Here is a 104,723-nt window from a genome sequence, read left to right as displayed (position 1 = left end):
AACCAGGACGAATGCACGAACAAAACGGAAACAATCAGAGCACGGAGCGCGCAGGAAATGAAACAACACAATGGATAAACGCGGGCAATTGAGTCACACCGTACTGCGTTCTAAGCAGGTCTTCGAACGTAACAGGTATATGCAGTGTTTATTAGATAAGGTGCGCTGATCAGAATTGCATGGAGTTGATGCAGATGGTAACATAAAACGGTGTACCTCGAGATTTAGGATGTATATTGTCAAACGTGTGTTCAGGAATTTTGATCATAGAAGCGTGTTTAAGTTTTTACTAAACGAAAACATGTGTTTAATGTTTTATATTGTCAACACTATGAAGATGAAATGTCATTATGTGTCGTTAAACAAAACCGCGTGAGTTCTATTTTTTATCTGGCAGTACTATATTGCAAAAACATTATGTAGACCAAATTGATTTTGTTTAAATTAAAAAAAGATAAAAATAGCATTTTTTTCCATTTTTTTAACAACGTAGGAACGAAATTGTATCTGGTAGTTCTTGGTAACCAAGCGGTTTTATTTTATAGTCATATGTAACGTTGTAAGTTTTAAGTACGAACTAAATTGTAGGATTAGGTCTGTATATTTAGCACAAGATAATTTAATGCAGAACATTAAAGTTACGGGTACATCGCACAAAAACTGAAAGATTTGTATTCAATTGTTCTTTTTAGAGTTTTACTACAGTTTACCATTAGTAAAAAAAATTGGGTATACCTGTTGACCGGCAAACGAAAGGTCCGCGATGCAGTTAAGTGGTATTTGGTCGCTTCTTTTGTTGTGGATTTATTTGTTTCAAGGTAAGTATCTTGATTGACAAATGTAACATATCTGTGGGTACGCCAAATCACAATAAGTGTAATAACAAAACATAAATTACTTCAAATCATTATCGCTGGTGTATGAACACTTTAGACCTATTCTTAGGAATAAATATATGTTTATAGTTGATGCCAAGAAATGGACAACCACTCGAAAACATAACGCTGTAGCGTAGGACCAGATTTAAAGACCAGATCATGACGCTAAAAATTTCCTACAGGACCAGATTTAAATGTTGCATTGTAGAACAGCGCTTAAAAATATTTTTAGAAAACGACTAAGCTTGCTTCAAAGAAGAAAATTATTTAGATCAAACGGCAGTACTAGACAAGCGACTTCCGTAATAAGAAATTTAAATGTTTTAATTAATGTTGGGAAAAAATAATAACCTAAAGAACATTAAACAAAACTGTTTATAAATAATTAAACTAAACTTCAAAAAATAAACGTCGATAAATGCGTCACAAAATCTGAAACACTGTCCAAATAATTTGACCGTAAACTTTCAGTTTTTGTGAAAGAAATTCGTTTATGCTTCGTTCTAGTACAGTGGTTATCAAACTTTTTCATTATTTTTTCAAAACGGCCCCTTTGCCATTATATCGAGGGCTCGCGGTCCTTAAGTCTGAATGTGTATTTCAGAAAAACGAAAGTTGATTGCAGGATTTTAGCTAGTTATGCAAAATTGCGCATAACAATGATTCAAAGACAGCATGTGACATCACAGACAAAACAAAAAAAACATTGCGATTGTGCGCGAACAGTTTCATTTTTCTTAGTCACGCAATAAAGTCTATTATTTGCCAATGGAGACATTCGATTCTCAATTCTACTTTGATTTCAACTATTCAGTGGCACAAACTGACGCTAAAAATATTATAGAATTTCTTCAACCTTTTCGCGGTCCCCCCAAAATTGTCTCACGGACCCGGACCGCGGACCCCAGTTTGAGAACCGCTGAGTAACATTACTTTTTTAAAATTTAATATAAATCGATAAAAAGGCAAACGCAATTTGAAGTGTTTAAACGGAAGTGATAAAAACAAAAACAACCAAAACACGGTTATCAGGGTTTAGAAACTTTTGTTGAAAAAAAACTATTATCACATCAGTTTTCTGGTGTTTATGTTTTTTTTTTAGTTTTTCTGATTTTTCGAAAATTGTTAGTTACCAATTTTTTCTGATTCTCTTTTTTTGCAATGCTTTTGCAGGTGGTCACAGCAATATAATTGGAGACACGTGCGGAAATCAGTTGACGATAGCAGGTTTAAATGATTGTAGAGTGGACAGAGCTGCCTTTATTGCTGTCATCCTGGCTTTAAATCCCCCCCCTACAAGTAATGTTAAACTTGTTTCGATTTTGATCTAAAAAAAATTGAGTCTGTTCTTAAGAAGCCTATTTGTGACCGGCTACGGCGCTGTCTTATTTCTGGTGACAACCTTTGATGAATTAACTTAGCCAAATGGTCTGGCACGCCTGACCCATATACGACAGATATAAAAAACCTTGAGCGAGATTCTTTTTTGGGAGTGTCCTGGGTTCGAACCCCTTGTTGTAGTTTTAATGTTTGTTTATGACGCAACGGCGCAAAATATTCAGCAAGTTTTTCAAGTTGTATGTCCAGAACGTAATACGGGAATAAAAAATAACGGTATTTCGTATCGTTCCGATCTTTTGAAATTTCTTTATTTCGGTATCTCGTTCCCGGTATTTACGTCAAAAAATTTATTTAATTCTACGTTCCGGTATGAAACAATGCTTAAAACTATGTTGTTGCTTTTTTCAGTCAGCGACGTTTGCGCAGCTAGGACATCTTTTTGTTTTCATGATGATGTGAACGACGAATATGCTTGCACTTTTAACGCCGTGTCTTACAACGTCGACTGTGCTTGTCCAATGGAGGGAATTCGTTGGACAGAAGGAAGGGCCGACACTACGTTCCGCCCTGGAAAAACGTGCAACGGTATGTTGCATGCTGATTTAATAAATTATTGCACAGTTCAAATTGTGTGTACATCAGTTACCTAAAACATGCTTTTTTTAATCGAGAAAATGCTTCACTTCAGGGTCATTTAAACCAGTGATTTTCAACTGGTGTTCCGTGGAAAGTAGTCAGGTGTTCCGCAAGAAATTTATTAGTTTGACTAGTGCTCCATAGAACGCCTTTCGAAAGTCACTGGTTTACCACAATGGGCGTAATTAACAGGTTTATCACTGACTTTTATTGTGTAATAATAAGACTTGTTGTAACACTATATACGGATCTGTTCATAAGTTTAATGGTGAAAATAACGGCCCAATGATGGCATGAGCATTTGCCGAAACGTTTGAACAATAAAGCATGTCGCTTTTTACGTCTATTTGGGCCGTTATTTTCACCATAAGACTTGTTGTGTAGTATTATGAATGCAATTGCGTGGGCCTGTTGCTGCTTAAATAAGATACAGTCGTTGAGTGTGAGCTTGTTAATTTATTGCTTCATTGCAAATTTTTTAATGCATAGATTGGTCGTGGGTCAAAAAAGGCCAATAACAATGCGATATAAAGATTACACTGGAAAACCAATTCAGAGAGTTAATTATAAAGTGTTTGCAGTAGCCCACATCACTAATCTATTTTTATGTAAATCAACGAATAGCCTAAATAGAGTACAACGCCTGCCTAGCAGCACCATCACTATCTCATACAAATAGAATAACATATTTTTATTGTCACAACATAAAAAAGTCCCAGGCGGTCAAATTTAATATCGTCGCTATGTTTTCCTTTACCAAGAAATTAAATTTAACTCTAACACTTCGTGTGAAAACATTTGGTGCTTAGTCGTGTATAAAGAAAGGAAGCCTTTCTCTAATTAATATTGTTGATTACATAACCTATTAGGAGCTTGTGTTGTTTGGATCTTTGTAGATCTCGATGAATGTGCGGACGGCAATGATGATTGCGACCCTACCCGTGCTGACTGTAGCAATATCCGGGGAAGCTTCGAATGTACTTGCAAGTACGGCTATGTAGGAGATGGCAAAATTTGTACCCCAGACCCGGCTATCGATCCCTGCCTCAATGGTTTTGCTCCAATTTGCGACATCAATGCTGCTTGTGCACCCCGTGCTCGTAAGTACCTAAATGCTAGAGTATTTATTTGTTGTCATTCTGTGTGGTTGAGACCAATAACTAACTTAGGTGCTTATTACACGTTGATACCGTGCTCCCAAATTGTGCCACATTTCACTGTTTTGTACCGAAACGAAACGTTATACCGGAACGAAATAAATATTTATGACTCAAATCCTGGAACAAAATACCGAAATAAAAACAAAAAACAAATCAAAAATACCGGAACAAAACGATAAACTACTATTTGTTATTTTGGTGTTTCGTTTCGGACATTTCAGCCAAAAAATATTTATTTCGTTCCTGCATAACGTTCAGTTCCGGTATAGAACACTGATTGAAAATGTGGCACAAATATTCATTTTTGAAGTGACGATTCAAGTTATAAGCATGGATAAAAAATGCAATTACGTAACTGACCCTTTTATTAAAACCAACCTCTCACATAAAAGTTGCAATATTTCTTTGAAGAACTATGTTTTTTTGTTTAGGTTCACCGCAAAAAACGAACACTCTATGTGTTTGTCGCAATCTAAGTGTCAATGGTACATACCAATTAAATGTTGTAAATATTACACGAAACATTGATAGGGCGTAGAATTTGTCAAACCTAACAGTCCGTAAATTATTGCATTTCAGTGTTTCCTAATGCGTTTGCACCATGACAATATTATCTAAGCTCTGTTGGTCCGTGGAATGGTTGACAATTATATTTAAACCGAGTATTTGAACTTAGGCGAATTTGGATGTTTCTCAAGTGCTGGTTTGGGTTCACCTCATTTGACGATAGCTAATAATGGAATGACAGCTTTCAAATGTTACGAACGGTGCACGAATCTGGGGTTTATCTACGCAGCAGCTACGGTATGTGTAACATTAAATCAGGTGTTGATATTTACTAGAAACTTGGTGTTTTGTTACAATGCTTTCCGTGGAAAAGCCTTACGGCTAGTGATCTACTTTGCTTCCTAAACCAACACATGCTATCAATTTTGGTTTATTGGAAGTTAAGTTTGCGGTAAAGACTCCTGCAAAGAAATCGTCAGATAAAGATCGAAATGATTGTTGTTTTCTTTTCTTTTTTTCAATTAAAAAGTCGAAAGTTTTTTTTTCTGTAATGGCCTCTCTGAAATAGAATTTTGGCTTAAATTGTGATGCAGCTTGGTCAAAGTTTTAGGAATTTGTCTGAAAGAACAACATATCGAAATGCATCCATATTATTTTGTCTCATTTTATACCTTTGAAAAAGTAAGACCAAAATAATTCGTTGCCAAACGCCCTAGTGCAGAATGTAAATTAAAACTTTTAATTTGACCTTACACCGATTTAAATGATTAAGAAAAACGTAACCTAATGTTAGAAACATGTCTGGAAATATTTTGATTACCTTTAAACTTTTGAAGAGGTTCCATATTTTGTGCACCTTTGTCATTGTAGCAGTGTTAAAAGTGTTCTTATTTTGAAGCCTGGAGATTGCTATTGCACTGACACTGAACCATCAAATATGGGCACATGTACGTTCCCATGCGGACCATCATCTAGCGAACTTTGTGGCACCGACGGTGACACTGCAGTTGCCTCCTTCTATTATACCGGCAAGTGTAAAATTGCTACAACGTCTCATTTTGGTTTATGTTTTCTCACACAAAGTGATTCTTTAACAAGATTAGCTGCGTTATAATGAGAGTTAGTAAGTCGAAAATATTCGAGGTCATGAAATGCGTAGGATTATGGAGGGATTGCGTAATTGTTTAAAATTCACTCCAGTGCGAAACTTGTTTACTGTTTTATGGTAGTTTTAAAAAATTGACCTCTTGAATTGCCACAAAACAACAATTTCATAATTTTGTCGGTATCATAGGTTCGTTTTTAATTACCACTTTGTAGCGTTAGACACCATTTTTGAAGCCCTATTTTCTAGGTTTTACTCTGACCATTAATGCTTGATTTAATAAAAGAAGTATGTATATTCAGCTAGTGCAACTGAGAGTGACATTGCACTGTATTGCAAAAGCAGTAAACAAGCCTATGTATTTATTCTAATTACGCTCCAATATTGACTGATCTCACTTAACCTGGCAGGAGCCGACCACTCGTGTACATGTAACTCGGGCTACGAAGGCACCGGCGAAATCTGCACCGACGCCAATGAATGTATAACGGAAACAGCGCCTGCACACTCTACCTGTAATAACCTTCCTGGAAGTTTTGAGTTTTTATGCAACGATAATTTTATAAAGGATGCAAGTGGTGCATGTGTGGCAGAGAACGGTAAGAATATCCGAATTCTGGTATGATTGTTTGACTAATTTCACATAAGAGGTTTGTAAACCTCGCATGACTGTAAGCTCGTCTGGTTTATAGTTGCAACTTTGATCTGGATCGGTGTTGCTTCATACAGTCATGACCTATGTAAACAAAAAACAACCACCATGCAACGTAAAAAATCAGTAAAACAAGTTAACTTGAAAAATGAGTGAAATGTCTTAAAACTTGGGCATTCGGGGCCATAGTTTAAAATCCCTATTTCCAGAATAAAAAATGAACAATTTTTGGCAACGCCACCGAACAGTATGGTACTGTGTTAAGATATCTTCATTTATGACATGTTTTAAACTTATTCTGCATCTTTTAATCGTCTAAACCAGGGGTCTCAAACTCAAAGTGCTTTGAGGGCCAAAAACAAACTATGATTAAGTAAGTCGAGGGCCGCACTATCGAAACATTTGTTACAGTGTAGCATGACAACAAACATATTGTGTGATTAAAAAGGGGAAATGTTCATTAATCCCATTATCTTTATTGAACAAACAATATTGTGATAAATAACAAACAAATATACAGTGTAGCAAAGTGAAAGAGCCAACTCTGCCCTGTTGCTTTGTGTGGAAACAATGGCATACAGTGACACAACAATAACAGTGACGCAACAATCGCAATTGCTGATTCTAAAGAAGGACTATTTCGATTATGCCATTTAAACGTTGCAAATACTGCTATCAGAGAATGAATATATCATGTAAACTCACTAGTTTTACTAGGTATTCCGCCCGAGTAAAACACATAACTTCTAAAAGTTCCTTCGCGGGCCGCACAAAAAAACCTTGGAGGGCCGCATGCGGCCCGCGGACCGCGTGTTTGAGACCCCTGGTCTAAACCAATCCCTTAAATACGTGTATGACACTGTTATATTTATACTACTTTTAAAACAAACAAACAAACTTTGAAAAAAGTAAAATATTTGCAACTTGTTTATGAGTGACTAATTGTAAATTGTATTCCTTGTACACACTTTGTACATCTGTTTATCTGCAGTACTTGACTGCAACTCCATAGAGGCTATAGATACAATCCAATTCAGGAGGCAAGAGACTTGGGCCCCTGACTGTTCTCGTGTGATTTTCGAAGATTGTGGCGGCGGTAAGTAGCCTATAATAGCAACTGAAACAGCTAAACATGTTGCTTTGCAAACTTTTCTTTTTGGTCAACCGGCAAATACCCGTTTCTAGTACACCCCCCTAAGCAAAAAACAAAATAAAATGAAAACCTTTCCATACTTGTAGCTTATACAAATCAGCTGTAATCTGCTGCAAAAGCAAGCTACTGTACTGTAAAATTACTGTTTTTTACTGTCTTAAAATAAACAAGTACATTATTTTGGGTTAGAAAACCGCTTATACCATATTGCAGTCTAATTATATTTATAAATAAAGGTAATCCCGAGGAGGTTTTGACTGGCTCATCAGATGGAACAAGTGCCTGCACGGGTGGAAGTCTTGTGTCGCAATTTGACCACGAAGCCACATTTGATCTCAATAACTTTCAAACGAACACCAGTTTCCAGTATCTAAACCCGATCGCTACATGTGGTGAATCAAAATTTTCCTTGCTGTAAGTGTTTTTGTGTCGTTACAATTGATTCTGTAAACATTAACAGAAGTAACTAACTTTTCGATTTTAACTCTTAATTGTGTCCAAAAATCGTTCTGTTGTTTGCCTCTTATTACTCTATCTTGCTTTCTAGTTTTAGCCTGAGTGATAAATCGGGTGGTGTAATTTCACTTTTTGATAAACACAAGATGCATTTTACCATTTTGCGTGCACACCGTAAAACCTAGGGGTCTTTATCTGCCAAAACTTATTCAACCGGTAAACATAATTTTTTGGGGCCCAATTTTTTTTCGAAGTTCGGTATCAGGCTTTGTTTCGGTCTTGTACACTGGTTTGGGTTGGAGTCGATCCCCAAACCCTTGCCTTTGTTTCTTTTTCTTTTTTTTACCTTCACCTTGTTATTTCTTCCACTTATTCTTTTTTTCTGTCAAGCTTCTCTTCGATTTGTCATATTTTATACTAGTTTGTTTCTTCTTACGTCTGTTGACTGGCGCAAAAATGTTCGCTTGATAGCTTTGTAACTAAAATCGACTTTTCAGCTTGGATCGCGCTGTGTTGAATGCTGCCGGATTTTCCTTGGACGAAATGGGATTTGGCGACTTCCCCGCGGGAGGTGATACTTCTCTCTATCCCAACGAATGCAGAGGTCGCCGGTACGCCGACGAGGCTGGACTTCGTTATCTGTTCGAACACGATTTTTCCGACACATGTGGCGTTACACGCATGGTGGTAAGGAATGTTGGTTTTGTCGGCATCAGAATAATTTAAACGACACTTTATAAACGACCGAACGTTGGGTAACAAAACGTGAAACAAGATAGAACGTAGTTTAAACGTGGTGAACGCAGCGAAACAATGACTGTGGTTTTAAAACACATTTTTAATCCAGTGGACCTTTATCGACGAATCCAAGATCATTTGAAATTTGGACTTTTATTAACTTCACTGGTTATATTCCCAGAGCTAATGTGGCTATTTACAAACCACACGTACAATTTAAAGTTAATTCCTCCCCTGCACCAGTGGCGTTGGTGAACATTACAATACAACTTCTGTGAGCAACTTTGATTGGAAAGTGGTTTTTAGAGGCGAATTTCACCACAAAGCAATTTTATTAATAAGTTGCATAACTTTGGCTTGGTTACATACAAATATTAATAGGTATAAGCTAAACTACTACGCCTGTATTACCAGAGGCTAATAGAGAACTTGCATGATGAATGTTTTAATTGTTACATGATAAAAATGCCAAACCTTTTAATAATTCACATGAAATAAAGTTAAAGCAACTTTAAAACTTTCGTTTTGAAAGCGCATTTCAATTTCTGTCCATATATTTTGCAGAATAGTGACACTGAAGAAGTAATATACTTCACCTTAACCGGAATCACAGGAGGTACTCCCAACGTGGTCTCTCGGCAAGCCAGACTTAGATTCTACATGACCTGCACCTACACCAAAACGAAAGTGGTCAATTCTCGCTTTTTCTCTATTTACAATCCACGCAGAAAACGGTAAAACTAGTTTTATTTTATTTTTTAAAGGCCTAATAACAAATTGTAATTTTGTGTGACTCTAGACGAGCCGTCTCAAACAAAACAACAACAAAATTGCGTGAATGAAATCCAAATTAAGTATCTTTTTCAAGTCATTGAAATATTGTAATTAAAACAATAACAAAAGTTTTAAAATATTTTAAATCATAACTCAGAAGTGTAAATTTACCCACTTACAAAAATGCTGAATCTTTTTTCTAAAAACGATTATTTTTCTGCAGACAGTGCACACTGTTTCGACCTATAAGGTCTCATAGGTCGAAACAGTGTGCACTGTCTGCAGCTTATCATTTATTGGCTCATATGCTTTTACATCGATTATTTTTCTGTAGCTTAATTTACATCACAAATTGAAACATTTTATCAGTATTTTGAAACACAATGAAGCGCCCTGCTGCTGTTTCAAATTATATGTTAATGAAGTCCGTCATTTGTTTCGCAGAGAAGCGGTCATGCCGAACCTCCAAGTGAAAAGCAGTGAAACGTTTTTGTTCGATTTCCAACCAAGCTCACCAGTAAAAGCCGGAGAAATGGCCTTTCTCGAAGTGGACATCACAAGCGGGAATGCCCTTCAATGGATGAGATGTTGGCAAAGCGATAGCTCTGATTCAAAGCAAGGAAAAAAACGCAGCATTTTTGATAGAGGGTACGTAATCTAATAGTTCCACGTTATAAAATGCTGTGATATTATATGATGGTACAACATATGATACCTATTAAATTAAAGGGTGGCCAAGAAAAAACTTGGTTCAACATATATTACCAAAGTGTTACAAAACGTTATCTTGTTCTTCTGCCAAAACCCTTTAAGTCAGAATTATAAGTCGATCAAGAAAACCCAAAAGTCCTACTTCTTGTTTAGGCCATTGCCCTGTGTTGTCTGTTGCGTGTGTCTTCAATTTTTTATCATAGGCCTGTCAATCAAATACTCGGGCCTTAACGGGCTTCTCAAAAACGATTCGGGTTTGGGCCGTAATCGAACTCCAATTTCAGGCCCTCTTACAACTCGGTTTCAAATAGTAAATTGTTTTTGGCAGGTGCAACGCTGCTGACGACTTAAAGCTAGATAATTCCGTGACCATCTACAGGAACAAAGCGAATAGCATACGGTTCGGTTTCTACCCGTCAGCATTCTCTGGCGGGGAATCAGAAAACATCTATGTGCATTGCATTGTGAACAAATGTGACACAAGCAAATCCGACAGCTGCCATGTAAGTGATTTTTTCGTACTATTATGCTGTTCTGTGACAAATATTACACAATATTCAAAGAGCAATATAATGTTAGTAAATTTACCAAGTTTGTTGTTCATTTAGGTAATCATACAGTTTTACCTAATTTTACTTGAATGTTTTCGTTTTTCAGTTCGGGAATCTATACGCTTAAAAAAGTTATATTTTTCACTTAATTTATTCCAACCTCGTCTTTTTGGCGGGATTTAAACCCAGGATGCTTCCGTGGACAAACCGCTCAGGTTTTTTAATGCCTGTAAGGTCGGGCCTGGTCCATTCGGACAAGTTTATGCCTATTTGTTTTACTTTAAATCATTGTGCTTAAATTATTTTTAGTTAGCGGCGTCGTTACGACATAAAAGTATTTTCCAATTACGTACTGTTTCATTTCATTAAGACCGTGAGCGCGCTAAGGAAAAATCGTCTACGACCGTAAAAAAATAAGTATAGCGTTAAGTGTTTCCGATTGGCTGAACACTAAAGCATCTTGACCTAGCGTCCACAAATGTTGATGACAAAACCTAAATTACCTTGTATATCACAAACTTGCGTTTGTATCAACCGAAAAATGAAACCAAAAATGCGACATTTGAATGTCTCACAGACTTGCAACAGTGATGAATTTTTGCCAACATCAACTATAGTGAGCAGCAGTGCGATCGTGTTTAGTGATGTATGCGGTGGTGAAGCAAATGGGGGTTGCGAGCAGGAATGCAGCGTCGACGAAAACGGAGAAGCGCTATGTGGATGCGTTTCGGGTTTTGGAGTGGATCCTCAAAATCCAACTCTTTGCAAGGGTAAGTTTTGTCCGCAATCAATCACTTTACAATATTTCAAGCTTGCTCGTGCGAACTGGTTGCAACAACACATTTTAAGGTGTATCAAAATACAACTTCAGTTCGACACAACTCCTGACCTCTTTAAAAAAAACATCTCCTGACCTCTTTTAGGTTTTTTGGTAATACAGTAAGAAAGGGAATCAGGTAAACACTTAACTGAAATTAAATGCCTAATTTGGAATCCGCAAGGCAAGTTTGAAAGGCTGCACTAGTTTCTTTGACCTTTTACTTGCTTGCAAAAAGTACAAATACTCCTAAACATCCCCGCAAAGACTCCTGTCGTGGGTTCGAATCTCACCGCAGGCTAGATTTTTCTAGCCTACGCCTTGCCACATGATGGTGAATGCTTGGTGACCGGCTGATATAGCGCCTACAGAGGTCCTGGCGTACTGTGAAACATCCCCATGTTGACATTTGACAATTTCTTATTATTCATAGGTGTACCTGGAGGTATAGCAGCAAGGTCTGGAAACAGTAACTTCGAGTGGTACTACGTAGTGATACCGGTGGTAGCGATTCTGCTTATTGCTGCAGCAATTCTGGTTGCTAGAAAGACTAAAGAACCTTCCAAATCATACAAGATGCCCGATCTTGCCGATCTAGCAGACGATGCTTAGTCTTTTTACGGTGTCTAACAAATGTGCATGAAGTCGTTATAAAAATGGTTAATACAAAATATTTTAATCTATTTAAAAATGAACACGATGTGATTACTGCACTTTTACCCTTTTTGTGTGATTTGCTTCGCCTTCACAGATCTGTGTCTTGTCTTGCCGTGTATATAATAATGTATGTTATTACTTGTTTTAGTTTTCTAATAAACGGAGTACCACAGTCAAAAGTGTTATAGGCATAAATTAAACTTTACATAGCACTGGACGGCAATAATTTTATATTTTCAGTTTACTCTTTGGTAGGAACAGATCCATTTTGGTAGTATTAAGGGCCCCGCGTATCAATAACCCTCTTTAATTTAGTGTCAACCAAATGGGCTTATAGTGAAAGTATAAAGTTACAAAACATACAAAGTTTAATAACGATACGTTTTGGTTACCTAATGAAAACTGAAAATACCTAACAAGCGTTTTGTCTACCAGGTCCAATAAAAATATTACCACTATTTAAACATAAATTTTTAATTCAAAATGCATGCAATACGTTAGAGGTCAGTTTTTATAAAAACAACGGTTTATGTCGTTCGTTTTAAAAAAAAATCTGCTTAGAGGTATTATATTAAACAAGCTCAAACTTAAGCACGCATATAGGTATAGTTAACAAAGGCACCTTAAACGCCTACGAGTTACCATAAAAAAGAAATAATTAAAATTAGTCAAAGTTTTTATTTTAGCCATCTAAATTATGAAAATATCAGGTTAATATAGTGGATAAATAAAAACGGTATTTCTTTCTATGATCAAGATGTCGCGTTTTTTTCCCTTTAAACGGCCTGCATTGATTGATCGTTATACAATTGGCTTACATGTTCAAGTTTCTAACTAGAGCTATACAGTGTTTGTATCTTTTAGGAAAATGTTTGTATTTTTTGTGTAAAAACGACATGGGTCAAATGCTCCTATAAGCTTAAGGCTATTACAAATGGTGTGCGGCCCTGAAAGTTCCCATTCCCTTTTCAATTCCTTGTAGGTCAGTAGTCGGCAACCGCCGGTCCGCGAGGAGTTCGTCACCGGGCCATATACTTTTTCAGGTCAAATGCTTTGAAACATTTTGCCCATGTATCCCGGGGATGATAAACTAATTTAGGCGTTTTCATTGCTAAATGTTTGAAGTTTTTTTAAAGAACTGTCCGCGATAAAATTTCACTTTTAAAAACGGTCCGCAGTGCAAAAACGGTTGCCGACCGCTGTTATAACAGACCGTAATCATTCCCCCCCCCCCACGTAATTGTTTATTAAAAATGTAATAAAAGTACGGCAAAGCTAGTCTACAGCTATCGTTTGTAAAGCGGTGTTTGCGATTTGCCTGTAATCAACCTAACAGACAATGCATAGGAAATGCGTCAACGCAATAGTAATACAAGACCCATATCGGCACCACTGGTTTGTTTTTCGTTGGTACTGACTACTGCATAGGAATGAATTGAAATACTGAAAACGCTAAGACTTAAGAAGCGTACACTGTTATCGTGTGAATTTTATTTCAGTTGGTTGAAGTCAACTACTTTTGATAAGTCACATAGTTTTAGGCCTTTGACAAAAAGAAACAAGTATTTGTTTTAATACTTGACTTATTATTACACCAATTTGTTTCCTAGATTAGACTTTCAAGAGACAAACATAGATATAGTATCTAATAGTCCTGCGGGTGTTTTTTGCTTTCGATGATCTGTTAGATGTAAACTACCGCATTATAAAACAACTAACATTGGCGACAAGATGAAGGTACCATCATTGGCTGTTTTATTACTGTGGATTGCTACAAATGAAGGTATGTCTTGTGTTATCTACCAACGTACAAAGCTACAAAACTTAATCCGTTTCAAAACCATTCACAAAACGTGTTATGTTTAAAAATCTTTTATTAGTTTTAAACACTAATACACCCAATCCAAAATCTAACCAAGGCGTGGCCCTAAATAAATAATCCACCGAAGCGGCTCACGTTAATGCTTGGTGCTCTGGCTAGCTTTCCAAATGCCAAGTCGTACAGGCCCCAGAAGTACGCGCTTTTTAACCACCTAACGCATTTAAGACATAAGAATTTTCGTTCTTGGAAAAACTTTCAAACCATATTGTTTTACTGTACCACGGCATCAATAAGCACATTTAAGTCCTCGGGTTAGTTTGTGCAACTGCTCGGTCGAGCACCGAGCATAAAAAACAGCGATGCTCGGTACCGAGTACTCGGGTTCTGGCTCGACTAGGCCTATCTCTATATAGAGCGGTATACCGCCTAAAAAAATTGCTTAAATTTGCATTAAACCGTTGACGAAGTAGGGAATAGGTTACACACACTTAAAGATTTTCTGTGTGTTTCTACAGTGGTAAACATTGCACGGGCGTTTCAAATTACTGATACCTGCGGCCATCACCTTTTAATTTCCGCGAGAACAAGTTGCAGGATCGGAAGAACAGCAATAGCCGAATCTCTCGCAAATTTCGGGTTACCAGACGCAAGTAAGTTATATTTTGGACCTGTGGTTTAATTTCGTTTGCAACGTGTTTCACATTATTAAGTGAATTATCAAGTTGCGTTGTGACGTGCTTGCGTTTATTTCCTTTCTTCCTTTGTTTATCGTCCACTGTACATTTGCCAGAAGAGCTCTATAGACTTGATATTATGCCTGGCAGCAATAGCGTATATATTATCAACTAAACTTAAAATTAGCTACAACCAACTACTTGTAAGTTATCATTATTATCCCCGGTGGGTGGGCAACGCCTAAATGCGTTATGCTCAGCATGAGTTCCTGTCGAACTGCCTGATTTGTTGCAAATCCATTTGACCATTATTATTTGATTTTTCGACATTTTTTGATTTAAAGTATTAAGTTGGGAGATCGCTTGGCACTAAACCTATTTGGCCTCAGACATTGTATAATATTTTCTAATTCAGTTTGCAAAACATACTTCCGTATAGTGCTGTATAAAATATGTTTAACACGGGCCACTTAAAAGTCTAAAAAAACATAAATATCAAAAATGATTAGTAAAATATTCCAGTTAAGAAGAACATAAATTCATGACTGGAATCAGTCCCGAATCGTCAATGCAGACCAGCGATCACGGCACACTCATATATAAATAACAGTACGCCAGACCCATTGAAGGCGCTATACCGATTTTTCTAGCCTACGCCTTGCCACATGGTGGTGAATGCTTGGTGACCGGCTGATTCGGTATATGGCGCCTTCAATGGGCCTGGCGTACTGTTATTTATATATGAGTGTGCCGTGATCGCTGGTCTGCATTGACGATTCAGGACTGATCCCAGTTATGAATTTGTGATTAAAATATGCCATTGTGCATTTTTCCGTCCAGGACCCAGGTTTAAAATAATGTGACAGTAAACCCAAATATCAAAACTTCTTGGCATACGTTTTGGCAATTGGAAAGACAAGAAAAATGTCTTTGATGTACCTTTCTTTTTTGTTTAGTGGTCGACGTGTGTGCGATGAGAATTTCTCGTTGTTTTTACGACGAGCTGAACGATGATTATGACTGCACGTTTAATAGTACAACAAAATTCATCGACTGTGGCTGTCCTATGGAGGGGGTGCGATGGGAGGAAGGAAGGGTAGATGACACTTACGTGCCAGGAAAAACTTGTAACGGTAGTTAGTTAGTTTGGTTAGTTACTAACAGGCTTAAATTGTTCATTGATATACCACGTGGCAAATTTCTACTATAAAGTGTACCCATGAGTTACATTTAACCAAAAACATTCAACATCCCAACAAAATTCACCAACTGAAATTTTCCCCACACAACCCCTGGCCCTTAGCAAATTAACCCCTGAGGTCTATATATATCCGGTGTGGAAGCTTTGGTTTAGGCAAAACAACACATAATTCGTTTAGGGTTAAACATATGTCAACTAAGTATAATTCATGTTCGAATCCCAACAAAGTAAACCAGAATTGACATTAGAACCAAAAACTTTCCGTAAATAATTCGATTGCAGAATCTATCCTATTTTCAGTGTAGTCTACTTCAGTATTATATAGTTTCCCAATACATTGTTAAAACTAGACACATGTAAAAAAAACATGCAAATAACTGCGCTCGAACTGAAGACACTAGCTAGATGACCTGAATTTATGACAATTAACGCACAGATTACAATCTGCCGCGAAAGAATGTCACAAAATATTCGTTTCTTATCGTACTTCTTAGTGCTTGGTAACAGAAAACAGTCTATTCCACCACAAAAAAGTTTCGATGAAAATCGCTTCAACTAGAAAATTTTGTGTTTCCTTAGTTGACTGTGTAGAAAATAAAAATACTAAATAATAAAAAATTATGCGTAAGAAGTTTTAAGTCAATGGTTAAAACCATTTTCGACAAATTGTTCCACAATTCAGATAATTTTCATTACTCCGTAATATATACTACACAGTAGATGCTAAATCATAGAAATATCATTTGAAATTGGGTCTTTCATCAACTTCACAAGTCATATTCTAAGAGCTTATAACTGTCCATGTACAAACCATATGTAAAAACTAAGTTACAGTAAATTCCTCCCCTCAAGTTTTAAAATCGTCCTTTGAGAGGAATTCCTTCCCGGTTGGAAATCATTGTTTTAAGTTGAGAGGTCACTACTTGTATTCAGATATCAATGAATGTGAGAAGGGAACTGACGAATGCGATCCGTTTCGAGCAACTTGTTATAACTTGGAAGGTGGATACGAATGCACTTGCAAGGAAGGCTACATTGGAGATGGAAAAAGTTGCATTCCAGACCCTGCCTTCGATATCTGTGAAAACAGTGACTGTCACGTTGATGCAGATTGTACATCAAGAGAGCGTGAGTACACAAGTATAGGCTTTTCTTCCTCATAACCCATAGCCAGGGTTGCCATCGACATGAACCTCAAAATAAGGACAAGCGAATAACGAAACTTTCATACGAAACGAAACAAACGTTTTTGAGCCATGACATGTATCATGTGCTATATATTTTTCCCGAAACAATCTGTTTCAGCAACCCATTAGAAAAAAACTCCTTCGTGCATCTCACGACAGCCCAGGTCTAGGTTTACTTTTACTTGTAGCAAGGATTTGACTGCCATTTCGCTACGTTTAGGACTCAGGTCAAAAACAAGGACGTTGGACAAATTCTAAAAATTAAGACGGTATGGCTACCCTGCCGAAATAAGGCGCTATAGGTTTTGCGGAAGACAAACCTGTTTCATTTTATGGCCTTGTTTATCTAACAGAATAATTTTAAAACACATTTTAGTTTGTCACAGCGAAAGAATGAAATATAATTACACATGCAACTTGTGATATGTTTAATGAAAGGTGGAAATCGTTGCAAGAATGGAAATGGACCTGGGAATGATTTCCAGAATAAATTTCTTAGGATTTATACCCAAGTTCAAGCCTGCAAAGTTTTTCTACATTTATTAAATTTAATTTTAAAGAAGGCCTGAACATTAACATAGAGGAGTTACTGCATACATGTATACTTGATTTATTTTGTGACCAAAACCATAACGTTGTCATTTATTATGTAGGTGTGGTTGGTTGCTACGGTTACAGTGGTCTTCCTACGCCTTCGCTCGTTGTTGCCGACGGGATTAAAGCTTTCGATTGCTTGGAAACTTGTACTACGTTGGGCACCACTTACGCAGTTATCACAGTAAGTACTGACTTGTACAATGTTGCGGTGACTGACTGCAAATGTCAGGTTAATTGTTTCAATTGTAAAAAATATCCTACAAGGAACTTGCAATAAGATTGTCCAACTTAATATGCTATTCTAGTTTGTCAAAATATTTGTGTCTGCATGAGTCAATCCAGCATTGGGAAGAAAAACATGTTAAATTGTGTTAAAGTGCCAGTATGATAAATGCCGATAGATGGTGCAAAGAACTGAAATATTAATTGGGCAGCTAAAGAAGTGTAGAGTTGTGAAGTAAGTTGTTTTTAAATTGCACACATTTGAAACTAAGATTTGAAGTTATTTTTTTTCAATTTTTAAAGACAAAAGCATACCCAAAGCCAAATAGCCCCCACCGTCAGCATATTTTTAGTTTTAGCGTTTTAAACAGGTGTTTATGCTCTTTGCGACACCTACCGAGTTTTTTCTAAATGTGCAGCAATGTGACAATGATTTTTCGTCGTATTAGGCACTTGCCACGCAACGTTACTTTTTTATAATGGTACGTTGACTAATTATAAGTCTATGTCGGTTGGTATCTATAACACACGTGTATGCTAAATATTATAGCTTGACATTATATGATGCATGTTTTGTTTCAGGAAACGTTATAGGTCAGACCTAGACTGACACTAATTAATCGCATTACAGTTCACCGATCTTACATGCAAATGAGGTAACAATAAACACGTCGCATTAAAGGATATATTAGTGGCTTATTTGCATCCTGTACACCAGGGCTTATCAATGTTTGTTTTCCACTGCCAAGGCACGTTAAAAAAGTAAAAACCTTTATCTTACACAAACTTAATTTGACGTGGTATTTGAATAAAGTACAAGATGCAAATCAAAATTCACATAATGCCCAGTGGTGGGAGCTATAACGCCCTAGTGTGTACAAAAAGATGTAAGAACAGAGCAAGAACACAATTAAATAGTTTGGTCCAGGGGTTCTAAAATCTTGTTGGACCTGAAGTTTGAATACTTTTTTCAAATTGGTTTTTTGATTTACCACAAAATGCAAAGTTTAAACAAATATGTACAACAGTATGGTTAAAAACGAATTTAACTTCCCAAAAATCAGCATGTGATATAATAAACTAGTACTAACTTAAGTAACTCTGTGACCTATCCAAAACGATTTGGTGGTCCATGGCAGGGCCATGTAGCACAGTTTGGGAACCGTGGTTCAGTTAGATGCGCTTGACCAACAAACAAGCACAAAAAACGTTCTGCGATAGGCAACCTAAATTTATGCCGTTTAAGTTCATTATGCCGTACGTTTAAAAAAAGTTAAACGTCTAACTATGTTTGACTAACTTGCGTTACACATGTGTTTAACCACTTCGTTGTTTTAAAAAAGCTCGCCACAAGCTGTCACTGTACAGACGATGATCCAGTCGGAGCGGAAATGGTTGGTGCGTGCACTAATCAATGCGGACCCACAGCTGATATAACTTGCGGTGACGAAGGCACGGTTGCTTCTTATTATAACACTGGTAAGATCGTGGTGTGTTATCAGCTTAAGCTAATTTGGGGTGCACTATGTTTGCCGCCGTGTTTTGGCACCTTGCCACCTTTGGTATATACTTGAGGCGAGTAAAACTATTCGGCCCGCAGCCCTGTTGATAAAAATTCTGCTCATAAAAGTTTTGCTTTACGGTATAAAAACTTTATTTACAACGCTTTATATGTGCGCTGATTGTTAGCGATTTCCTCACAAATAACTCAATACTTGTAAATACAAGTAACTTTCTTCCAACAATAGTTGGACAAATACATTACTTTAAAAAACCATAAACATACAAAATATATATTCTTCAAAGGTCCTCGGTTTCATAAAGTAATGTAGTTGACAGTCTTATAGTAGGCTACTCCTAGTTTTGATATTAAAATAGACAACTTTTTGCATTGTTGGCAAAACGTAGCCAAACAACGAAAACATTTATTGAAGCTAAGCTTAATTTGAGAATTAACAGCATTGTAAACAGTAAATGGAACGGACTTGGAATTACAAAATTAGTACGGCATGTTGCGACTTGCCTGACCTTGATCTTGGCTCCTTGCACCTAAAATGTTGCTGACTCCTGGTATACTATTTTGCCCTTTACCAAATAGCCACTTTGCAACGTCTAAAAAGTAGTCAAGCTAAAACATGGGTTTTTAACCAAAAATGCACGCTGCCGCTAAAGCAGGGTGCACAACCTGTCGCTATGACGGCCGCATCGCAGATCCTGATTTCACCAAAGGCCGCCATAGGTCTGCTTATTTTTAGTTTCAAAATTACTGATAAAAGAGATGGGATTGTGTTTTTGGCATTTTTGCACACAACATGTGCATATAGTTACCAGCTGGTAATCTTTCCAACCCCACAAAATAGAGTTTTGGGGCACTTTTGAAAATCAAATTTATATCAAGAGTTTAATTACGTCACGGCCGCCAGTACATGCATTTTAATAGACATGTTCGCGGCCGCAAAAACTCGTCTTCGATGCCGCAGGTTGTGCACTCCTGCCATAATGCGCCAACCTCACCCTCTAATGAATCCCTGCCACATAACGCTTTTAGTAACGGCGTATACGCTGCAGCGCGTTTATCATTTCCCGCCAATTGTGCCCCTACCTTAATCGCGCTATATCCCAACGTTGCGCAGCTGTTTCCGGCTTGGTAAATTTTTTGGGGCAATTGCACTGCTACGATTTGTATAACCGGCGAAATAAACTAAACTCAAGAATGTTGAGTCATTGAGGTTGAGAAATAACCTAATTGACGGATAATACTAAAAGAGATTCGAAAACTAGCTATGTACTACAAAGAGGTGTCGGCAATAAACTGCAACAGCACCCAAAACTTAACACTTCCGTTTTATCAGGTGCTGACTACTCGTGTACGTGCAAAAGCGGTTTTACGGGAAACGGTACATTTTGTGAGGATTTGGCAGAGTGTGAAATATTGGCGGTTCCCCCGAACACTATATGTGTCGACTTAACTGGAGGCTACGAGTTTGTGTGCCAAACCGGATTTATAAAAATAGCAAATGGTTCCTGTGTGGTGGCGAATGGTAAGATTTTAATGATTGTAATAGCCAGAGTGCTGTGTTTATTCGGAAAAATACAGAATATTCTATGAGCCCAAACTAAATAAATTTATACCTGTTGAATATTCAGAAATCCAAATTGGCCAGAAGCGGGTCCCAAACCTGCCCTGAAACTCGAAGAAACAACGGTCCAAACACAATTTTTTGAAATCAACTTTTTAAAAATATAAGATTTGTTTTATTTAGTTAGGCTCGAAGGTGAATTGTAAAACTGCGATACAAAATTGCAGAAGTGAAGGCTAAATAAAGCTCTGAGTCAATCCTGTTCCATTTTATACTTAGAAACCGTACTGGTGTCAAACTGAAGAGACTCAAAAACCCCAGTGCAACTTGCAATTTTGTATCTCATTAACTACGCGTTTTGCATGATCTAAGTTTTGTGCTTGTACGTGCAATGTCGATCGAATTAAAAGACCAACCAACGATGCACTAGACTATTTTAGGATGGCGAACTGCCAACTATTTAAAAAACAAAAACAATACAGTAAAGAAACTTTATAACCGTAAGTGCAATTGATATTTAGTGCTGTCATGCGATGAAATTGAAACAATCGACGCAGTGGAATACAGAAGGCAAGAAAGCTGGGCCCCAGACTGCTCGAGAGTTCAGTTCAGAAACTGTGATGGTTCAGGTAAACTTTGCAACGTCAAAATAGAAATGAACCTGAAAATATTTAAACATTTGTAAAAATAAAACGGAAAAAAGTTTTAAGCCAAAGCATACATAGAACACAAGTAGTCCAACTCATTGTTACGCGATAGAGCCTCATGGACGCCATCTAGTGTCCTATTTAATAGAGCGGGTATAGAGAAAAACACATAAATTGATTTTTATTTTACAAACTAGTACGCTTTATTCGAAATTGACAGGCAAAATCGAATAAAACTTTTAGGTTCCAACATTAGAGCGTGATAATGCACGCTGTATGCAAATATTTAAAGTTTACATGAAAAATAAGTCGCCAAATTCACATAAAAATATTAGCTCGTAATATTACGCTAAAATGTTAGAACCCGAAATTTTCTTTTAATTTGGGAAACAAATGTCGCTTTGAAGCTCTCCAGTTTGTAAAAATCAGAAAAGTTAGGTATTATTTTCCTATACCCACTGTATCATTATAGACACAAAATGGCTCCATATAGGCTTTATTGTGTAACAATTGGAGGACAACCTGTGGTTTATACAGACTTTGAGGAAAGCAAGGGAATTTTTTTAGTACAAGTTTGGCTTGGATCATATTACGAGCTTTAATATTTGTAACTATGTTAACTGTCACATCTCCTTCAAAGAATGGCGACATTTCTTTTTTAAACTATTCTAGACTTGAGTGTCGTCGAAGAAAACCACACCGTGCATTGCATGTTTTATAGCCTCTCACGTTTTTACAGGCGACCCTGAAGAGGCTGTAGCAAGTACTGGTTATGGAACAAGCGTTTGTGCAGATGGGAGTCTTGTTTCAGAGTTTAATGCGACAAACGCTTTTCCGATGGAAAACTTCATTGACCATACAAGTTGGAACCTGTTCAACCCTGTGGCTACCTGCAATAAAACAAAATTCACATTGACGTAAGCAGCCACAAATTTATGAGTGTTGGTAGTTTTTGTTTTATTTTGTTTATACTTCTCTTTTTTACTTTACCTGGTTTCAGTATTTCTTGTATCTGGCTATTTATCTTCGATTGTTTGACCTTTTACTGTAATGTTTACACATGTCTTTCTTTAGTCTCTGATGTTTTTCACTCCGAGCTTGTTATATAACAAGCATACACGTGTTTTTCTTTAAGCAAGTGGTTCTGAACCTGTTGTACGCAAACCTTTGGTACGTAATTTAGGTTAGTAAGCAAAAATTGCAACTTACCCAAATGACCAGCCCAAATTTTGGATGAAACTTAATTGTACCTTTGACCAGGTTTTTTTTTAAAGTTTGGTTTGGGTGACCGCTAAGTAGTTTTAAGAGACCGCAAGTGTTTCATTTAAATACCAAAAAATAGCCATATTTGCTTAAACGAATTATTTATTAGTTAAATTAAATTTTGGGAAACCGCTGGAGAAATTTGGGGGACCCCACTGGTTTCATAAATATGCTAATCTAGATTAGAAAAGAGGCCTACCGCTTGTTTAGCCATTAAACAGGGTTTAGGTAGTAGAAAAGTCGTTACACGCTCACTGCAAAGCATTTTGAGAACCAAATTGTGTGTGTTTTTACAGTGTAGATCGAGTTGTCATGAACGCTGCCGGCTTCTCCCTTGGTGACATGGGTCTTGGGGATTTCCCCCCTAATGACGACACCTCCGCCTATCCCGCAGAATGCAGAGGGCGCCGTTACGCTGATCAATCAGGACTCCGCTATCTGTTCGAACACGATTTAACTGACAAGTGTAACCTCACTCGTATTATAGTAAGATATCTTTTGTACGATAGAAATGATTGTCTATGCTAGTTTTTTATCTTAATTTGTGCACGGTTTAAATTTCAATATCGACACAATAAAAATATTTCTAGCACTGAAAAAGATTTACAAAAAATGCATAAGACCTACTTCAATAAAAAAAGTACTACACTTTTGTAAACATATCTTTGGTGGGTGCTCGTTTGCATTTTGGTTTTAAAGTTGGACTGTCGTAACATGAGAATAACTCAATCAATGTTTTTGTGTCTATATGTGACTAAAACCTTATTTTTTAGAAAACAGACAAACGAAAAAAGAGCAACAAGGCTATTTTTTAACCGATAACTGTTGTTTATAGGCTGTTGTTTGTAGGTTTAACTGTTGTTAACTGTTGTTTGTAGGCCAGTCCAGAAAGTGAAACAATAATTTTTCAATTGACTGGAGTTATTGGAAAAAGAAATGGTCTGATTGCACGGGAGAGTCGAATGGATTATACGTTGAATTGCACATTCACTAAAACTCGAATTGTAGGCACACACTATTTCGAAATTGTGGATGGACAATAAATGTAAGTTCGAATACAAACAAGTTTGAAAAATGGCTTTTTTACTATTGGTGACAACATGGAGCATAAATCCAGCATCAGGTTAGCATATATAGGCTTCGTTAAAACTTTTACGTCAGGGGTGTGCAACCTGCGGCCCGTTGATTAAAGGTTGTGGGGCCCGTCGAGATTGGTTTCAAATGTACTGGAAAACGAGTCCAATTATTTTCTATTTTTTAGCAGATTAATGCGCCCAGTGATATTTTTCTGTCACCTGACAATAACAATAATGCGGCTATAGAATCAAATGCGAATTTTACGTGTTAACTCAATATAAGCCTACGCAGAATTGGTATGCATCATTACAGATCTAATTATTGTAATTGTACTGGGTCCAATAGAGAAAAAGGTTACATGCACATAACCCCTGTTTTACGTGGTTAATGCACAGGTCTATAAAATAAACTTGTTGTTTGTTTTAGGTTTACAGGATACAGTGATTCCACCCTTGCCTTTGGCTTTAAAGTCAATAAGTTTAAGAACACTAAGCAACATTTTTCACCTTTCGAAATGTCAATTCAACAGACAAATTCACATTTTTGTGTTTCCCTTTTGGTCTTATATGTAACCTGTATGACTGTAAACTGAGTGCCAGTAGTTGTCGATAGAACCAACAAAGTAGTATGTTCGTCGTTATTGTGTAGAATTTACAACAAACAGAAATATAAACTTTCCTTGTGTTCGTGCGCCAGTCATCAGACGATTCGACATCCTATACAGGGCGTCTATATCAGGGTAATGTCAGCTACCCAACACAGTCGCTCTGAAACACGAAAAGGTTAAAGACGTTAAAGACACTAGCGCAGGACCTGAACGAAGAAATGGTTTAGGTCAGTGCTTCCCAACCTTTTCCACCTCACGGCTCACTTTTCAAAAAAAAAATTTGGCGGACCACCATTTCATATTGCGACAAACCCACAATGGAAAAAGAACAAAAAATAAGGAAGAAAAATAATACCCGCACAAGCAATACTTCTGTTAATCTGATTTAAAATGATGACACCAAGTCGGAGTTTATTGGGAGACAACCTCACACGCAATGCAGCATTTAGTGTTAAGTTAAGATTATTTCGTGTCTTCGATTTCGTGATAGTTACTGATACAAGTGGTGCTGTGATGCGACAGTTGCAGTTTAAATACTGTTGTGGCGTAACAATTGTAGTTTGTTTGTGTGATAAAGCTTTGTTCAACGTGAAATCTTATACGGCTTTCGTAATACTAGTAGGTAATATTATATTTTAGATAGACAGAGTAATAAACTTGAAAGTACGTTCTCACGAACTGTGTAATTTTTGTTACCTTTATATTGGTATTGTAATAGTTTAAAAAGCTTCGCTGCCTACCAGAAAGAACGTCGTTGGCAATAATTGCTGCGTCAGCTATTTGCTGATTCAGCAATTATTGTTGTCGTATCGTATACGTACGGTTGCGTACGGTGGCCCACAAGTGCAATTCAACATTTTTTTGGCGTACATTTATTTTTCAGTGCAAACATTTATTTTTCGGTGCAAACATTTATTTTTCAGTGCAAACATTTATTTTTCAGTGCAAACATTTTTATTTCAGTGCAAACATTTATTTTTCGGTGCAAACATTTATTTTTCAGTGCAAACATTTATTTTTCAGTGCAAACATTTATTTTTCAGTGCAAACATTTATTTTTCGATGCAAACATTTATTTTTTGATGCAAACATTTTTTTTCCAGTGCAAATATTTTTATTTCAGTGCAAAAAATTTTTTTTGTTGCAAACTTTTTTTGAGCAAACATTTATGGCTTCATCACCTAGGACTTACACGGCGTGTCAAAAATTGCAAAATGACATGGTAGGCATTGTGCAGCCTACAGTCGGAGCTTAGGATGTAATCAGACCTTGTCCGGGCCAAGTGTGCTAAGCGATGGCTTAGTGCGGTGGTTCTCAACCTTTCATAGATCGTGCCCCCCTTCAAGTAACCTTAAGGACCTGTGCCCCCAATAAATAACCCCTTAGGACCCAGTGACCCCTGCACACACAAAAACGCAGATAAAAAACTTACTTAAATTAAAGTCCAGGATTTATAGGGGTAGTAATAAATTTCTATAAAACAGACAAACGGCATAAATATTAAGACATGGGCCATGCGCATGGGCGCCGCCACGTAGGGGCAAGAGGGGGCACTTGCCCCCTCTTGGAATTTCAGTGTACCTCAATGTAACATATTTAGAAGCAAACCTAATTAAAGTGGCAGCGCGGGGATTTGTGACATCGTTCAATACTTTAACTTTTAGGCAACTCAATTGTGAAGTACACGATTTATGGCTTCATATGTAACAAATTCTTGATGCGGTAAATTATCAGCCAAAATTTGCCCCCTCTTGCAAAATTTTCTGCCGGCGCCCATGGCCATGCGTACCTTAACAAGTACAGTGCTCACGTTTCACAAATTGCTATGGCCATGAAATTAGGTAAAAAGCCGAATCCTAAAAATAGGTAACGGCAAATCAACTTTTTAGTTCCAGAATCGTTAAAGTTTATTGTTGAAGAAAAATCACATCAAATCAAGTAGGTATGGTACTTGGTGGCCCCAATGTGCCACGAAGACCGAGTGACAATTTGTCGATTAATTTAAAAATACGAATGAACATCCGTATGTAATAAATCCAAAGTCAAGACATTTGTAACATATCCTTAATTTTGTGCATTACGAAAGAAAGGGGTTACGCCACGAAGAAAAAAAATACTTAATGTATCTTGGCGAATGTTTCTAGTGAACCGACACGCGTGGCCCAGAGGGCCCCGGTTGAGAATCACTGACGTAGTTCATTGAACAGGGGCTAAGTCTAAGCTGGTTAAGTCTGGACTTAGCGAGCTAAACAAGGTCAACTAATGGCTTAACAAATTTAAAAAGGGCTAAGTATGGACAGATTGGGGGCGGGCTAAGCTGGCTGTGAGAGCGAAGCGGGAGTACAGTTTCAGGCGTAACCGGGAGGAAGAAGGCTCAATAAAGCCATATGCAGCAAATGGAAGGACTACTTTCTAATAGGGCACAAATAAAATCGATTTTAATTTATCTGAATTTTCGGGACTTGAATTAAATATATGTGCCGGTTTACCTACTTCCCTTTGACAATATGAAGCAAAATAGCAAAATACTTCACTTTGGCATTATAAAGCAAAATAGTTCGATGTGGCGGACAATTTGATTTTTTTTTAAGAAGTTAACACAAGGTCAGAAGTATTGGACCTTTATTTTAAACTAAACAATAATAGGAAGTGTGATGTATATTGCTTGACAATGAAGCCTATTAGCAAGCTTCACCGTAAAACAACACAACATTTTACATGTCCTACAGTGCAGCTAAGACAAACAACTCCAGCGTTTTGGTCTTTGGCATGGTGTGCAGAGAGTAGGCTACAGACAGAATGTAAATGTGGATAAGTGCAAAAAAACAATCCATCTTAACTTTAAATCCACAACATACTTGTTATTATAATTTTTATTAACTGTAGAAAGTACTGAATTGTTTAGTGGCCAGGGATTACAACCAATTGCCTGTGTAATGTACAGGTTTATCACGTTTCCACAATTTTGAAAAATTTTGACACACCCTGTAATGGAACCTACAAATTTTTTAGCACTGAAAAAAAAATGTTTGCACTGAAAAAAAAATGTTTGCACCAAAAAAAATGTTTGCATCGAAAAAAAAAAATGTTGGCATCGAAAAAAAAATGTTTGCACCGAAAAAAAAAATGTTTGCATCGAAAAATAAATGTTTGCACTGAAAAATAAATGTTTGTATTGCAAATAAAATGTTTGCATCGAAAAAAAAATGTTTGCACTGAAAAAAAAATTTTTGCACTGAAAAAAATTAATGTCAGCCAAAAAGTTGTTGAATTGCACTTGTGGGCCACCGTAGTTGCGTCTCCTACCGAAATTTCCAACGACTAAGTCGTGTTGTGGAATGTATGTCAGTTTTGCCAGGATGGCGTTTTTTCCGCCTAAATTGAGCTGATTTCTGACATCGAGTTGCGGATTGACATTTTTAGGGCCGGTTGTCAAAAGCCCACGTTTTTTTTTACTTCACATATATGCGTCTCTGCAAACAAAAAAATTAGATTCGTTTTGGCTTAATTTCTCGGCACTTTTTGACAAGAGTGGCATATTTTACACATTTGACCTTGCAAATCTAATGTGTGCTGCTGATCTTTTGAAACACACTTAATCCATTGCACCATACCTACGTCGGTTTTGAAAGCGTGACTTGACGGGAGCGTTGCCTCAGTTTTGGGAGAGTGATTTTTCCCGACCAGAGAAAATGAAAAATATCCTTGCTGTTGCCTATAAGCGTCATCGCTATGTTACTGCGGCTGTGGAAGTGAATTACCCACTTTTGTTAGCAACCTATTATAACCTACTCAAATCAAGGACCAGTATAATAAAAGTTTGACAAAGTACAGTTGCAATTGACTTGAACAACCAGTTTGTTGAGGAACTGCCAGCAGAATGGATTATTGTCCCTTTCCAAAGGTTATTCAAACCAACCGTGCTTCACGAATAACCTTGGCGGCGTCCGTAGAGACAAAGTACAATAGGATTGTTGACAATAACATTCTGCGTTACGCATTACACAACAATGAAGCCTTTCTCATACGGTGGGAATTCGCTGATGTATCAAATATCGGACTTAAATTTCCACAGTTCCATTTTTTTAGGTTTTTCTTCATACATTCTTTCAAAAACATAAGATATTGAAAGTAATTGTGTACTTTTGAGCAACAAACAAAAACAACATATACTATTTCTGAAAGCACAGACAAAAAAATTACGCTCTTTTCTTAAAACTGGTAAAATACAACTTTCTTCATCAACATAAATTTGACTACAGTACACTTGCATGGTCCCACTTTCCAGTTCAATTTTGAAACATAAGGGATTAGAAGTGCAAACTGTCCAAGCACATCTGTTTGTTGTGTATGCCCAATTGGTAAAAAAAGCAAAATCTTGTAAATAAATAGAGCAATTAGTTATTGGGCACGAAAATAGTAGAGTGCTGAAATGCCTGCCATCACTTCTTTCTGAAAAAGTAAAACAAAAAAAAATTGTTTATGCATACAAAGTGTTTGTCATAGCAAATTGTATGTTAATAATAGGAAAAATGTACATTTAAATTTTAAAAATGAAGTTAAATAGATAGCCATGGCAGAATATATTATTTGCCACAAAGTACTGAAGACAACTGACACATGGCTAGTGAAATTCTATCACAGACAAATACAGACGAATCCGGTTAATCGCATCATCGATTTGCCAAGGGTATTTGATGCGATTAACCGGATTATGCGATAATCCGGTTGCTATGTAAACAGTACACGCCGTTAACAAAAGTGCTCATTTTCACTTCCCCAGCTGAAACAAAGTTGCAGTGACGCTTAATTATGGCAACGGAGCAGTATTTTCTCTCTTTTGTTGCGGAGAATTGAAAAAATTGCTGCTCTCAGCGCAATACATGACGTCATGCTTCCTAACTGTCGTGGCTATGGTGCAATCGCCTCAGTGTATTAAAGAAACAGTAGAAACGCACACACACACTCTTAATTGGCGCACACGCCACAGTTCGCTTGATTTGTGCTTTCTCTTGCAGTCAGGTTTATTTGAAAGGATATGTTACATCGCATCGTAGCTAAGCGGCCCAACATTTAAATTTGGGAACTTCCCTATGAAGGCGGTTTATGACGTTGTAGTCTTGTTTTGGGTAGTTTTCCTTATAAATGTGCCAGGCCTCTCGCCTAATATACACGTAAAATGGCCTGTTGTTTCTAACCTATTTCGTTTTCTAGTTCAAACCAACGCGTTAAGCGGCAAAGTGCTAGGTGCATATTTGTAAGAAAGCCCAAACCCGAAAGTACACGACCGAAACCTAGTCAAACTTAAACTTTGGCACATTCTACAGCGCCAGGGCACTAAGGCGAGCTGCATCAGTTTCTATTATAACCCGTTATCCAATTGACAAACAGAATATTTGATTTTAGCAAAACTTTAACGACTCAGATTGTGGCGCTACTTTCTAGCTTACTCACCAAAACTGCAGCTGCAAGATTAGCGTGACTGTCACGTGATCAACGTGTGATCGTTGCTTCAAAAATTTAAAGCAGCAACAAATACTACAGGAATAAATGCCTTTCTTAATCGGTGTTTTACCTGATAAGTTGCGCAAGGTCACGAACAGAAGACAAAATATGGCAATCATTGGCACGTTACCAACTACGTGAATCTAAACAACATGGTGTGATTACTTGCGATCTAACATTTTGTACAACCATTACGTGTTTGGCGGGTCATGAACAATGTAACAGAAAACATTTTTAAACATTTGTTTTACATTTAACATTGTTTAAATTTCAATACAGTTTAACACTTCGAATTTGGTGCAGTTCGCACTTAGCAAGAAATTACAATCAGCGTCTTGGCTGGAACACCAGTTTCGCAATTTTAACACGTTGAACTCTTTATTTAAACGCTTGATTTAAACTATTGGCGATTAGATAAGCCAATAAAAAAGGATCAATGTGCACGGCTGTGAGATAATCTTCTGATAACTTTTCCAAAATATGTTATAGTCGAGACGTGCCATTTTCAACGTTAGACGCGTTATTTGGTGTGGAATGCAAAAATGCATCTACGTCTTTTTCGCGTACATTACCTCCGGAGGATTTTACTATCATATCGTCGTTTTTTATTCCAAATACTCGGGCTGTTCGACTTTCACATAGAGATCATCAATCCGGTTAATCGCATATTTCGAGGAAAATCGATGCGAATATCCGGTTTATGCGATAAACCGGTATGCGATTAACCGGACGATTTTCTTAACAAACGATGGGCGACGGTTTGGGATTTTTAATTGTGATGCAATTAAACGGATTATGCGATTAACCGGTATGCGATTAACCGGATTCGTCTGTATATCAAATGTCAGTCTGTTCCTTTTCCTATACACTGTTTGGGTCAGAATAAAGGGTAACCTAATATGTGCACCACACACATCTTTGAAGATAACCTTCATACTTCATATCTCTAAAAAATACACAACTGCTACATTTTAGCATGAACAACCCTAAATAAGTACAACTGTAATACTTCACAGATTGCACACCAGACTACATCAATGGTCCTAAAAAATGCCTAATTCTGCAGACTTAGTTGCATGAACAATTCAAGATAAGAATTACGAAACTAGGGTACTCCTGTCTTTAGAAACAAGTAGACATTATGTTACAAAAACATTGTTACAAAACTAAAAAAGTATTGGACAAAGGATCAAACAATTGCATTTTCAGTTTTACAAATCATGTCATTAAGGAAATTGCAAGTGCTAACTTGTGTTTAATGTTATGTAACAATAAAATATACAATATTATAGATTGTATTTGTTTGATAAAAAATATCAAAAAAGGTCTAATGATATACATATTAGTGTATTACTCTTACCTGTATGCAAAATATCGACCAAGTTGTATCAATTGGCAAGTTTCATTTGTAACATGACAAGCAAAAAGCAAGTGATTTCTTGGAATGACCATCCATGCAAATCTCATAAAAAGGCCAGAATAAACACAAAGTGCTGAAAATATAGAAAGTTTGATAAAATGGGGAAAATGTGAAACAACAAACTGTATATATATAGCACTAAAATTACCATTGCAATAATAAATCCAAACTAATTTTAGCTGTTTTTCAATGTGAACTTAATTTTGCTACTTAGTTTTTGCTGCTTTTTTAATACAAACTGTGCTAATAAACAGAGAATCATTAAAATTTTTATGCAAAAATTTAGCTGCCAGGATTAAAAACTATTGTCCTACAGTTTACGTTGAGCAAACAATGCTGCATTTTTCTGTGAAAACAGTATGCTTAGATAGGAACAACAAACACATATATACGTCAGTCAAGAAACATTAACATGCACACACACATTACATGTATGAAACTTGGTCTTACCAGCCGTCATTCTTGGACTGATTATGTCTGGAGACTTTTTCATGTCAGCCATAGCGGCAATTGGAATTCCCCAGTTTGCAACAGGTCCCCAAAAATGCTGGAAAACAGTAAATTCTTAATTTGGACGAAAGTTATACACTATTCTCAATACAGGACACTTACCGTGCTTAATGTTTGAGTAAATGTTGATTGAAGAAATACATAAAAACAAATAAATTGTATGAAACTAAGTATTTAAAATCATCAGTGGGTATATACAACAAATGCAACACCCACAGTAAACAGCCTAATATAGTTAAGTACAAAAAGCAAGAACAAATACTATGCACAGATCCATTTATAAGACCAGTCAGAAACAGAACTATAGATAAACTAGAAGAGTGGCTTTCTGATATACTTCCATTTTATATATTCTATACGATATTTACCAATTTACTATACACATCATTTGATCTACACATATGATTGTTTTTGTAAACAAAAACTAATGGGTCCCCACACGCATGTTTGTGCGGATTTACGGTAAACAAATGTTGCGGTGATTTTTACATTCTTAAGGACAAATTTTTAGAAAGCATTAACCCAACAATAAAAAAAATTGTTCGTATTCTTTTTGCACTATTATTGTCATGTAATTACAAAAACATTAAAAAAACGTAACAAAGACTTAAATCTAATCTCTTGCTTTAACCCAGATATAGTCCTCCAAGGTCGGGCAATTTTTTTTAGAAAGCTGTAACAGTTGTGTTACAGACACTTTAAATTAAAAAGCAATTTGCTACAAGTGTATACATAACAAATTGTTTTTCATTTAACTTTGTTTCGCAAAATGAGTACCATTGACCTGTAGTAACCTCTCAGGGTGCACACGCCAAACGACTGTTTGACCTTTTGACACCGTTTTCAATAGCACGCCGTCATTCGTGTTCAACAATACTGTTAAGCCTAATTTATACATGCCTTGAGTATTGACTCCTAAATTGATTGTTAAAAAAACGCTACGTTATGAAGAAAGTTCTGAGCTGTGTTTGTAATACCTACTAGTTGACCGTAAGTAACCCGTGATCATGCGGCGGCCAACCTGACAGCGAGCATTTAGAAAAACATTTATTTGGCAAAAAAGTCAAGTTAATTTTTTCATCTTAACTTTTATTAACAAAGTTTTTCTTGACATATACAAAACCGAAGCACGGTTATTAGGCTTAAATCACGTCATAGGTGTAAAACCTTCGCCAAAACTAAAAATGTGAGTGATAACTTAATAAAACGACATAGCATTGCTGTGCAAAACAGCTGATTTCTAATCACTGAAACGATGTCTCGTAAAACGTCTGTCCGACGTCAAGCTGAGCCCTCCCGCTATCGTAAACCAGTGAGTTACTCTCTTGGTACTTCTGCCTACAGTGTCTTTCTTGACCAAACGAGCGTTAGACACATTTACGTTTCGGGGGCCTGTGGGTGAATCTCTGGGTCATACGGGGTCAAAATTCACATGGACCATCTTTAGACCAATATCTGTAATGTGTGTAAAATTGAAAAAGATTGAACCATTCTTTCTTGACCAAAACGTGGGAACAATAGCCGCGCTAAAAATTTCACGTTTTGGGGGTGCTGTGGGTGAACCGAGGGATCAAACGGGGTCAAAATTCACATGGACCATCTTTAGACCAATACCTATTATGTGTGTCAATTTGAAAAAGTTTGAACCATTCTTTCTTGACCAAAACGTGGGAACAAATCCGCGCTAAAAATTTCACGTTTTGGGGGGCTGTGGGTGAACCAAGGGATCAAACGGGGTCAAAATTCACATGGACCATCTTTAGACCAATATCTGTAATATGTGTAAATTTGAAAAAGTTTGAACCATTCTTTCTTGACCAAAACGTGGGAACAAATCTGCGTTAGAAAGAAAAAAAGAAAAAAGAAAAAAAGAAAAAAGAAAAAAAGAAAAAAAAATATAGACAAAAACAATATGTGTCCCCTTCAGGGAAGGGGACCCATAAATATCTAATGATAAAGCTTGGCCACTTTTGTAATTATTTGGGCTGTAACATTGCTCATTAGACTTAAGAACCAGTCTGCAGAACATAACAGTTCCTGACAAGATCTCGGGCATGCAGGGTCATCATGTCCCATGTATGCACATGCATAACCCTTAAGTTCGGGTGCAAGCCCAATTTCAGCAGGCACAAGGCAAGCGATATAGGTCAAGGCAGAATAATAAAATGCATCTGGTGCCCAGTCTGCAGAGTGTGGCAGCTGCACACGTGAATTTTTTAAAAAAAATGTTTCTGCCTGGCCAAAAAATTTTTTTGCACGCCTTTTTTCGGCAGTTTGCCCTGGTCGCGTAGGTCCAAGACCTGGGGTTCGCACGCCAATGCCAAGGACAATTAATTGGCCTGTCTTGACCTCTTTTACTTGCTTTGTGTCTGCTAAAATAGGTTTTGCACACAAACTTGTGGGTCGTGCATGCGCGCACACGGGACATGTAGGTCCTGCACGCACGAGATCTCATCGGGAACTGCCATGTTCTGCAGACTGGTCTGGTGCAAAAAAACTTCTGTTGCCATACTCTGCACTCTGCAGAAAGGCTTAAGAATAACAAGTTTTAAAACAAATATGAACAACTGACAAACTAAGTTATCCTCAACATTTTATAAAATATACAGGTACCTTGTTACCTCATTAAGTATTTCCTGAAGTCTGGGCTTTTCAGTTGTTCAAAGAGTTTTTTGGCGTGGCGGGACATTTTGAAGGAAGTTTTGCCACAAAAAATAAACAGAAACTTTGTTGTAATCAAATCAAGAAAGGAAAATTAAAAGTACACCTGAAAAACGTAAGCAGTGCATAAGAATAGCTTCATAACCGACATAACGAAACACTGCTGTACAAAAATATCTGCTTTAACAGTCTTACTTTTTAGTCTTACACTTGTCATTCACAAATCCAAATCAGGCAAAACAAGAAAAATACAATTTAGTGACTGGGATAGTTTCGATCCTAATAGCTCAGACCTAACTTAATAAACTAACCAGGTTAAATTAGAGTCGACTTACCGTTCAAACCAGACCGAACAGAACAAGCATTGTCCCTTCGATGATTGACAACAGTCTGTGTCAAAAGATACAATCACGTAGCATACGGAAGAACATGTCACGTAAAATAACATAAAATAAAAATGTCTGTGTGCGCCAAATTAAATTTTATTAAATCAAACGAGTTTTAGTTGGGTCCAAACAAAAACTTTACCATTTATTCCAAACGCAAAAACTCCAACATGTGCATGTTCAAAATGTTCATCTACTTACACAAATAGTAACTTTGTAGGTGTAGGTTATCATCTACCCACTGTTTCTGGCGGTAGCTAAAGTAGTGCATGCGTTTCGTACTGGTACACTACCTTCCACATACAACTCTCTGTTCACACCTATTGCGTCAGTACACTATCACAACACCCGAAGGGCTGAAAACCAGAACTACTTTCATCCACGCGTAAACACCGCGTTCGGCACAAGATCAATTTGTCATCGAGGTCCAAAAGTATGGGAAAACTTACCACACGATATTAAGTCTTTGTCACGCTTGTCCTCTTTCAAAAAACAGCTTCGTTTGCATTTATTAGGACAATATGACCCCTCAACAATTAATCCACTCCCGTGTCCTCGCTCATACCAGAATAGGCCTACATATAATACAGCTTGTTCTCCTACGTCATAACTACCCTATTTCTCACTTTTTTTTTCTTTTGTGTTTTTTTTTTTGTGTGTGTGTGTTTCAGTTTTATCTTAGTGTGATTTTACATTTTATTTTTTTATTCTATACTATTATATCATTAAACTAGATAACTTGGTCACATACAAAAGAACAAAATACTGCCGTAGGATTCGTTTTTTTTTTTCAGATCAGCCATCCGGGTCGAAGACAGTGCAGCACCTTCCCCAGCGAACAACATCTGAGATCTCGCCATCGATCTTACAAAAGCAGAGGAGGAGATGCTCGACTGCAACATTCCCATCGTCGCAACGAACTGTCCTTGGGACACCCGGGTCTGCCTACGGGATCACAGGAAACGTTCCGAGGAACCGAGCTGGTGTTTCCGTTTAGGCGGGTTTCATTTGGCCAGCAGAACCTGCGGGTTCAACTACCGTCTTATGCAACAGGACGTACCCCGCCAGGCTCGTGCGGTCGTTTGCGATCCTACGGCAGGACATACCCAAAACGGAATTCAACTACAATTCAAATAACAGGACACTTGACTCGATAACCTTCGGTTTTTTCGGTGTCCTTGCTGTATATGCATCCGTTCAACAATGGAACTGTGATGATGAAGTGACTATGCAAATAAATTTGACTTGACTTGACTTGGCTTCTAATTTGTATTGCTTTCCACATCTTAGTATTGCGAAGCTATCTACGCCTTGCTGAACATTTTTGTGCTGGATTTCTTTGCCAGACAACTAGCTCGTTTGTTGCGGCAAGTACTGAATATGTACCAATTAGGCCAAGTAGGTGAACAAAAAGAAATAGCATCTAGATTTATTGAGATGTTGTAGTCCTTACGAGGAAATTACTGACAAAAAGGTAACCAGCTACAAGTCTGCAGAACATGGCAGTTCCCGACAAGATCTCGGGCGTGCAGGACCAATGTCCAGCACGATCCGTAAATTCGCGACAAATTTCAGCAGGCGCCAAGCAAGCGTTGCAGATAGGACAATCAATGTTACGGTGGAAAATTTCCGCGTGCAACCCCGAAAATTCGGCGTGCCAAAATTTGTTTTCAAAAAAGCGTGCAGCTGCTATACTCAGCAGACTGGACCAGCTATAGGCCCCAAAAACATACAGCATAAAGTTATACGGAAAGCAAAACCATTTCCTGCTTGTTTGCGTCTGTGAAACTCCAATACCAGGAAACAATAGCAAAAGAAACATATCAAAGCTAGAGTTGGTGAACGTTTGCTTTGAGAAGCATTAGGAATAAGTTTAGTTGGATTTGAGTCAACAGAGTGTAAAGAAACTGTTTGGATTTAAATGCGCATACCGAAGAATTAGGTGAAAATTAGGTGAAACAAAACTTGCAGTTAAGGCAAAAATTGCGAACGGCCTTCTGTGTACTGTAGAAGGTTTCAAGCATTTACAAACTGTTTACCACTACCATTGAGCAACAGACTTGCAACTGGAGACGGTGCCCCAGACAAGAATTGTTTAATGTAGCGTAATTGAAACTAACTTTTTAACAGTTGTTTTTGAATAGAACACTTTTTTTATCTGTACGTGTTTGTTTTTCAGCTCCAATTTTTAAGCTGTGTGCTACACATGTCTATTAAGCAACTTAGGACAACATAAAGTGCTTCTACGGAAGTAAGGCTACTAACACACCTTATTAATGATAACAAAGTCCAACTTCCTTGTCGTGCTGTTGCAAGCAGCCTCGACAGTCAGGGTTCACGATCGGGAATTTCCGGTTCAATTCGGGACAGATCGGATTCCAATTGGTCACGTGGACGAGCTGGCAGTTGTGCAGCCGTATGATTTCTATGAGCAGTATGTGGTCGCAAGTCGCCCACTGTTAATTCGTGGTGTAATGAAAGGGACAACACCGATTGAAAGATGGAGTGACAATTACCTAACGTCAGAGCACGGTGACGTCAGCGTTGACGTCGATTTGACGAAGACAGAAAAACGGGGATCATCCAGTATGGAAGTTAAGCTATCGGAATTTTTGACGTGGTACAGAAAGAAGGAAGTCTATTTAATCAGTACATTGCCGGATTCGCTGCAAATGGAGTTCCCTCTCCCGGGTTGCCTAAGTTGTGAAGGATTTCGCAACAGAATGCAGGTGATTCGGTTTAGGTTCATTTGCCTCATGTGGCAAAATGAACACTGGCACATTAACCAGATTACCTAATTAACCAGATTACCTAAAAAATGTATTTAAATGTAATTAAAGACCATGTGATTCAAAATATTGGTATAGCTTATATATATGCTTTAACAGGACTTTGTGCTATGGTTTAGCAGCGGAGGTAGCAGGTCAACACTACATTTCGACAACGTTGAAAATCTTTATTGCCAAATGGACGGGTCGAAACGATGGATTTTTGTAGACCCTGTTAATGGTTCACGTTACATACCGCTCGACCATCCGGAAGGTACCAGACTTTGTACATCATAGCTATTCAATGAGCGGCTTGTTTTCTAACTTTAAATGTTACGTAACAGACACTTACTTATTCAATTTTCAAACATATTGTCAAGATGTTCTTCACTGAAAGTATAAACACATATAAATACCCTGTTTCGACTTGTAGGAGCTCATTAGGGCTGCTGGTGACAAGACATAGGCCGCACGAGCCAATACAGCTACCTTTCGGGCTACGGCACTCCAGTTCAAAACAGCAGTGTGCACTGGCTACAGCTTATCTATATTACCGTATCCCAAATACGTGCAACAAAGCTCAGATACAGTTCATGATATAATTACTCTTAGGTCACTATTGTGGTGTAAACGTATCGGACGTAGATTACGATAAGTATCCATCACTGAAGAATGTTCCATTTTGGACGGCAGATTTAAACTCAGGAGACTGTCTGTATGTTCCACTAAAGTAAGTCCTTCCACCGAACATGAAGTAATGCATGCACACATAAACAAAATAGTTAATGTTTTAGGTATTTTTAAAGTAATTGTCTGTGATACAAATCTTATTGGGCTAAAACGGGCTGAAGAAATTAAGTTGTCCCGAAAATCTATTAATTATTTTTCTATGCAATGTTTGTTCGAAAAAAATAACTATGCAATGTTTGTTCGAAAAATGTTTGTCCTTACGTTGCGGTTTTTCTGAAATTTCAACATTACTCTCTTTGGAGCAGCTGGTGGCACCAGGTAACAAGTTCAAATAGCCGCAACATGGCTGTAAACATTTGGTGGGCACCGACTAAACACAACAGCCATAAAAACTCCTTCTCGTGCAAAGACATAAAGCCTGGTGATTCAACGATGCTGTCGGATCTAACCTTTACACCCGGAGAGTGGATAAGGTTTAACCTGCTCCAGCTGGCTGAGAAATATGGCGGAAAGTTAAAGTGAGTATTTGTGTTTCAGCAGGCATACGAACAGACATGGAGGTATGGAAATGAGATTTTTTAACGCTAAACCTTCGTTGGTGTGTTTTATTGCTGAAAAATCAAACCATGGAATTAAAAGTTTTTCGAGGGTAGGAGTTTGCAGTCATTGTTTAAGAATATCGAAAGGGTTTGTAATAATGTGTGGAGGAAAATGCATGAAATTTCGAACTATGGTATGCTGTGTATTATGCTTTTCTGTTTTTCTGCTTTTAACCCAAGTGTGGCGTCAAGTTCTCCTAAATCAAAAACCGTTTATTTAGAATTTGCGATAACCATTTGTTTGATTGAAATCATATCCATATTGTGTTGATATGTTTAATGACGAGTATAACGCACCAAATAGACTAAAAAGGCGACATACTTTACCCTTCGGATGTTTCGGAGAATGGCCATACCATCATCAGTGAGATGAGGGGCAACATCAATTATAACCGTGGCATTTATAAACACTTGAGTCACATGAAAGATTGACAAAATGACACAAAAAGCATATCGGAACGTTATACCGGAACGAAATAAATAACTTTTGGCTCAAACACCGGAACGAAATACCGAAATAAAAAAATATTCAAAATACCGGAACGGAACGATATACCGTCATTTTTTATTCCGGTATTTCGTTCTGGTCATTTGACATGAAACAATTGCTGAAAATTTCGCGCCGTTAAGCTATAATAAAAATTGAGGCTCGTACAATTTACATCCGTTTGACCATCATTAACAGATGTTATTGTGACGTAACAACTACCGACAATAATTCTTGTGTGTTGCAACTTTCTCTCTTTTTTCGCTTACTTTAAATCAGGGGTGGCCAAACTTTTTTACCAGAGGGCCAAATTTGCAACTGTCTTGCCACTGGAGGGCCGGATTAAATGAGATTTACGTAAAATTTGTCGTAACTGGTTGCCATCTTTATTAAAATATATGTTAGCTACTTACGTCATGGTTGGCAGACTGTTCTAAAAATAACGCTGCAAGGGCATTTATTCTAAAAATAACAACGCTTGCCACAAGCTACTGGTAGTAGCAGCCAGCGCTGTTGCACTGCTTGTTCACAGTGGTAAATATGGTGCTTGGAAAAAGCCAGGCAAGGTGTTGGCCACCACTGCCTTAAATAGTTGTAAAGACCACAAAGAAATGTTCTTTTGTTAAGACCGAAATACCAAAAAAATACCGTAATAAATTTTATTTTGGTCAGACCGGAACGAAATGAAAATATCGGTCCAGAACGAAATAACGAAATAAATAATTTGCTCAGATCGAATAACGTTATTTGGTTTCGTTCCGTTCCGGTATGAAACACTGCAAAAAAGCGTCGCGTGTAAAGCATTTCACGTTTAATGTCTATTTCGGCTACTATATTCGTCATTACACAGATCAACATATCGTGTTGACTTTTTAACGAGGGCTCTAATACGAGCGACAAACAGTTTTCAAACTAATGTGTTACATAGTGATTTTATCCAGCGGCAAAAAATGATTAATACTTGTAACGAATTCAACAATCTGTAAGAATAATTGTCGAAGCAGCAGTGTTTTTTTAATCGGAATTAGTCAACAGATAATGTTAAACGATATATTTTGCGCTCATGTGAGCATCATTAGTCGTCCTTATTCAATAAGAATTTACGAATGATGCCTGCATGGGCGAAATATATACCATTTAACAAACTGATTCTGATCAGTAAGCACTGTTGCTTCGTCATTTATTATGTTTTCAGAAAATTACATATACATAATCAGCGATTGTTAATATACAATGCATTGCGATTGTTGATATATAATGCAAAAAAACATTACTCAACAATGTTCAGTTACACGACAATGCACCGCATGGTGGTGCACGAGCACACAGGAGAGCATCTGGTGTCACGTGACTCCTTCGTTGCGCTCGATGAGAATGGTGACGGTACAGTGGACACGCATGAGTTGTTTCGGATGAGCGCAGAAGGCGTTCACAAATCGGTGCAAAACGTCATGGTCGGTGAGTTGCACCAAAACCAAATCAGTGATTGTCCATCTTTTTCGCTCGCGTACTGCATGAAGGTTTTGTACAGTGCTCACGTACCACCTATATTCAAAGAATCTGTTCGTGTTTTACTATCACTCACAAAACGCTACACTACCTATGGTACCGTCGATACCGGTATCCTTGCTGCGTCAAAAACGTGGGAAACACGACTAAAAGCAGTTGTTGTACAAGGAAACATATTGTCTTAAAGTTAAAGCTAATTATATTCTTTTAAAATTCTCCCCAGTAAAGTAATTTTACATATGAGATAAAAGGCTTACGCGTAATTGTACGCATGCCAGAGTTTGGGAACTTGTGCGTAAAATAAAACAAATTGCAGTTTTCGGTTCAGGAAAAAAGGAAGACTTTTTTCTGTTAAAGGTTTTTAAAGTGTGCTGTGTTAGCATAAAGAGTCCTTACGTTTATTTCGTGAATTTTTATTGTTGCATTCCGTCTGAATCTCGAAACATGTCATTTGACTTGCAAAACCTTAATTTTTCTTTGTTTATTATAGGTGCCATGAACATCAATGGAAAAGCTCAAGTTCCTTTGAAAGACTCGTTGGAAGAGAAATACACCAAAGACAGCGACTTCAGTAATTCCAATATAAAAGAGGATCTTTAATTACTTTCGTGTTATGCTCGGTGGTGCTGGTTTTATCGAAGATGAAAAGTCCTATTTGAAGTTTATGTAAACCACTTTGTAGATTATTAAGCTTTAAAAGGTGTTGCGAAAAAACGGTAATTGAAAGTTAGCACAGAGGGCTTTTAAACTCGCCAAGCTCTAATGCTTCGTCCACTGTTCACTTTTGCAACTGTTTTAGTAAATTTGAAATGCCAAAAAAAATTAACAACAGAATTTATTGTTCATGGAAAAATTATGATAAAACAACGACAAACATTTCAATTTCAACCACATAAAACATACTTGCATGTCAGCAAAATGGCGGACAATCGCTGTAATTAAAACATTACCCTATCCCTATTACAGTACAAAGAGCTATAAACAAATGTGAGAATTCAGGAATAGTCGATTTAGATGTCTGAAGCAGGTTTGATTGACGTTACGTGGGAGCTCAAAGCTTAAACAAACACGGCTTGTAATGAAGCGTCCTTGAAAAGTCTTCTAGTAACTGGCGACCAAACATTCATTGTACAGTGCAAAGGTCGCCCAAATAGCGGAGTTTGCTGGGCTGTTAACTAGAAACTAACATCCAAGCAAGGTCGCTAAGTAAAAACGCCCAAACCGTTGCACAATCGACCGGTACAGTTTGCATAAACGTCTTTCAATTAAACCACGCCGTTTTTCAGTGGAAAGTCAAAGAAGTTGGTCTGCGCTTACTGGAAGACGCAACTGGTTTATTATACAATTGCGATTTTAGAGTTAACAGTTCAAAAGTTCAGAGCGTAAATAGCAAGTCGAGTGACAGAAATAGTTGATTTTTGTGGGACAGTGTCGTTTAATTTTTAGACTTTTGCATGTCTTTTAGCCATTTAAGTCATTTGAATTTTTTAGCTGTAATTGAATAGTTTTTGAGACTTTACAATTGAATTATGATATTTGCATGAAAGAAGCATATTCTTTGAGGTAAAAGGAACGAGTAGAAATTATAACTCATAGACCACTATAATTTTCATCCAATTTGTAAAGTTGTTGTTTATCACCTTATCTACCTGTGCAATAACTTGAATAAGTAACTTTAACGTTTCGTTCTTGTAAAGACTCCATAATGTTGCATTTCTTCACTTTACGTTTAGTTGTTGCAACTAGATTTATAGCTGACGTTAGGATAACACAAGAGACAAAATGAAACTGGAATTTGACAATGCGAGTGGCCAATCAGCCGTTCAAACCCTATTAGGCTATTTTGTCTTCTACGCAATTCCCGCCATCATCACAGCAACTGTGGTAATGAAGTTGGTAAAACCTTTCGTTGGCCGACAGATTGCGCAGCGAAAAGTCGCGAACTTGATTGGGGAGAGCAAAGACAAACATTGGCTATTTGGTCATCTGCTAAAAGTAAGTTCCAAAGACAAAATCTCTATCTCTAACCCTCCTTTCTCCGCTTGTTTATTTTTTCTAAATTGCGTGCCAAACATGGTGCAAAAAACAGCCGAGCGTATACTGGACTCTATTTTGATCAGTGAAAATTATTGGATATAGGTTTCTGATACCGTAACTGATTTTTCCGGTACAATGTCAGTGTTTACTAATAGTGTTTGTCCAACGGGTCCATCGCTGACCAAATATGTGCACTTTGGTATTATTGGAATCCCCCTATCAGGTTGTTCCGATCCAGTATTTGTTCGCTAAATTCCGATGAAAAGTTAGCAAAGTAATTATTATCCACATTTTGCAGTTGTGTTGGAATTTTAAAATTCAACCATCTGTTTCATAAGTTTTACTAAAAATAAGTCTGCCAACAGACCAAGCAGACTAGTTTTGCCTAAGCAACCTAAGATCATTATTCTAAAATCTTCCATACGTTTTCAATAAAAGATTGGTGCACCTGAGTTTACTTTTTTGACTCAAATCACAATTTGCATTAAATATTTACTTTATCTATCAGTTAAATGTAAAGTGGCCTGTAATAACACACTTTTTCTCTGAAAATTATTTATCACTTTTATCACTTCGTCGCAGTATCCGCTGAGCAGTTTCGACGGTTTAATGAAAATGCTGGAAATGGTGAAGGAGTTTCCCGTAGTTTTACCTTATTGGATTGGTCCTTTTCGCATGGCCCTTGAGGTTCATCATCCAGATGTGGCAAAAACAATCCTTTCAAGATCTTGTAAAAACAAAACTTAAGCATTCGAAATCGTATAGTTCGCAGCTTATATTGTGTTTTAAAATTCAGATCACCAATAAACCACTTTTATAAAAAATAGAATTGCAAACAAAATCTAAAGCCATAATTTAAAGTCATAGTACACCAGACCTATAAAGGCGTAATACCGAAACAATGTATCTTAGCATACTTCTTAGACTAAGACTTTATTAACTTTTACAGCTCCGAAAAAGGCTGAAGGTTACAATAAGTTTCTTGTACCATTCTTGAGAAGCGGATTAATCGTATCTAATGGTGAACTGTGGAAGCGACACAGACGATTACTGACCCCTATATTCCATTTCAATATTCTCAAAGAGTAAGTCAAATGTCTGTTTCTTTTTCTACTTCAATTTCTTTTATTTTTCGGAAATATTCGTCTTGTTTTTCTTTTTTCTTTTATTATTAGTTTTGAGTGAGATTTGGTTTTACTGTTTTCTAATCTTGACCTTTTTGCGTTGTATGATCTTTATACTGTTATTTTATTGTAACAAGAATAGTTAGAGGATTGGGTTCAATTTAGGCATTGTAGCGTGTTCAACAACAACTGCGACGCAGTTTTGGAATGGTGCGAGGAGGCTGCCGGTCGCAATGCTGTTGTAGACATTGGAGATTTTATGTCAGATACATCTTACATGAATATGATGGAATGCATGATGTCACAAAAAGTCAAATCTGTGTAAGTTACCAATTTTCCAAAGCACAACTGAGTCTATGTTTAGTGCTAACAGTGGTTGGTCACTTTTACAGTCGCGATGAAGATTATAACCAACTGGTCACGAAAGCGTCAGCCCTTATATTCGAACGCTGGTTTTCGCCCTGGCAGTGGAATGACTTCATCTATCGCCGTTGCAGTTCTGGAAAGGCCTTCTACGAGATAGCAGAAAAAATACATAGCAAAGTCGGAAAGGTAACGTCACATGCCTGGGAAACTAGCAGACCTTGACAAGGGCGAGAACGACAAAGTTTTTCTTTTCTTTTTTGTCAATAAAAAAACATAGTTTTTTATGATTGTTCTACACTTGTGGTATTGTACAGTATACAAGTACTTCTACTACCTCAAGCAAAAATAAACTGTCATCATACTATATTTTTCTTAGTTGACTGTTTTTAAAGTTCTAGACCGAACAATTAGGCAAAACCCTTGTGCGTGGAGAATTCTGCAGTTAACTCATTTCTCAGATATAAGGTATTCAAAAATTTCGGTGACATTTACTTGTAGGTGATTAACTCACAACTGTTTATTGTAAGGTTTTGAAATTAAATAATAACATGTTGTAGATTATCAAAGAAAGGCGACAGCTTCTATATTCGCTTGGCTCGGATGCTGTTGAGACCACGGAGGTTGATGACAAGGCCACAGGCAAGTCATTTATCTTCCGCAAAAGAAAAGGCAAGAACGTCGATTTTCTGGATGTTCTTCTTCAAACAAAAGTGAGCGTTTCTAAACTCAATATATGATTGATTTAATGATTCTATTTGAATAAGAAACTGATGATGCCTATTACTTAGGTGAAATATGTATGTCTAATAAAACGGTGGACGACTTCAGACTTTTTCAGTTTGTAAGATTTAATGAAGGCGAAATTTAAGTTGTGATAACAATATTTACACAACTTTCCAAACATACAATGGGTTTCCCGACAAGCAACATTTTCATTTTTTGATTTGCTTTGACAGAGTTTAATGAATATAAATGTGACTTTGTAATAAGCGCATACAGTTTGGACCCATTCAAAGATGATGTTTGAAATCAAACAAATCCTCGAAACCTTGGACCACAAACACATCAAAAGCAAAACAAAATGATTCATTTGGCTTCTTCATTTGGCGTTTTTATGAAGATGCAACAGCTTATATTAGCTCACCTTGGCTTTGTAAAAAAAAATTGCGTTTATTTTGTAGGATCAGGACGGAATTGGTCTCACTGATCAGGAAATTGGAGATGAGGTTGCAACTTTTTTCTCAGCCGGCCAGGAAACAGTTGGCAACGGTAACGTAACCTTACGTGTTGGTGAAACCAAAATCGATATGAGATAAATAGACAAAAACTTTTTTGAAAACTAAAAAGCTATAGCGTTTGCCGAACTGCAGTATTACAGCAAAGTAATACACAAATGTTTGAGAGTTTGTGTCTATAATCTTATTTTACCCCTTAGGATTAGCATGGACCCTGTACTATCTTTCGGAAAACTTGGAGTGCCAGCAAAAATGCAGAGACGAAGTAAACGAAGTCCTTGGCAACAGAACAGAGATCGAAATGTAAGACAACACAGAAATTTATGTCAAAATATAAAGCATAGCGTCAATTGAACAAAAAAGAGTTTTCAATATTGTTGAGTATATTTAATAAGTGAGCAGGTACTACCATCAACAAAATTTTTAGCTCTTCCAGCAGTCGTTTTTATAATATTTCGACGTTTCGATGTCTCCTACGACATTATAATAAACACTGCTGGAAGAGCTAAAATGTGTTGATATATTATATGTCTGGCAGCAACAGTTTATTCAACTACTATCATCTTCGTGAGTGCCATTTATGAAAATATGCTCACGAATCATGATTTCCGCAGAGCTGACATGAACCAATTCCGCTACCTGACGCAATGTATCAAAGAGAGTCTTCGTCTTATGCCTCCCATACACGTCATCGGGCGGACAATGGATGATGACGTCACAATCTCGCATCGCTTCAACGGACACAAAGAAATCAAGTTGGAAAAAGGACAAATCGTGATGGTCAACTTTTTTATCATCCACCGTCATCCGGACATTTGGGAAAATCCCCAAGTAATTATGAAAATTCACCGAACTATATCCTATTGACTTTGCACAATAGATTTATTCCCGAGTTTTGGGTTTGTAAAGTATGGCGTTTTTGGACCCTAGCAAAAGTAGAAACACAATTTGATGAACAGGTAATGTTTTTCAGGTTTTTGATCCAGAAAGATTTAGCACTGAACGTTCGGTCGACCGACAACCTTTTTCATATTCTCCATTTTCAGCCGGTCCTAGGTGAGCATTCTACTAATACTACTTTAAAGATAAAAGGAGATTATAAACGCCAAACAAACACAGCTAATAACACGGCAGTAACCATTTTATACAAACTAAACTTATTAGAAGTTAAACCATTAAATCAATTCGCCAATTTTTGGTAATCAGGTTAATGTTTAACATTTTTGTTTTCCCTCAAAATTATCAGAAACTAGACATTCGTGTAAGTTTTCTTTGCAGAAATTGCATTGGTCAGCATTTTTCCATGCATCAAATGCGCGTGGTCATTGGACAACTTCTGAGGAGGTTTGAGTTATATCGGGATTCAGAGACTGCAGAACCAAATCCGGTCCCGGGAGTTTCCTTGCACTCATCCAACGGAGTTTTTGTAAAACTTCGAAGAATTTAAACTAATTGTACTGTGATGAATGTCATTGTGTTGTTGTAAAATAAAGTCTAATTTCTACGTTTTTTGTTTTGTTGCAATGTGCAAAGAAATGTCGCTTTGGCGTGTTTAGAGCAATTAAAACTATTCCATTTCGTGTTTTTTTTTCTATCGTTATGGCGATCGTGAAACATAATTTTGATGGACTGAGCATAGACTTGTTTTTCTTGTTTAAAACGCAGATGTTTTTTATAAATGTAATCGTCAATTCAAATTTGAAAGCTGGACCAAACCTGAAAGAACTAAACGATTTTTTATATTCGTGACCTGTTTTTAAACTGCCAGCTTTTAAATTTTCCAGTATTTCTTCTAACTTGTTATAAACTACATCGCTAAAACTGTTTGAAATGAGATAAAACGCACAAATTTACGCTCGGGTTTATTTTAGTTTTGGGACTGTAGTAAATAGACAACTCAAACTTGAAAAAGTTTCATAATAATTAATCAGTATCAGATACATACATGTTTACTCTGATACAAAACAAAACAGTTCTGGAGATTAAAAAATCTTGCAAAAGTTATTGTTTTGGCAAAATTGGTTCAGAACAGTTTTTAAACATTGTCAATCAAAATTCAGGCAAACAATGCGTGGAAACAAAACTACATGGCTTAAAAACATACTCGGATGCATAATTGCAGCAGCAAACTTTGCTTATTTTTTGCAATATACGACTAATAAACATAGTTTTATTGTGTTTAGAAATGTGCTAACATTGATGTGCCAAAGTGCTTTCAAAGTCGTCATTTCAATTTAGAACCACGTTACATTTTTCCAAAACGTCCTTTAATGCGGTAAAACAATAAAACGTGTTTATTTTGCCAAAATTATATGGGTGTGTTCGCTGCATCACTACTTGTATTTGTCACGTGAATGCGGGGCAAAAGGCGTTTGTCAACAAAAGATACCTACACAGACAGCAGATTTTCGGGGAAAGTTCCCGCCACAATCAGACAAACAATTCTGGAAATCGCGTTTATGGGCAAGACCGTTTCTGATAAACACGGTGGCGTGATATTCCTCTTTAACGGAATTAACCGTGAAGCAAAAGTTGAACCACGCCTTACGAAAATGCTTCACCTACTGCACAGGCCTATAAAAGCAGCTTGCCCCTAACCGTTCATAGTCATTGCCCCGAAATTATATTGACAACAAGACTTTAATAGCAGAAACTAAAGTATAAAAAATATGGAAGGATCTATAGGATGGTTCTGCCAAATCGCGTTCACATATTTTGTGCTCTACGCCGTTCCAACTTTTATTTTGATAAAGATGGTCCAACCTTTGATCACGTTGCAATTGATGCAACAACGAAATGCAAAATCTGTAGGTGGGAGCAAAGACAAGCATTGGCTCTTCGGGCACGTACTGAAGGTAAAGCGAAAGTTTCAATTTATGCTTCATATTAGAGCATTATAGTAAATTTTATACACTTTTTGTTAGTGAATGTTTGACTAAAACAGTTTCTTAAATTCTATATTTGTTAAGCATTCAATTATGTCTGATAATGACATCATAAAATAGTGACACCAAATTTTAAGAGTGAACAAAAAATAAACCAGATTTGTAAAAGGTCCTGGGCTGGTACGTATAAGGTCGTGTATGTTTACATCTAAAATAGAAACTTGTGACCATTTCACACATTCAAAATATTATTCTCAAAGTCATGCATAAAACATAAACTGATTTTTGATGTTTTGCTTCTTAATTCTTGTCAACTTAATGGTATGATACTATGATTATAATCCATACCGTAACGAAAAGGTTTCATGTAGATTGTTCTGTGTGAAATATTTTATTGGTTAATTTATTTTGTAAATAATCCAAAAAAGATTGCACAGCTCACAATCGGAATAGTTATGTTTTAGAGATTACGGTGTAATATACTGCTTACATTGGTGGTTTAATCTTAACAAAACTGATGCATACATCAAATACAATAAGCAAATGACATAGTCTTGTTGTGACTTCTTATAGCTTTTACTTTATTTCATACAAAAAAAAAGGCTTGGTCAACAACCGCCATTTAATTTTATTGCACAAAAAATGGCGAAAAAATGTTATTGCTGTAACAATGGTGGGATAATGTACAACAATAAAATAATAAATCATCTTAAATTTGTCATCATTTTGTTTTCTTTTTTGTTGAGTGAAACTAATGTAAACAGTATTTAAACGCATGTAAAAATTCGGAAATAAAACAATAATCCGAAAGCCAATGAGGTTATAATCTTTTGTGCAATTCGCACTAAGTTTATGCTTAAACATTAGATAAATTAGTATTACCAAGTAATTCTTTTCTTATTATTGAAATCTCCTTTCAAGTAAAACGACCGCGACGATTCAGGGTCATTAAAATCAGATTAAGTGGTTTTTCACACTGAATTTTCTTTAGTATTACCAACGTACAATACAATATTTCAATTCAAAATTTCAGATGTGAGAAACATTTTTATTTTTTTCCGCAGTACCCTCTGAACGAGTTTAGCGGGCTGTATAAGTTGATGCAAAGAATGAAAGATTTTCCAGCAATATTTCCATACTGGATCGGTCCATTCCGAATGACTCTTTCTATTCATCACCCTGACGTAGCCAAGACAATTTTATCAAAATCATGTATGCAGTCAGTTTGTTATCTTGGTCAAAATCGAATTAAACATATTTTTAACAAACTCTTAACTTAGTTTGTCTCTATACCCGAACTTACGTTTAAAGTTTTAACAATGTTTATTTTTTAGGTTTGATTTAAAATCGTAATTTTTAAGCAACAATTTATTAGTGTTTTTTGAACACTATAAGAGATTTTGGTTTTTTAGATGCAAAAGCTTCAGGTTACAGGAAATTTCTTTACCCGATGCTGCGAAACGGCCTAGTTGTCTCACACGGAGAAATTTGGAAACGACACCGAAAACTTCTCACTCCAATATTTCATTTCAACATCCTTAAAGAGTAAGAATATCCCCTACTTCGATTAAATATAGTATAACACTGTATCACTAATGCTTTAACTATATGCCTTGTAGACTGGTATAGCTTAAAAGCATAAAGGACAACAGTCACCAATTTGTTCAGCATTGGACCCTTGTTAAAAACATTTACATTTTTTGTTATTTTGGGGAGAATATATTTTTTGTTGTTTATTTGGAAGTATCTTACGACGATTTGACGGCGTCCTTTTAGGATCATATAACACATTGATTCGCGAGTTTTAGTGCGTTTAAAAAAGAAATATGCGGCACTCGAAACTCAAATCAAACAAAATGTGGCTACGTGGTTACACCACATAATGAATAAAATAAAATGAAATGAAAAATTTGCTCTTTTCTTTCTTTGTTATTAATGATTAATGAGAGTTTTTAAGACTATGTGCACGAAGCGACTCTTTTACCCTGATAGGCCGTATCATATAAAACGATAATGTTGACCATAACTCTACTGCAAACTTTTTGTTTACAGGCACTGCATGGTGTTCAATAGAAACTGTGATGAATTAATGAAAACATGCGATAAAGCAGCAGGCACTGGTGAAGTCATTGATATGGGTGGCCTACTGCTTGAAACAACTTACATTAACATGATGGAATGCATAATGTCCCAGAAAGTCAAATCGGTGTAAGTTTTCAATTAATTAAATCCACGACTTTAGATGCAAATTGAAAAACACCAAACTTTAAAATGGTCTGTCTTTATATATAAATACTGTTAAGCTATTATTTTAAGTCTTTTAAATCACTTCGTTTTGGGGGTATTTGAGAGTTTAAAATATTTGGTTGTGTAATATTTTGTAAAACATAACAATACATAGAAAACACTAAGAAAACCTTTGAAAATCATACAGTTTGTTTTCTCTGCAGAAATGATGAGGGTTGTAGTCATCTAGTTACCAAAGCTTCTGCCCTGATATTCAAGCGCTGGTTTTCGCCTCTGCAAGCATTTGACTTAATCTACAATCGCACGGAATCCGGTAAAACGTTTCACGACGTCGTCGGAAAAGTGTATAGCAAAGTAGGAAAGGTAAGACGAGTGAATAAAGCCAAAGCAAAAATGTTTTTCTTATTTTTGTTATTCGATTGAGTAGCCCATAACTATTAACTCTTTGTCCTGTTACATGGTACATTGTTGTTTACAACATTCGTTAGTTTACTTTAATTTGTAGAACATTCGATAAATCTCAATTATCAGCTCTGATACTTGGGTTCGGCCGCACCAAAGTAAAAATATGTTGAGTAAAAGCGTTTAATTAATTGGAGTGGACTCCACCCATTGATCAACGCCTAGCGGAAGCTAAAGAAAACAAAACGCACATTAGTATCGCATCACGCAAAAGGAATATGACGTCATTTACAGTAATTTTTTCTCAGATTTCCCTTCTAATGGAACGAAACTTTTTTACAACGACCCGGTTATAAAAAAGGATGTTATTTTGCAAATTACAAACACTTCATGTGTTTAGATTATAAAAGAACGACGCCAACTTTTAAAGACTTTGGCCGCTGAAGATTTTGAGACGACAGAAATTGATGACCCGTCCACCGGAAAATCGTTTATCGTTCATAAACGAAAAGGAAAAAATGTGGACTTTCTTGACGTTCTACTTCAAACTAGGGTAAGAGCAACATAGCACGCTTACATTGCAATTTGCAGGTAAAAAAATCTTTAACTAATACAGCATGTCAGCTTTTGTTTTGTTTCAAGTTTATAAGCTTCAGACCGAACTTTCACTGACTCGATCAAACCAATTTGATTTAGTGAAAATGTTTAGGAGTTTCTATACCTGCAAATAACAATGTAACCTGAGTCTAATTGGTTTGATCAAATAAGGGAGGTTCAGGCTGAAGCTTCAGAACTAAACAAAAGTTGGCATAAGGTTAATAAGGAAAATAATGGCCTAAATAGACATAAAAAGTGACATGCTTTATTATTCAAACGTTTTAGCAAATGCTCAAGCCTCGTTTATTAACGAAACGCTTGAACAATAAAGCCTGTCGCTTTTTATGTGTATTTGGGCCGTTATTTTCCTCAATAAACTTATGAACAGATTCATGAATAGTATTCTAAAAGTTGACATACAATAAAACTATACGCCACAAAAGATTGCTTGAATTGCAGGACCAAGATGGCGTCGAGTTAACCGATGACGAGATTAGCGACGAAGTTGCAACTTTCTTTTCGGCTGGACAGGAAACGGTGGGCAACGGTGAGCAATAATTGCAAAAAAACAATTTCTGCTTGAGCTTCCAAAGAATCAATGTAGCAAGGTGTTGAGGTCAATCAAGAGTATTCCAGCAATTTTTATAATACTTAATCGACGTTTCGATGTCCCATACATCCATACAAGACGCCTTCACCAGGATAATGACTGTCGATTGTTTATCATAAAAACTGCTGGAAGAGCAATACTCGTTTATACATTATGCCTGGCAGTAATAACTTAATTAAGGTTTACTTAAGTTCACCGATGTGTATAATGTGCATTGCAATTTATTTATAACTTAGAAGCATTTAAATAAAAACAATCCTAGAAGTTTTTTAAAGTAATCGAGAATAAAACAAACAGTTTTTTAATTTTTCGATGTTATTTTTTCAAATAATACTTCATTTTCTTTTTTTGTTTTTTTGCTAACAAGTATTTACTCTTTAGGTATGGCGTGGACGTTGTATTTTCTCTCCCAAAACTTAGATTGCCAACAAAAATGTCGGGACGAAGTAAACGAGGTTCTTGGAAACAAAACTGAAATCGATATGTAAGACTAAAAAAGTTTTTACCTTATACACTATGATAAATACAGTTTGAATGCTTGGATTTAGGATTCATGTATTGCCGTTTAAATTCAGTGGCGTAATCAGGCAGAAAAGGGTTTGATGAGAGGCCCAAAACTTAAGAGGGAAATGCATTGACTCAGCGATTTAGGGTTATCCAAACATTTAAACTGTATTTGTCAGTGTAAGTGTATGAAAACAGCGATTTTTGGTAGGCATCCAAAAACGTCTATGTACAAAAATTAAGATGCACGATCCATATTTCTCAGGAAATACGCCAAAAGTTATTGTCAAAAAATTATTTTAACACTTATGGATTATGGTCCAGTTGTCAGCTTTTATACCCGTATACCAACCGAAATGCTCGCCATATTGCCAATAACATTAGGGCTAGACCGTTTTCTCAAATTTAAGATAGGCTGCCCAACCTGGGACACACGCAATCGGTTTAGACATCACCATTTGTTCGGCCCAAACAGCCCTAAAACGCCTTGTTCAAGACCAATTGTCCAATAATGCCTATTGTGTTTGTTGTCTTGGACTTTCCTGGTTCTTCAATGTGGAGGCCTGTCAATCAAACTTTCGGGCCTAAACGGGCTTCTCAAAAACGAATCGGGTTCGGGCCGGGTTTCGGGCTCTAATTTTAGGCCCGTTTACTACTCTGACTCAATTTAACCAAAATATTTACTATAGCAGTTGAGTTGAAATTTTTCCGGTTTCAACAGCGGTGACGTGAACAGTTTTCGCTATTTGACGCAATGCGTGAAGGAATCCTTGCGACTGATGCCCACAATTCACATCATAGGGAGGACAATAAGCGAGGACGTTACAATCTCACATCGCTACAGCGAAGAAACAGATATCAAACTTGTCAAAGGTCAAAACGTAATGTTAAACATTTTCATGCTGCATCGACATCCAGATATCTGGGAAAATCCTTCGGTGGGTTAAGAAAGTGTTACGAATCAGTGACGTATTTTTTCACCGATTATTTTTTTAAGTTCTATGTAAGTTAAATGTAAATTTTAGGAAACCAATGCATATACACAGCATTGTTGATGCTATACAGCAGGGGTCACCAAACGACGGCCCGCGGGCCGGATCCAACACTCGAGGTCATTTCAACCGTCCCGCGACCACATTTTTTGGTTTGCCAATCGTATTGATAACTTTGTAAAATTTAAAAACCAACCTACTCCAAAGTTTACTGTCACGATATGTAGAATTAATATTACCTGGTTTCGTATGATTACAACGCCAAGGATTGATCCAAAGCCAGTTTGTTACGTCACAGACAAGACTTCAAGTGTTAATTGTGCGCAAACAATTGCCTTCTTTTGTTACTTGTAGCGTAATATAAAAACATTGTTGGTAAGATGAGACTAACTATACAATTTAACAGTCGCATCCCCAGATTGTAAATAGGATTACAGAAAGACTGTATCTTGTCGGCCCAATAAAAATCGCCTCGCGGGCTAAGTCGAAAAGACGGCGAGGGGGCATGTAAACTAAGCGGCCCACGCGAATCATATTCAAACTTATCCTGCCACAGTGGAAAAAGTTTGGTGACACCTGCTATAAAGTGATGGCATCAACAAATATACTTACAACATTTAAATGCATGATGTAACACACATATTTGGTAAATTATTTAGGTGTTTAACCCAGAAAGATTTTCACCAGAGAACAGCAAGGATCGCCAGACTTTCGCCTTTCTGCCCTTTTCCGCTGGACCAAGGTAAAAGCATTTATTTTCAACAGTTTGGTCGAAAAAAGTTTCACTATTTTAATGGATTGTAAGGAGATATTTTCAGAACTTTTTATGGTCTTGTGCAGTGGTTTTCAACCTTTTTTAACCCGCGATCCATTCTAGCAATCAAATGTAACCTGCGACCCCCTTACAATCACTTACAATCGTCTTGCTGGTCCGTTTGGTTTTATATATAAAGTATCTGGTTAAAACACACTGACACGCTATACCTACCATAATTGTTTTGTTGTTTTGACGTTCGTTGGCCCACGAGGCGCAGTGGCACTTTGAATTATCTTCCATACAGTGATGCAATAAAGCATTTGTTATATATTGTACAGAAACACAAAAAAAGTTTAAATCAAATGGTTTGATTGTTTTACTTCTAGATGTTTTTATTTTGTTGTTGCTGAATAAAATTTTATGTTTATCAAAAGGCCTCGCAACCCCAGTCAAATGATAATCGACCCCCAAGGGGGTCGCGACCCACGGGTTGATAACCACCGGTCTTGTGTATACAATTCTATTTGCAATTCGGATGTTCGTAGTTTTAACCCAGATAGCTTAATTATTATAGTCTCAAGTGGGAAAAATGACACTTTGTAACGTCATTTTGCTTAACCACCTAAGATACTCCTTATAAAAAATACATGTTTCTAAATACGAGTTACTTTGACAGAAATTGCCTCGGTCAGCATTTTGCTATGCTTCAAATCCGAGTTGTGGTCAGTCAAATCTTGAGACGTTTTGAAGTGTACAGAGACACGGACACACTGGAACCAAAACCTGTCCCTGGTGTTTCCCTTCATTCCTCAAACGGTGTGCCAATAAAGTTACGCCGAATTTAGTTTCAACTGTGCTTGTTTTTATTTATACTGGTTTGGTGTATTTTTTTCGCGTATAATAAAATCTATGTGGTACATGTGTGGGTATGCAGTGATTCGCAAAATTTGTCTGTACTATAATTAAAGTTATACCTGTTACCTTTTTGATGTGTGTAATTAAGTTATATGATGTTTGTGACCAAAGTGCAGTTAATAACATAATTGCCTTAAAGTTTGTACTGGCGCATATTGTATTTTTGAAAAATATATACATTTACTTGCTGACAAACTGATTATTGTGTTACCAAAGATAAATCCATGGTACAAAAAAGGACTCATTGATGAGCAGTGTAGCTACGGTAGTTTAACTGTTTCCGAGTTTACATTACATGCACCTTTAGTGGTAAACAAAAAGTAGATTTTTTACCTTAGAATTTGGAGTATTTACGAAATGTAAATCGCTTTTTTAGACCTAAAACCTGATTTAAATTTCTACCCTAAAGCTTGCTAGGTAACCTGTTTTCTCTTTAGTTTTTGAAACAAGCTCTTTGTGAAGGTTTTAGCCGGGTTTGGATAACAGCAATTAACCCCGCAAAATTTACTGTAAACCTTTGCATTATTTACTAACATTTGCAACTCCAAAAAAATACGTAATTGTTCGCGAAACCAACAGTACCCGCCGCCGTTGCTCGACCATTCTAACGGTAGACCCTTGGTGACATCTGTGTTTTCGATAAAAAAAAAGCCCAGAAAAACTTGTGCTATGTTATTTAACAACCTACCAAAAACGTCCTGCAAAAGAATTTGGCTTCGAAATAATGCAGGAAAGTTTCACAAATTTCCAAACGAACAAAGGATAGACCGGCTCGGGGAAACTTGCTTGTCTGAACAAGCAGGTGATAATAGTCTTCAGTTTACAAAAAGTTTTTCGATTCCAGATCAGGAGAAAATTTTGCCGGTAAGCAAATCGCGTGGTCAAATGTGCCGGTACGTCCGGCCAATCTTCCGCGTGAGAGCGCAATAACTCGGTCTTGAAGTATCAAATAACCCATGGGTCACTGATCCAGAACGCCCTAGGCCCAGACAAGGGGGGTTTCCCCCATATATCGCGAAATGCGCAGTGTTGCGTGGCGACATAACCTGAAAAGTTGTCGGGACTGGGTATTTCCAGATCACGAAGGGTGGACCCTGCGGCACGCGTGCTGATGTAACTTTCTGTTTATGGCATATGATATGCGTAACGCCCTTCTTTGTTGCTTGAAATAGTAAGGTATATATATCGAATTTGAAAGCGCTGCGAAGACACACCTACAAGCTAGAAGTCTGTTCGTATGGTCGATTTTGCCTCTTTCAAAGTGTGCAACACTCACAGAAGACGACTCAACCAAACATATCAACACGGTACATCAAGGAGAATAGTCTTTCGGAGCACACAATGCATGAATATTTAAATTTGCAAATTGTTTGCATGAATTCGTGTCGAAGCACGAACTTTTCATGCATTTTAAAGGTCCAGATCTAAAACAGGGCCTTACAAGTTTAACATAGAAAACGCAAATGCCACCAGCTAGTTTTAATGCCACTTTCTGATAACAGCACTTCGCAGCTGTTATGTTATTATTTGCTATTGCCATCGTATCAGAAAGTCATTTTCGCCTGATCACAAATTAGGTATTACGTTATTTGCAGACCCACCATATAGTTGTCTTAACTTTACGTAACATTCTTAGCGACACAAAACTCGGTAATTGTGTGGCAATCCGAAACACAAGCATTTTGCCGTTGTACCGCGACCCGCATGCAAAAATACGACCGTAAGTTTGGTAAATATTAACAACAAGAGCAATAACAACACTGCAGAGCCGATTTCCGGCGACCTAACTTATTAGTATAAGCAATTCGGCGCAAAATTGTCATTTTCTCCCCAAAATCCGGATATTCAGTGTGTTATGCGAATAGACAAAGGAGAATTGCCTACGCACGCTGCTCTTCCGAGCGACGTCATTGTCCGCTCAGTGAACCGTTAAGCATCTGGGGTTACACGCCGGGTCCGTACCGAGTTGTAGTACTACGGTCGCAATGTGACCTGATGTTAGGATTTGTTGCCTGAAAAAAAAATCAGAAAAAAATTTCACCACGGAAAATTTCCGAAATGAAAGCATTGTTGCTCTTGATTGATTAAAGTCAATGTTGGGACTCTTATATAAGCGGGGCCTCGGACTGCCAAAGTACGTATTGCAGCTTCTGCAGAACATAGCGAGACAGAACAGCATTTGGGTGAAAAGCATTGTGTTCAACAGTTTTCATCAGCATTCAAAGGGCTCGAGTATTATAATTTGTCTTTCTGCAACATTGATTGTTTATTTTTAATTAAAATATAACAGAAATTTTTCAGAGCAGAATTTTAGTTATATGTAGTTAACAAGCCAGAGTTGTACAATTTAAATAGGTTTTACATTAAATTTTGTTTTCATTAAAATTTGAACAAAAAAAATAAGTTACCCGATATTTGATTGCGAGCAGAAAAATACTTTCTGGACTTAGAAATTAAGTTATCTGACTTCAGATTGCACGCAGAAAGGAATTAATAGAAAGGCAGCTACTCCTGCAAATAAACCAGCGGTATAATCTAACATCGCTAATCAAACGCGTTTGCCCCCGGTTTGATAATTCGCTACCGCAAACCCTAAATAATTCGTATCGCCTACCAATTTGCAAAAATAATGCCACGCAGAATGCAAAAATTTGCTGACGTTTTGCACACAAAAATACCACATAGTATTTAGCGGAACCAAACACTGCCACATTTCGAACAACACAACAAACTAACCTTCGTTGAAAATATTTAACAAAAAGGCCTAACTAGCTATAATCAGTCACTGACAAGGAATTTGCGAATGAGTTTTTCGTTATCTATAAAAATACCATATCTCGGCGTATCTAAACACCTGAACAGACTATATATTCGAACGAAAGTTGACTAAGTCTAATTATTTTTTCACTCTTGACAAACTAGCTGTTTGCTACGATCGTAGAAAAAGCAGTCACAGTAGCCAAAAATCATGAAGCAAAACATCGGTTTAATGATTCTGAAAGTGCTGCCTTTATTGGCTGTGGTGGTTTTGCACCAATCAGAGGCCAGCTTTAGCCCCCACACAAAAGGCTGTCGACGTCACATCTCGTCCTTGACAACTTGGGAGAGGGGAGTGCTGAAGAAAGTTCGAGATCAATTCCATTTACTTCACAAGCAGATGATGCGCAACTACCGACGCGAGGCGAATGTGGTCTGTTGAATTGTTTTACATCCCGTATTAAGAAAAAGCGCGAATAAAACCTTGTTTTTGAAGGCTAATGCTTTTGAGTTAGTGCCTTACAAATTTGTAATATATTTTCATAACGAAAAATAATTTCATACCTCGCAAAGCTTAAGACTCAATTTTTTGTTATTGACATCGAAAAAAATTCAATAGCAGTGTGAAGCACTCGACAAACCCACCAAAATTGATTACACAGTTTAGAAACTGCTGTTTGTTTTATTTTTAATGTAAGTAAAGTTTGGAAACCGACTTTACAATTAACAAACAATTATTTTTTTTTTGAACCATTAACATTTACCGTCCATTAACTTTTTAGGACTTTCCAGCCAGGGTACCCTTTCAATGCAGAAGAGAAAGTTATTCTGACGAAGGAGAAAAAATGTTTGAAAGAATGAACCAACAGTTTGGGTAAGAGCCATAGTTGCCGTGGACTGACTCTGTGTTATATCAAAATCTTTTTCATTTTCACCAAAACATTAAAACAATTTGGAAACATATAAAATCTTAGGTACACAATTCACGATTTATAAAAATTCCGACAAAAAACAGAGAAGTAAATATATTTGTACAAACAATTCGAGAAAAACCTAAAACATTTCGAAACTTCATGACTTTTACAACTAAATTGGCTTGTCTGTTAATGTGGAAATAAAAACTTAAGTAAAAATATAACACAGAATAATATAGGATCGTTACATGATGTTGTTAATCTTATGTTCACAGGCTTTTCATTGACATTTTGGATTTGATCCGAGCACAAGAGGGCGACAGTGATACACTCATAGAGCAAGTTACAAGACTACGAAAGGAACTTGACAGACTTATCGCGGACACTCCAACGGTAAAACCCCGAAAAAAAGTTTAATTATCATTTATTCACGCATCATCCTATGGTGCATTTATTATGAAAATACAACGGTTGTGAACATAGTTCGGACCGAGTTGTTTATTTTGGGTTAAGGACAGTATTAGAACTCTATTTAAATGAAAGAGGCCCTGATTTCACACTAGGCCACTTCAGTGTCGCAATTTTAATTAAAACAAACTTGGCTATATTCAAAACAATTCGGATGGGGTTCGGGGCTTTTACTTATAAATTCGCACCTCAACAATAAACACGCTTAGGTTTCTGGTTATGATTTTAGCCAAACAATTGTAAAAATCTTGGGTTGAGGTAGAAAACTAATAAGACATATTAACACACATTTATGGATGTGCATAACGGCAAACTGATCCCAGCATTGTTATTTTTATGTTAGTTGTCTATTTAACACAAAACGATGTTTTGCAGAAACCTGTCAAGTCTTTGACCCTCGACTCTGGGGCCATCCAATGGCCGGAGTGCTTGTATCAGTTAAGTGATTACGGACATCGCTTTGCTCGAATGTTGGGCAGGGAAAGACAATGTAGCATGCGTTCATTGGGAAGCCTCGGCAGCGTATGTTGCTCCAGACTGACATCTTGCGGATGTACAGTACTGCACGACTAACCGCCAAAGTTCGAATCAGTCAAACGAAGAACTATTTTGTAGAAGGCCTTTCTTTATTGTTCAAAATTTTCCACTATTATATGTGAAGTCAAACTTTACACAACGGTTTAATTACAGTTTGTTGTTTAACTTTAAAATCTTTTCTAAAGTGTTTATTCTTTGTTAAAGATTTTATTTTTATTTTGTGTCGCTGTGTAATATAGAAAGTTTTGTGTCTGATGTATGATCTCTGCGTGCTTTACGGTGTGACGTGTGAATGTAACTGTGCGATGATTGAACCTTGCTGTGATGCAGAACAACGTATGCTGTTATAATATATTTCAAATACATATTATCCTGCAACGAAAATCGGCTTATGTTTTTTCTCGTTAAACCTAAAAATTTAATCTGCATTAGAGCAGTTGTTCTGAACTTACGAAGTACTCATCCGATTTTACTCACCTAAGAATATTAACAGATCAGCTGTTTTACAATAATTTGTACTATTTTGTTTCAAACGTTGCAGAACAACATGTTAATAAATCAAATTTTGGTAAGTTGTGACACAAATTTGACCAGACTAAATTTGTGAACAACACTGGCAGAAAAATTACTGGTTTGGTGTAGTGACGAACGGCAAATACAACCAATGCATTTTGTAAATCAAGGTGAAGCGGAGTTGTAAACGGGCCTGAAATTGGAGCCCGAACCCGATTCGTTTTTGAGAAGCCTGCTTAGGCCTGAAAGTTTGATTGCCAGGTCTATACATTGCAGCACCAGGAAAGACCAAGACAACAAACACAATAGACAATTGATTTTATACAAGGCATTTTAGGGCTTACCACTTACCACTCTGAGGTAAAGGCAACAAATCTTATAGTTTTTGCCATCATTGCAGATTGATGACTTTAGATGGGTGCAAATTTTATTAGTCGACCAATGATATTTAATGTAAAATAAACTTCAATTCGGTTGTTGACAAAAAACAAACAAACATTAGTCAGCTAATTTGTTATCCAACTTACTGAAAATCATTTAATTAAACGACTGAATCCTTGTAGGCACAATGTGGAAATACACAGATTTTGGGACACATAAAGGCCCTTTCGTAAACGTGCTATACTTGCGTTAATAGGAGTAATGGAGTATTAAACCAAATTGATGCTTGTCAAAACAAAATATAAAGCAACAAACGTAATTGTACAACATACTCTGGACTCAAGAGCCACGTTAAAACAAGTTATGTCAACTTTTCAAATGCAATTTGTAAAATTACATTATTGTTGAACGTTTCATTTGCTTTCGCCGTATAGGCGCTTGATGAATTAATCCTTAACGAAACGACGCATAACAAATTAGACTTTTAAAAGTAACAAAACCTAGTACACCACATGTGTATAATTAAAAACTATTTGTTTTCAGCTTAACGACCATTCGTTCTTGATCAAGGGTAATACCTTACTGTGCATGATTGAGAACTTACAAAACTTGATTTACTGATCATTAAAGAATGTCAATACATTCTAGGGAATCCTAGCTGGGGGATACAAAAGCACAGGGGTGCAATTAAGCCCATGTCCACTAAACACACAAAAGCGAATAGACACGATCACTTCATATGTTTACAATGTGGCCTTTACTACACCTATACACAGCTTTTTTCAATCAACGCCTACACCACAGTCGCGTGGCATCGCGTCCAAAAATTTTGAGCGAAAAATCGCTTTGCGCGTACTGTTGAGTACCAACAGCCTGTGTTTGTTTAACATTCTCGAGTTTTGACAACTATCTAAGTAATTTGTTTTACTTCAAGCTGGAAAGGTAAACAACGAAGACAGAATTACTTGCCTCAATTAAATTACATAGCTTTTGTGTCATTTAATATTTGTTTTAGACCCTTGGGCAGGACGGCTGTGGTTATGTTGTTGATTTGCAACAGTAGTTCTTAACCTTTTTTCTTGCTGCACCCCTTTCAAATCATCAAGCAATTTTCGCACCCCCATGGGTTTTTGTATGTATATCGAATAAATCTAACCAACCTTAATGATTCAGCACCCCGCACCTCCTAGAAACAGTTCTCGCACCCCTGCTTAAGAAACCCTGATTTACACTAACATGATAAATATTTTTAAAGTTTAAGTTTTGTCATGAAATTGAGTGAATTTTACTTAATAAACCACCTCAATAAACTGTAAATAGCGTGTCACATTGCGTTGCGTGTAGAGTAAACCGACGCGTAACGACAAACAAAGGCGTGGCCCAGAACCATCCAGTGGTAAGTCAAACAGATGGAGTTTTTTTGAATAATTTTAAAGAGGTGATGCATAAAATGTTAGTTGTAGTGTTTTATTGCCAGGAGCCAACAGCACAACCGTACAACACACGCTCGTAACTAGAATGACCTGCAAGGTGTTGGAACGGTACAAGAAAGACTACGTAGTAGAAAACCACATAAGCGTGTAAATACGTCATAAGTTCACTACATTAGTCAAACCAAAAACCATTGCATTGAGAAAAACGTAAGATTTCATGGTAAACAAATGGAGTGTTTGCCCACACTTCACAGGTGTTGACCTTAGGATGGTAACGATTTATCTGTGTTTGATGCTCGTTATAGCTGACAAACGAGAAAAAGTAGATCAAATTTAACAACAGAGAGGGCTAATAGCTCTGTCAAATCAGTTTAGCTTAACGCATCGGAAATCACAGCTGGAAACAGTAAATGCACCTCTACTGTAGCTTGAATCAAAAATAATGCTTGGTCACGGACTTGTCTGGAGAGACCTACTTTCGACTAATAGCATGAAGCCTTGGTGGGAATATTTCCGGTCGTTTTCGCTAGCTGTTTTGGTGTCTTCCACGTTGTTGCTGTTTTATCGAACGTCTACTAACAGTGTCATATGCGTTCCAAAAAACGCAACGGAAAGTTTCAATCTTAAGTCACCATTGGCAGAATATATTAATGAGGAGTGTGTCGACAAGGCAAGAGATAGACTGTTGGTTGATTTTTGGTGGATTAGTTTAATTTTTGGCACATTGTTGTTCGTTGCCAACGATTTCTGGGAGTACGTTCCTCACTGCGTCAAATCTGTGCACAGATTTCGAAAGAAGATTGATCTACTTGATGGAATCGACAATTGGGATGTCTTAGTGCAATTTGCAGTCACAGCAAATACTTTCGAGGCACCTAAACAGGAAAAACAATTGCGTTTGCGGTGTAGAAAAGTTGTTGTCAAATTTACAAACAATGAGGAAGAGTTAAACCAGCATATCTTTTTCTCTCGTCTTGGCTCACGGATTATGGATTACTTCATACTTTCGAGAGTGTACTTGCTACGAAACATCATTTCTGTCTTTGTCTGTGTTGCATGGATTTTCTTTCTTGTTAAATTGGACGTGCATAATATCCCTTCAAAACAATTTGATTGTGATAATACCAGCTTTGGCAATTTTACATGCAGATATGCATCACTTGACATTCTTTACATGTGTGCAGTGTTTCAAGGAGTTGCATCTGGTGTTCATGTGATTGCTCTGTTATCGGGTGTAAAAATATGTTCCGGTAAACGTAATGAAGATTTATTGCTAACACTTCGCACTTCGTATTGCAACAATGATAAAACAAAGCTGTATAGACAATTGAAGCGAAGACTAGCCTCTTATCAAGATAAGTTAGTGGAAAAACTAACTGAAAACTTCCATGGAGCAATTATAGCAAGAGATGTTGGATATTTTTTATACTTTTTAAAAGTAGCAAAAAGAGATGTTCTTGATGAACGTTTTTTTGACAATGTTACACAATATGAGGATGTTAAACTTCTTATCTTGTCAAATATAGCAAGAAATCAAAAGAATAATAATACTCCCAACCTTGCAGATGCGAGTGAGACTGTTCCTAAAACCCATCCTAAGGTTAGTCCTCTGTACCATTAAGATGGAAATAAAACAGCTTCTGTAACGCAACCATTTCTTGATACTTCTAACCTGGGAGTGAGAAGCTTCTGTAACTCAAACTCAATCAAATTGTGATACTCTTAAACGTTCTCGTCGGAGTAAGTCGGATAATCAAGTTTAAATAAATATTAGGATTTTTAAACCTGCAAATCAAACCCAATCAAATGTCAGTACGCCTGGCCCTGCAATTGTGAGTAAGGCAGTCCATCGGTGCATTTAATGAGGACGATCCTTGAACTTCAGGTACTAATCTTTTGCCAACAAGTATTGTAATTTCTTTTTTAAGTGTGTGCCATATATAAATTTTTGCCGCGTGCCAGACAGAATAGAGAATCTATCGCAACTCGTGTAAAATATTTGACAGTTTTTTTGAAAAGCTAGCTTAATTCCTTTCGATTTAATAAAAGATAAACGGTAAATTGCGTGGATTTGTATAATGATGCTCTTTCAAAACAAATATAGTGCAAGTGTCAACACAGTAACGTACTCTCTTAACGATATGACTGATACGGATAGAACAAAAAAATAAATTGTTTGTTTCAACAACATGAGAAAATATTGCACTTTGCTACACGAAATGGCCAACGTAAGTTAAACAATTGAAACATAAAAACTATATAGTCATACTGGTCAAAGCTACAAGACAAATAAAACAAATTGGAATTGATAACAGTCTCTGTGTGCTAATCAAAGCTCAAGAAAAAAGTGTTTTAATTTCAGCCACGAAATTAAAGGAAACGTCCTGTAAGCTAAATGTAAGTGTAATCTTGCAACCTCAACACATAAAGCGCTAACATGTGCAAACAGAACAATATGAATAAGTTTTAAAAACTAAATGCCTGACGTGGTTATGTAATGTTTAGTAGTGCATGGTTGCGGAACGGATCTGTATGTCGGCAACCACTGTTTGAGGGGATTTAAATATAAATGCATGTTCTCTGACTTACACATTTTAATTCTTATGGTTATTAGCACCTAATACTTTAAGCAGTGGGGAAAAAATGAAATAATTTTTTTTACAGACTTTTTTTTATTATGCCTCGAAAATTCTATTGATTTAAAACTTATCAACTAACTCAAAAAATCACAAACCTTTATAGAGGAATTTTATAATGGATTTAGTGGCAGTATTTATCTACAACGGGGTGGAATTAGGAAGGTGATGTAAAATATAAGCTTTTGCCATATGTATTTCCCGTCTTGTGTTGCACTTTGTACTCTGGCAGTTGCTTCAAATACTTCATGCACATCGATATACGGCGCCAAGAGTCTTACAAAATTATAAATAGACTAACAACAAACCTCTTTCTAAACCACCATCGAATTCATTGCATTCCCAACATATTCCTACTAGTTGATGGCAAATAACTTCGTCAAAGTGAAAAGCAATTTCATCCCCCAGTTAGAGATCAACAGCTTTGGTGCATCGATGATGTAGTCTAACTGAACAAAACCACTACGGGTTGATCAACTTGCGTATCAAATTTCCGTTACGCTAAAACGTAAATGGTTTATAAGGTTTATTAAAACATAGCAGCAAGTGAAAGGCAAATCAGGTTTTTTTTCATATTAAACAAATTTACCTCAGTAAAAAAACTGAGACTTCAAACAAGAAAATGTCACTTGGGTAAATTTATGGACTCATGTTTCAAAAAATTCGCAGGGTAATTTTGAAGAAAGAAATTGAATCACACAAGGTGAATTTCACCAGATCCGTTTCTCATTTACTCTGTGGATTTATGTAGTGAAGTGTTTGTTTTCTTTTAAAAAAATGGCTAGAGCAACCTGGAGCAGAATGCAGACTGTAATGGCTAACAAAAATAAATGATAAACACAATTTGTTTTGGGTGCAATGACTCAAAAGGTTGTGTTGTTCTGGAACAGTGGTTATCAAACTTATACTGATTGCGTACCACCTGGCGATTTATTATCTCGCTGTGTACCACCTAAATCTTGTTTGAATGGGTAAATTCTTTTTGACTACACTAGCTGAAAAGCAATTCCTAAAAACACCCTAGACAATTTCTGCAAAACACAGGGCTGATTAGTTTGGTCAGTTGAGCAAGGATTCTTGATGTGGATTGACGTAGGTAGCCTATAGCAGAAAGCTACTTGCGTACCACCTGAAAAGCCCTGACGCACCACTAGTGGTACGTGTACCACAGTTTAAAAACGATTGTTCTAGAACAAATTCAGTTGCTTATTCAAATAGAATTCAAATAGAAAAGATTCTATTTCATCTCGCTCTAGACAACGGTAACAGTAATTGAAAACTCGTTTTCTCTCTTAAAGGTTTCTTCCGGAAAACGTCCCCATAAAATTGTTTCTTTATAACCAACAAAGACATAAAGAGCAACTTGATTGCTGCCACGCAGCGTCGAACACCCAGCAAGGTCCGACTGGTTCGCTTCCAACTTTTTTTGAACGCAGTTGGCAAATACACTCCCATTTGACTGCTTACCGAAAGCCTCCACATCCACACATAAGAATCGGTATTGCAACTCAGTCACGGCGAGCATAACAATGCTGTGTGAATGTTTATGATTGTAAAACATTGACTCTGAATTACTTGGTGCCTGCAGAACATGTTTTGCCATCAACACTTCCTACGCAGTTTTGGAAATTGCCAAAACTGGTGGAAATCTTCAGCATTATTAAACCAATCTATGATGGAATAGGATGACTTCGTTTCACAATGTCTCTTATACAGCAGCACATGTTTCCGGTACGGCATAGCATGTTGTTGATTTTGGTGTTCGAAAGGATGTTGCAATTGTTAAATATGAATCACCTGTGGCTAAAAAATTGCAAAACAGCAAAACGAATTTATAATCGTGGGCTAATTGTATTTTTAAACCTTTCGAAGTGTCAGTACAACGCGTTCTTTAACGAAAATGCATGTTCTGAACTGATTTGTTTTTTATCTTACGTCCAATTTTTTGAACTAAAAAACGAACGCTTATGGTGTCATTCGAAAATATGTGAGAAACTCGGAAAGTCTTTCGTGGCGCAACTCCAAAATTAAACGATTAAATTTAGCGCCAGAAATTATGATCAACTAAATATGAAACTGCCTTTCACTGTATAAAACATTTCCTAACCTACCAAGTTCGGACCTTCTCTGCAAAATCGAATTGACTCACCTATGTCGCTCCGTCGTTTTTTAACAGCCATTCGCCTAGCTATCAACAGCAAGGCTAAGGTTCTTTTTCTTGTAAAGATCATGGTAAAAAACCGTGTATGTTTGTGTCAGTAAAACAAGCTATAACTGGTTTCTCATGCCAACGCGCTTGTGCGACACCACAATAAACACAGTGTTCCGCCGGTTGAAAATCACCGCTTTAAGTCAAGTTTATCAGTATGGTGTGACTTGACAAATTATGCACCTAAACGCAGTAAAGGTTAAATTTCACATAATTACAATATTGGAAAGTTGAACGTACCATAAGGCCGAAATAAACATTGCGTTCAGATGAACGTAAGATTCCATGGTAAACAAATAGATTGTTTGCCATATTTTACAACTGTTGACCTTAGCTTGGTAACGATGTATTCGTGTAGCGTCTTGATGCTCGCTATTGCTGACAAACGAGTAAAAGTACCTTGTTCAAATATAACAATAGAGTGGCTAGTAGTTCTGTCAAATCAGTTTTGTTTAGTACATTATCGTTAGAAATCACAGTTAAAAACAATAAATGCACCGCAACTGTAGCTGGGATCAAAAATAATGCTAGAATCCGGATTTGCCTGGAGAGATCTTCTTTCGGCAAATAACATGAAGCCTTGGTGGGAATCTTTCAGGTCGTTTGCGCTAGCTGTTTTGACGTCTTCCACGTTGTTGCTGTTTTATCGAACGCATAGTAACAGTGTCATATGCGTTCCAAAACACGCAACCGAAAGTTTCGATCTTAAGCCACCTTTGGCAGGATATATTAACGAGGAATGTGTCGACAAGGCAAGAGATAGGTTGTTGATTGATTTTTGGTGGATTAGTTTAATTTTTACCACAGCGTTGTTCGTTGCAAACAATTTCTGGGAGTACATTCCTTGCTGCGCCGAATCTGCTTTAAAATTTCGAAATAAATTCGATCTACTTGATGGAGTTGACGATTGGGACACCTTGGAGCGGTTCGCTGTTACAGCAAACACTTCTGAAGCGCCTGGGCCAGAAAAACAATTACGTTTGCCGTGTAGAAAATTTGTCGTAAAATTTCGTAGCTTCAGTAATTCAGGAGCGAGCAATGGAGTCCCCAGCAAATCTTGCACACTTTCGAGAGTGTACTTACTTCGAAACATCATTTCTATCGCTGTCTGTGTTTCATGGATTTGCTTCCTTATTATTTTGGACATTCATAAAATCCCTTCACAACGATTTGATTGTGATAATACCAGCTTTGGCAATTTTACGTGCAGTTATGCATCACTTGACATTCTTTATATGTGTGCAGCGTTTCAAGGATTTGCATCTGGTGTTCAAGTGCTTGCTCTGTTATGGGGTGCGTTAAAATGTTTCCAAAAAAGTGAAGAAGACCTATTTCTAGCATTTTGCGCTTCACATGGTAATGCTAAAAAAACAGAGCTGTACAGAGATTTGAAGGAAAAACTCGAAATGGAGCAAAATCAAAAAGATTTGGTGAAAAAACTAAAAGATAATTTTCCTGGGGCAGTTATAGCAAAAGATGTTGGATTTGTGATTTACTTTTTAAAAGTAACAAAACAAAGCTATATTAATGAGAGTCTTTTTGGCAGTATTAAACTAAGTGAAGATGTTAAGCTTCTGATTAGATCATACATAAGAACACCGGGACAAGAAATCAGTAACTCTCCTCAACCTACACATAGGAGGGACACATATGATCAACCTCAACATATTATAGATGTTCCTAACCCTACACACTATGGTGAGTCGGTTCAAATAAATCAACTAATTTCTGATGTTCCAAACCCTGCAATTGATAGTTGGTCGGCTCATTCAACTCAACCAATTACTGATGTTCATAACCCTGTACCAGATAGTGGGTCGGTTCAACTAACTCAACTAACTGTAGATGTTCGAACCCCTGCAATGGATAGTGGGTCAGTTCATCTAATTCAACCAATTGTTGATGTTCCCAACCCTGTACCTGAATGTGAGTCGGTTCAACTAATTCAACCTATTGTTGATGTTCTTAAACGTGGACTAGATAGTGAGTCGGTCAGTCAAACTCAACGAACTGTAGACGCTCTAACCCCTGCACTCGATACTGGCTTAGACCATCCAACTCAACAAAATATTGGCAATCCTAGTCCTATACATGGAAGTAAGACATCTAATCCAACTGAACCAGTTGCTGTTTATTCTGAGTCTACATATAAAAGTGAGGCAGCTCATCTCATTCAAAAAGATATGGATACATCAAGCTCAACCAATTGTAAAAATTTCTAATCGTCGATCAGTTCAACATACTCACATTGTACTCTCAATCCAACGCATGGGAACTGGGTGGTACATTCAACTCAATCAAAATTTATAGTACCTATAGCATTATAGTGTTTTTTGAAATTCGTGTGTTATGTGTCATGTACAGTATATGCCTTTACTAGGGCCAGTTAAATATAGCAGCTACTGTGATTTGTGCAAAATAATTGATCGTTACTTTCCGCATGGACACAGTGCCATGCTAGGTCACTTGGCTTCCAACTGCGCGTAAGACGTTACAATGGATTTTATAATAGCTTTGTTATGTCACACTCATAGAAGTGAAGATAATTCCCAACATGATTAAGGGGCAACCACTGTTAGAAACAACTGTGTCGAGGTAGCAACTTAGGTTACTATTGTTTAAAATGAAGCGAGGTAATAAAATAAACGCATATTTTTTGCACAACAGGTGCTAACATTGAGGTCTACACAGTCTACCGCCAGGAGGCGCATTTGTCACCGCAAGGTGGCGCAATATATTTCTGCTTTATGTACTTTATATTTCTGCTTTATGTACTTTCTGCCTTGTGTTGTGCAGTGTTTTTCAATCTGGAAGTTGCTTAAGATACACCATGTACCTCTAAACAGAGCGCAAAGAGTCTCACAGAATTGTAACTGAATCAACAGCATACAATATCTAACAAGCATCTGCATAAATGCATTGTCAACATATCCTTCCGAGTTGTTGGCCATGAACATGGTCCAAGTCAAAAGCAATTCAATCCACCAGAGATTCGAGATCAACAGCTTTGGTGCATCGATGATGCAGTATGACTGAGCAAAAACTACTACAGCTTGGCCAAACGGAACGCTTGCGTATTAAACTTCTGTTACGGTGAACGTAAATTGTTTACTGCAGTTTGGATTAAAAACAACAATGCAGCATGTGAATGGCAAATCAGTTGTTTTTTAAGGTTAATTTTGACCTTTATAAACTACAAAACCTTGGATTTTAAACAAGAAAAGATCACTTGGGTAAATTTTAGGGCGCATGTTAAAAAAAATTCCCAGGGTAATTTTGGGGAGAGAAATTGAATTACACCGCGTGAATTTTAACAATGTGTTTCTCATTTACTCTGTGGCTTAACAGAAATAGGTTTAATGATAAGCGCAGTGGATTTTCGGTGGGTGAACTGACGCGAAGGGTTGTGTTGTTCAGTTTGTTAGAATTTAAAACCTTAGACTAGTGATTATCAATCTTTTTAACAATCTGTGTTCGCTAGCTGATCAAAAAAATTAAAATTCTGTGTTTTACGAACGAAAAGATTGGTTTAAAAAAGAGATCGGCTTGCTTTAATCTGCATAGATTCCACAACGAAGTCAGTTTAACTATTAGCAGGTGTTGTGGTTGGCATGAGTGTTTTTTTGCTGTTGTTTGTGTGTTGGTGTCATCAGTGAAGTGTTATAGGCCTACAATATCGACCCCCTTTAAAAATGACAGGTCATAGGAGCCCGGTTGAAAAAAAAACAATGATCCCAAAACTGATATACTTTTCGACTAATTCTAAATTCTTGTTGTATTTTGACTGTACCGAGACAGTGAATAGATATAAAAATGTAGTGTTTTTGCCAGTTTTATGATCAGGAGGCGTTTTTGAGTAAAATTCAGTCAGAATGTGACGATAGAAACTGGGAACAGTCGAAACTAACTTTACGCGTTAACGTCAACAGGCTTACTAAGCTGACCACTTAAATGCATGTTATGTAACGACAAAACCGCGAATTTTTTAGGCATAGGAACTTTATTGCCTACTGTATGATTTTTTAGGCCCCTAATTTGAAGTTTTTCTTACACGACACATGATTTACACATCAAATTTCCCCCATTTTACACATCAACTTGGTACTTATTTTATCATCTGTTTGAAAAACAAAGGCTGATTAGTCACTTTAGTTGCTATACATTCACTTCAGACGGCACATAAATATTGGCATTGAAATGTTCTAATCGACGGTACCAACATGATCATACGCGAATAGAAATCCACATAATCGCCCAAAAGTAATAGGAAATGAAAAAGAATCAACACAATACGCTTATACATTATCACTGTATTGTGGAGTGAAATACTGTTTCAAAATCATATTTGTCAAATCACTTACGTAGCTATCCTGTTTTTGAAAACAAACCTTTTATTTCGACTTTGTTTAGCGAGGCGTGACCACCAATAACTCGCTCAGTAATGTTTTTTTTCGCAACACAATTTTTTGCGTTAAGTAAAGTTTTGCGCAATTTAGTAAACGAAAATTTCATTTGTGCAACACAAAAGTATCTAAAGCGTTGAAAAAGTTGGCGCAACCTCACACAAAATTCCTTGGTGAGTCATTCTTTAACCATCAGAACTACACGGAACTGATATTTCACTTACATTCTTACAATGTGTAATGGATCCTATTAGTGGCGTAGGCAGTCCAAAAATTCGGGAGGGGCCAAACGATTTTTGTCCAATACCATATTTAGCCAACGCTAGGCGTAAGTTATGTTTTTATCGAAGACGGGATTTTTCAAACCGGGGTTTGTAGCTTACCTCATATGTCTGTAGGAACACAAATACATCTTGACTTCAGCTTACAAAGTCGGCAAACAGCCATTTTTGACAGTTTATCGTTATAGTTTCTTGACAATTTGGTCATCATAAAATACAAAACCACACTGAATTAAAGTTTCTCAATACGCCACTGTAAACATTAGGAATGCGGCGTGGACCCTTTGGCCACTCCCTGGGTATGCCAATGGATATAATAAAGACTAATGGCAATTTTCTATTGTGAGTTGATCATGTTTGCTGTCGCAAAATAACTGTGTAAATACTGAATTATACCAACTTTTACCCATAAGGTTGTTTAAGATTTTCAAAAAATTTTTTTAATGCATTTCGGTAGAATCAAATTGAAAATTTCCTGATTTCGTGCGTTTTCTTCTGACTAGAGTTACTCTCGTTTGTAATTCGACTTGTTGATTACTAACTGTTGTGAACAGTGAAAAAAATTGAAAAGTACACATTCGCAGCACGGTATTGTTTTCAAGAAACATTATACTTTAACAAATCCTCATGTCAGTCCACCATACACAACAGTTCGAACGTTTTTCTTATGGAAACAAAAAACTGTTAAGAACTTCTTTCACTTTATGAAGAACTTAATAGAGTAGGATAGATAACACAACCAACATAAAAGTGTTTCACTCCACACCGTTTGTTCGCCAAAACAAATGCATGTGTTTGTCGGTAGGCTCCGTTTGCAAGCAAACCAAGCGCCCTATAGCATCCGAGTAATGCAAAATTGCACAAATAATACTACACAGTGTTTTGATAAACTTTAACTTTTGCGCAAAAAATATCTTTAGGCATTAAGATACCACTGAACAGATATAACGTTGTATTAAAAAGCATTTGTATATAATATATGCTTAATCCTAACAAACCAGTTGTTTTGTAAGATAGCTAGTAGAAAAAACACTTGAAGAAGTCAAACAATCATGAATCGAAACATCCTGGTAACGATTCTGAAAGTGCTTCTTTTGTCCGCTCTGGTGGCTTTGCACCAATCAGAGGCCAGCTCTAGTCCCCACACAAACTGCTGTCGACGTCACATCTCGTCCTTGACAACTTGGGAGAGGGGAGTGCTGAAGAAAGTTCGAGATCAATTTCATTTGCTGCATAAGCAGATAATGCGTAACTACCAACGCGAATCGAATGTGGTAGGTTAAACTATTTTACATCCCTGCATAGGGAAAAAGAGAAAAAACAAATCTTGTGTGTTTTAGAGATAATCTTTTTAAATTAGTGCTCTACAAAAGTTCCTCACTTTTTTCATAACGATTCTATTGCAATATTTTCGAGTTCCTGGCAACCAAAAGGAATATGTTTGAATCCAAATGTTTTGCGTTATTATAACAACTTAGAGATAATTTAATTTTAACTATTTGCACAGTAAATGTGTGTTTAATATAAAAAAAATATTGTAGCGACTCCAAGCACTGGGCGGTTCCGCCACAAACTGCTGTTTGAAATCGAACCAAAATAGAGTTTTTTTGAGGAATTAACATTTAATGTCCATTACCTTTCAGGACTTTCCAGCCAGAGCACCCTTTCAATGCAGTAGAGGAAGTTATTCTGACGAAGGAGAGAAACTTTTTGAAAGAATGAACCAACAATTTGGGTAAGAGGCCACCTTGTCATAGACTGTTAAAAGAAAACCTCCTGTAAAGTTTTTTACACCCAATTTGAAAATATTTAAAAACTGATGTAAAATAATATTTAAGAAAGATAAAATATCATTAAGTTTTATTCTGTTTTAAATCTCATGTTCACAGGCTTTTCATTGATATTTTGGATTTGATCCGAACACAAGAGGGCACTGGTGGGGCACTTATTGAGCAAGTTACAAATCTACGAACTGAACTTGACAGACTTATTGCAGACACTCCAACGGTAAAACCTCAACTGCTTTAGACATAAAAAATAGGTTTGTTTTTAATAGAGCCAACCATCCTAACATGTAAACAATAGCGACCGTGGATTTACGTAGCAAACGGATTAGACATCTTACAACTTAAGAAAACAAGCCAAATACAGAATAATGCGTTGGAGGCTTGTTCTATCGATTGACAAAAAAATCTGATTTGGCCCTTAAACACGGACGCAATTGGCCCTTAAACACGCCAAGTGTACTTTGGATGTCTTATTTGTGGAAGTGTTAACGTTCATTAGCCACGACGCTGCAGCAGTGGCACTATAGTTTTTTATTCAACATAGTAAGTGCTGGTAAACTTATCTGCAATCAACAAGCAAAACCAATTCTGATGAAAACAAATACAATGTTTTGCAGAAACCGGTTAAGTCACTGACCTTCGACTCTGGCGCCATCCACTGGCAAGAATGCTTGTACCAGTTAAGTGATTACGGACATCGCTTTGCTCTAATGTTGGGCCGGGAAAGACAATGTAGTATGCGATCGTTGGGAAGCCTCGGCCACGTTTGTAGCTCCAGACTGACATCTTGTGGATGTACGATATTGTCAACCTAGCCCCCAAAGTTTGGAATTGTTCTGTCTGTGAAGATTGCTTGGAACATTGGTTCCCAACCTTCGAAAGTGGCCCAGTTAAATGAAACCCCGAACCCTGCGCGTCTCTTGCTTACGCATATAACTTCAGTACTGTATTCAATAACAAAGAAAACCGGTGGATCACAAACAACAATGGCTCCCCTAAGTGTATAAAATTGTCATGGCAATCATATTGACGATAAACAAATTGTTCTGGTTTGCATGTGCATGTGTTTTCAAAGATCCCAGAAGCTGCTTTGCCAATAAAATGCTAATTTTAATTCCTGGTATGTATTGTAACTGTATCAATACAGTGAAAGGTAATAAAAATAGGGTATCTTTGATGCATCCTTCACAACATGGAAACATAACGGAACTATCCTGGTTTTCGAAATCACTTTTCTCGACATTTCCGCGTTGCGAAAGGTGGCAATCGAAACTTAACACAGAAAAATCCTTGCCGAGTCATTCTTCAATCGTTAAAGTCAAAGAGTCTTTTGACAAAGACAATGATTCTAGAAGCCGCTCACGCTTATATGGTGCTTATTTAAATTTCTGGTATGTTTAATAACTGTACTGGGATAAAAAAGAAAGTAAAATAGCGTATTTTTATCGAGTCATGAGCACAGAGGACATTTGTGGTAGAAAATTCAGCCGAAATGTGATTGAAGAATTTGGTGCAGCCAAAATTGTCAAATTTAAGCAATAATGTAAACAAGTTTGCTAAGACAAGCACCCAAGTTTCGACGATATTTAACACGGCGAGCAGTTATCGGTGAAGGCTTGCACAAAAGTTGTTTTCTGAGCTAGGACCTGATATAATGTGGAATTTTTCAAAGCCATGTTTGAACTTTTGTGTCACATGGTACAGAGTTGTCTGTCTGTGAAACAAAACATTATAACTTTCAGTACTACAGGCCTATAGGGCCTCGCTTTAGCCCACAGATAGGTTATCGCAGTATTAGGCTTTACTGGACCGTGTCGAAAGATCATAGGCCTACGTGTTCAGAAAACCCCAAATTCGCCAAAACGCAGAATGTAAGCTTAATTTGAAAAGTACGAACCAAATACGCTTATACAAAGTCACTCAATTGTAGGGTAAAAAACTATTTTAAATAACATATTTGTGAAGCCAGCTTATGACAGAAATGCATGGCGGGAATATTTTCTTGTTTTTTTTTCGGTACAAGCCACACTGTTTACTTGACCTTAACATGGTTAGCGAGGCGTGACCCCGAATAACTTGTTTCGTTGTAAAAATTGCGGAACACAAAATTACCACACGCTTTACAAAAGTAAGCGCAACTTCCCCTTAAAAATTGCTTTGTCAATTCAATTCAATTTGATTTTATTTTGTTTACAGCGCCCGTAAATATTCGTAATAATTTACAGTAAACAGAACAAGAAAAGCGTTGCAAACAAAAAAGGATCAGCTTGAACCACACGTGGTTATAACTTATAGCTGACCCTAACTATTTGAAATAAGATGTCGTATCGGCAAATAAAGTATGAAGCGCTGTGAAAATAAATCAACCGCAAGATGAAAAGGAAACGAGCAAAACAGGGTATTATTGCAATCAGCTGTAGGCAATTTTTGCGCGCTGCGGAGAGAAAAGACTCAGCGGGCAGGGTAATCAATGAAGAACATTGGAAGCAATAAAGGCAGTAATTAAAGCAAAACACGTGGTATGTAAACAGTAGACCTCGTGGTACTGCATACCTAACATACCAGATACCACGTGCACGAACTGCGATGGACTTCATTGTGATTTTTGCTTTAAGCCAGTCTGCAGAGTGTGGCAGCTGCACGCGCGATTATTTTTTGAAAAAAAAAATTGCACGCCAATTTTTGGGGGTTGCACGCGGAAATTTCGCACGAAAGGCATTTAATTGTACTGTTTTGACCTCTTTTACTTGCTTTGCGCCTGTTGAACTTGGTCTTGCACGCGAACTTACGGGTTGTGCACGCGCGCACGCGGGACATATCGGTCCTGCACGCGCGAGATCTCGTCGGGAACTGCCATGTTCTGCAGACTGGGCTTTAAGTATGTGTCCAGAAAAAAGAGCTTAAGATTTCGCTTAAACGCAGCCAATCCGGCTTTTGCATTGGTAATTTTGCAAGGTAAATCATTCCACACTTTTGTGCATTTATACCGAAGCGTATGTTGGCCGCGACTGGAAAAAACTCTTGGAATGAAAAACTTTTGTTTGACTGCATGTCTTGTTGCATGTTTATGAATAGTTGATGCGGAAATAAAGAGTTCATCGAATAATGTAGGTAACTTATTGTGTTTAAAGTAAAATACAAATTTGGCTAGTTCCATATCGTGCATATCACATATTTTTAAAATATTTGTGTTTAGGTATAAATTGTTTGTAGAGCAGTGCCAAGGGCTGTTGGTAATAACTTTTAAAATCCTATTTTACAGGACTTGTATTTGTTGCATGTGTGTTTTGGTGGCAAAGCCCCAAGATAACAACCCATAAAGGAGGTGTGGGTGTACTAGTGAATAGTAAAGGTTTTTAAGGGTTTTCATCTGCACATAATGTTTCAACTTTGAAAAAACTCCGGATACTGCTGAAATTTTATTTCTAATGTAGCATATGTGTGGAACCCATGACATTTTTTCGTCTAAGATCACACCTAGATATTTGACTGAATCGGTTTTCTGTAGTTCCACCCCATCTACAGAGATTTTGCATTGGGATTGAAAAGAACTATTTTGGTTGGAAAACATCATGTACTTGGTTTTCCTATAGTTGATTGATAGCTGATTGGCTCTCATCCATTCATCAACCTTACCAAATTGTTTATTTGCTGATGTCTGCAACATTTGGATATTTTTAGACGACATTGTAAGACAGGTGTCATCTGCGTATAGTCTAGTTTCAAAATCGGATGCAAGAGGAAGATCATTGATGTAGAGTAAGAAAAGCAGAGGGCCGAGAGCTGACCCCTGCGGGATTCCACATGTCACATCACAATATTGTGATTGTTGTCCATGACAAAAAGTACATTGTTTTCGATTTGTTAAATAACTTTTAAAAAATTTGTGTACAAGTCCTCGAAATCCATAGTGTTCAAGTTTTTGAAGAAGTATATTGTGGTTCACAGTATCAAAAGCTTTTGCTAAATCGAGAAAAATAGTACATGTGTGGAGTCTCTTGTCCAATGCTGAAATTATTCTGTTGTGAATTTCTGCCACTGTTAGAGTTGTTGAATGAAGTGGTCTAAAGCCGGATTGAAATTTTGTTAATATTTTAAATTTGTTCAGATAAGCTGTCATGCGCTTGTAAATAATTTTTTCAAATATTTTTGAAAAGGTTGGAAGAAGTGATATTGGTCGGTAGTTGCCCAATTGTTTGGAACAACCACCTTTGAACACAGGAATAACTTTGGCAACTTTAAGGCAATTCGGAAATGAGCCAGCCTGTACTGATTCATTAAACAATGTACACAAAATCGGTGCGAGGGAAGGAGCTGCTAGCTTAATCAGATGAATGGGAATGTTGTATGGGCCTGTTGCTTTCTTTGAGTCAAGATCATGAATGGTGTTGTACACATCCTGTATGTTTATATCATAAAATTGGAAGGAATTTGGAGTGGGATGTTTAAGATATGTCTTTGGCAGGGTTGTTGTGGTTCTAATCTGTGATGCCATATCAATGCCTATGTTTGAAAAATGCAAGTTAAAAGTGTGTGCGATGTCTGTTGGATTGGTGAGCGTGTTATTTTGATAAACTATCTGAGGTGCTTGTTGAGATGCAACATGCTTGCGCGAAATAATTTTGTTGATGAGTTGCCATGTTTTTCTAGTGCTATTGCGATTTTGGTCAAATGACTTTTTGAAGTAGTTTTGCTTTGCACATCTTATAACAGTTTTTAGCTTCTTTGCATATTGTTTATATTTGTCACTTACTTTGCTACTAGCTAAACACTGTTTATAAAGTTTGTTTTTCTTTTTATTGACAATAAGATTCCTTTACTGAACCATGGTTTTATTTGTTTTGCAGACTTTCTGATGGATTTAGATAAGGGGGCATGATGGTTAATTACTTGTTGGAAAGCACTAATTAAGTTTTCAAACTTTTTATCTATGGATTGATGAAGGTTAATCCTGTCTATACATGTGCTGTACACATCACATAAAAAGTCGTCGATGTTAAAATGTCTGTAATCTCTGGTAAGTTGTGTCTTTTTCGATTGTACCAGACTGCAGTTTTTTACTATGGTAAATAATGGCAAATGGTCAGATATATCAAAAGAGACCAAACCTGGTATAATTATGTCATCAGTATTGTTCGTATAAATGTGGTCAATTGCTGACATTGTGTTAAAGGGTGAAATATGGGAAGGAATCGTAATTATCAATTTTGCACTCAGACTTGTTGTCATTGATTTATATTGTTGTATCATAAATGTGTTAGATAGGGTATTAATGTTAAAATCACCAAGGATATAGTACTTGTCATTTTTTTTGTTTAATTTAAACAAACATGCCTCAAAGTTTGCAGAAAACGATAAGATATTTGGTCCAGGATGTCTATATATAACACCAATCACCATTGTTTTATTGTTGTTTAGCTGCAGCTCAATCCAGAGATTTTCACATTTTGGCATGTTAATGTGATAATGTTCTGTAACTTGGTACAACAAATTTGCTCTGATATATAATCCAACACCTCCTGCTTTTGTTGGTGAGTCGTTATGCAGAAAGGTGTATCCATTTAATGATATGTTAGCTGTAGTGTTTGCATGTAATTTTGTTTCAGTTATTGCTATTACATGTGGCTTAACATCAGCTGTTTGCAAAAATTCTTCCAAGATATGTAAATTGCACACAAGACTTCTAACATTGAAGTGAAGTAGTGTCAGGTCAGAAGTGGTTGTTGTCTCTATTAGCATTTTGAACTCTTCCATGTTTAAGCATTTTGATTCTTTAACATTGGTCATATTACTTTCAGGGTGTTTTGTTTCAGGTTACTGTACGATACATTAAGGAATGAACAAAGTAACATTGAAAAAAAAATTACAAACTGAACACAGCAACAAGCAAAAAAAAAGCAACAACATAAAGAGTACATACTGACTTGTATTACCAGTTGGTGCTTCAGGACATTTCTGTTGATGGCGAAATCTTGTGTTTCATCATGTCCGCTGTATTGTGGACTGCAATAGTGGCAGATGTTTCATTCTTTTTCAGGAGAATGGTTCCATTTCTTGTCCATATAAATCTGAATCCATTTTGCCTTTTAAATTCAAGGCATTGATAGAACATTTTTTTATTTGCTTTTGTCAAACTTTCATTTATGTAAATCCGTGGTTTGTGTGCATCAGCTTCAGACACCCTTGCTTTAAACAATTTTGACCGATTGTTAAACATTTTGTCCCTTATTTTTCTGCTTGCAAACTTTACAATAATAGGTGCAGAAGATGTGTTTTGGTCTTTCTTTTGTGAGAGTCTGTGGGATACACAAATGTTTTCCTTTTTAAGTGTGATATCCAGGCGTTTTGCAACAGCAATGACAATTTCATCTGTGCATTCATTGTTATTGTGTGGGACTCCTTTTATTTCCAAGCAGTCTCGTCTGCTGTATTGTTCCAGTGCATTAATTTCATTTTTATTTTCCTCTATGTCCTTTTTCATCTTCTTCATTTCCTCTTTTAAGTGTATTTTCTTTTTTGATGGTTTTTAGTTCGTCTTCTGTGCTGAGAAGCTTCTTTTCAATAAAATCATACTTACTAGACAAAAATGTTTGGCTCTTTTTTATGATTTGCAGCTCATTCAAAACAGAATTTAGTTTTGAGGACATTTCATCTTTATTGTGACTAATTTGTGAAAGCAGTACATCGACTTTGTCTGATAAGCTGCTTACATTGGAAGTTGTATGTTTCTTCGGCGTGACGGGTGACATTATACCGATTTTTCAGGTTTTAAATTATTTTTATTCAACTTATACACAACCTTATTGAACCTTATTTGTCATTCTCAAAGTAAACCTTTTCTCCATTATATGTTACTGATATGAAACTTGTCTACCACCATAACATAGCATACGAGGGATTTTGTTGTTTATGAGCTCGGTTTGTCTGATTTAACCTTTTTGAGATGCAATGAATCACAGTGTGCTGCATTGCTTAAGGAACAGAGATTGAGAAAAGACTCATTACGACAAAAAAATTTTAATTGATTTCTTAACACAAAATATTTATTGTATTTTTTCCACCTCCCGAAACGCCAGTACAAGGGGTTCTTTAACGGAAATGCATTGTCTTAAATGAGTTAAATGAGATCTTAGGTCCAATTTTATGAACTAAAAAAAAAAGAAGGCTTCGGTGTCATTCGAAAATAAGCAAGAAACTCGGAAAGTGAAAACAATGAAATTCACCTAAACAAAGTTTAATTAGCTAAAAACCAAAATGCTTTTCACTCATCACTGTATAAAACATTTCCTAATTTACCATTTCGGGCCTTCTCTGAAAAATCGCATAGACCGACAAATGTCGCGAACGTTGTTTTCGAAAGCCATTCGCCAAGCTACCAACAGCAAGGCTACGTTTCCTTTTTTGTACAAACCATGGTAAAAATCTGTGTAGTCAGTAAAACAAGCTACAATTGGTTTAACTACGCGCTTGTGCGACACCACAATAAAAAATGAATAAGCAAAACATATGCAAGACACGCAAAATTGTTACCGATAGTGTTAACAGTTGCTCCTTACGCGCCGTGTCGCATTGCGTCGCGTGTTGGGTAAACGCAACTGAAGTATGTGTGTCGACACGTAACGACAAACAAAGGCGTAGCCCAGAACCGTGCAGTGGTAAGTCAAACAGACGTATTTCTTTTGCAGAAAAAACAAACACAACAAACGCTATTTACGTCAATTATAGTAAAACAGTGATTTTAGACAGGTGCTGTATGGAATAGTATTCAAACCAACAAATGTCTTGCGTAACACCTGAACATCTTTCACTGAACATGCGCGTTCCGCCGGTTGAAAATCACTGCTTTAAGCCAAAGTTATCAGTATATGGTGTGACTTGACACTTTATGCGCGTAAACACAGTAAAGGTTAAATTGTAACTACTAATTACAATATTGTAAAGTTGAACGTGCTAGGGCCAAAATAAACATTGTATTCAAAAGAACGTAAGATTCCCGGGTAAACAAATAGTGTTTGCCCTCATTTTACAGGTGTTGCCTTAGCACGGTAATGATTTATCCGTGTAGCGTCTTGATGCTCGTTATAGCTGACAAACGAGTAAAAATACTTTGTTCAAATTTAACAAGAGAGAGGGCTAATAGTTCTTTCAAATCAGTTCCGCTTAGTATATCAGAAATCACAGTTGGAAACAGTAAATGCACCGCAACTGTTGCAGGAATCACAAATAATGCTTGATCACGGATTTGTCAGGAGGGATCTTCTTTCGACCAATAATATGAAGCCTTGGTGGGAATCTTTAAGGTCGTTTGCGCTCGCTGTTTTGGTGTCTTCAACGTTACTGCTATTTTATCGAACGTCTACTAATAGTGTCATATGCGTTCCAAAAAACGCATCGGAAAGTTTCGATCTTAAGCCACCTTTGGCAGAATATGTTAACGAGGAGTGTGTCGACAATGCAAGAGATAGGTTGTTAATTGATTTTTGGTGGATTAGTTTAATTTTTAGCACACTGTTGTTCGTTGCCAACGATTTCTGGGAGTACATTCCTCACTGCGCCGAATCTGTTTCGAGATTTCGAAATAAATTCGATCTACTTAATGGAGTTGACGAGTGGGACACCTTGGAGCATTTCGCTGCTACAGCAAACACTGCTGAAGCGCCTGAACCAGAAAAACAATTACGTTTACGATGTAGAAAAATTGTCGTGGAATTTTGTAACACCGAACCTTTAGTAACAAGCAACGAGGTAGACTTCTCATCAGAACAAAGTCATTCTTTTAGCGGATTTGAGGATAACTTCATACTTTCGAGAGTATACTTACTACGAAACATTATTTCTATCGTTGTGTGTGTTGCATGGATTCGATTTCTTATCATTTTGGACATCCATAATATCCCTTCAAAGCAGTTTGATTGTGATAATACCAGCTTTGGTAATTTTACGTGCAGTTATGCATCACTTGACATTCTTTATATGTGTGCAGCGTTTCAGGGATTTGCATCTGGTGTTCAAGTGCTTGCTATGTTATGGGGTGTAATAAAATGTGTCGACAAAAGTAGAGAAGACCTATTTCTGTCATTTTGCGCTTCACATGGTAATGCCAAAAAATCAAAGCTGTACAGATGCTTAAAGGAAAAACTCGAAGATAAAAAAAATCAAAAAGATTTGGTGAAAAAACTAAAAGATAATTTTCCTTGGGCAGTTATAGCAAAAGATGTTGGATTTGTTATTTACTTTTTGAAAGTAACAAAACAAAAATATCTTGATGAGAGTCTTTTCGGCAATGTTAAACTAAATGAAGATGTTAAGCTTCTTATTAGATCATATATAAGAGAAGCGAGGCAAGAAATCAATAATAATCCTCAAACTACACATATGAGGGATACTGATGACCAAGCTCAACCAATTGTTGATATTTCCAACCCTGCAGCAGATAGTGTGTCGGTTCATTCAACTCATTCTCTTGTTGATGTTCTAACTCATGTACCTGATAGTGTGTCGGTTCATTCAACTCACCAAACTGTACATGTTCTAACCAATGCACCTGACAAGGACTTTGAGCATCCAACTCAAAATAACGGTACCTCTAACCTTTCACATGGAAGTGAGACAGTTTATTCAAGTGAACCACTTTTTGATATTCCTGATTCTGCACCTGATGGATCGGTTCATCCAACTCGACAAAGTATTGGTGCTCCTAGTCATACACAGGGAATTAATACAGCTAATCCAACTCAACCAACTGTGATACTGGCTCGGGTCAATCCAACTCAACAAAATATTGGTAGTCCTAGTGCAATACATGAACGTAAGACAGCGAATCCATCCAAACCAGCTGTTGGTTATTCTGATCCTACATACAAAAGTAAGACAGCTCCTCTCATTCAAAAAGATATGGATACACAGAGCTCAACCGATTGTTGATATTTCTAATGTTAAATCAGTTCATTGTACTCTCCATCCTGCGCATGGGAGCAGGTCAGTGCATTCAACTCAATCAAATATTAGTACTCCCAATCTTGCATACGAAAATGAGGCATTCAACTCCTTATAATGCTGGTCATGCCAATGTAGTTGTTTTTTCCGTGTGCCATACAGTATTTTAATCCGTGTGCCATCAGTATTTGCCTTTACTGGGAGTCAGTTAAATAGAGCAGCTACTGTGATTTGTGCAAAATAATTGATTGTTCTCTTCCGCATTTAATGTTTCAAAGCTAGTTTTTTTCGACTCAATAAGAACCAATAGTAAGGTTTTTTCAAGTTGCCTTTCTGTGCTGTTCCGAGAAACTTACAGAAATTATGACTGGTAGTGATGTAGGGAAAAGCGGTGTAAAAGAAAGTCATTAGGTATTTTTTACCGGGTTTGAACCCAGGACGCTACCGGGCACGAATCATGATCAAGTTTCAAGTTTAGTTTATTCGCACTTAATTTAAACTAAAATAGGTTGTAATACAAAGATTGTGCTTGCGGGGCAGAGAAAGACCTCGTGGTCATCCTGTCAGCCACCTCTTACACGAGAAGGTGACAACGGCAAAAAAGATGGCTGGTGACAAGTGACCAAAAACGAAGTAAACCAAGCAAACAAAGTGGAAAATTGACGTAAACGGAAACAAAAAAGCAAACAAACAATCTGGAAAAACAAAATAAACTGAAACTAAAAAGGTGTAGCAGAGGGCAAAACATAGCGAGCGATAAATTTTGGAAAAATAAACAACTAATCTTACGCAAGATTTACACCAACAAGGAGAGTAAGGGGAGAAATGTATAATAAACAATAACAGGAAAACACATGATTTAACAAAGCAGAGGACCTGGTCCTGCTTCGCAGGATCGTTGATCAGTTTTTTTCTGTTATGGGTAAGCGCACCGGACCGTTTGGCCAAGTTCCTGTTCGTCAGTAGAGAAAATAATTGTTAGCTTTTTAGGCGACCTACTTATGACACCTAGCGGTAAATCTGTGGTTAGGTGGCCATCTCTCGTTTAGTCTACTCAAGAAAAGATTTCGATTTTGTTTAAAGTATTAAGGTTTTGCCACTTGCCTATGTGCTAAACCAGGGGTCACCAAACTTATTTCACTGCGGGCCGGATGAGTGCTAATAATGATTCACGCGGGCCGCATAGTTTACATGCCCTAGCGCCGTCTTTCCAAACTTAGCCCGCGAGGCGTGTTTAGGTGCGCCAAGATATGGTCTTTCTACAATCCCATTCAAAAAGTAGTCATGCGACTGTTAAACTGTATAATTAGTCTCATCTTACGAGCAATGCTTGTATATTACGCCACAAGTGACAAAAGAAGGCACTTGTATGCGCACAATTTACACTTGTAGTCTTGTCTGTGACGTAACAAACTGGTTTTGGATCAATCCTGGGCGTTATAATCCTATGAAACTCGGTAATATCAATTATGAGTATCCCCACAGAAAAAAAATTGTAAGGAGTAGATTCACTTTTGAACACTATACACGGACTTGAAAAGTAGTTTTGCATGCACTGATGATGACAACAGAGATTGTCGAAACGTCTGAACGATGTATTCTATATACACCACTACCTTGGCAGTAATGTTTGAGATTCACTTTTAATGTTACAAAGTGATTAATACAATTTGGCAACCTAAAAAATGTGGTCGCGGGCCGGATGAAATGACCTCGCGGGCCGGAACAAATAAAGGTTCTTTTTCATTTTACCAACCGCTTCCAGCAACGTTACCGAAATGTTGGAAATATTTTTGTTCAACATCAGAAAGCTTTAGTAAGTTTTTTGAATGGTGGTTTCAATTTGTATGACAAGAATGCAAAGTAAGCTTCTGCCATATGCACTTGCTGTCTTGTGTTGCACAGTGTTTTTAGTCTCACAATTGCTTCAAATACATCATGCAACTCCACTCACAGCACCTAGAGTCTCACAAAGTTGTAATTAAATCAACAACACATTTCTCTCTTAACAAGCGTCTGATTCAAGCCATTGCCAATATCCCTACTAGTTGTATAGGCTATAAACATAGTCAAATTCAAATTCATTTCAATCCATCAGAGATTAGAGATCAAATGAATAAAAACTACTACAGCTTGACCAAACGGAAAGTTTGCGTATCAAATTTCTGTCAAGCTAAAACGTAAATTGTTTACTGCAGTTTGGATTAAAATAAAACAATGCAGCCAAATCAGTTGTATTTTAAGTTTAATATTGACAAATGTATCTGGGTAAACTTCGAAATCTGAGATTTTAAACAAGAAAAACTCACTTGGGTAAATTTCTGGACTCATGTCAAAAAAAATCCCAGGGTAATTTTAGAAAGACGAATTGATTCACCCTGGGCGAATTTCATCAAATGCGTTTCTCATTTACTCTGTAGCTTTAAGTAGTGGAATTGTCTTACAAAATGGTTAGTACAACCTGTAACAGCGTGCATGTTGTTCAGTTTGTTAAAATTTTAAACCTTAGACCAGTGATTTTATTAATCTTTCTAACAATTTGTGTTCGTCTGGTGATCAAAAACTGTAAAATTAGCCTATGTGCTTTAAAATGTAAAAGGTTGGTTAAAAAAGAAAAACTGCTTGCTTTAGTGACTAAAGTTTAGTCCGTAGAATTCACAACGTAGACCTATAGTCAGTTTAACTATTTAAAGGTGTTGTCTGTAACGAAAAAATGAAAAGAAGCAAAAATGTAGTGTTTTAGCCAGTCATATGAGCATTTTTGAGTAAAATTCATCCAGAATGTAACGACAGAAACTGAGGGTAGGGAAAATTAACTTAACGCGTTAACGTCAACTAAGCTAACCACTTAAATGAACGTTATGTAACGACAAAAACGCGCATTTTTTAGATATAGAAACTATATAGCCTACTGTATGATTTTTTAGACCCCTAATTTGAAGTTTTTTTTTACACGACGCATGATTCCCCAATTTTACACATCAATGTGGATTTATTTTATCGTTTGTTTGAAAAACACAGGCTAATTAGTTACTTTAATTGCTAGACATTTACTGTGGACGGCACATAATTTTTTGCATTAAATCTTCTGATACAGTGGTCTTCAATCTGTTTTTAAAGCGACCCCAATTTAAAAGAAAACTAAATTAGCATTTACATGCGACCCCATATTTTTTCAATAGAGAAATTTTTTTTGAAGTAATGCCGAAACTGAAACTATTTTTATGTAGCCTAAATATGCTAGCTTAATTTTTAAGTAGACTTTAAATATTAGAATTCAGCGCGCATTATTACGCTCAAATGTTAGTCCAAACATTGTATTTAATTTGGCCAATCTAATTCGCTTTAACGTTAATCAGGAAATCTATGTACTTTTACCTGTACCCGCTGTATTAATTTGGACACAATATGTGATTCATGGGGTTCTATTGCGTAACAATGGGTAGGACAACTTGTGTTTTATATAGATTATTGCAGCACACTAACTAGATTGTGACTCGAGCTTCCAAGCTGTGTACTGCAAAATATGAGCAAAAGTTGCGAACTACAACAAAAACCTATCATTTGTTTGGTAATAAATTTAAACGCCAATAAATTGAATTTATACTATAGCACCCCCCAAAAGGTTTAGGCAACCCCACTTGGGGTCGGGATCCACAGGTTAAAGACCACTGTTCTAATAGACGGTACCATATGATCACACGCGAATAGAAATCCACATAATTGCCCAAAACTATTAGGAAATGAAAAAAAGAATCAACACAAATCCCTTATATACTGTCACTGTATTGTGGGGTAAAATACTGTTTCAAAATCATATTTGTCAAATCACTTTATAATAAGATACAAACATAACGCAGCTATCCTGTCTTTGGAGACAAACCCTTATTTCGACTTTGTTTAGCGAGGCGTGACCACCCATAACTCGCTTAGTAATGGTTTTTGCGCAACACTTTTTTTGCGTTAAGTACTTTTATGCGCAATATAGTAAACGAAAATATGTTTGTGCAACACAAAAGTATCTAACGCGTTGCGAAAGTTGGCGCAACTTCACACAGAAATGCTTGGTGAATCATTCTCTAATCATCGAAGGAACAAGGAACTGATATTTCACTTACACTCTTACATTGTGTAATGGATCCTATTAATGGCGTAGAAAAATTTGGGAGGGGCCAAACGACACCCTTTTTTGCTAAGGGGGATTTTTCAAACCGGGAACACGGGGATTTTTCAAACCGGGGTTCGATGGGACTGCCAGTAGCATAATTGACTGATCTCATATGTCTGCTTGAATATAAATACATCTTGACTTTAGCTTAAGAATTCGGCAAACAGCCATTTTAGGCAGTTTATATATATAGTTCTTTGATAATTTAGTCATAATAAGATACAAAAGCACACTGAACTAAAGTTTTTCAATATAGAACTTCAAAAATTTGGGATGGATCCTATATGACTAATGGCCATTTTTTATTGTGAGTTGATCACCTCTGCATAAGTGAGTGTAGGCTACATTTATATAGTACCGGACAATCTTATATTTTGAAAATTTCCTGATTTCGAACGGTGTCCTTCAACCAGATTTACTCTTTCCCGTTTTGAGTTCGACTTGTTAATTACTATAAGTTCAAGAGTTAAAAATTGCACGTCCGCAGCACGTTATTGTTTTCAAAAACATAATACTTTAAGTAATTATCATGTCGTACAGAAACACCATGTAGAACAATTCGAAAGTTTTCCTTGGAATTAAAAAAACTTTGAAGAACTTCTTTTACTTCGGTGAAGAACTTCACGAAGTAGGCTAGCTAGCACAGTAGTAACTTACATAAAATAGTTTCACTCCGAAGGGTTTGGTCGCCAAAACAAATGCATCTACTTTTCTTTAGGCTACTTTTGCAAGCAAACCACGCGCCCTATATCACCCGAGTAATAAAAAATTGCACAAATAATACCACACAGTATTTTGCAAATTACATTTTTGCCTTCAAAAATAATACAGAGGGTTGTAACAGACTAAATTTGGCATAAATAACAAAAAAAACTCAGGTAGAAATTAATAGCTGAAAATCTTGATTAGCCACAGTCAGATATTGTTCAGCGATTTCGCGAGAAGATTTCCTTGTCCATTAAAATACCACGAGGAGGCACGAATACCAGTAACCAGATATCGCTCAGTAATAAAAACAGAGGAGGGGTTCAAAATTTTTGCAAGCCGGTTATATGACAAAAGTCCATTTGACATTTACCAGTAATGCTAACTGGTTCGCTGATCGCGCAAAATTTCGAAACACGGTTCTATAGAACCGGTGCGAAACGGCTGAATCCCGCAACTGAATAAAACAGCTGTTCAAAGTAATGCATATTAGCCTACAGTGTACCTTATTAGGCAAACCAACTGTTTTGTAAGATACTAGAGAAAAAAGTTTTTTGAAGAAGTCAAACCATAATGAAGCAAAACATCTGTGTAACGATTTTGAAAGTGGTGCTTTTGTTGGCTGTGGTGGTTCTGCACCAATCAGAGGCCAGCTCGAGTCCCCACACAAACTGCTGTCGACGTCACATCTCGTCCTTGACAACTTGGGAGAGGGGAGTGCTGAAGAAAGTTCGAGATCAATTTCATTTGCTTCACAAGCAGATGATGCGCAATTACAGACGCGAAGAGAATGTGGTAGGTTGAAATGTTTTATATGGTAGAGCTATTAACAAAATACCCCACGGTAAATTCAGCTAACTTTCGCTAGGTGGCACAAAGATCTGAATTAGAGCGGCTAAAGAGGTGATGGGTTGGCAAGTAATTTATTTGAAAATTTTACTTTAGTAACTAAGTTCTTTGTCTGGTTTTATTAAATTTTAAATGCCAATACCTTACCTCGACCCTAATAGCCCTAATCGTGAGCATTTTTAGAGATATAACTTTTTAAATAGGAAAAGTGCTCTTTGCGCCTATCGAAAATTAGCTAAAATGTGGGTCTACCGCAGAGTTGCAAGTCGGGCCGGGCTTTTCGGGCCGGGTTCGGGTTCGGGCCGGGTTCGGGCCGGGTTCGGGCTTAGGTATTTGTCAGAAAACGGGCTCAAAACGGGCCTGACTTTAAGTTCCGTTTCCGCCACTTTTTAGTAACAATTTTCTTACATTGACCAAATGCTCATCCTACTCTAAAACGTATTGTTTACCCCATTGTCTACTATTGCTCATTGGGTTTGTTGTCTTTTCTCTTTTTTCTTTCTCATACTTTGTTGCAAGGCTTTCGTGGATAGGCCTGTCTATCAAAATTTCGGGCCTAAACGGGCTTCTCAAAAACGTTTCGGGTTCGGGCCGGGCTTCGGGCTTATACTTTCGGGTTCGGGCCGGGTTCGGGCTCAGATTTCGGGCCCGCTTGCAACTCTGGCCTACCGCAAGGTATGGTGTTAGTAGTTTTTTCGTTTTATATTCCTTCTTGGGAAAAGGCTAAAGAAAAACTGATTGTGTGTTTTAAAGATTATCTTATTAACATAGTGCTTTGCAAATGTTTAATAATTTTTTATGCGGTTTACCTCGCAATATCTTCGAGGACTTGCGATCAAAAAGAACAAAGTATTCAATCCGAATATATCTAAGCAAAACGAATTTGCGTTATTAAATACGATATTTAATTATTTGAGAAATTGTTACCACAAGAAAACGTACGATTTATTTCATCTGAATTGGCAAGAATAGATAAATCAAAAGCTAAATACTGTAATAGGAATTCAAATGCGGACCCTGAAAAGGACCGTACGTAGACAACAGTTCAAAAACCAACAAACCAAGACAGATTATATACGATCTTTAACGCCCAATTACTTTTCAGGACTTTCCAACCAGGGTACACTTTCAATGCAGTAGGGAAAGTTATTTGGACGAAGGAGAGAAAATCTTTGAAAGAATGAACCAACAATTTGGGCAAGAGGCATACTTGTCATAGACTACTTTTTAAATTTTACACCAAATTTAGAAATATAATTAAACTTGCTTCAAAGATGTTACAAAATGTTACAACATCACAAATGTTTAATCTTACGTTCACAGGCTTTTCATTGATATTTTGGATATGATTCGAACACAAGAGGGCACTGGTGGGGCACATATTGAGCAAGTTACAAGCCTGCGTAAGGAACTTGACAGATTTATTGCAGACACTCCAACGGTAAAACCTCAACTACTTTCGACATAAAAAAATTGGATTTTTGAGAAAACCAACCATCCAAATATGCAAATAAAGAGCGACGGTGGATTTAGATTTAAAAAAACAACTTTTGAAACCCCCAAAAAGCTAAATACAGAATAATGGTTTAGAGCAGTGGTTTTATTGTTTAACGAAAAGGCTTATTTTTATTAGCAATTGGCCCATAAACAACGACTTAAGTCTTTTTAGATGTCTCATTTGTGGAAAGTTTCTTTACAAAAATTCATTCGCCACTGCCCAACTTATTACCCTGAATTGCAGCAATGTCACTTTGGTTACTAATTTAGGGTTATAACCAATAGACCTATCTGCGATCAACAAGCAAAACCATTTCCACTAAAAAAGAAATACAACGTTTTGCAGAAACCGGTTAAGTCACTGACCATTGACTCTGGCGCTATTCACTGGCAAGAGTGCTTGTACCAGTTAAGTGATTACGGACATCGTTTTGCTCTAATGTTGGGCCGGGAAAGACAATGCAGCATGCGATCATTGGGAAGCCTCGGCAGTGTTTGTAGCTCCAGACTGACATCTTGTGGATGTACGATGTTGCCAACCTAACCGCCAAAGTTTGGAATTGTTCTGTCTTTGAAGATTGCTTGGAACAGTGGTTCCCAACCTTCGAAAGTGGCCCAGTTAAATGAAACCCCAAACCCTGCGTCTCTTGCTTACGTATATAACTTTAGAACTGTATTCAATACCAAAGAAAACCGGTGGATCACAAACAACAATGGCTCCCTTTAGTGTATAAAATTGTCATGGCAATCATATTGACGATAAACAAATTGTTTAAGTTTGCATGCGCATGTGTTTTCAGTGATCCCAGAAGCCGCTTTGCCAATAAAATGCTAATTTCAAATCTTGGTATGTTTATAACTGTTTCAAGACAGTAAAAGGTAATAAAAATAGCGTATCTTTGAGCCAGCCTTTACAACATGGAAACATAACGGAACTATCTTGATTTTCGAAACCACCTTTCTCGACCTTTTCGCGTTGCGAAAGGTGGCGATCGAAACTTAACACAGAAAAATCCTTGCTGAGTCATTGTTCAATCATTTAAAGTCAAAGAGTCTCTTGAGAAAGACAGTGATCCTAGAAGCCGCTTACGCTTATGTGATGGTTATTTAAATTTCTGGTATGTTTTATAACTGTACTGGGACAAAAAAGAAGAAAGTAAAATAGCGTATTGTTAGCCAGTTATAAGTACAGAGGGCATTTGTAGAAAAGAATCAGCCGAAATGTGATTGAAGAATTTGGGGTAGCCTAAATTGTCAAGTTTTAGCACTAATGTGAACAAGCGTACTAAGATAAGCACACGAGTTTTAACCATGTTTAACGCTTAATGACGAATCTTTTTTCAGAGCCAGGACCTACTACACTGTGGAAATTTTCAAAGCTACGTTTAAACTTTTGTGTCACTTTGTTCAGAGTTGTCTGTCTGTGAAACAAAACAGTGCTAGGCCCTCGCTTTAGGCAACGGGTAGGTTTTCACAGCATTAGCCTTTACTGGACCGTGTCGAAAGATCATAGGCCTACGTGTTCGGAAAACACCGAATTCGCTAAAACGCAGCAGGAAATTTAACAAGTATAAACCCAACACGTTTGTACAAAGTCACTTGATTGTAGGGTAAAATACTGTTTTAAAAAACATATTCATTAAGCCGGTTTATGACAGAGATGCATAGACTGGATATCTTGTTTTTTCGGAACAAACCACTGTTTACTTGATTTTAACGTGTTTAGCGAGGCGTGACACCGAATATCTTGTTTTGTTGTAAAAATAGCGCAACACAAAATTACCACAAGCTTTACAAAACTTAGCGCAACTTCCCCCCAAAAATTGCTTAGTCATTCTCAAAGTAAACCTTATCTCCATAATATGCTACTTTCATTGTGTAAAGAATTCTATTCGACTAACAAAAAACAAGTTGACAGGTTTTAAAAAATAGTCACTATGTTTGTATAGAACATATCTATATTACGAGTCAGTTGTACCATAAACTAGTATTGCATACGGGGGATTTTGTTGTTTATGAGTTCGTTTTGTCTCATTGAACCTTTTCAAGTTGTAATTGACCACAGTGTGTTGCAGAGACATTTGCTGTAAATCATAACGATATGTGTGACATGGCAACCACGTCTCGCAAAATTGCCCTAAATTGACAACGCCAGAACTTCATTAACGGTCTTTTGGCATTACGAGGCGGAGCTATCAAACCAAAACTAGGTTTTGTTTACAGCGTAATTAATTGAAAGCAAAAGTGTTCGCATGCATTGTACAACTTTGCGTTTTTTGAATAAGCTAAATGTTGGCTGTTCAGAGTTGTAAGTCTGACCGGGCTTTACGGACGCAGGCGTAAGTGTGAACAAAACGGGCCAGACTATACACTCTTGTGTAGCAGTTTCATCAACTTCCAGCCCTAATTCGGGTTTAGGTTTGTCTTATTTTAGGCCTCATTCCAGGCCCATCTGTAATTACGTATTTGAATAAGTAAAAGAATATTTAAGAAGATCAACTAATACTGCCCATTTAACTGTTAAAAACTTATAGTGTTGTCTATTTTTAGATTGATATCCAGTTACAACCCACATTTGCAGCATGTTATTTGACAGTTTCGTATTGCCGTGGAGAGGTCTGCTATGTATCCACCATATGAAACCGTGGTGGGAACACATGCGATCTATAGCACTTGGATTTAAAGCAGCCTCTACTGCACTCCTCTTTTTTGACACAACTTCCACCAGAGTATTTTGTGTCCCTCAGAACCTGAACGCAAGTGTTCTATTTGTTCCACCTGTGGCAAGTTATGTGAACCAGCAATGTGCCAGTGAAGCACCGGAACGTTTGATGATACATTTCTGGTGGATTGGGTTGTTTTTCACTTCTCTGTTGTTTGTGGCCAATAACTTTTGGGAGTATATTCCCCAGTGCGCCAGTTCAATAGCTTTGTTTCGAAATAGATTTGAGTTGTGCGAAGGGGTCGGACATTCCGTGGAACAAGTGATTCATTTTGCTGTAACTGCAATCACGACAGGAACGTCTTTGCCCGAAAAGCGGAAACGGGCAAAATGCCGAAAAATACTTGAGGAATTTGTGGACTGGAATAATTTGTCGCAAAAACCGAAGCAGCAAACCTACACAACCGAAATTTACCGATGCAGAAATGTTATATCCTTAACCGTTTGCTTTTTATGGGTCATTTTTCTGATCTGCTTGTTTGTTGAATACAAAATAGGACCATTGCCGTATAATTGTTTTACTCTTGATCACAAATTTACATGCAGTCATGCATCAATCAACATACTTCTTATGACAGCAAGTCTTCAACTGATTGCATCAGTTGTACAAATTGTCGGACTAATTTGTGGTGCAAAGTTTTGTCATCAAAAAAATGACGAAGACCTGTTTTTGGCGTTTTGTGCAGGACATGGTGACACTAAACAAAGTAAGTTGTACAAAAAGATTACAGAGGAGTTGCCAGAGCAAAAACAACTGTTGGCCGAAAAAATAGAAGCTAATCGTAGTCGTGCCATGACAGCCAGAGACTTTGACTTTTTTCTGTTGCATTTGAATTTTTCTAGAGACAGCTTGCAAAAGTTCTTGAAGGAGTATCACCCAAAAGAATCGCCACCCTCGCCAGAGTTCTACGCATCACTCGATTCTCTGTTGGAAGATGACAAACATTTCAGACACAGAGGAAAACCTTAAATTATTCAAATAGGATTAAATGGAGTTCTAACTTAGTCATGTACATCCATATTCGGTTGTCGACCACTAAAACTTGAGACGATAGAGCTCTTTGAAAAGGACAATTTTAACGGCTCACTATAAAGTCAGCCGTGGTTAAAGAACACTGCGCTATGCCTCATCTTAACGATGCTCACATATTTGTGAAATAAAAAAACATTCTTGTTTTAAAGCTTTTTTTGTAAGCTTATTATTTACTATTCAACGTAGAGGGCCCCACCCCGCCTCAACCAGTGACAACCGACCAATCGCAATTAATCATGTCGTGTCATGAAAGTTGTCATTTAAATGTATGCGTAAACATTTAAATGACAACTTTCATGTCGCTGTTACTGAAGCTTTTGCATTGGACTAAAGTTTGTGGTTTTATGTTAAAACATATCATTTTTATCGCATTTAAACGAAAAAACTTCTTGTATACATTTTTACAACGTTTTTATTTACAAAATACGTGGAAAACCTAGGATATTCATTTTTGTAGCCGAGTTTTGTTAAATGATTTTTACACGACTTTATTATCTATTATTATCAACATAGGGCATACTTGTCAGTAGAGGAAATTCGTAATCAGATGATTTTAAAATAAAATTTGGATTAGTTTCGATTGGAAAGAACTCCTCATATAGTTAATCAAATCAATTTACAAAAAGTTGATAGTTCCCAACCGGTTTGTGTAATATACTTGCTAAAAACATGGTAATTTTGTTTATCAGTGCCCGCCAATAAACAGTAGGCTACCGCAATATTAAAAACGAGAGAAAAACACGAGTGCGAAATACAACTACATAGAAATATGGCGCGTCACGCCTAATTGATTATGGAGCGGTACCGCACATGGTTGGTTATAAGATAAAATAGAACTTTTACTTCCCGCAAACGACCGATATGCTTGGGCCCTGCGAGAAACGGCGCAAAGTAAAGAGTAAAAGGTACTGGTAAAAATAACGCCTAAAAATACGCACGAGAAAGTAAAAATATTTTTTCCTTCAATTTATCCATGTAGAGGCTCCTCCCCGCCTGTCGTCTCCTTCCTATGCGAAACTATAAAAAGCCGAAACAGGCGGGAGACCAAAAAAATATAAAAATAACGATTTTACGGAGAAAAACGAAAAAATACAAACAAAACATCAAAACACAAATAGATAAAGGAAACAAGGTTTATATAATTTTCCTAGAGTGTAAAAAATATGGTACAGGTAAGAAATGTAAGATAGAAAGACCCGTCATCTCTCCCCACTCAAGGTGCATATGCATAGACCCTTGGAAAAGAACGTGGAGTAGAGAGAAAGGGCGCAACTATGATGTACCGGTTTCGAATTTAGCTAGGTGGCTGTGGATTCGAACTCGTGACTACAGTTTTTAAGGGCTGCGCCAATATTACTAAGTTAGACCGATGTGCTACGAAAACGAGAAAAAAATTGTGGGGCATATACAATTTTTCTTACACCTGTTACAACGGTGCTGTATATATTATCGTTAAATGCCTGTTTATATGCATCAGTTTTATTGACTTGGATCTTGACTTCGACTCTGTGTTGGCACTTCGTCATATTCCGAAAGGGAGACAAGAGATGCATAAAAAACCGGTGAAAGATGTGATTTCGAAGGATTTAACTTCTTCAAGAAGTTTTGCAATCCCTCTTCAGAAACATTCAAATGCAACAGAAAAAATCCAAAGTCTTTGGCTATAATGGCACGGTAGCGATTGGCTTCTATTCTTTCTTTCAAAAACTTGTTTTGTTCGGGCAATTCTTTCGTAATTTTATTGTACAATTTACTTTGTTCAGTGTCACCGTGTCCCGCGCAAAATGATAAAAATAAGTCTTCGTCATTTTTTTTGTAAGAATACTTTAAACCACAAATTAATCCTGCGATTTGTATAACTGATGCAATCAGTTGAAGGCTTGCTGTCATAAGAAGTATGTTGATTGATGCATGACTGCAAGTGAATTTGTGATCAAGGGGAAAACAAATATACGGCAATGGTCCTGTTTTGTATTCAACAAACAAGCAGACCAGAAAAATGACCCATAAAAAGCAAACGGTTAAGGATATAACATTTCTGCGTCGGTAAATTTCGGTTGTGTAGTTGACTGGATGGTTTGGCTTTTGCCACAAATTTTTCCAGTCTACAAATTCCTCAAGTATTTTTCGGCACTTTGCTCGTTTCCGCTTTTCTTGCAGAGACGTTCCTGTCGTGATTGCAGTTACAGCGGAACGAATCACTTGGTCCACGGAATGACCGACCCCTTCGCACAACTCAAACCTACTTCGAAATAATGATATAGAATTGGCGCACTGCGGAAAATAGTCCCAAAAGTTATTGGCCACAAACAATACTGATGTAAAAAGCAATCCAATCCACCAGAAATGAATCATCAAACGTTCCGGTGCTTCACTGGCACATTGCTGGTTCACATAACTTGCCACAGGTGGAACAAATAAAACACTTGTGTTTAGGTTCTGAGGGACACAAAATACTCTTGTGGAAGCCGTGTTATAAAATAGGAGTGCGGTTGAGGCTGCTTTAAATCCAAGTGCAATAGATCGCATGTATTCCCACCATGGTTTCATACAATGCGAAGCAAGTAGATCTCTCCACGGTAATACGTTACTGTCGAATAACATTTTACAAACATTTGTTGTGAAAAACAAATTGCATTGAAAAAAGCTGGTCAAAAGATACAATTGTGACTTAATGTACCGTTTTAATATCAAACGTTATTTTTTTGAAAAACGTATGAAATCAGATATTCAAAACCTATTCAGCAAAACTGATTGCATTTTTTGATGAGAGCATGGGTGATTTCAGCGGTTTTTCAAACTTGGGTCCGCAATCGTTTGGGGGTCCGTGAGGCAATCTTGGGGCGACTGCGGAAAGGTTGAAGTAATTCTATAATCTTGATTGGCGTCAGTTTAGGCCACTAAATAAGTTCAAAATAAAGTAAACTTAAGAATCGACCGTCTTCATTGCTAAACAATAGTCATTATTGCATGAGAACTACCAAATATGCATTTTTTGCGCACAATCGTAATGTGTTTGTCTTGTCTGTGATGTCAGATGCTGTCTTTGGATCATAATTATGCGCAATTTTGCATAACTAGCCAAAAATTGTGCAATCGACTTTCGTTTTTCTGAAATACACATTCAGGCTTTCAAGGACCGCTAGCCCTCGAAATATTGGCAAAGAGACCGTTTTGACAAAATAATGAAAAAGTTTGAGATTTTCCAATAGAAGGTCGATTAATAAAATACGTTTTGAGCGTGTTATTTGAAACACAGACTTTACACAATAGCTCATTTATAGTTTAAAATCAGAAAGCTACATGTATTTTAGAGGATGAGAGATACATTCTGAAAAAATTACGTCAGATCTTAACACTAGCACAAAGGTGCACAACCCCTTAGCTATGATGGGCGCATCACAACTTTTTATTTACTAACGGTCGTCATTGTCTCCATGCCTGTAATTTATTTAAAACTAATTTGGAGAAGTAAGATATATCTCATAATGTTCCATCTACAGGAGGTTGAAAGTCCTGATTAGTTTCTTACTTTATCCATTGATTTAGCTGAACGATTGGGCAATAAGTCATAACTGCTTACGGCGTCACCAATTTGTATTGTTAAGTTGTTAGTTTCCAGTTTATTTAATAGCTATAGCACGTATTAGCGTACAAAAAGTCTGACGTAAACTGCTACTAGCTATAGGCTGGTAATATATAGATTTTTATAAATATCTGGCACTGCGGTTGCCTACTTTAAACAATAGTAATTCCACAATAGTTGCGAAAGTTTTCATAGTCAAGCCAACGTTCCGCTTTTGTTCCAGGGTAGGCTATGTTTTCTTTTGTGTTCAACCTGTACGGCGTGATCTCTGTAGCCGTCTTGTGGTTTACATTAGATGCAAAAAATCAAGTCATTGTTCTGTGTTTAACCTGTACGGCGTGATCCCTGTAGCCGTCTTGTGGTTTACATTAGATGCAAAGAATCAAGTCATTGTTCTGTGTTTAACCTGTACCGCGTGATCCCTGTAGCCGTCTTGTGGTTTACATTAGATGCAAAAAATCAAGTCATTGTTCTGTGTTTAACCTGTACGGCGTGATCTCTGTAGCCGTCTTGTGGTTTACATTAGATGCAAAAAATCGAGTCATTGTTCTGTGTTTAACCTGTACGGCGTGATCTCTGTAGCCGTCTTGTGGTTTACATTAGATGCAAAAAATCGAGTCATTGTTCTGTGTTTAACCTGTACGGCGTGATCTCTGTAGCCGTCTTGTGGTTTACATTAGATGCAAAAAATCGAGTCATTGTTCTGTGTTTAACCTGTACGGCGTGATCTCTGTAGCCGTCTTGTGGTTTACATTAGATGCAAAAAATCGAGTCATTGTTCTGTGTTTAACCTGTACGGCGTGATCTCTGTAGCCGTCTTGTGGCTTACATTAGACGCAAAAATCCCAAACATTGTTGGATAAAGTTTTCCATTTTCAAAGACAAAAACATTAACTTGATTTGTTTTGACGTCAACTAACATGCTGATTCAGAGTTGTAAGTCAGAATGGGCACTTTGGGCTCAAGTTTCTTCCGTAAACCGAGCCTGATTCGGGCCTGACTTCACAACCTGTGTCACAATAAAAAAAATAATTAGCTAAGTAGCTTTTTGCTGGACCTGACCTCAAGTCAATCAGCCCGCCTTGTTCAAGACCAGTATATATTATTGTCTATTGCTTTTGTTGTCTTTTTTTCGTTTCTGTGGTTTTAATGTATATCTGTAAGTCAAAGTTTTGGGTCTAACCGGACTTTTCAAAAACGATTCGGGTTCGGTCTTTAATTTCAGGCCTGTTCACAACTCTGTAGTGATTGTATGCGTTGATGTCGCAGATAATCTATTATAATCGTTCACGTTGTTGTATTTTTTATGCATTAAACATGTAATTACTTGAATAATTTTGATGCATCGAAATTGTTGTCTGCAAAAAACAGTTCGCCAAATCAATTGTTCCGCCAAGTAGCCTACCTCCATGATCCTCTACTATAGCCAAATGCAGGTGGCAACTATATACCTTATTAATTATCCCGTTAACGCATTGTTTTAAATGATAATGTGGTCGTCAGGTATTAAAAGCAAATAGCATCCAATGATATTGCGTTTTGCATGAAGAGTAAAGTCACTAGTATAACAAGTTGTGTTATAACTTTTAACTTGGTAAAACAAATCGTGCTCACATTTGCCTGCAAAGCGCAGTTTTGTCAAAAAACACCTGCATGTCAACTTATACCTACTTGTTAACTAAAAACGTAGGCCAAGTTAGGTTTTAAACTGAAAAGGTTTTTATTCGGCATACAACACTAAACCTTGGTATAAGAATGTGTTAAGCCTTGTTTGCAGTATCAAGTAACACGGTGGATCAAGTAACATACCTTTTGTTTAGGAAATATTACACGCAAGCGTTCCGTTTGGACTAAATTCAATAATTATGATCCAAAACCTTGATCCCTAATATGTAGGATTTGAATAAAATTCCATTTTGTCTTAGCTAGCAATTACCGAGAAAATAGGTTGTAATGCGTTAGCCCTATTTTAGTTTCTTTGCTTAAAAAGTAAAAGCTACTTGGCAAAAACAGACGCATGTATGCTTTTATTGTAGAAATGTAAGTTTAGTAAACCAAGCTTATCATAACGTTCAGTTTTGCAACCACAGTGGCGCACTAGTCAGCCGTAAAACGATGGTGGAAAACACATTGCTCCATGATGCATCTTTTTAAAGTCTTTGTTTTTGCTTGGATTGAAACACGAAATACAAGTGAATTTTCTAACTATTGATTTGGCTGTGTAAAGGTGGAGCAAATTTCATGCTGTACAATGTACATTGATTTTTTTTATGGGGTTCAAACCCAGGACACTCCCGGAGACGAATCCAGATCAAGGTTTTTAATGTCTGTATGTGGGTCAGGCGCGCTGAACCATTCGGCCAAGTTCCTGCCCCTGTACATTGATTATAAAAGTTGCTTTGCGGTCGCGTGTCTATGCTGACACCTAACACTTTGTAAGCAGTAGATGAATAACAGCTAGATGACGCTGTCTACCAAAGGCGCAGATTTTGTCCTGTGTGGCTGTGTTAACAATAAATTTAAAATTGGAGTTATGAAATTGCACATAATATAAAATGACACAAAGTTTAAACATGTGTGTTTAATATTTTTTGCGGATTAACAAAACTGACAACGGTAGCCTACTCGGTTTAGTCAAAATAATACAAAAATGGAATAATGTCAGGTCACAACTATGAAAGTCAGAGTTAGGCAATCGATAAAATCAGTCCGGCCAATAAAGTAGTAATTTTATTTGCAGAATTTTGTCTTTCGATTTCAGCCGACTTGTAAAAAATAGTAGCTCACGGCAGATTTAGAAACGCTGTTGCTTCGCGTCCCTATACAAAGGGCAATTTTAGATGCTGTGTTTAGTTTAGCCTAAAGAACAAATGCGATACAAACACATCAAAGAGAAATCAAATTACGTTTTTGTGAAAGATAAGATTCGGTGAAGTTTTTAACAAAGACTCGATGGAACAACACGTTTAACTCGGTGACAGCAGGCAACGAATTGCGGTTTGAAAAAATCGTAACGGTCGCGCCAGCTAGATCGAAAAAATTTCGTCTATATCTGGTACGGCAGATGTTTAGAAAGTTTGATTCTGCAATATATCAATCGTAGTCAAACGCACAAATCTTCACTATCATAGCAAACTTAGATTAGGAAAATATGTTTATGTGAGGTAGTTTAAAAAGCTGTTTTTGAAGAGTTTATGGATGAATATGCTTTAAAAGAATATGAATATGCTACTATATACGGATTAAACAACTTATTCTGTTTGTCATTACAAAATGTTTGAACAGATAGTAATTTTATTAAATCATTGTTGTGAACGAAAAACACTGAATTATGATTTTCAGTCAAGTTTTTGCTTGGAGGGATCTTCTTTCGTCGAATAACATGAAACCATGGTGGGAATCAATGCGTTCTTTTGCGCTAGCTGCTTTGGCGTCATTTACTTTACTGCTATTTTATAGAACGGAATCAGGATTTGTGACTTGTGTCCCTAAGGGTTTTAACTCTAGTTTTTCATTTGGCTCACCTATGTCAGTTTTTGTGAACCAGCAATGTGTAAATGTAAACAATGCCCAGGACTACTGGATTATTAACTTTTGGTGGATTGGATTGTGTTTTACTTCATGCTTGTTTGTAGCTAACAACTTCTGGGAGTACATTCCACAATGTGCAGATTCAGTTGCTTCGTTTCGAAAGAAATTCGAACTACTTAATGGCATCGACGTATCAGTGGAAGGGCTGGTTAGATATGCTGTAACTGCAAACACTGCGGAGGCGCCTGAACCAGAAAAACGTAAACGTTTGCGATGTAGAGAAATTGTAGTAAAATTCATTGGATCAAAGGGTTTAAAATATATTTCAGCAGGATGCTATGTGTGCAAAGAAGTGCAAACTATTGTAAAAAATGCAGTTGGGCCGAATAAAGTCACATGTCCACTAGACAATGCTGTGTTGCCTTGCGACTTAGAGCCACAAATCCAATCCATGATCAAACAGCAATTTAGTGACGCTAGTTTTAGGATGGATTTTAAAAAAATTATTCACAAAATTATACTACTGTACAGTTACTGTTGTGACGCGCAAGATGATTTCTACACTGCTGGTCTGTCACAAGTAACTGATAAAAACGATGAAGGTGTGAAACGTATATTGGACCTAAAATTGTTCAAAAACCCATTTCGCGATTCTGATGAACTTACCCTATTACGTAAACTTGTTGGGCTACTGGTTCAAAATATAGAACATTTGATTGAACTGGGCGGCAACAGCGAGCAGCAAAGTGACTACTTGATAAACCTAATCGCATGTTATGGCCTTGAAAAAACATTTTCTTGTGAAGGTTTAGAAGCATTAATTGGAGATAAACGTTTTAATCTTTCCCATAACAACAGCACAGAAGAAAAAAAGCCTAACTTGATTAAGTTATTGTCTTGGTACATGGAACTTGTGTATCTTGAGCACGACTCGGACCCAATACGCTTAGATGAAGCTGATGAAAACAGTTCTAAAAGTAATTGTTGCAAGGCGGACAAATACAAAATCAATCAATTCATCCACAGGAAGTGCCTGAATTCAATAACGTCCACCACGTACATTTTAAGAAATGCCGTTTCCTCTGGGATTTGTGTCAGTTGGGTCGCGTTTTTATGCATTTTATTTAATGAATATAACACAAGAGAATCGACATTTTTTTGCTGTGTTGAAGGTTATCAGTTTACATGCAACCATGTATCACTCAATACTCTCTGGGTTTCAGCTGTATTTCAGATGGTAGCATTACTTGTTCAAATAGTGAGTTTATGTTTTGCTCTCTGGAAAGGCTGGGGAAAAAATGACGAAGATCTATTTCTAACTATTTGTGATTCACACGGTGCCACTAGGCAGAAAATGGATTTTGATAACATCGGGAAATATTTAAACCACAGGGAAAACCAAGAAAGTATGCTAAACGACATGATCGCAAACTGGGAAAGTGCCGTTTACTCCAAAGATCTGGGATTTTTTCTGTTCTACTTGGATTTGGAAGGTACTGAGTTGACTAAACACATGTCAAAGCCGTGTAAAATGGCACAGGGCAATGAGGAAGAAAAGTTTAAACTTTTGTTGAATTTCATACTTAAGAAGAAACTTCAACAGAACACTTCGTTACAATTAACACTAACACCATCGTCGTCGCAAGAGAGTGCTCCCCTTATTCCGTGATTGCTTTCTTTTTTTAAATTAGGTTTGTACCCGTAGGGTCATCGTCGCCTTAGTTGCATAATCTGCTTGCGTTGTTTGCAGTGATTCTGTTTCTTTTAGTCGTGTTGTTGCATATTGATAAGATGAAAAGCATTTTCATGTAAGTAGGATAACGACGATTTCATGTTGTAGTGTATAAAATCCGAATTTAGTAACAATTAATTCTTGGGACACAGTGAAGCTAGAGTGCTAACGTCGTTTGTTATTCAGTTAATAAAGAAGCCTTATTGGCAGTCTTGTTTTGATTTCCGTAGAACTCATAAAATAAAAAAGAACAATAAACTGTGAATTGTCTTTTTGTTCATCTCCCAGCCGCAAAAACTACAACGCCAGACACAGCTGTTCACCGGTAGCATAGACTACTGTTTTTTTAACTGTTTTAAGTTTATTTTGTAAGTAATCACCAATGGTTCTAATCTACCGGGATGGCCAACTGTCCAGGGTGGAATTGGAATACATTTTATTCTTCATTTTTAGTCAAATCATGTAACGTTGTTTTACTTGGATTCGGTGCCAGATACATAAGATAAGCAGTTTTCGAAATTTTAAGACATTGAAGCGAAATGTAACAAATGCAATTTTAAAATTTAGCCAGGTCGATGATAGTGATAGCTTTTGCTTTGACAAATACAAAATTATTATATCCACATTAAGTCGTATGTAAAAACCAGGCAACTGTTTAGACTTTAGAAAGCAAGAATATTAGGTGCGGCAATTTACAGGCAACGGTCCAATTGAATTGGACGAACAGCCAACAAAAAACTGTGTCGAGTGAAATGGTTTGTCCATAGACCAAACAGTCGTGTGTCAACACGTAGGAGACGACCAAATAAGATATTTTACAATATTAACAAACCTTTAATGGCTAACACGCTTTCAATATAGATTCAGGGTTTTCAATCCGGTACGCACTGTAGCCGGCAATTCATTATAACTTTTCATCTCATTTA

At 37.0% G+C, this 104,723-nt stretch overlaps 7 protein-coding genes across 9 annotated transcripts; 5 read left to right on the top strand and 2 right to left on the bottom strand.

Moving 5' to 3' along the window:
* Positions 1-696: 696 nt before the first annotated feature.
* On the top strand, positions 697-12,315 carry LOC145233868 (uncharacterized). The gene is made up of 15 exons (XM_080098635.1): positions 697-818; positions 2,052-2,177; positions 2,628-2,804; positions 3,752-3,955; positions 4,692-4,819; positions 5,421-5,550; positions 6,038-6,226; positions 7,271-7,375; positions 7,669-7,846; positions 8,386-8,575; positions 9,191-9,360; positions 9,845-10,048; positions 10,440-10,614; positions 11,240-11,432; positions 11,913-12,315. The coding sequence occupies exons 1-15, from the start codon at positions 764-766 to the stop codon at positions 12,089-12,091; spliced, it is 2,403 nt and encodes an 800-aa protein (XP_079954761.1). The 5' UTR covers positions 697-763; the 3' UTR covers positions 12,092-12,315.
* Positions 12,316-13,750: 1,435 nt separating this feature from the next.
* On the top strand, positions 13,751-25,187 carry LOC145232672 (uncharacterized). Its single transcript, XM_080097336.1, has 12 exons — positions 13,751-13,919; positions 14,474-14,608; positions 15,589-15,765; positions 16,767-16,961; positions 17,674-17,798; positions 19,183-19,318; positions 20,692-20,880; positions 21,441-21,548; positions 22,306-22,483; positions 23,126-23,315; positions 23,708-23,874; positions 24,333-25,187. The coding sequence occupies exons 1-11, from the start codon at positions 13,868-13,870 to the stop codon at positions 23,870-23,872; spliced, it is 1,650 nt and encodes a 549-aa protein (XP_079953462.1). The 5' UTR covers positions 13,751-13,867; the 3' UTR covers positions 23,873-23,874; positions 24,333-25,187.
* Positions 25,188-28,638: 3,451 nt separating this feature from the next.
* LOC145232674 (mitochondrial pyruvate carrier 1-like) lies at positions 28,639-34,999 on the bottom strand. Its single transcript, XM_080097337.1, has 6 exons — positions 34,945-34,999; positions 34,570-34,715; positions 32,051-32,054; positions 31,889-31,985; positions 31,379-31,511; positions 28,639-28,965 (listed from the first exon to the last, which is right to left on the bottom strand). The coding sequence occupies exons 2-6, from the start codon at positions 34,635-34,637 to the stop codon at positions 28,956-28,958; spliced, it is 312 nt and encodes a 103-aa protein (XP_079953463.1). The 5' UTR covers positions 34,638-34,715; positions 34,945-34,999; the 3' UTR covers positions 28,639-28,955.
* Positions 35,000-37,178: 2,179 nt separating this feature from the next.
* On the top strand, positions 37,179-41,708 carry LOC145234070 (jumonji C domain-containing protein 5-like). 3 transcript variants are annotated; one of them, XM_080098845.1, is made up of 6 exons: positions 37,179-37,724; positions 37,884-38,037; positions 38,376-38,493; positions 38,759-38,971; positions 40,828-40,997; positions 41,539-41,708. In XM_080098845.1, exons 1-6 carry the CDS (start codon positions 37,272-37,274, stop codon positions 41,646-41,648), a joined length of 1,218 nt encoding a protein of 405 aa, XP_079954971.1. In that variant the 5' UTR covers positions 37,179-37,271; the 3' UTR covers positions 41,649-41,708. The 3 variants fall into 3 exon arrangements, with proteins under 3 accessions (XP_079954971.1, XP_079954970.1, XP_079954972.1); XM_080098844.1 differs by having other exon boundaries at positions 38,756-38,971; XM_080098846.1 differs by lacking the exon at positions 40,828-40,997 and having other exon boundaries at positions 38,756-38,971.
* A 1,098-nt stretch (positions 41,709-42,806) lies between these two features.
* On the top strand, positions 42,807-47,390 carry LOC145233320 (cytochrome P450 4B1-like). Its single transcript, XM_080098031.1, has 11 exons — positions 42,807-43,043; positions 43,668-43,815; positions 44,035-44,170; positions 44,375-44,530; positions 44,602-44,761; positions 45,133-45,285; positions 45,757-45,844; positions 46,011-46,113; positions 46,425-46,641; positions 46,784-46,866; positions 47,089-47,390. The coding sequence occupies exons 1-11, from the start codon at positions 42,831-42,833 to the stop codon at positions 47,255-47,257; spliced, it is 1,626 nt and encodes a 541-aa protein (XP_079954157.1). The 5' UTR covers positions 42,807-42,830; the 3' UTR covers positions 47,258-47,390.
* Positions 47,391-48,563: 1,173 nt separating this feature from the next.
* Positions 48,564-55,649, top strand: LOC145234422 (cytochrome P450 4F1-like). The gene is made up of 11 exons (XM_080099156.1): positions 48,564-48,665; positions 49,760-49,907; positions 50,108-50,240; positions 50,748-50,903; positions 51,146-51,305; positions 51,745-51,897; positions 52,401-52,488; positions 52,933-53,035; positions 53,777-53,993; positions 54,707-54,789; positions 55,481-55,649. Exons 1-11 carry the CDS (start codon positions 48,564-48,566, stop codon positions 55,647-55,649), a joined length of 1,512 nt encoding a protein of 503 aa, XP_079955282.1.
* Positions 55,650-79,643: 23,994 nt separating this feature from the next.
* On the bottom strand, positions 79,644-81,052 carry LOC145233742 (uncharacterized). Its single transcript, XM_080098513.1, has one exon. It carries the CDS (start codon positions 80,526-80,528, stop codon positions 79,983-79,985), a length of 546 nt encoding a protein of 181 aa, XP_079954639.1. The 5' UTR covers positions 80,529-81,052; the 3' UTR covers positions 79,644-79,982.
* Between the last annotated feature and the right edge of the window lie 23,671 nt (positions 81,053-104,723).

The sequence above is a fragment of the Phallusia mammillata genome, chromosome 6 (genome assembly GCF_965637545.1).
Source record: "Phallusia mammillata chromosome 6, kaPhaMamm4.hap1.1, whole genome shotgun sequence".
NCBI classification, from domain to species: domain Eukaryota; kingdom Metazoa; phylum Chordata; class Ascidiacea; order Phlebobranchia; family Ascidiidae; genus Phallusia; species Phallusia mammillata.
The sequence above is the reverse complement of the archived record's forward strand: the minus strand, read 5'-3'. Positions and strand labels throughout refer to the sequence as shown.

Bases quoted from the DNA above. Each gene is read 5' to 3' on its own strand.
- LOC145233868 (XM_080098635.1), top strand. From the start codon at position 764: ATGCAGTTAAGTGGTATTTGGTCGCTTCTTTTGTTGTGGATTTATTTG. The intron at 6,227-7,270 runs GTAAGAATATCC...GTTTATCTGCAG, and splicing joins TGCATGTGTGGCAGAGAACG to TACTTGACTGCAACTCCATA. The intron at 9,361-9,844 runs GTAAAACTAGTT...TTTGTTTCGCAG, and splicing joins TACAATCCACGCAGAAAACG to AGAAGCGGTCATGCCGAACC.
- LOC145232672 (XM_080097336.1), top strand. From the start codon at position 13,868: ATGAAGGTACCATCATTGGCTGTTTTATTACTGTGGATTGCTACAAAT. The intron at 13,920-14,473 runs GTATGTCTTGTG...GTGTTTCTACAG, and splicing joins GTGGATTGCTACAAATGAAG to TGGTAAACATTGCACGGGCG. The intron at 14,609-15,588 runs GTAAGTTATATT...TTTTTTGTTTAG, and splicing joins TTTCGGGTTACCAGACGCAA to TGGTCGACGTGTGTGCGATG.
- LOC145232674 (XM_080097337.1), bottom strand. From the start codon at position 34,637: ATGTCCCGCCACGCCAAAAAACTCTTTGAACAACTGAAAAGCCCAGAC. The intron at 31,512-31,888 runs GTAAGACCAAGT...CTATATTTTCAG, and splicing joins CAGTCCAAGAATGACGGCTG to CACTTTGTGTTTATTCTGGC.
- LOC145234070 (XM_080098844.1), top strand. From the start codon at position 37,272: ATGATAACAAAGTCCAACTTCCTTGTCGTGCTGTTGCAAGCAGCCTCG. The intron at 38,038-38,375 runs GTACCAGACTTT...AATTACTCTTAG, and splicing joins ACCGCTCGACCATCCGGAAG to GTCACTATTGTGGTGTAAAC. The intron at 40,998-41,538 runs GTGAGTTGCACC...TGTTTATTATAG, and splicing joins GGTGCAAAACGTCATGGTCG to GTGCCATGAACATCAATGGA.
- LOC145233320 (XM_080098031.1), top strand. From the start codon at position 42,831: ATGAAACTGGAATTTGACAATGCGAGTGGCCAATCAGCCGTTCAAACC. The intron at 43,816-44,034 runs GTAAAAACAAAA...TAACTTTTACAG, and splicing joins AACAATCCTTTCAAGATCTT to CTCCGAAAAAGGCTGAAGGT. The intron at 46,114-46,424 runs GTAAGACAACAC...TGATTTCCGCAG, and splicing joins AACAGAACAGAGATCGAAAT to AGCTGACATGAACCAATTCC.
- LOC145234422 (XM_080099156.1), top strand. From the start codon at position 48,564: ATGGTCCAACCTTTGATCACGTTGCAATTGATGCAACAACGAAATGCA. The intron at 49,908-50,107 runs GTATGCAGTCAG...TTGGTTTTTTAG, and splicing joins GACAATTTTATCAAAATCAT to ATGCAAAAGCTTCAGGTTAC. The intron at 53,036-53,776 runs GTAAGACTAAAA...CGGTTTCAACAG, and splicing joins AACAAAACTGAAATCGATAT to CGGTGACGTGAACAGTTTTC.
- LOC145233742 (XM_080098513.1), bottom strand. From the start codon at position 80,528: ATGAAGAAGATGAAAAAGGACATAGAGGAAAATAAAAATGAAATTAAT.